The sequence below is a fragment of the Xiphophorus hellerii genome, chromosome 23 (assembly GCF_003331165.1).
Source record: "Xiphophorus hellerii strain 12219 chromosome 23, Xiphophorus_hellerii-4.1, whole genome shotgun sequence".
Taxonomy (NCBI): domain Eukaryota; kingdom Metazoa; phylum Chordata; class Actinopteri; order Cyprinodontiformes; family Poeciliidae; genus Xiphophorus; species Xiphophorus hellerii.
The window spans coordinates 14,250,338-14,392,139 of record NC_045694.1 but is presented as its reverse complement, the minus strand read 5'-3'; the positions used below and the strand labels follow the sequence as shown (position 1 = coordinate 14,392,139).

The following is a 141,802-nucleotide window of genomic DNA, read 5'->3' as shown; positions in this document are numbered from 1 at the left end:
ACAATGATGCACTGTTTTATGTTTTTCTGTTCTGTGTCTAATGAGACAAAATGTGAGAAACTTCAAGAGCTGAGAGTATTTTTCTGAGGAACTGCATGCACTGACATGATAAATGCCATCTTTCTGTGCTGTTTCCTGACTTCTTGCTCTTCCCTTTCCTCATCAGATCTTCACAGGCAACAACGATCCGGATGAGGAAGTTTTCACAGTTTTCGAGCCTCCTTTGTTCACCCGCTACCTCCGTATCCATCCACGGGGCTGGGTCAACGACATTGCCCTCCGCCTGGAGGTGTTGGGCTGTGACACCCAGCGGGGGGTCGAACTGCCTCGGCAGTGAACACCGGCGCCAGCAGCAGCAGTTTTTTGGATTTAACTGGACCTTTTTTTTTTCTGTGGATTTTGCCTGAAGAATGAGATAATGTTTATAATAAGATAATAATTACAATTTGAAGCTGTTCCCTCTGGAGCCAGAACATTGTTTACATTTTCACTTGTTTTCTTTTTGACACTGTGATATTTGATGAAGAGCACATTATGCTAAGCTCATAGGGAAGTAGACGTTTATGGAACACTTGATTTTGATTGTGCTAAAAAAACATTTTGAATGTAAGCAGGTGTAAATATTTCAGACTTAGATTGCTGTTTTCTGTTGACTACTTGTGTATCATTGGGAAAGTTGTATTTTTTCTGCTTTATTTGAGATATTAAACTATGAGTTCCATGACACCTTCAACATGCGTCAGGCATTTATTGTCAGAAACTTACACAGATAGACACTAGGAGGTGCTAGAGTACCTGCTGTGTTTCTTCTGCACGAAAAAGAACCCTTCTGAAATCTTTTTTTGTTTTTTTAGTAGTGCACTCTCTGTCACCAAACAATAACATACTGATTTTAAATAGATTTAGAGATATTATGCTATAGCTGTTCCTGTAAAAAACAAAATCCCACTTGTGGCACAAGTTGCTCTTTTTTCCCACTTAATCATCTGCACACCACTGCTTATTTTCGTTTTTCTTTTCTTCTTGCCAGAAGCCTTCTCATGTTTTTAATCTTTTGTTCCCAGCCTCTTCATTCAGTCCTGAAATGTTGTTTTTTCTTATCCACCTCCGAGAGGCCCTCCTGGCAGAAACAATGAGACGGTTGAGCTCCAACATTGTTCTGTTATAAGTTAAACTATGCAGTTCTGTTGCCCAGAGGAAGTACGAGTTTGTTCACAGACACGATAATTGGGTTGAGGGACTGGAAGGCAACTTGGTCGGATCAATACGGCGTGTGAGAGTGTTTGTACCATAAGACCTGACCAAAATGTGTCACCTCATTATCTGTCAGGAAGTTTCCAGGCAGGCGGGAGGTGTTGTTTAGTTTGGAGGTTAAGAGCAGACAGGACCTGCGTCGGCAGGCATGTGGCAGGAGCACATTGTACCTGGTTGTCACGCTTTATCTCTCTGAAAACACCGACTGCTCTCAAAAACACAAACAGCATCTGTATTCATCGATGGCTGTGGCACAAGAAGGAAAGCAGATGAATCAGAGCAAAGCAGAGGCTGTCGCCCAGATGTGACCACTTATCGGGTGCCGCGCTGCTGCTCCCAGCGTGTGAAAGCAGCAGCAACAACAAAAATAGACCAGTCTCACATTTTGACACTGGGAATTACATCATTGTCATTACACAGCATTGGAAATGCATTGGCATGCTTTAGCTTCCCCACATTTACCACATCTGATCAGTGTGGTGTGCATTTGTACTATAACAAAGCTGATTAAACTACTGTCACTGTAATGTTGCTAAAATTACCAGCAAATGTTCAAAAAAGCATGCATCCCTTTATATCCATATCTAAAATGTACTTTTAAAAAAATTTTCAAATTAAAATAGGAAATTTGTATTAATTACACAAAATTTAATACATTTCATGCTTTTATTTCTGTTACTGTTACTGATGTAGCTTATTGCTAACGAAAACTGAGCAAAGTTGAAGTCTTGATTAAGATCAGTAAAATGAATTTAACATGATTTTTAATCATTCATTTAACAGGAACAGAGACCACAGCTGATCTGACAGCCGTCCAACACATATCAACTGGATCACAAAGCTGTCACTGTCAAGGCTACTTGCAGTTCAAGGACAACTGTAGATAAGCATATTAGTAGAAAGTTGAGTGGAAGGAAAAAGTTTGGTTTACAAACAAGGTGCAATAAACACAGCGTTGAAAGAATGTTAAGAAAACTCTTTTCAAGAGTTTAGCTTAGATATATGAGGCAGACTGTGCCATGTAGCGTATTGTATATTAAGCTCAACAGTAGGCCAACATGGCTTTAATTTAATAATTCTCACATTCTGTAAGTATTTGGGTTTTGTTTTAGTTTGACCCTTTTTCTTGTGGGTTGTTTATATGTTCATAGTGTATCCATATTGTGTTCATTTTTATGTGTTCATTATTGTCTAGAGCAGAGGTCTGCAGCCTGCAGCAAGAGGCTCTTTGGTCCTTCCAAAATGGCTCTTACTAACTTTGGCTAAAAAACATATAACAAAAGCAGGTTTTAACAGTTTCTCAGTTTTATCAAGGAATAATTTGACTCAGTTTCCACTACAGAGTGATACTAAAATGAACAGCAACATAATTTAATTTTAGTTTTCTATTTGGAAAATTTGTTTTTTGTTTTATTTTCTGGACACAGTATTCTAAAATAAAAAATATCAACCTCCTGTATACAAAAATGCACAAGTTTGTTTTTCTTTATTTTAATATGTAAAAATAGAAATTTGATGGCGTTTCTTTAAAAATGACAGCACATTCCCGGCTCTATGAGTTTTATTTGGCTTCACTGAGGACAGAAATGGCTCTTTGGACTGTAAAGGTTGCAGACCCCTGATCTATAAATCACTTTAATAGTTCATTGTTCATGTTTTGTTTCTTAATATTATTCTTGTCTTCTGTACCTCGTGCATTTGAATTTACATTCCTTTGATTAGAGGAATCAAAAGAATCTGAAAGGATAATTATTAATATCCTTTCAGCTTCCTGCTTTCCCTCAGCCTGCCAGCTTTGCCTTCTGTCACAGCTGCACCCTCTTACTAATCAGCCAACCACATGTTTCTTGCTCAGCAATTATACTCCTAGTAGTCACTGATTTCCTAAGAATACAAAATTATTTCTATGGAAATGTTTAAGTTTCAGTAAGTTTGTAGCTTACCAGAGAACATCACAATACACCACAAATGTTTCTGAAGAAATTCAGCTTCCGCTTTCTTCTTCTTCTAATTGGTATTAGCAGAAATGGACAATTAACGCTGAGGTGTTACACTTGATTCACTTGGGTGGCAGTAAACAGTTGGAAGGATGTGGCTTTACCAGAAAATCTTATTCAAATATTTCCAGTTGTAAAGATGCTGGTCTGAAGAATTTAGGCTCTGTTGTCATCTGTTCGTTTCTTTTTTGGTGCAACTCTTAACTTTCCAAGCATGATCAGTCGATGAGGCGATGCTTCAGGGACTCTGGTTTGTGAATTTGGACCTGATTTCCACACTGAGCTGTTTAACCAGAGGTTGAGAAAAATTCTTCTTCTCTAAGTGCTGTTTGGCATGAAATAAAATCATGAAAAATAATGTGAGGAAGCTGTTCAAAATGCCTTTCATCACTTCCTGCATCAGCAATGTGGTAGATGTCAAAATTTCATTTTATCTGCCTCCTACTGCTCTTTAAAGTTAAATGCTGACGTGTTGTTTTCAGGAAACCAAACTCTGTAACTGAAAGAGTACTTTTAGAATTTGCAACAAATGAGCTTTCAGCATAAAAGATGAATCATTCTTGTATTTTTTATGTTTTCCGATTAGAAAGACTCGAAGTGGTTCATGACTGATTCTCCGACTTTCCACAGTGATGACACCAGTTAACTTTAAAAAAACCCTAGAAATAGAAACTTTGTAGTTTCACATGAAATTCAACAGCATACAAAAAAAAGGACTTGTGATAAATGTGGAAATTACATAACAAGATCCTGATGAAATCTAATAGACGTGAATCATAAGCTTGTATTCATTCAGGTCATTGATAGAGAATGCAGAAAATAGTGGCATGTTGAGGTCACCGAGTCCAGATGCTACATTGCAACCAGATGTTTGAGAGGCATGCCGGGATAAACATGTGGAGCTGAACAATGCTACAGGGATTTTAACTAAACTCATGTGGTCTGGTCAAATGAGACTAAGAATGAGAATTTAAAAAAACACCTCATGGCCACTGTTAAGTACGTCGGAGGATCTGTAATGCTGTGGGTCTGTTTCTCTTCAAAAGACCATTGAAACATTGTTAGAAAGCATTGCATTGCAACCTCTAAATACCTGAATACAGTAAAATCTGGGTAAAAAAACAAACTGTGTAATTGCTGCTTCTTTGCTTCATAATGATGCACAACATTTGGCCAAATGCACGACCAAAAGAGAGATAGTTCCTGGATAATGGAAAATACAATAAAGCAACGACAGCAGGAGAGTCTATAAGCATTATGCTGCGGATGTGCATTTTAAGAAAATGTATATATTTTTCTTAACGTAGGATTTTTTTTTCCAGCCACAGAATGAATTTAAGGTTGTTTTTTTCTCATTTTCTTCAGTGTGATATAAAATATGAATTAGTACATCATTATTATGTGCCAGAAAACTAGCAAGACGCTATTTAACAGAGATAGGGTACTTTGTTAATTTCCTAAATATAAGTAATTTACTTGTTAAATTATAGATAAGCAGTAGCACAAATGTAATCGGCAGATTTTGTTTTGTTTTCACCTTGGACAACTTAAAATACAAAATCTTCAAAGAAAGGAATGACCCCTACTGGGCATTCAGGAGTATTACAGAAATCTGACAGTTTTTTTTTTTTTTAATTTGTTAGGAAAAATCTAGGCCTGCAGCTTAAAAACAACACTCATATAGAGTATTTATTTTTTAAAATTAAGAATACATGTACTTGTTCTGCATTCATAAGCGGAAACATATCTTTTTTGAAGAAAGACAAATAAAGTATAATATGAGAACTTCAGTAAAACTGTTTAGTGACAATTGCTCATTACTTTCTCTTAATTAAAAATGGACATGTTTTCTTGGCATTTTATCAACTGACTTCTTAAAATGATAAATGAACCTAAAAACAAATCAGTGGCATTTGAAACAGGAGACAATGCTTCACACTGACTATTAAAGGTCCCAAGCCTAACGTTTTAAACTCCACTAGCTACATTTTTAATCATGTTTAGCATTTTAAACTTTAATCTGCACCAACAGTTGACACATATAATTAATTATGTAAGGCAACAGAAGTTTCTTCAAAGTAGAGGAGGAAAGTGTAGAGTAGCAAAGGAACAATCGTTGAACTTTAAAGACACAGGCTTCAGAGAAGCTGATTTTATATGTTTGCTGTAAACTTTGTTGTCTGGGCTCCTTGTTCCTTACTTGTGAGTCGTGTACAATAGCCGCCTGTGTGTACATGAAGAGCTCTGCTTCCAGGAGCCGATGCACTGAGGCGTGCTCTCCACAAGTCAATAGGATTGGACGCCTGGGTGTGAAACGCTGAGGGGAACCAGAAGTTGAGGAAGGAATTAATGCCTGAATGAACTCAGCCATGTTACTGTGGTGGTAATGAGCAGATTATACATCTGAACGCACATCCATGCATCTGAAGTAGAGCAGAAGTTTGAATTAGTCTTTGGAAAAATGTTTAAGTTGTTCCTGAAAACAATTAGAGCACTTAACCTTTTCATTTTTTTTGTTGCAGCCTTATTTCCAAAGGGATTGCATTGACTTCTACAAGAGAAAAATCTGATAATTTAGTCATTTTATTAAAGACAGAAAACAAAAATCCCACATATTATACATATTGTATGTTTTCACAGCCTTTGACAATGGATTAAAACACTAAAACTTGAGCAATGTCCACTGATTCAAACTTGACTTGAGCCCACCTGTGGCATATTCAGGTGGCTGGACATGATGTGGAAAGTCTCACCTCTAGTTGTCTGTCGTCCTCACAGAGAACCAACGTTGCTGTGTGGAAAGAGGAGAATTTTCCAGAAGGACAACCATTTCTGCACCAATTCACCAATTAAGCCTGAATCGCAGAGTAGTCAGACGGAAGCGCTCGTCCTGGTAATAAGCGAATGACCTGGAGGTTTTCAAAGAGAAACTAAACTGTCTGGTTTGATGAACGGGAAACTGAACACTTTGGTCTGGATGCCAAACTTCATGGCTTCGTGTCTGGACGAAACCAGACAAGATCCAGCATCGTTTTATGGTAGAACCCAAAACTTTAACCCGAATGAACATTTCTGGTGATCTGAAACTTACAATGCGGTAATGCTCTACATGTAACCTAATGGACCAGGACAGGTTCTGGAAAGAACAGGTGGATGATCGACATTTGTGGCAAAGACGAGGCTTTAACTGCTACCAAAGCAGCTTAAACAAAGTATTTGTGACTGTGAAAATGTATGTTTTTCTTTGTTTTTGTTGGGTAAACTTTTCAAAATGTTCCACTTTCTCATTATGAAGTATTTTGTGAAGAATTTGGAAAAGAGAGCTACATTCAAAGGGAGGTATGCAAAATCAAACTTTCTTTTAGCTTTATATCATGTAACAAGGTTATTCCCTCATCAAAACATACCCAGAAAGTTGATATTGTGTGTTTCAGAAACTCTTGAATCTCCCAAGCAAGCCATTCGGATGTGCAAAATGCTTGGGGAGACTGAGTGAGGTCTTTTCCACAAGCTGGACCCTGGAGAGCTGAAGTCTCCAGGGTCCTCCAGACTAGCAGCAGCAGCAATTATCAAACACCAGGTGGAACTGTGAGTCTGTTGATCTTGTTATACAAGCTACTGAGTCCAATGCTCCTAAGAACGTTGCTTACGGCTTAATGGAGAAACATTGTGATGACGTGCAGAAGGCAGGAGTGTCGGAAAGAGGAGCTTCTTAAAGACACAGAGGCCAAATTTTAAGGCGTTAATTGCAAAGTCAAGTTTCTTTTAAGTCATGTTTGATATACACAGGATTTTTATAACAACTGTAGGTATATGATATAATGTAATATATTTACTTGATTGTGCTGGAAAATAAAAAAGGTGTGCATACTTTCCAGGTGCACTGTAGGTGTGGATAATAAACCTTCTCATCTGAATGACACATGAAAACAAAGAATTTACAACAGAAGATTCAATTTTACACTTTATTGAAAGTTTAATAGAAAAAAAATGTGACTCTTTTGATGAGGATTCAAAATTATAACAAAACACAAAGACAATTTTTCCTAGCAGCATGACTTAAATTCCCAATCTAATGTGCTTACTGACCATGTTAGATAGATCATGTTGTACATTGGATTAAACAAAAAGATGAAACGGTAGAGCTGGTGTGGGACAGAAGCTTGCAGCTTTGCAAAGTGCGGAGAGGCAAAAGAGGCTTAGTTTCAGCAACCTGCTGGAGTTTACAGAGAAAGAAAGCTTGACAGACTTCTGCACTGAAAGTGTCTGCATATTTCAACATGTAAAGCTGCGGGAAGGCCTGGGCTGAACATGAACGTAGGACCATAAACAACAATGACCAGCAAAACCAAACGGTAACTGTGAAAACATATCTTCAGCTGGAATAATGGCAACACACATATAAAAACTTTGTAGTTTCTTGTACATATGAAAAACACAGAAAGGTTCACATGGTATTCAGAAATTCAGATCTTTACTGGCAAAAATACACCAGAGTATTCTTGCTGGAAGTCCGGCAGTCTATGAAGTGCAGACATGTTGTGTATCATGGCTCAGATTTCTAACAATCGGCCCTTCAGCTATCGGTTTCAGGTGTTTGTGTGGTTTGGAAGTGAGGTAAAGCACACCAGTTAAAAAGTAAAGCAGACTGAGGTCAGAGGAGTCCAGGGGAATGGCCCGCTGCACGGCAGAATAACAAGACCGGGGTGTTGCAAAAAGTCTGGACTCACTTCAAGCCGGTGAGTCCGATAATGAGATGAAACTTAAGAGGCCAGCTTCTTCCTTCTGGCCGCTTTTAAATAAGAAGAACAGATGAATTGCTTAAACATACAGCTCAAACTTTTTCAAGTTCACCCGACCTGTTTAGCATGAATTCCAGAGCGTTGCAACAACTGGGGATTTTGCCCTAGGGAGGTTTTACCTTGTCACATGTCAAATGGAGCATGAATTATACCTCCCACACCGAGGCTTCAAACTGCAGACTGTGTGGCTGGGCAGTCTGCAGGTAAAAAGAGCGACTTGAAAGAAATACAAAGAAAGGAAGCCTGGGTAGTTATTAATTAGAAAAACACATGTTCAAACTATTATGAAAACTAGTATTAGTGTTTGGTGCTCATTAAAGTGATATCTCACAAGAGGCCTCGCTGTGAGTATCTACTGCAGCTCGTAGCTTTCGATGCTGAATAAACATTTACAGTGCTTTGCAAAAGTATTCAGGCTCCTTGAACCTTCCCGCATTTATTTTTGCTTCAACCACAAACCTCAATGTATTTCAGTGGGACTTTATGCAACAGACCGACAGACTGGAAAAGTTGCAAAAATATGAAAATTGTGGTTTAACGTCTTTTTACTCTGATACTACATGAGGTTCAGTCCAACCAAAAGTTACCGAATAAGCAAACAGACTCCACCAGGACCTTGAAGTAGTATGGCACAACTGTGAAGCCTACCAAGACACGGCCATACATCAAACCTGACGGAACAGAAAAAGACACACTATGCCACAGGTGTAACACGGTGGTGGCAGCATCATGTTGTGGGGATGCTATCGGCAGGAACAGGGAAGCTGGTTGAAGATGTGGATCAAATGAATGGGCCTAAACATCTATGGTTTAGATGAAAACATAAACATTTGTTTGAATGTTTCAAACAACAAACACACCCATGTCAGTGTGAAACATGGTGATGGCAGCAACATGCTGTGGGATGCACATCTTTGGTTGGCAACACAAACAACCCCATGGAGGAACAATTGTTAAGAGGCTGGGAAAGATTTGAGATTCACATCTGGAAAGTAACTATGAATTTGACCATTTCATTGTAGCTCTGACTGGATGATTAAGCCACCATCTTTTGTTAGAATGGCCTAATCAAAGCTTGAGTTAAATCCAATTGAGAATTAGTGCCAAGACTTGAGAAATAACTTCTGCAAACGTTCTACATGTAATCTGACTAAGCTTGAGCTTTTTTGCTGAGAAAATGGACAATGGTCTCTGGTAGTGATATCACAATAAACACCTGCAGCTCTAGTCTATACACCACTTTGTGTTGATCTGTCACATAAAACAATAAAATGCACTGATGTTTGTGGTTGTAATGTGACAAAGTGCAAGAGCATGAACACAGTTTTAAGGCACTGTATCGTCAGGAGTCTGGCGCATTCAGAATTCAACGGTCAGAGTAACAGGACAAGTGATGCTGCATAGACAAAAAAACTTTGGCAAACTAAACTCACACACACCTTCGCCCATCCAAATGCTTTCTATCACTCTACATCCACTTCGTTCCTTCACCATTATATATTAGCTCTAATCTTCACAGATAAGTCAGCACAGCAAATCTCCTGCCAGCACTTTCAATGCAAACAGCAACAAATCATAACTCAAAACCATTACAAATTACATCGAATCAGCTCCGTTTCCTGTTTTAAATCTACAGTAGTTGATAAAAAAAAAGGAGCACCTGGTTGGTTCTAGAAGCTAGGTGAAAGTGAAGTTTGATTACTTTTAAGCGGGGACATGCAGGGATTCTTCAAAGTTAAAAGCAAATCCTGTTCTGGTGTGCAGCTTGGCCACCTGCTAATGACACGGTTAATGTAAGGCAGATTTCCATTCAAGGGTTTTCACAGGTTAACGCTTCACCACTTGGTTTTAGTCCAAGTGACTAAACAAGAAACGACTTGCGTAAAAAGACAGAGGTGGAAGCTGCTGACTAACAAAGTGACGACAAAGTCATTATAAAACAGGGCAAACAATAACCACTCAGACCATAAACAGAATCTATACAAGCTATTAAATGGCAGCTGGTTTCACATCAATGTCCTACTTTATGGCTGCCAGAAGATTTGGCCCTTTGGACAACTTTTACACCCCTAAACGTTTCCCTCAATGTGTGACTGTAGCGACATTGGGCCCTCCTTTACTTACAGAACTAACTAAGTGCAATGTTTAATTCCAACATAATTGAATATTTTTGCTTCAGTGCAGGAGCTAAATATAAACACACTTCTGTATTTATTTCAATAAAAATATTTCACACAATCGAAACAAAAAAAACAAAATCTGCAAAGGGCATTTGTTTACTTATGCGGTTTCCATGCAGCTTTTATAGGCAGCATCTTTTGCAATTTTGTATAACCACAAAACTTAAAAAAACTTGTCGGGTTAAAAATGTAGTCAAACCGGTGTTTCTGATCTCCTGTCTTTACAGTCAAGTGTTTCTATTGATTAATTTAAGGATATTTGACATTTATCTAAAGGTTTCTTTAGCAAAAGGACAAAAAAAGACCATCCTACAGACGCATAGCAGGGACATTTAAACTGTGAGCATGAAAGTAAAAGCCAAGAGCTAATAAAGGGAAAGTCAAGAGGCAGAACAAAAACGTTGAAAGTAAATGTTGGCATGATCAATGAACGGCAATTGGTAGAACTGTGGATCACACAAAACAGAAATACAACACAAACAGAAAAATACCACAAATGGAGAATGTCAGCATGATATTCAACTGGACTGCGGAGGAACATTTGATTACTGAGGTATAAGTGTTCAGGAACCGTCGGTCGTCTGGCGAAGCCAGCAGGAAACCTCTCAAGAGAAGGTTTGTGTAGCTTTCAGGCTGCACACTGTTACAGCACAGCAGCAGACCTGATGGTAAAAACATCTAAACAAAGAGGGAAAGTTAGCTGAGCACCACAGCTTTCCCTTTTCCCCACTTCACCTTTTGCTGTTCCTGTTTCTATCCGATCATAATGCTTGAGTAGTGCAGCGTTGCTTCTAGTCTACAGTACAGCAGAAGCAGGTGGTCCCAGTGAGAGAAATAACTGCAAACTGCCCCGTTCGGGTCGCCAGGGGTGTGATGTTGTGTTTCATTACTGCCTCAACAATACTCTGTGCCCTCCACTGAGTCTAATGAAAAGCAGCAAATTAACGCAATTATCTAAGAAACGGCCCAAGCTTGTCTCGTTTGGCAACGTCAATTCAAGAAGTCTGAAATCAAAATAATCAGCTGGCACAACCAGCCTCAACCTTAAAACTAATGAGTAACACTGCAGTGGATCAGAACTTTTTGTGGACGACAGTTTTTCCTTTCAGACAATCTGGAATCACATTTAGATGTGCAGAATTTGGGCGAAAACAAACAAAAAACCCGTTTTGTTACCTTCAGGACATTTCTGCAGAGTTATGGAGTCACTTCTGAAAGGAAGGTACATCATGTTTTGTTCTTAGACTATTATATGTTCTAACATATTGACAGGATTGTGTGAGCTGATATTTGCTCTGACATGACACCACCTGCTATTCTTCCTTTGACTGCCTAAAGGGCATATTTTATATTTTAGAACCATAAAATATAAAAACTCCTAAATATAAAAAAGAAAGAAAATCAGTAAAATATAATTATTCAGAAACCAAACCACAAGGTTTGCTAATATAACATACGCAGGTGACAGCTGGCATTGCAGTAACTAGACTGGTCAGAACCAGAGGAAAAATTAAAATATGCAAGAAATATTTTAGTGTTTAAAATGACAGTTTTTTACCTGCAGGTTACAGGTAGATGGGGCTTTAGAATCCCTTCATAAGGTGACGGTTTAATGAGTATCTCAGGATACCGTTCTACTGTCTGGAGTGGATATTGTTTGTTTGGTGTTACAGAAGTAACATTATCAGTCTTTGGTAACTTTTGGCTCCAATTTGATTTTTCTCCTGTTTTTATTTTTTCTTTTCTCTATATTATTTCTCTATTTCGGTCATAACAATGAATTTAGCCATTAAAAGCTACAAGTCATAACACAGCTGAAAAGGAGTAAGTGTAAAATTATTATATATGCTGTTTAAAAGTCAGAGTTGAGTAATCGTACGTTTATAAATGCGCTGAAAAGTCCCACAACAGGAGATCAGTGTTATTTACTGATCTATCAATGTTACATTATGGTAGCTCAGCTGTCTATTGGTAATTAACCTTGTGTGTGCACGAACAGTAACACACATTTAAAAAAAGAAAATGTTTCAACTTTTACATTATTCCAACGTATTGTATGTATTTAAAATAAAAAAGGTTATTGAAGGAATACTAGATCTCTCCTAACTACTCCATAATTGAGTTCCTTTCCACTAAAACAGCAAAATAAAGTAACAGTTGATTATTTTTCAAAGCTATGAGAAACATAGTGAAAGCAGATTTATCTAGCACCTTACTAAATGTAGAAAAGATAGAACGACGGAAGGTTTGATGATTAGATATCAATAATATGCTCAGCCTATTATACATTTGACTGTAAAACCAAACTTGTACCCATGCAGTGACGAGGAACGGATCAAAATTGAAAAGAGAGAACCGAAAAAAAAAAAAAAAACATGTAACATACTACCAGCTGCCAGATCTACACATCTGTCTCCTGAAAGAGGACGGTTTCAGGAAACAAACCGTCCTGATCGCAGAGCGATTCTGACCCCACCTGTTCCTACAGCGTAAAGGTCAGGACCTAAAAGTTGTCTGCAGCTAATTCGAGGTGATTGTGTTTAGTGGCTCATCTGTGAGAGGAATAGCCCATTTTCTGGTGGTTTGGAAAGAAAGCAGAAGCTGCAGAATAAACTCTAAACCCATGAAAGTAAGACTGTTTAGGAAACGCAAACTAAATAAAATGGATGAGCTCTTAACATAAACGTGTGAGGTTCAATACATAGAAACTGAAGAAATTGCATAGAAAATGCATCTCTCGTCTAGCTTTTCATGTTAAGAATGAATTTATTTAAAAAAATAAAATGATTGTAAGATAAATGATGCAGAAGAATCTACTGCTGATCTCTCTTCTCTCCCTCCTCCTTGGAGGTTTGTGTGTTTTTACACAGTTCTGATGAGAAAACTCTTCTCGTTGACAATTTGTTGCATTCATCCAGCGCTGAACCCCCATCTTCTGGCCCTCCATGCTGGTTCTAGCTGGCTTGCGCTTCTGAACTTTGCTTTGCACAACAACAAAAAAAATGCAAACAACCGGCAGAGATTTGGAAGTGTTAGAGATTATAGGTAAACCAGAAATGAAGTCCAAAGGTGAGACTTCTGTGAAAGATACAGGAGATTCAAGGGATGGAAAAAGTGCTGGTGGGCTGAATCCCTGTAAATACAAACAGAAAACCAAAAATGACAAACAAATACTGTAAAAAAAAAAGAAAAGAAAAAGCTTCTTATTAACACTTGCGGGTTTAAAAAGGATGTTACCTTTGTAAGACGTGACTCAGATGTGTGTCTCTACGTCTGTATAACCAGGCAGGATGTCTCCGTTGGAGCAGCTCTTGGGTTCCCCAGCAGGTGGGGTGGTGGGCAACATGTGGACAGTCGTCAACTTCTCCTCAGACGACTCTTGGTTTCGCTGGATCCTGCGGTGGATCAGGGGCACAAAAAACAGCACCACGCCCCCAATCATAGGAGGTACCCCAGCCAGGGAGAAAGCTACTGTGTAGTTGCCAAAGTAGCCATGAAGAAGACCTGTGAATAGATCCACAAGCGAATATTAAACATTGTTTACTCAAAGAAGTAAGGAAACATTTTAAAAGTTTTGGGGTAGGAAGACTTGCAGGCTTATTTTGAGCTATTTGTTGCTCATTTTCTCCACATATGCTCTTGGAAATCTATAAATACCCCTTAAATGTTTGCGTAGCTTATAATGGCTAACTTAATCTCATTCTAAATCCAGCTGTCCTGTGAATTTCTGTGAGGTTGGATAAATAACTCTAATGAACGAGCAACACCCTGAAGATTAAAATGAAGTTATAGAACAAAGTTTTGACAGTTTCAAGGAGCATTGTTCAACCTATCGTCTATAAATGGAAAGGATACGTCACAGCTGCAGAGATACTCCGCTCAGATGTGAGAATCTGTCAACAGCATAACTTTTACTTATGCTATTATGGCAGAGAAGGAAATAGAAAGCCATTGTTGAAGCAAAGCCAAAAGAAATCCTCTTTAAATCTCTACAGCTAGACAGAGATTTAAAGAGGCAAAAGCAAATTAGGTGGATTAGCAGTATTTGCTAACAACTGATGGTGTCATCCAAGACAAGCTACTGTGAAACATTGTCTCTGCTGCCCAGAAATTGAGTTAACATGTCATGATTAACAAAAGTGTCTTCAGTCAGAAGCTTCTTCTGATTTGTTGCAAGCTACCAGAGATCCTTCCTGCTGACAGAATCAACATCCACAATTACTCTTTGAAGAATAAGGGTTTACTACAAGTCACTTATTGAACTCAGCAAATATGTGGAAGAAGGTGATTCGGTAAGATGGGATTAAAATGAAACGTGATTTTCGTTTCATCGCAGTTTGAGGACAACTGATTTAGATCAAAGAATAACTATGTGTTGGGATGGCCCAGTCAAAGCCCAAAAATGAACATCTCTGGCGAGATTTGCAAAGTTGACATTCACAGATGCTCTCCTGTCAATCTGACGCAGTTTCAGCTGCGTTGCTACGAGGAGTAACAGGATGTCAAAAACTCTTGGTTCATGCAAGGCACATTATTCTCCCGTCAAGTCAAAGTGTGAAATTGTGCATCATCTTGTTTAACCCGCAGCATCCACTTTTCTTTCCTACTGTATGATATCTTGAATATGGATTTGTCAGACAGCTTTTTGACAAGATCGGTCTGTTCCAAACGCATCCAAGCTCAGAGAGGTAGACTGAAAAAATGAGGCCCGGTCGTTTGTCAGCAAAGTTTAAGTAGAACTTCAGCAGCTTTTTTGCTGGCTTGCTCTTCTGCACAAAAAGGTTCAGCACTGCATCAATGGTGCAATCGGGTCCATGAGTGAATAGAGAATGGGTAACCTGGACAACAGAGCGGAACAACATTTAAACGTTTCGGTGCAATAATTGTCCTCATTCAGACTAGATCCTCGTCAAGCCGGACCTTTTATTTCAGCAGAACAGAGGGACACTGTGTGTATTTAAGCAACGGAGAATCATTTAAGATGGTTTCAAGTAACTAAAGTAACTATTGAATAAATTTCTGTCCTATTAGAACATCTGCATTTAAATTGCAGTCAAAGCTTTTAGGATTTACATCAATATTTTGCTGTAAAGTTACAAATAAATTTTACATAAGAAGGTTTATCATCTGAAGTCCGACTTAATAACTGAGTTATGTGCTAAAGCAGAAAGTAAAATCTGTATCTGAACCTAGAGACCTGCAAGACAGAGTAAAACCACATCTGAGTCATCAAATTCGTTTTTAGTGGTTATAATTTCAGGAACCATAAGAGGAGCATCTTATCTTATGGCGGTAAAGGACTGACTTCCGACCTTGTTTGTGCTTTTAACCTCAACACAAATCCTTTGAGCAGCCTGCAGCTGGCCTCAGTCCCAAACGTCTATAAATGCAAACCATTGTATAAGCAGCAAGGCATTTGTCCCACTTTACCTTTACTTCTGACATATTGTCTTCCCTTGTGTGGAAGTTTTTCCTGTAAACAGCAGTCAGCTTAGGTTTTGCAACAATGCATTCCTTATAGAACACGTTACCACTCAGAAGTGAAATAAAGAAATAACGACTCGCACCTGCAATTGGTGGACCTGCCGTCATTGGGAGGGACATAAGGCCCAGAAGGTAACCTATGGCTTGAGAGGCCTGCATGGGGCCAACCAGCTCGAAGGCGATGGGAGCCATCATAGTGAGGAAGCAACCATCACAAAGCCCCAGGAACACACACACCACCACCAGCGCCTCGAACACCGCGCACTGAGGAATCATCATGGACATGAGGCCCAGGGCCATGAAGGACGCCACCTGGAAGAGAAAATTTATAATAACTAACTCTTGGTTAAGCTCTTTGTTCTGTGGGAAATAATCTGAGATAAAGAAATCCAAATCTGAGGAAATCTCTGAACCACATCATGAGGTCTGAAGGCTCTGTGGTATTTTTATCAGCGCTTTAAGCATTAGTTAGCTCAGATTCCTCCAATCACTTAATACCGCCTAATTCAAGTAAGCTCCAGGTCTGTGACAATAACACTGTGAAGAGAGAAGGAGAGGTTGCGTGTATTCACAATGAGCTAAAAGTGTTACTGTAAACCCTTCATAGTCACAGGCAAGACGCTCTAAGAAGGGTTCAGCAGTGGATAAAAACATATCGAGGCTGTCCAACTTTACAATCTTACCCTGCTCATTATAATTTACACACTATTTCTAACCAAATTAAAACATAATTTACATACCGACAGAATGGCTACAAATCATAATGAGACTTTAAAGATATATTTTTATGATTAAATGTCACTTTTCTTTATTAGAAGTGATAGGAAAATGTGACTCAACTTTAACACATTTTACAAATAACACTTGCTTTATTTATTATTATTTTAATTGTCAATCTAATTATTAATTTACATGTTTTAATTTGTAGTCTCAACATTGTAAATGCAGGCTTAAGTAAATAAATACAGCAACATTAAACATAACTACACATTTGTGTACCTATCAACAAAGACCTGTGACTACTCTGTTCATCAGCAGTGGTAAAGTTAATTTAAATGGGTTGATTTGTTGGAACAAAGGCAGTTTTTATAAATTCTTTGCCATTTTTAAAAAGGTGCAATTCCAGAAATGTAATATATGCCTGCTTCATTCAGTCTGAAAACAGCTTAGATGTGTTTGGGGTCAGAGTCATGTTGTCATAATTTGAGGAGTAGAGAAAGAATTTGGAGGTCATCTTTTTGAGCAGCTCTGGCAGCAAAACAGTCCCACAGGTTGATACTACCACCACCATGCTAGACCGTTAGCAAGGTCTTATTAAGTTTTAAAGCTTCCCAGTGACTCTTCCAAACATATGACAAGTCATTTTGGCCAAATAACTCAGTTTGTCTCCTCTGACCAAAAGGTTTCTCCAGCAGACCTTTGACTTGTTCACGTGGGCAGCCTCAAATTTCATTCGTGGTTGAAGGAGTCTATTTTAGTGCGGGCATCTTTTTCTTGTTCAGCAGCCCTCTAAATCAGAGTTCATGTTAAACCCTTTTCACTGTAGACAGTGACACTGGAAACAGTTCCTGGGCTATTCTAGGGACATCTAGGCCAATTTCTGCCATCTAAGAATGACAGAAGGTTGTAGCCACTGTACACTCACAAGAAACTGGCAGGTCTCTGCAGAAGAGAATCAAATAGGAGATGCTTTTTATGTTTTATTCTTTGCTGTCAAATATTTACAGACAGCAGAGAGAATTCACTTAGAATAAATATTTCTCAGCCCAGTTCTTCTTGTAAATGTAAATATTATGAAATGACGTCTGCAAATGATTCTGTCAGATTGAGCCAGTCCATAAACTGTGTGCTCCTCTGTATATACGCCAGGGAGAAATAAACCCTTCTTGCTTCCGTCTGTTGTGCTTTGCCCCCTCCTGTTTTCTTAGAAGTGAACAATCAGTGCCAATAAGCAGCTATGTAATTCTCTGGTAGCAGTAAAGCTCCTTCACCTCTTAGTAGAGAAAGCATTTTGTAAAATGAACCTGTGAACCATAAATTATAAATAAATCATCCTTATAATTAAAAGACTGAATTTCCACACTAGTAGAAGGTGAAAACATTACACAGCAAAAAATATTATTTTGAATAAGATTTGAAAAATCATCTTTACCAAAACCAATAATATAATTTTAACTTCTTCACCTTTTGGACACGAACCTTAATGTACGATAGATCAACACAAAGTAGCACATAGTTGTGGAGTGGAAGAAAAATGATGCATGGTTTTCAAATAAAATGTAAAAATAGAGGCATTTGTATTTAGTCCAAAGGAAGACAGCAGACAGGTTGGGGACAAAATGGTGGAGAGGTTTACAGCAGGGTGAGGTTTCTTTTCCAGGTTTGACAATCTGATCGAGCTTTCTTCAATTCATCAACTGAAAGTGGAAAGAGTAAAGCACAAATGCAAACCACCAAGACAGGCATCCACCTAAACTGACAAGCAGAGCATTGATTAGAGACTTTAGAGGCGCTCCAGATATCTATAACTCAGGTGTTTACACAAAAGTTTTAAAGTCGATGCATTGAAGTGGGCGCGAGGATGCAGCCTGTTATAATGACGTAAAATGTGGAAAAACTCAATTAAATTAATATTTTTGCAATGCAGATAATGTTACAGCATTCATAGAAACACAAAGTACTAACATCATCCCACATATTCCACAACTTCCTCACCTGCATGTAGATCTTCCGTAGACCAGGAATGAGGTCTCCGATCTTTCCAAAGGCAAGTCGTCCCACCCCCGACGACGCTCCGATGCAAACCAGCAGCACCCATTCCTTTTTATTCTCTTTGAACTTTTCCTTCACAAAGTTGATCTGAAATTAAACATAAAGTTAATATGCTGCACAGGCTTCTGCACAACTTTTCACCTACAACAAAGAAAAAAAAAAACTAGAACTATTCTGTGGGAAGAAGAAATTGTTCATCTCCAGTCCCAAATCAAGGCCTTACAATAACAAAATGTTCTCATCAACAGACCTTTAGAACAGCTGAACAGGAAGACCCGGTACATATACATCACATTCCCTCACTCCCCTTTAGCCATAACCCCCCAAACCAGGCCCAAAACATGAAACCGCCCTCTGAAGTCTTTCCTGAGACTCCTGGTTCTTGTGAAATATTTGCTCTGCTTTGAAGAGCTCTACATCCCTCAGTGGCCATAGGATAAGCATGTTTAGGGACACAGAGAGGCCATACAGGAGAGGCTTCCTGAGGTGGTCGAGCCAATACAAAGGCCGGGGCTGTGTTTACATCTGGGCCCGGGCCTGAAACAACAGGCCGGTCAGAGGGAGGCCGGAGCTGGAACATCCGACATCTGGATAGAGGGAGATCGACTTCGAACCTCTGTGTTGAAACGTTACAGTTCATTCACATCCCTCAATATCTCACATTAAATTAGCTAAATTTCAAGGTCACATTTTGCAATCATGAAATCTAAACGGCTATCATCGTAAAAAGCTGAACAGCGCATTTTGATTTGGCAGTGATTCGACATTTTTATTATCACTATAATAACACACTCAGTTGGACTAAATATTTATGTATTCGCAATAATAATGAAAAACATATAACATGCACGAACACCACGTCATAAAAACCATGCATCCCTCCTCTGTTTTCCAGTTGACAAATTTTTAATATTTTGTGTCAGTCTATCACATAAAATCCCCATAAAATATATTGAAGTTAACCTGAAGAAAACAAGACACAGTATTTAACTAAACCATGCTTAAGACTTTAAAACAGCCAAAGTTGATGTTTTACTGTTAACTCTTGAAGGTACCAGAACACAATACTGAGGAGAGATTTTCTTACCAGATGGATATATGGCACAAAGTATCCCAGCACAGCTGTTGCTACTCCGAACGCCCACACCCGATACGTCACAATGTGAAACACACGCAGGTTGAAGTACTTCCTAACCCCAGCAACGACCTTGCTCCACTTGCTCATCCCCTGAGCCGAGGCCTGGGTCTGGGTTTCAGCAGGGCCGAGGCCCATCCCCGGTGGGCCCTTGCCTCCCACGGTGGGAAGTAAAGGTTTGAATGTTAATGCCAGCAGGGCCTGCACCAGCATGAAGAGGCTGAGAATCTGGAAGGTTCTGCTAAGACCCAGAGGGCCAATCAATCTAGTCCAGAAGAACTGGCAGTCCCATGGAGAAGAGGCTGGCTCCGGCCGTCACCACACCGTTGGCCAGGCCCAGTCGCTGCCGGAAGTAGTGACCTAGGATCACTAACGACGGCTGGAAGGCAAAGGAAGAGCCACAACCGAACAATATCCCATATGTGAAGTAGCGAAGGATTAGGGAGCTGCAAATGCAAAGAAGAAAAGCTTAATTGTAAGAAAAACTGCAAAATAATCGCAAAAATGCTATCTACTATTAATAAAATATGTTTTCCAGTGGGAATTATCCATAAATATTGCAACAGTAACAAGTTTATGGGCAAAAGTGAAAAAAAAGTCTGTTGGGTTGGACCAAATTAGTGTTTTCATTGTGACCTATAAAGAGCAGAGTTTGTTTCTCTGGCTGGCTAAGGAGACTTTCCCCGCTGGACATTTGCTGTAACTTACCAGTAACTAAAGCTCAGCACATATCTTTTTATGTTCTTCTCTCAAAAATGTATTTCTCTTAAAAAGTCTTCAACGGTTGCAATGAAATAAAGATGTATGAAATGCTTCTTTATTTCATACAGAGTGAAATAAAGCAGCATTATTAATGTTAACATGTTTTATCATTTTATCAATTTTTGACTAAATTAAAGTGCAATCTGTCTTGGTACAGTATGTCTAAGTGAAGAAAGGTGTAAAAATGCATTGACTATGCAACTGCAACTATAGGCATCTTACTTTGCAAATGATGTTGTGAGAAGCCCTATAAAAGCCACTGTCGCCCCACAGACAGCGGTCTTCCTGCAGCCGAAGTGATCTGTGAACATGCTGACCACAGGAGAGCAGAAGAAGATCATGCCCATGGCCAGGGCCCCGACCCAGGCTGCAGAGCGAGAGCAGAGAGGAGACAGAACCATCATTAGAAACAGTGTGGAAACCGCATGTGTTGTGGCAATCACTGAAAGTAAATATGACCCTGGGTGACCACAGAACAAACACCAGAGTCCTTGCACCATGATTTTTTTGTTTTTATTTCATAATTAAAACCCTGTGGGCTATTGTTATGTATAACTATGGATCAAAGGGCACAGTTTGCTTTTAATCCATCACATACTGCTTGGACTTGGAAGAAATTCATACAAAATGGCTTTCTGAACAGCTAACCAGCTTTAGTGTGTGCAACGTCTGTCAGAAACTGGTGGAAAAAAGGAACCTGAAAATCCTGCTTTTTTATAATCCTTTCTGAATGTGGCAGTTTTCTGATTACCACATGAGACACACTGGTAAAAAAAAACACTCTTGCATCAGTTTCCTCGCTTGTTTTCAGAACATTTACGTTTGCCCTATTTTTTTATTCTATAAGATTTTTGAACAAGTAAAACCTGTGATTTCAGTGGAAGCTGTAGTGAAAGGAAGACATACAGTATACCTCATGTCTGATTATGTACTTTAGCTTCCTTAGAGGAAGTTCAAATAACATGAATGAGACACAAATATGAGATTTCTAGAAAGTTAAAAGTTTGTTTTTCAGCAATTTAAGTGGATATCTAATAGCTTAACAGTTTAATAATAAAGTTTTTTATAATGTTTTTATTTTATTCTGCTTAAAGATCCTGCACAGTGATTGTTTAAGACCTAAAATGTCATGTCAGACAACATTACTACATAGTAGTGGATAAATAACCAATAAAGTATTGCAAAAGATCAACATGCTTTCAGTTAATTGAAGTTTAAAAATGTAATTTAAAATGATTAAAAAAATATATGTTTAATATTTTTTGGAGTTTCACATAAATGTGTTTTTTTAGTGTCTCGACAGATCAAAAAGTGGCTCAAAGTGTTTTTGTTAAGTATTAAGCAAGCAGAACAAGCCAAATGGCTCTGAGAGACACAGCGTGCCCCGTAGAGCAAACAAAAACACATGCCTGATTCAAGTCTCCAGGGGAGCAAAGGTAGCTTGAATGTCTACCAAGCTGGTTGTGATCTAACTGATGCAACAGGTCACTGGAAAAAGGTGACGACCTCGTCTGACTTCTATGCAGTGAAGTGAAACATGAGCTTAGGATGGTCATCGCTGTGAAGCTGGACATAAACATCCTGCATGTTTCTGCTCGACTTCTGAAGCCATTTCTGAAATGATCTTCCAAGTTTTTAAGGAGGAACGTTTTCATCCCACCGTGGAGCTTCACAAATTCAACGTCAAATATGAGTTTACCTTCGTCTACCCTTCTCTGTCAACTATTTTTGTCACCTTTAGCTTAATATTTTCTGCATAATTTCCTTGATGACATACAGGGTCAAATATTCTGCGAGCTCAATCAGAGCTCTCTTAGATGACAGATATGAATGCCAGCAGTGTTGAAAGTTTCTGCTACAGACATTATTTTGACAGCGTTTCTCAAATCTTCTCAAGCAGCTACTCAGTTTACCAGCGTCAACACTTTCTGGCAGGAAAGACCACAGGCATGTCTCTTCCTCAAACACTCTATGTGTTTACTTCAATGTGGGCCAACACTGTTCATTTTCATCATCCCCATATCTGAGACAAATATTTGTTTTACATCCATTGTTTTATTTTGCCACCCAAGACTGCAATGCACTTACAGTTTAGGTCAGAAGTTTACATTTTATTAAAAATGTGAACTAAACCATTGATTTTGGGCTTTAGATATTTAGTTTGCACGGTTCTTTTTCCAGAGTGAAATTATTGCATGTTACACAACCGTGATGAGTTTCAAAAAGAAGACTCCATGCAGAAATTTGAATACTGTGAATCTTCTCTAAGCCGCATAGAGTCAAATTTAAACATTAAGGATTAAATTAATTAAATTAAAGTAATATTTTCTTGTATTAATTGTAATAATAATAAAAGTGATAAAAAATATATTCACAACTTTTTTGCAATCTTTTTGGGGCAGCCATAAACCTACAAACACAAATACTGCTTTTAAAAACCTAAATCTTTATAGCAAGGTTACTCAGGAGACAAGTTACATAAAGAAATGTGTTTTTCATCAATAAGCTGCACACACAATCTGAATTTAATTAGATTTTTGAATTCACTGACGCGTACTAATGATCGCAGGGAACTAAGAGGGGAAAGTATTAAAAGTAACAAAGACGACAACACAGTAGACCCCCTGTGTTCGTAAGGATTAGAGACCACAGCAGCCTGCAAATAGCTAAAATCTGCCAATACTTGAGACCACAGCTAAACATATTTATAGATGCCTATATAGATCAGACATCAAATATACTTTAATGTGCATTAATATGTAGAGTGAAAATTGTCTTAGGACTATCACAGAAATATTGGCTGCTTTGCGAACACCAACCAATAGCATGTCACGTAGCTTTGAATCTAGGTATTTAAATTTCCCAAGCTGCATTTTGAAATATCAGTGAAATCAACGAAAAGGGAAATATTCCACAAAGTATCTGGAGTTTTGGTCAACAAAAAAATCTGCTAACAGGTGAATACTGAACCACGGACAGGCAGGAGTGCACGCTACGATCACTGTTGGCGGGTTTCACACAACATTACTCAAAATTTTTATCATATTAAGAAATTTTTCATGATAAACAATGTATAACATGTACATTTATTGTATGTTTATCTCAACTATAGATAAACATCGTAGTCATATTTGGATAAATGTCCCTAAATAGAAACCTTATGCTTTTTGCAACAGTTAATGCATTTGTCAGTGGTTGCTCTAACAATTGTGGATGGATATTAGACTTCATATTGGCAAATTAGGTGGGTTCTTCAAAACTGGTTGATTTGGTGGAACTGACCATCTTTTAAACAAAATCCACCCAATGTTAGTAGAGATAAGATCGGGCTTCATGAAAGCTATTCATCACATTTAATCTAACCCTTCCAAAACTGGCATTGACAAATGTTTGGAATCATCTTCCTGTTGGAACAACAAAATGTGTCCAAGTTTCAAAGATCTTCACCTAAATGAAAGGAAATTTGGTCCAAATGTTCAGGAGCCAGTCAAGGACCACAAACGCTCAAGTCTGGCACAAACTGAGAACTGCGGGTTAGCTAATGTTGCCTTCAACAATAAAGCAAGTTTTATATCAGCATGGAAGGTGGTAATCAAGAAAGAAGTCCCTTCTACAAAATCAGCACCTTCAATTACAATGGAACTTTATAGGTCCTCATATGGACGAGTCAAATACGTTATGGATAAATGGCTTAGATCAGGAGAGAAGAAGATGAAGCTTTATGGCCACAATTACAAGAATAATCTTCGTACTGGAAGAATAAGACCACTGCCCCAGGTTGTAAGCATCTTTATGATGTTAAGGATCTGTTTCTCTGCCAGTGGCACAAGTAGATTAATTGGCGGTTCTCAAACCACCACTTAGGTGAGTTTGTTATAAGATTCTGGAGCGAGGTAAATTGCAGTCCTGCAAAAAGCAAGCTAGTCTTTCTACTGTCAGCAGCAAGGAGGGGACACCTCCTAAACATTGGGAGGCGCCAACTTCTCATCAACTGTATATGCCATAAAGCAACTGAAAGCAAATTCAGAACTTGCACAAAGTGGGAAAAACGTGATAAAACCTTCAAATCCATCAACTTTTTATCGACATAATGGCAGGATTGTCGAAATGTGATCAGACCTGGATGTTCTAGAAGGAAAACAATAAAAAAAACACAGCAGTACTGGCAGTGGATGAAGCAGGCTAGCATTAACCTTTTGCATGGCCCCAACCTGAACTCTTAAAGAACAGGACGAACTGTACCCAGCAGAGTCCATTTTCAGAATAAAGTATGTTATGTGCTTCACGGGCTGGAGACAGAGATCATAAAAAAAAGATGGACCGAAGAGGCCAAAGAAGAAAAGATCAAACTCAGATTTTTCTTCCCCAAAATACTAAGGACCACATTGGGGGATTTTTCTTCAAGGTTTTATTGGCTCTAGTGGCCTTTATTTGACAGTGAATTGACAGGAAAATGGGTAATGAGAGAAGGGAAAGACATGCGGCAAAGGTCACCAGGCCAGGAATCGAACTTTCGACGGCAGCGTTGAGAACTAAGACCTTCTTATGTGGGTTGTGCTTAACCCCTGCACCACCACAGCAGCCCCTGTAGCAGCTTTGTTAAGAAGGCAGCATTCACTTGAAAGTTTAAAACCACAAACCCATATTTCAGTGCTATGTGCTGCTAAAGCACAAAATAAAACCCACCCGTCACCCCGCAACGCCCCAACAAAAAAAAGAAACCCTTTCTGACTAAAGCAAAAGTCTGAGAATAAATGGAGTGCAGCGTTCTCATTAGAGAAGACTAGAGGACTCCAAGACAAAAGGAAAAAGAACACTGTGAACTGAACTTGCAATAAAATAGAGAGGTGTGTGTTTCTGTGTGGGCTCACAAGCTCTTCGTTCTGCTTAGACACATTCTGACAGCAGGTATTTCAGACTTCCTCTGTATAAGCATTTTCTAGCACAGGAACTCTAAAATAGTTAAAGAAGCTTCCTCTAAAAAATGTAAAACCTTGTGCACATTTAAACAGCATCACAGTGAATGTTTTCAAGTTCTGTTTTCAGGCAGAGCAGAACAATCTCCATGTTTTTATGTGTGTATGGGAGTTCTTTGATCTACGCAATGCAAGCAGCTACACAGCTGTGCCTTCATAAACATTGTGCATGCCAAGCCAATCAACACTTTTTTTCAAGCTGTAAGCAATGTGCAGTCCGTAAGAGCATGCACCCTGAGTCATTAATGCCTCTGACCCCTTTTTAAAACCGCCTGGTGATGAAACGTGCGTTTACATAACCGCAGCGTTCACAAATTAATCAACTGCACAAAGAAAAATTCACTTGTTGACATGCAACTGCTGTTCAAGTCAAGCAACTAGAACTGATAAAGGAGCGTAAACTGCGTGGTTTTAGCATTAATGTTAGAGAATAAGCTCTGAAGGGTAATGCAAATAAATGAAAACTGTAGAGCGTAAAAAAATAATATTATCCACTTCGCACACACCAATTAAAATTTGATTTCATGCACAAGGTGTTGCCAAACAATCGGAAACAGCTCATTGTACAAATGCTCTCTGACGACATTGTTTGTAGCTCGCACAGACATAAGAGGAAATATTCAGTCAATGAAACAATGCAGCAGACTGCGGCTGGCATTGTGTGGACTTCTCACTGCGAGAGGGAAACAATAGCCATACATATTTTCGCACTATTAATGGAAACATGGATTTACACGAATATAGTGTTGATATGGAAAACATTTTCCTCAAGGCCAAATAAAACGTCCTCAGCAGGTGCTGGAGATGGAACATGCAGCAGTATGTGACGTTAAAAGTTATTTTGGTCTGAAACACTAACATGGTATTTCTAAACCTTCAACGACAGGAAATTAAGTTTAGGTAGAGATTTTCAGCTTTCTTTGGAGTCCTACCAATTGAATTTATGTTATGAGATTTAAATGGAAAAAAAAAAACAAGCTGTGGGTTCTTTGATAGAGAAAATTAAGAAATTACAAAATAATGCATCAAATGCACAGTACGCCTGAGTGAGCCACTAAGGCGTACCGTGGCTCACAGATCTGTACACATACCGTACAGATGTAGTTAATGTGCTTAGGTTGAGATGCAAAAAAAATGAAAGCTTAATAAATCCTTTTAAATCCTTTCCCAGATTTAATAAGAAATTTACTCTGCATTATTTAAATTAAAAAAGACAAATCAGTTTGAAGGTAAAACCATTAAAAATGGGAAGGTGCAATAACCCAGTAGCCAGCTACTGGGTTTAATGGATGTATGGCTGGGCTGCATAATGTGCAGAAAAATCCATCTTCTCCTGGATTCCAGATTTGGGGTCAAAATAACTACTTAAATCTGTTTTCAATTTCATCTAGAAAAATAACCACACATTATGATGCTGCTACCACCAAGGTTTACAATAGTACACAATATCCTTTTGATGTTTTAATTTAGGTTAGTTTCATCAGAAACTCATTAATCAACAAAGTTTAGGGAGAATTTTACTCATGTTTGGATGTTTTCTTTGATAACAAAAGTCTTCTGTCTCATTACTCTATAGCAGATTGCTGACAAACCCCAGTGTTAGTGTCTTGTTAGCCTCACTGATCAGCATCCAGCTTGTCTTTTTGATAATTTTGGAGATGGTGACTCCATCTTAAAGTGCCCTGAATGATAAACATTGGTATAAAACTTTGAGTATCCTTCTCCTGATGGATACTGTCTGCTCTGTTTCAGACAAGTTTGTTCAGGTTCAAAAACTTCTTGCAGAAAAGCAGCAAACTGTGAAAAGCTAAGAGTCCAAGGGCCTTTAATAAATTACAGGAAATCCCAACATCAGATCTTTTTTCACACGCTACCTGGATGTGATGACTTCTTTGGAGCAAACTTTATGTGTGTAAGAAACTAAAAGTGCTGGACAAATATTTGCAAAATCATCTGCAACAGATAAGAGGGGAGTGTCCTCAAAGAGCCTGAGTTCAAAAATTAGTATTGACAGCAGAAATCACTGGATGCTTCAGGTTTTCCCCAGTGTATTATAAGCCTGGCAGATCGCCAGGCTAAGCAATACTTATTTATTTGAGTCTTTTAAATTTTTTTTGCATTTTTCAAGTCTTTATAGTTGGTGTTCAGATATTAATCTTCCAATCTTTCAATAACACATAATTATGAAGTTATATTTTCAAATTTCGTGTCAACTTTAAACATATTTTAACTCAAAAAACCAAACGAGCCCCTGAATGAATGACTGCCGTAGGACCCAACTACCGGGCTTAGCAAGTTTTCTGGGGGAAACCTTGTGCTTCATGACTTGTTTATTTGTTGCCGCTTTCTGAATGTTCCTAAGATCCTCATGATGATTAAAGATTCTTAGCTTCTCAAAGCTGCGAGTCGCTGAAAACTACCTGTTTGGATATCAATATTACTGCAAAAGAATATGAGATACAGTATATGTGTGTTTACAAGTTGCAAAATATGTTTCAGGTTCCATCTCTAAATAGACAAATGTGTTTTTGATAAACAGAAAATTATGGTCAAGAGGACATTTGCTGGATGCATTTCCTGCTGCTCTCTTTCTCCAATCTTACTAAACAAGGTTCCAAATAAAAGACAAATCAAGCACCCGCTCATAAAACAGCAAATCTCTACCGTCTGTATCTATGTGCTCATATAACAGTGTGAAAGCTCATGAGACCATGATCCAACCTGAACCCATTCCCCTGCCCTCTGGAATGCCAGAGAGCCAGCCGTAAGTCGGTTCTGCCAACTTGGGATTTCAAGCTGCCAGCAGAGATCCTGGAGAAATCTCAGACTGCAGAGAGACAATTCAGCACCAAGGTGGACAATACACCAGAGGCTGTTCGGGTCATAATGAACTTGTTTGGACCCTGGAGAGTGCTCTCATTTAGGGGTTGAACGACTACATATTTTTTAAGGTCGACTACATCATGATAATAGTCGAGTCGATGTCGACTAGTCGCGGTGACGTCATAGTGACGTAAGCGCAAAAACCCTTCACAACTACTTGGAGGCTTTATTAGCTATTTTCACGGCAAATATCGACCCCCGCCCCCAACACACACACACACACACACACACTCTCCCCTTCTCCTGCTTTTACTAAGTCTATTATGGAGATTCTTCGTGAGCAGCGGGGAAAAGTTTGTTGCACAAAGTCGGGTCTGACTTTTTTTTTCTAAACACCGGCTGATGCTGATGATCTCTGGATAGTTACTATAGGAGTCAAATTATCACACTGACTACATGGTGCTTTTGGAACATCACAAGCCAAACTTGTTATGAACGGATCCCGTTTGGTTACAGCTGAATTCAACGAAACCACCTGCTTCTCCTCCGCCCGATGCGCGGCAGGAAGCTCTGCTGACTCAGCAGATTGAACGATTTAAGATATTTTCTAGTCAACGTCAACATGATAAAAGTCGAGTCGATGTCGAGTTGACTAGTCGTTGTGACGTCATAGCAACGCAAGACGCAAAGCTTTGGAGTAACGTACAGGCTTTATTACCCGTTTTCACGGAAAAATACGGCATTTACACAGAACAGCAACAAGTGAAACAACAAAACATCGGGATAGTTTATGATAAATAATAAGTTGCTGGGAAACCAACATTCAAAAGGAAACGCACATCTTTTAGATGGCATGTAAAAACAATAAAAAGAGGGGGCGGGGGGGGGGGGGGGTAAATAAAGTTCACTCGCTGTCAATATTCTCTTCGCTAAGAGTTGTTGGGGGTTTTTCTTGGTTGACATGTAGGAAAACAAGGGCATCAACATGAGCCGGATGAAGGCTTGCCCGCTTTCTCGTAATGGTATTCCCAGCGAGAGAGAAAATCCTCTCGCTGGGAGTGCTGGTTGCCGGAACAGCTAAATATTTTCTGCTGAGGTTTGCCAGACGGGGAAATCTGCCCTGGTTGCTGGCCCACCACTGCAGCGGGTTCGCCATGGTGGGGATCTGTGGTAGCGAAAAAAAATCAAGGATTTCTTCGGCAGCACTGGTGCTGTGTGCTGCTGATCCCCTGTAACTCTGGTAATGTGGCCCAAAAAGTTGCAAAAAATCTTCTTCACGTCTGACTTTTTTCCCGGTCACCGGCTCGCTCTGATCGGGCGAGTTTTAGACGGCTCGTGTTTTGTAGTGGACTGCAGCTGCAACTCCATCTCCTTTTAAAAACACTGTAAAACCACAAATATGCATCCATCTACATATTATTTAAACTAATGTATTAACTTATTTTTCTTGTGTCTTGTGACCTATACTGTGCTGCCAGATCAGCACAGGCTGTCACCACCGGCAATCACATGACTGCAACTAGTCGACATGAAATGTAAAAACTCGCGAGATGTCCTAGAGTCGACTAGTCGACTAGTCGACTAATTGGTTCAACCCCTACTCTCATTGTGCTTTTTTGAGTGCCCTCAAGAAAAGCAGATCACTGATCATGAAATATAATGCTTGAGAATTTCCTCTAATGTTTCTGGTGAATGTAAAACCATCAAAAAATGGTCCATCTCTTCCTCGGTGCAAGAAAATCCAACAATTTTCTAATTGTCCCTTAACATTATGAGGACAGAAAAGGTTATTAGTACAGTTTATTGGTGCAAAACTTATTTGAGCTTCTGCTTATTTATTCCAGGTGGCATTAAGTTGTAAATTGGCAAAAAGCCGAGGTTATTTTTTACTGAATCACGATATTTACACAAGTGAAATAAATAATTTATTATCAGACTACGAACACTAATCATTTAAAAAATACCTTTAAAACCAAAAAGAGACTGTGTGTAAGAGGCAATTGTTTAATCAAAACTTTCATGGAAATGTTAAAAATTAGATTTGTTTTGTTTTGTTTAACTCATGTTAAACTATACAGTAGTTGGACTCAAAAACATGAATTAACACGAATTAATCACTCTGTTCCTATATATATTAATTCTTTGGGTTAAGATGATAAATATTCTCATTTTTGGGGAATAAGGACCTTGCTCTTGAGTCTTGAGTATGCTTTAGTACTTCTTGGTTTAATAATATGTTGACTTCATTTATTTTACTTATGTTCTGAATTCGGCTTCCAACTAGTTGACTTAACAATAAATTTTGAATAAAACAAATGTATGCATAGTTTAAACAGAGTAAACCACGTTTGCTTTCTATCCGCCTGCTGCCTGTAAGTGTGAAGCAGCAGGTAGGGGAGGGGCAGAGTGGCTTTACTCTATTCTCAATAGAGCTGAGACATAGCAAATGCCACAGCAACACTTTTTCAACCGTATAATTAAAACACCTTTAAACCCCAAGAATAGAATAACAGATAAGTAACCGTAACCTTTAAAACACTAAAATAAATCTGTCATCATCCTCCCCAATTTTGCATGGACTTCAGAAGTTTCGTCCTGCCCCACTGTTGGCCAGAGCCAAGCCAAATAACACAGAGCAAGGCCGCACAATGACAACAATGGTGTAATTATACAGAACTATTTGGAAAATATACTTGGGCAATGCTACAACAGTTGTAGGAGCACATCTCAGGCTAGTCTGACTAGTTTCTACTTGCTTGGTGTCAACTCTGCCTGGAGTCATTACGATGCATTTTAAACAGATAAGCTGTTAGTCCAAACGTTACCAACAAAACGTCTAATGCAGTCTTTCAAAAACTTTCCAGCCTCCTTCCTTTCAAATGAAGTAACAGATTTGTATGAAAAGAGTGAGGAATATGTTTCTTATTCAACGCAGCGCTCCTTCTGCTCTGTTTCAGATCAGTAGCACAAAGTTCAAAATTACTTTAGGCGTTGATAAAAAATTAATCCGCCGCTCCTGTCGAGCCTTTCTTCTGCCCCCGTCTCACAAATTCCCCTGATTCGCAAACTGTGCAGCCGGTGCAGCGAGCTGTTTTGAACTTCTCTCCCTCGTTGGGCACACCCGTGTTACCCGGGGCTCGCTCCCCCACGAACATTAAAGCAGCACGTTTTTTTTAAATGTCTTTTTTTAAAAACATTAGTCTTTCATGTTTGCATGTGAAAAGATTGGGAATGAAACTGTGACTGGCTACAATCACTGGGCAGTAACAACACCATCTGTGTTTCGCAACCCACCCACCCACCACACCACCATTTTACTGTTAAAAGAATTTATGCACACCCCGTTGTGGTATTTCAAGATTTCCTTTTGCATCCCTGAAGGCCTGGTAAAATAAATATTTGAGATGAAGCATAAAAGTGAAACAGATCTTTAACAACCTGTAAAGAAAAATTTATTATTTTGGCTTCACATGCTTTTTTTAAAGTGATTCTCAATAGTCCTTTCCACTTGAAGCCAAAAGAATGACTTTCAATTTCTGCAGTACAGACACTGGATCTAAAGCAGCCACTCCAGTCTAAACAATTTCCTCAATGTAGGGTAAAAAACATAGCATCCAACCAATTCACATTTATATTTAGAAAAATAATAACACAAGAGAAGGTCTTCATTTATTTTTTCCACACTTTGTCATCTATAATAATTAATAACAGGCAGCCATTTAATCTCCTCCCACACACTGCCTTGTACCATAGCTGGTGATTGTGAAACACTTTAGAAAAATACCCTCCAAGTGTTACTGTATGGTGAGAACGGGAAAGAACCAAAGGAGGAACCCAATGCCAAAAATAACACCCACAAGAAATAATTCACTAAGCAGCAGCTAACACACATGCATTTTCACCTTTGTATGTAGTCATATAACTGCAGGCTGAGTGATTACAATGAATTCAGTGCCTAATATTTTGATCATAGCTATTTGTCAAGCGAACCATAATATGTGCATATTATTGCGAAATAGGAACTGCTGTGACTTTCCAAGCTGTAAAGATAAAATAAAATTTGCCCTGATTCTGTCTTTTTTATACAGTTATTCATAAATCTCATGTTATTTAATTATGTGTGCCATAATTTGAAGCCTCAAAGTGGAAAAAAATCTATTAAAAATGTTCCCTGTTCACAAATTACAGCTAATTTCCAGCAGACGTTACTGCAGTGCTGCTACAGAACAAATAACACACAGACGTGGTCATTTAAGGGCATTAGTGTTACTGCTTACAGGGTCATGTCATTACACCAAGTGTTTAACACTGCTGGAATAATCTCACATGGGAAATCTAAAATATTGCTTGGGACTTTGAATAATGTGATGATATGCAGGGGTTGAGATTTTAAGCTCAAGTTTAAGTTAGAGACTCAAAACTGCACAATGCTTCCATCATAATATCGCTACATCTTAAAGTTTGTTTAAATAGAGGAAGGTTCAGAGTGACTGGAGTTTTCTCTGGCTGTATGACATAAAGTAACAGAATCCAGTTGCTGAGCACTGCCAGACAGCTCCCTGAAAGAAGGCTACTTCAGATCTCCCCCACTTACAAAACAGACATATTTGACTGTTTACCAGATGTTTATTCCATGCAAAATCAAAATAGCAATATAACTTTGCAATATTGCTAATAAATAAATAAAATCTGTAAATTAAATCTCTCTGTAATGTTAGGAGCAGTAAGAGTAATTTTGTTATTTTACTTAAAAGCAATTCGAGTGTGTTGCATATTTTTATTTAAACATTTTCTGTCTGTAAATATTTGGGTCAAAGCTATCCCATAAGAACTTCATGCCATCTTATACTTAAATAATGAACATACTAGATGCACATAAAAGAGAAAATACATATTATTTGGGAGACGTAATAATTTTGAGTTTAGCAGAAAATGAAAGGGTTTAAGCATCAAAGCTTAAACTGAACCATTAAACTAAAAAAGTGATTTAATGGTTGTTTATGTACTGAAAATGGTTGGAAATTCCCGTTTTTATTTATTTTTGTTTCATTTAACCAGCTGAAATAGATTCCTCTGTATTCGAAGTAAAAACTGGTGAAGATCTATGTTTTTAGGGTTGCTGGTGCATCTACAAGTGCATCACCTGGGTCCACTTGTTGCTGCTTTTCGTACTCACCCACTTTGAACTGGGAGGTTTGGTCCTCCGGGTCTGTGTGCTCCTTCACCAGCATCGTATGGAGGATCCCGAAAGAGTTCTGAATCCCGAAGATGGATCCGTTGCACCAGGTTGCAGCAAAAACCACGAGCCAGCCCCAGCCTCCTTCTGGCGGGACAAATCCGAGTCCCTGGCTGTGCATCTCCAGCTGCACCCCAGATTCAGCATCAGGGGAGGCGGAGAGAGTAGGCTTGGACTCTCCGTCTATCAGCTGCACGGCACTATCCTCCTTCGCAATTTTACACTTGCTGCCCGCCGGCTGTCCATCCTTGCTGCCGTCCGCCTCCGGGGGAGCATCTCTCGGCTCCATCTGAGGCTCTGCGCCCGGCTGCTCCGTCCGGGACTTCTCTGTGGACGGCTTCGCCTGAATCTCTATCCCGTTAGTCCCCATGCTGTCTGGACCGGAGGGGAGGTTACTGCTGGATTTTGGCGTTCATGCCCGGGATATAGGTCACTGACATAAGAGCAGCGATTTGAATAACAGATTTGATTGGCTATCTGTCAAACGTGCAAGACGGATGGTGGTTCACTGGCACACAAGCCTCCTACACGCCGCTGGAAGCCGAAGTCTGAGCGTCAACTTCTGAGAATAAACCCCAGCCTGCAAGCGCCACATTTCCCATTCTGGACTCCGAGTTTCCAGGAATTCAGCGACCTAATCTTCCTTTCTAATATAATGTGTGTTCCCAGGAACTGCCCGTAGAGAGTTAACCCATATATTTATTTACTTGTACTACTGATTCCGCTCCGCTTCGTCTCCGCGCCGTGTTGTCACGCAGTCCGCAGCCGGTCCGTAACATCTCGCAGGCGGCGTCTCGCACCCCGTCTTTACCGTCACACATTCACGCTGTTTCGGATACAGCTAGGCCTGCGTGGGTCCCAGCTGTGGGCTGTGTCGGCTCTCAACTGTCAACGCTGCTTCTGCCGTCATTGAGCTGCTGCTCGCCACCGCCTCCTCTCCCTTCCCCGCCGCGGGCAGACGGTTGGAGCCAATGGGACAACTTCGTGGCCGTGACGGAAAGAGGCGAATATTGGCGAATCCACTGGATGCACAACTAGCATGCTGTAGCTAACATACTATAGCTAGCATGTACAATTGTAGCTTCTCAGCAGCTGTAGCACTTTAAGCTGTTAAAATATACCTGGTAAACCTTAAAAGTGTTAAGTTTAGACGTTATTATTACATATCTGAAATCAGTCTTATACATTTTTATGTCTAAAAAGTAGACAAGAATCATAAAGGTGTCAGTTTCAACATAATAAACACTACAATCTCTTTTGAAAGGCAACATGCTGGTGTCTCTGTAAATCATATTATAGTTTGAAAACATTTATTTTAGTGATTCAATTCAGAAGTAAAAGTCATATTCATCAGGCATTTTTTTTCACTTGATTTAGATGCCAGGCAAATAAAACCCAAATTCAATTTAGGACTAACATTGCATGAAAAAAGAAAACAATTCAGATATTGTTATGCTATGGTCGTCACTACTGGGTAATCATCATTGTTAGATAAACATTGCTGGGTAATGTTTCCAAACATATTAATGAAAAGTTAACTGGAAGGAAGAAGTGTGGCAAAAAAAAAAACTTTAACATTTGCACAAACAATAGCAGTAAACGTAACCTTAACAGGAATCCTTTCTTTTAAAAATGTTGGGATATTTCTGTGGGCTAAACCAAACATCTTCATTATAATTTTTGCACAAAATTATTTCACCTACTAAATTCTGTGTATTTTGAGTTCCTTTCAAAATGAGCAGTTTTATGCAAATAAGCTGCTGCTGGCTGTGGTCAGTGTTTACATTCTCATTTTATGTGTAAAATGACTGCAACAAGATTTACAACCATATCTCTGACTCTCAGTCAGACCCAGAAGCAGAAGTGAAGCCTCCTGCACAACCGTCAAAAATACAGAAAGGGGGCGTGCTGTGGTGGCGTAGTGGTTAGCGCGACCCACGTTTGGAGGCCTTGAGTCCTCGACGCAGCCGTCGTGGGTTCAATTTCCGGACCCGGTGATATTTGCCGCATGTTTCCCCTCCCTCCCTCTTTCCTGTCAGCCTACTTTCATATAAGGGACACTAGAGCCCACTGGAGGGGAGAAAAAATACATAATACAGAAAGGAGTTTCTGAATGGTAAATCAACAACAAACACTTGTCTTTTCCAACAACCATTGTACAACACAAAGAGCAGTAGAACCATCTGACCAAACTTGCTCGTTTTCGACTAATTAAGTGGGTTGAGCTCTTGCTATGAGAAGGACTGGGCTCGACTAGAATTGCTGTATGGGGCAGTGCCCGCGGATTAATGTCAGTGTCGAGAGGTTTTTTGAAAAGGCTCATTTTCCAGACACCAAAATAGATAAACTTTTTTTTTTCCCAGAAAACAACTGTATAGGCTTTTGGATGAATTTTGAATAATAGGTCCCTCTTTAGAGGAAATCAAGGGTTTTCAAAGTGTGGGAAAGCTAGCTCCCCCTTCAGAAACAAACGGACAAAATTATGGTCATACTTCCATCCTTCCTTAGTCTCCTACTCAACCTAGCTTTTCATTCTACAAATTTAACCATTTCATCTTTGGCAAAGTCTTGGTAAAGTTGACTAAATATCTGCAGTTACTGTATTTATGTTTCTTCCCCTCATGTTCCCTTTCCTCCCTCGCCCCTGCAGAACTTTGCCTCTCCCCAGGAGAGTTAAATCCCCACACTTTGAAAACCCCTGGTTTATTCAATATTTATAATGAATGTATGAAATAGTTTCACTTTTCTAATTTAATATTTAGGAAAGTAGCACTTTTCAATGGGATTCTAATTTAATAAGGTGCACCTCTATAGCTTTATGCTTTTTATGATTTCCCCAAGAAAATCAGTGATGATGCAAAGGTAAAGGCATTTTCCGGAGGTATTAAATTATAAACGCAAAATCAGTCAAACATATTTAAGACATAGATTTACACCGATATACATCAGTTTTACTTTTTGTGTTTTTATTTAGTTGTAAGAAATGAACTGTTTAAGGAGATAAAATAAAGTCTGCCCTGAACAGGATTTTGTCTCTAAGACAACTAAGTGGTTTTAAGTAACATTTTTATTATTTTTCTTGTTGTTTTTCCTTGGTATTTCAGTGTTTTTAATAACATTTTTCATTTATATTATTTTTACCTCTATTCTGTTCAGCTGCAGCAGAGTGTTTGATCAATGCCTGAGAAGTCTACATGAATTTTAGGAAAATTTGGCAACAATTAAAGACACATGGAAGTGCTTTTTGAAAAGCACTGGGGCAGACTGGAATCAAACTGGGATCCTTCAAAGTGTTTGTTGAAAACTGTCACATGTCTCTCTCTCAGCTGGGGTTGCACATGGCGCAGCGTAGGAACTGACATCCCATAATGCAGGTTAAAAAAATAACACAACTGATAGAGATGATGTTTCTTTTGAATACTTTCTGCACTGCTGTCAAACTGTTTCACTAATTTAGAAATAAAGCATTGATAGAAATGTGCTTTCACCATTTAGGTCAATGCTTTCAAACAAAAGCAGCATTGTCTCTCCTAAACCATCCATATGACTAAAGGATTCGGAGAAGAGAGTGTGCAGACAGAGATTAATTGAGTAAATTTCACACATAAGCAGGAATTTAAATTTAGTAAGCACCAAAAACAGCCCTCTCTCTATCATAATCAGTTAAATTAACAGTGGAAATAGAAGCAGAGAACTCTGCTTTTAAATGATAAGTAACGTAGAAGGTCTGCTTTCTCATAACACAACACAGCTGCACAAACCAGGCATTGAATCTGCAAACCACTAAAACTCCCCTAGAGCAACAGAAATCTTTATTCAAGCATTTTTAATTTGTTCATCTTGACAAAAAGGGTGTGCAGATGTGAAAACTGACTGCTAGGACTGTTTTACTGTTTACTCAGTAAGTCATCTTGACATCTTGTTTTAAATGGATCCAAAGCATTTGGAAAAAAACTTTATTTTGCTGCTATTATCTGCTGCTGGAAACAATCTAGTTGTGGCAGTTTGGACCTACCATTTAAGCTTACACCACAAATCTCCTTGACGGTAATGGTAACTGCTTTGGGAGAGCCATTCATGACTGTTTGCCTTTCAAAGCCAGTTTTTATTTGCTTAGGTTTATTGTCTTGTTGGGAAACTTTACTGTGCCGATATTTCAACCGTCTTATCCAAACTTTTACCTTCAAGTTAAAGGAAACTGGTTAATAAGTAAAAAAAAAAAAAAAAAAACTAAACTCAATTTCATATTGTAAACCAGAATTTGCAGAAACTTAAATATCTCTATCTACAATCTTGCCAGTTTTACATCGTCACAAACTGTGAGGGAGCCAAAAGAGAAAGAAGCGCCAAAGTTGACATATCCAAACAGAACTGAAACTAGCTACCCAAATGAATACGCCAAATGGCAGCTGGAGAAAAGTTTTGTTGTCAGAGATTACGCCTAAGAACCACGTCCCAACATCCAAGCATGGTGGAGGTAGCATGATGATATGGGTCTGTTTTAGTGTGACTGACAAAGCGGATGGAATAATGAGGAGGAGGACTGTCTTTGAATTTTTCATCTTCATCGCAGCTCAGCAGCTGAACGTTAGAAACAGGAAAAACTATCCTAAACATGCCTTAAATGTGGCTTGAAAGTATAATAGCCTACAGAAAGCTTTAAATTTTCAACAATTTGCAAATACAATCAATTTTTACTATGACTGCAGTATATATAGAATAAATTAAAACAGTTTATTATTGAAGTTGTAGATTCCATATATTATCACCATCCACAATGAAAAAATAAATCAAAAGTAAAAAAATTAAAAATAATTAAACACCCCAAATTAATCTGCCCTTTATGTTGATGGTGATAAAGGCCATCTGACCAAAATGGCCAGATGGCCAAACTTGTTTACTAAGGGCACTCCGCTGGATCTGTGCACCATTTCTAACACAACACTAACAATTTTATTGCTTGAACCCGTTTTACTTGCACTCTACTCTATTTTGGCAAAAAGCTTCCCACCCAGAGGAAAGTGTCTCAATCACAGTTTGACCTTTGTTTTGTTTTGTTTCCTTTTGTTTTTCTTTGAAGTCACGACACTTAAAAATATAATAGGGGAAATGTGAGTTACAGCATACTCAATGGATATCTAATTACACAAGCAGCCACAGCCTGGTAAAAATACTTTCTGGTTATTTAAATATTGAGTTGAACCTTTGTGATTAAGTAAAGTTATACTCAATGGCATGCCCATATGTTTTCTTCACTTATTGAACTAAAGGAACCTCAAATGGCAACTAAGACATATTACAATAGCAAGCATCTACCACTACGGGGCGCTAAATCCATGTGTAAAATGTCTAAGATTACAAAGCTAAAACATGGGAAAGCAGTCAACTTTTATCACTTTTAGGTCAGAGTTGATTATAAGAACCACTGTTACAGTTTCAGGTCTTTTTGGGTATGTTGTACAAGTTTTGCGGATGTAGAAAGTGACATTTTGTCTGTTCTTCAAACCGAGTAGCTCAAACTAAGTCAGATCAAAGAGGGATCTGTGAATATCAATCTTGCCATTTATTCCCAGCTGGATGTGGGTCTGGACTTTTATTGGGCTATTCACACATTAATATCCTTTGGTCTAAACAATCCCATTGTAGCTCTGCCAGAATATTTAGAGTCTTTGTCCTGCTGGAATTAACTTCCTCCCCATTGTAAAATTATTTGGGTTTCTTCCAGTACTGCCCTGTGTCTAGCTTCATTCCACTTCCCATAAACTCAAATACCAGTTTATCTGATATTTTTGAATAAATGTACACCTCAGCATGACACATCCACCACCATGTTTCGCAGTTGTGCTGGGTTGTTCAGGGTGTTGGTCACTGTTTTTCAGAACATCTTATTTAATATTAGTCAATCAAGTTTATTTGTGTAGTACATTTCAGCAACAAGGCAGTCCAAAGTGCTTTATATCAAAAAAACATAAAAATACAAAGTCATAAAAGACATCACACAGTAAAGCAATAAACATTACATTTGGTCCAGTGCCATCACTACACATCAAAATGTTGGTCAATGATTCATCTATTATGGTTCTAAAGCAACTCTAAACAGGTGGGTTTTTAGTCTAGATTAAGAGGAACTCAGTGTTTCAGCTGTTTTGCAGTTTTCTGGAAGTTTGTTCAAGAATTGGGGTTTTGCTGTGTCCCATATATGATTTGAGCCAAAAAAAAAGCTAATCAGGACTCAAGTCTGACTTTTGACAATGTCTTTCTTCTTGTCGCTCTTCCATGAAGTCTAAACTTGTGGCTGTTAAAATTTGTCATCAGATTCTCTTTCCAGAGCTGCAGTGCCTCCAGATGCACAATACATTTTCCTGTTTTTTATTGGAAACACATTTTTATAACAATGTACCACTTTCCCTCCACTTTTCAAATATGCATTTGCTTACGACTGGACTTCAGCTAATAATCAAATCTCATATTGTCCACATTTCACCTACAGTTTGGCTTCAGTAACAGATTAGAGAGAGCTACTTATATGCTGTTGTGACTGAAAGTGATACCACAGAAATCTTACTCCTCCATGTCCTTAAAGGCTGCCTGTGATACAAAGAGAGCAATAAAATGTATTAAAACTGAAGTAGCCTTTATAATTGAGAGAAAAGAACGCTAAAAATATTAAGTGAAGAATATACTTTCTGTCATACTGATTTTAAGGAAGTGCGGCATGACACGTAATATGAGCCCGCTTTACGATACGAGCTGCTCCATCATCAAACATGTGTTTCCTATTATTCTCCTGAGGACTGAGTAGACAGTGTGGGCCACTGTGGCTCCATCGGGTTAAAATTAGCTGTGCGCTCATGTTCTCAGTGTCTACCTCAGGATTCCTTTTGAATGAAGTGGCGAGAGGTCAAAGGTGACGGGGAGTAGCACTTCCTGTTCAAAACGAAATAGTTGAAATCCTCAGAGAGGTGTGTGGGTAGGTGGGGGAACGAGGCCCACACATTTCTGAATTTCATCGAGTCAGCTGCAGCGTGACTCACTGACTGAATGAAATAACAAAACCATGTGATACAATTATTAGAAATAATCTGCTTAGAGGAATTGCTGCCTTATATGGTTCTTGGCTTGCAAAGAAATAGGAGTATCCAGTACAGATTTTACAAAATAAAGTAGATTATGTTATGTTTAGGTGCTGGCAGTGATACATTTAAGTTCTCCTAATACATGTCTAACGTCTTGCTCCAACTTGTTGTTGTGGGGTGGAGGAATTTGCATTGGAAGGCAGGTCATTATCTTAAATGCTATGACTCAGTGCATTACTTCCTTTAATCAGTCTTTGGTACCATGTTGGAAAATTTTAACACACTGGCATACCCATGGCAACAGAAAACCATGCAGTTTAACAGTTTATGCCTTGTTTTGTGAAGTCATAAAGAAGACAAAATACTGAGGTCTATCACAGGTGAAATCTGCAAGCAGGTATGTGTCTGCATATTGAGTTCTGCTTGGTTTCCCCTCAAAGACAAGTTGGGTAATTCATCCTGGAATGAGTATGAGTGTTACACAGCAACTTTACTTACCGACTCTATGACACTGTAATAGTTGTCTGGGATACGAGGAACTGTATCCCATACTCATACTGTTTCTCAAAAGATGTTTCCTATCATGTTTCTCCCTCTATTTGTTATTGCGTGCTTGAACTTGAGAGATGGTTTGTCATCTATTGAGTTTACCGACACAAGATTACAAATGATTTGTAGTCATTTGTGGCTGCAAATCTGCGACAGACTGGCGACCTGTTTGAGGTGACCCCGCCTCTCGCCCGGAACGTTAGCTGGCGATGGGCACCAGCAACCCTCCCGACCGCGCTAGGGACAAGGGTGTTAGAAAATGGATGGATGTGATTACAAATCATGAGACTTTTGCTTCCATGTGGAGGAATTTTGACCCACTCTTCTTTGGAAACTTTGACTAGGACACTTTCAAACCTTGATGTTTGTTTTCTGAGCCATTCAGATGTGAATTTACTGCTGTACCTCAGGTCGTTGCCCTGCTGCATAACCCAAGAGAACAGAATATTTCTTCCAGATTTTCTTTTAGAAAGGCGAATTTATGATCACAATTTCTACTTTGCAATCCGTGCTGGTCAAATTTGACTTCTGGTTTGTTTGGGAGTGCTTTTGTTGTTGTTGTCTTACTGAAATTCTTATTTTATATCCTAAATAATGAAAAACAAACTTTCCAGATATTTCCCAATGTCTTTGTGGTTGTCAAGATACTTTTGGGCAAATGTGAAACATTTGTTTTGCTCAGCAGTGATTTTCACATTGAAACTCTCGATGCTCTTTTTTACCTCCATGAATTATGACCTTAGCTGAGCCAAATGAGGCTTACTGGACTTTAACTGTTGTTCTGGGTTCTTTTGTGATCCACTTGGATGAGTTGTTGAAGCACTCTTGGAGTCATTTTGGTAGGAATGGTAGGAAAGTTTTCTACTATTCTGAGTTCACATTGCAACCCATCTGAATTGATAGATTGGAAAGAGTTTGTTTCTCAATCTTTCATTAGTTTCTTTAGAGCACAAATTGCTTTTTGTGTTTTTTTGGCCAACTTTGTGTTGTCAGACAGCTTCTGTTTAGGTGCTTTTTTCTTCCCTTAACATATGGTTCGGGTGTGGCTAGTGATACTGAACTCAGCTGAATTCATCAAGGAAGGGCTTTTTGTTTTTACAAAGGATAATGTGGTTTGGAAATGGTTTTACCTAATTGGTCATCTTTTGAACATGTTGAGCAACAAAAAACAGCTTTGGGTGGGTTGATACAATTTTCGTTGCTTCTCACAACATTTGGCAGGTTCATAGAAAATATTCATAGGAAACTTCTACCGAAGTAGTCGTCATTGTGTGGCAGAAAATGTATAATTTCAATCAAGTGCCGTGTTCTTGCACTCATTTTGTGCAAAATATGCACAAAATATTTTGCACAAAAAAATATTTTTTGTGCAAAATACATTTTCCTATACGTCCTATATTTTTTGTTCGCTTTAGTGCAATTCTGTGCTAGCGACATATTCTTTGTCGTGTGTAATAGCTGTAAGATTTTAGGATGAGTTTGAACAGAGGTTAAGATTTGGGCTGGGATTTTTGAGTTGGGCTGGTATTTGTGTCTATTTGGGAGGAAAAAGTCAGTCATCTGGCAACCCGGTTTGGATAGCGTTTTTTTCTTTAATAAATGACTTATCTCAAAAGGGTCAAATATTTGTTCATAACATTTTAGCTGTTTCTTCAGATGTTACCAGTTTGTCCAGAAAATAATTAAGCACATGGGAATAAAAAAAAAGTTTAAGGAATTTCATAAAGCTTGCTTATGAGAAAAAGGTCATATGATAGAGTTTGGTCATATGACTGCTGAGAGAGGCTGTCACGGTTAACAGTGAATGCAGTGATTTATTCTTGTGATACATCGCTGCAACCTGAGCCAGATCCAAGCAAGCAGTTGAATCTTATCAGTCTCTGACAGTAAAAAAAACAAACAGGGGGACACATAGGGGATGTGAAAGAGATGATTGTCTCATGTAGCCAAAACATTAAAGCATGGAGTAAAGCTGAAAAAGCAGTGGTGATGAGGGAAAACTATGGGAGGAGCAGGAAAAAAGTACAAAATTTTCCACTGTGGTTTGTTATACCACTGAATGATTAAACAGAGTGATGCTTTGGCAACCCTCTGCCAAATGCTAATGTCAGCAAGCTCTGTGTTTAAAGACATAAACATGCTAACAAATGCTAATTGGTACAAAGCAAACCACATTTGGGGTTGAATGAAGAATGTTACCAATTTTTACTAGCCCATGAGGAACACAATGTTTGTATTTAACACTGATTGATTTCATGTGTCTACTGTTACATGAAACAGTAAAATGTAAGATCTGTTAGCACTTAGTGCCATTGCTAAATGCTAAATATATACCAAGTACTAAAGTCCAATAATACTACTTATTTTATCATATAGTGTTTACTTCAATTTCTGTAATTTACAAGAAAATATAAACCAAAATATATGTTGTATTGTTTCTTATCACTGAAGTAATACATTTTGAGTAAAGTTGCTTGGGAGATGCCGGTAAATGGGCTTATGTAAAGCTTATTTACACAAGCCAAACAGTGTAAATGAGTTTGGCTTTTTTTTTGTTTGCATACTATTGTGCCTTCTTGTTCAACAAATGGCAATCTTAACACATTAGAACTGGTCTAACATGTGTGTCTAAGATATTTCAGAATAAAAAGAAAACATTTTCTTGCTTTAGTAGAGCCCCAACAACACCAAAACAGCATGTACAAGCAAAAATAAATATCCTTTTAAATAGAAAATTATTAAAAATTCATATTCATTTTGATTAAATGACACATTTTATGATTTTGTGTCCAAACTGAAGCAGTTTGGGCTTCACCCCTTATCTTCTATGCATCTGGTCTGCATGTTCAAAGCATGAATTGACTGAGAACCAGGTGTGTTTCATCTAGCCTTAGGTAGTGTAATAAACTTCATCAAAAGTAATTCTGTGTTGCATTGCACAACAAGAAGTAAAGAGTACACGCAGTTACTGAGGTTTCACTCTTTTGGCTACACCTTTTCTGAGCACTAATCCCAGCTAGATGCCAAACCCCTTATGCTTCGTTTCCAGAACTTAGTTTTACAAAGAACTTTTATTTAGAGCTTAACACTGTGGCACCCATGACTCTCCTAGGCTAACAGTAAACAAGTGTGTGGTCCTTCCTAGTAAAAGCATAGTTGTTGTTTTTTTTTTTTTTTTATCTATGGGTAAAATTTTTCAGATTCAAAAGTTTTCTTGAATTGAAAACTTTTGTTCTATTTAAACCGTTGGATTAGTTTATAAGAATGCATACACACAACAATAAATACGTTCTGTGTTTATTTAAGAGCTGTGCTGGGGTGCCTTTTGCAACCACAAGCTTAAATGTATTTTATCAGGATTTTTTGATGAACTAACAATAATGCATAACGGCAAAGGGAAAAGAAAGTTATGCGTGCTTTTCAAATGTTTTTACCAATGAAAATCTAAAAAGTGTGGCATGCAATTGTTTTCAGCACCTCTTTGTGTGATAACATCCATCTATCATTTTGATATTAATATTGGTAATAATTAACTCTTTATTTAGCCAGGATTGTCCCAGTAAGATACAGCATCTCTTCTTTCTTGTAGTCCATTTCAATCCATCCATCCACTGTCTATATCTGTATATCTGTGCAGGGTCAAGTGGGAGCATGTGGCTGTCCGTCGGTGGATAGGGGGCCGGGTTACATCCAGGACAGGAAACCAGTCCATCGCAGAGCAACACCAAGACACAACGGACTAACAACCATTCAAACACATTTACTCCTAAGTCAAATTTTGAGACCAATTAATCTTAGACAATTGTTTTCAGACTGTGGGGCAAAGTCAGAGGGGGCGTGGCCACAAGGCTTGGAATCTGATTGGTCACCCTCACCAGAGCTGCCAGTCAGTTTGTTTGATTCTCTTTTTAACAATGTAAGCCTCAGACTCCATATCAATGTGTTCTGAAGGATATATAATATTTTTTCTTCTTTTTTTAATACCATGTTCAAGTCCACACTTCATGTCAGTAGGTGTCAGAAATGCTCCTTTTGTTGTTTTACAACTACCATTCATATTAATAAATACAAGAAGAACAAGAAGTAGCCTGAAACTATTGCACAAAAAAGGCCTTCCAATTTTGATCATGAAGGAGAAAAAACTGTAAGCAAACTTGTTTTCACTATGTGGTCTATAATACTGTACTTCAAAATTGTTGGCTTCAAGTGGATAAGTTGAATAGAGTTTGCATAATGGCACTAAAATACATAGAGTTTTACGGAGTTAAGCTACACTAAGCTAAGCAGGCTAATTGAGTGATTTTGTTGTGCCCTCAGCCACTGTAACAGGAAAATACTAAGATTTATTTCTGTAAATAAATAGTTTTATTTTTTTTTAAGCTTTGGCCCACTGTTCATTATAATTTAAGATTGTGTATTTAGATAAAATTGCAATTTTACTGTGCCAACCTTTCTACAGTCTGTGCCTCTGCGTAGGTTTTATATACAAGTGAAGTAATTAATAAACTGGTTTCAGGGACCGTTCTCCAGATAGCAAACTCCTAAACCTGTTCATCCATCCGTTATAAACTCCAGACATACCAGACATGTCTCAGTGCTTTCAGCCAAAGTTGGTAAAGGTTGAGTAAATCTCCTAAAACCGAAGGGAATACTCTTCCCGGGTACTTTTCTTTTTCTTGGTACCACAGTGCCACTTGGGAAGAACAAACAATTTTTTTAAAAAACAGCTTAGCAATTTTTACTCCATAAAAGGATTAGAAAAGAGACGGTTTCCATCATTTCATTCCTTTGTCACAATGGGGTCGCATGAGACGAGGGAGCCTGTAATAAACACACATGGACGCATTCCTCACCCCCCACTCTCAGAGGCACTCATAAACACACACTGTAACGACCTTATGTCCCGCTCTGCTCCACGAGATCACCTGCAGGGTATGCAGGAACTTTATCTTTAAAGTATGCGATCAAAAGCAGACATATTCACCTCCCGTATAAAACAAACACTCTCAACTAGCACAAGCATGCCTCCCGCTGCTGCCGAGCCAATTAACATGCAGGACAACACTCATCTTTGTGGTAACTGGCCCCCACCTCACACCCCTTTCCAGACAGCTTAAAAAACTCAGTTCAAAGAAAGAAAGAAAGGAACACTGATGGCTAGTTGGAGGACTGCTTGAGAAAGAGAAGGCCCTGTGAAAAAAAAACAGAGTATGACGATGAAAAGAAGGGAGGGAGAGGCAGCCACTCAGGGGAGAAACAGAGGGGGTGTTGAAGAGGAGGAGGAGGAGGAGGAGGGAGTTTGAGAAATAGCTTAAAACAGTGAGAACTGCAGACATTCGTGAGCACATGGAAAGAGCCAGAGCAGCGCTAACAAAAAACTTTAAGAAAACAAACTAAGCAGCATCAAAAGGTAGAGTATTTTCACAGCTTTTCATTCATTTTATTATAAATATCTTCTCTTAACTAGCTGCAAAACAGTTGCATGTTTTGTTTTGTTTTGTTTTTCTAAAGGTGCAGCCATTAGTAATTGCTTTAAAGAACAAATGAAGAACTTTCATGCCTGCTAAAATTCATTTTGATTTAACCAAGTCATAAAATACTGTTACTGGTTTGCCCTTGAAGTTTCGGGCTCCCACAGACCTTATCTGGCTTTCTGCCAGGAGTAAATGGAAGCGCTGATCTGTGTCACCCCAATAGCTTCCAGCAGTCAGATTTATTTATCTTACGGTGTTTATAGGATGGAGACCAGAACACTGCAGATGTCTGGGTGTATTTAAAGGCATCTCTTAGCAGAAAGTAGACTTGAAGACTCCCCCTTTAAAAAACAAGTGTTTTTGTTGTTGTTGTTGTTGTTGTAAAAATTTTGGGGATCAAACTATGGTCAAGGAAGAACAAAAAAGATTGATGTTAAGTTAAAGTCTTGACTCTTTTTTATTTCAAAGTAGCAAAAAAAGGCACAAAATTTTACATTTAGTCTTTAAAACGTTTGTTCATTTTCAGCTGTGTTCAAGGTTGTGGTTCATGATAGTCACATTCATTTTCATGTTTTAAATGTGTGGAAACAAAATTCACAATACCAATTGACGCAGCCGAAACCTAAAATATTAAAATGCCAGCTCCATTTTTATAGCATTTGGAAGGGCAAATGCAAAAGATAAAATATTTAAATGGCAAAGATAAATGTTTAAAAGCAATCACCTGTTGGTGAGCATAAACTGTGGTGTATCTTAAACCCCCCAACTTCAGATTGCTTCCTTTATGCCCAAGGTTCCACCTGCTTCACAATCCTGGGACAAAATAGTGTGTCCAGTGGAAGGAAGAGAAATATGTCCTTCCTACATTGTTTTTACTTACATGGAGCTCAAACACATTTACTGCATAGGAAAAGTGCTCAATAGTCCGCAGGTCTTTTTTGTGTCTCACCAAAAAGCCACAAATTGCTCACCATATGACCCTTAAAGTGGCCTATTATACCACTAAAACTGTCTGAAGAGAAAAAAGAAACAACTGAGAGATTTCCATATGGTATTGTTGCAGACATTATATCATCGACCACTTAATGGTAGCTCCTTCCTGTTTTGTAGTATAAACTCAATTGATACCTTTTAATTAATAAAAAAAAGTGTTTTCGGGTCAGTGGGGGGTGGAGAGTGCGGCCCGTATGCCGAGGCCTCAGTCCTGGATGTAGCCGTCACATGTTCGAGTCCCTCCCTGTTGGCCTTTGCTGCATGCCTTCTCCCTCTCTTATTATCCACTTCCCTATCAATCTGCTGTCAAATTTAGGCCACTAGACACAAAAAAATCCTTTAAAAAAAGTGTGTTTTAAAATGTGTTATTTACTATAAACACCAACTGAAAGGTCAATTATGATTTATTAAGTTGTTACTCTCCAAAATTTTAGGTTTTCACCCTAATACAATTTTTTCCTCTGCTATTTATGTAAAATAAATATAGTTCCACAGATTTTATTTTTAATGTGGTACAATTTCCAGAATTTGCTTTTGATTGACTTGGCAATCTTAAAATTACTATTATTTATACCTTGCTTTTACAAAGTAGTTGCATTATCTATTAAAACTGGTATTGATATAACATGGATAACTTTATGTGCTTGGTCACAATACTGTGAGTGATGTATTTTTGGTTTTATTTTTCCAGAGACATGGGATCACTTTGTGGAAACCTGGCTGTACTTCTCCTCTTCCTCTCACCTCTAATGCACTCCCACCTCTTCGCTCGTGCTTCTACATCTTCCCCGCCCACCACTCGCAAGGAGATCATAATCATGAACGACTTTACCTTAGTTAACACCAGCACTGATTATGATGACTACAGTATTATTCCTGAAGTGGTGCCCTCTGTTAAACATCCCCGTTTGCACAATGAACCCGGGACTACAGCCTGTAACTACAATTCCTGCCTGGAAAATCAGGAGCCCTGTGAAATGATCAAAGCTAGAGAAGGGTGTCTCTGCCCTGGGAGGAGTGGTGAGGACAGGCCTCCTCATGCTCCACGTATCCAAGCACTGCAGCCAATCACCACAGGGGAAAGCGCAGGGAAGGTAGAAGTGCAGTGGTGCGCTCCTGACTCAGATGTTTCCTCCTACAAGGTGATTGTAGAGGGAGGTGGCAGCGATTTGGAGTTTGGGAATGGTGCCCGACGAGGCATGGTGGGATATCTGGAGGTGGGGACAAAGGTTTGCGTGGAAGCAATAAACAAAGCCGGACACAGCGGTTACTCTGACTTCTCCTGTAAGCGGTACGAACGTCCTGAATCTTTGGAGCTCAAACTGCTGGCTGGGGTCATAGGAGGAGGAATCGTCTTAATTCTGCTTCTTATTATAGTAGCTGTGGTCCTCTGTAGGAGAAAAATGTGTCAGAAAGCACAGAGGGAATCAGTCAGTGGACTGGGAAACCCGTCTTACAAATCAGAAAGAGCATCATGAACCAGACAAAAGAAATGTGGACAGTTCAATCCAGTCAAGTTAATTAATAACAAAAGATTAATAGTTTTTAATGGTGTGTCTTATAACAAATACGTGGTTTAAACTCTTGTTTCAAAGAATCTGCACACAATCATGCAAAAATCAGTGAAATATGACTAACATTTGCTGTTTTGTTGTTCGTTTTACAGGTTTGTTTGCAGGCGAATTAACCTTAGTAGATTTATTTTACAGTATTTTGTTGTTTTTTTGTTAAGCTTACATATTAATTGTGTTTTTCTAGAGTGCTGACTGAAATTGTTTCAATAAAATTATTTTTTATAAAAGCCTGTGTATGATTGATTTGATTTCAGTGAAAATGGCATTGCAGTGTTCATTTCTTTGTTTATGCACATGATCATTTAACATAAAAGATTGAGCTCAGCATATACTGCAGTATTTTTGCTTCACACCCGAATGCACCCTCACATCCTCACATGCCCACCATTACAGTTCTTTAAAAATGGGTTTTGACTGGATAAAAAAATTGCATATGAAATGCAGGACATTGTAAATTCAAAAGGGCTTCAGTAATTCACTTTAAGCCCTTAAAGATGGGGTTAGTAACGTTCATGTTTTTCTTTTAATGGTTTTTATATATTTGTTAAAACTGTCATTATGTCCTGACATGAGGCAAAGCTCTGGATTTTTAGATTCAGTTCAGGGTCCCTTCAGAAAATCCTCTCTTTCACACTTTTAAGGGTTTGTTTTAATTTATTTTTATTTGTCAGGTAATACCATCAGACTTGTTATGGCTTTTGATTCCCTTCACAATGTATAAGCAGTTGTTTTCCTATATTATCTAATTTCTCTACAAGCCTTTGCAATGAAACTAGACCAGAACTATAATAGTAGTACCTCAACAACACAGACATTAAATAAAGCTTCCTTTTATTTTGAAGGTCTTCTCAAGGTATGCCACAGCATAGAAAGTACCACCCACTTTCTGCATAGGAGCCAATAATGTGTCAGTAAACAAAACGAGGAAGAAACTGAAGTTACAGCTCATTTTCACAGTTTCGCCCTTTGACCAGGATGGAAACCATAAGTAAGTCAATTTCATGTACTGTAACAGATATAATATGCAATTTAACACTGGCCTATAACAACGTGTAGACTTTAATGCAGTTTCAGACTGCTACAATATTTCCTCATAATATCAAAACCTTTAAATGCTCATAAAATGCTACTCTCATCCTTTATGGAGTGACTTGGCATTTTAGATAAGGTACAACATAAAGCCAACCGGATCCAGTGGGAGGAAGTAAAGCCGGTTGCCAGAGCATCAGGAAACTAACCATTTAAAATATTGTTGAAATTTGCGACGCCAACCTGTTGCATTACTTATGAGGGCATCTTGACTTTACTACCAAATGTTAAGAAGCGCCATGAATCCTTCAGATATTTTTTCTGGAGTCAGGGACGTGATCCTGAACATTACCTCCCACTGATGAGCAGTTGATACTTGACGCCTTCATTGCAACAGTTCAATACGTTTTGTTAGCCCTTATGTACAGCCGAGAGCAACTAAATGGGTTGTAGCTCGTATCAGGATTTTGTAATCCATCGCACGAACCGTAGGCGCTTCCGCAGAAAGTACAGTTTTGTGTCCGACTGATTTATCACTTGAACTTGTGTTTTTAAAAAGTGGTTTGTGCCGTTTTGTCAAAGTTTTGAAATGTTTTGGGTATTTATCCATCCTATTTTTTTTTTTTTTAGTAAAATACGAGGAACTGAAAGCTCTTATAGAAAGCAACAAGGATCTGGTTCTGATTGATGTCCGCTCCCATGGTGAGGTGGCTGGAGGACGTATCCCTGGTGCCATTCACATTCCCAGTAAGATCTGATTTGTTAGTACAATTTATTCTCCATGTAATGAGTTGTAGAAAAAGATAGTGAGATACACTTGAAAGCAAAAGTATTACAGGGTGTGCTGCTTTACATGCATTGTGTCGTGGTGAACGAGGATAGCTATTCTGGTTTTTCAGGTTCTGTATATTTTGCATCCGTTGCTCGTCTTCATATTGCAGAACCTGACTAATAGGCTGTTGTCTAATCTTCCTTTTATCTCAACAGTTCACACACTAGACGCTGCTCTTAGAATGAACCCAGATGACTTTAAAGCCAACTATGGCATAGTGAAGCCACCGCTGAATGTTCCTCAATTGGTGTTTTACTGCCAGGCAGGCGGGCGATCAAGGATGGCAGCAACAACGGCGATCCGAAACGGATATATTAAGTAAATGAACTATTTTTGTTGTGTTTTTGTTTATCAGAATGTCTATAGGAAAGGGGTTTGTCCTGTAACCGGTGGGTTGCCAGCTCAAACTCCCACTTCCGCCAGTCGTCATGTCCCTTCACCCGGCTTACCTGGTGGTGGTGGACACAGGGCCAGGTGGCGCAGATTGAGTGGCAGCCTTGTTTCTGTCAGTCTACCACCGGCCAGCAGTGGCTACAATGTAGCTCACCACCATCAGTGGGTGAATGACTGATTGTTGTGTAAAAGCACTTTAGAGTCCTCAGACTTAACGAGTAGATGCAGGCCGTTTGCCATATTTCTTATTTCACTGTCCTTACTGTTTTAAAATACCTTTTGACTTTCAGCATACGGACTGTGATCAAATTAATTGTGCATTGTTTTTTATGTAATTATGGCAACTCCTGATTCTGTGCTTTCTTTGTCCTATTCAGTGTACGTGATTATGCTGGAGCCTACAGCGAATGGTCGAGAAAAGAAAGGAAATGATTTCTTTTTAGGAGAAGCCTCATATTGTGCATTATGTTTATACAAGTTTTGCAAATATTTTGATGCTGACACAGAAACGGTAAAGTCTCAAGTCATAGCGCACAATAAATTAGCATGAAATAAAATGTTTTTTATTCTTAAAGCTGCCTTTGTGAGATTACTGTAGTGGTTTAATTTTAAAAAACTGTTTAAATTTTGCATGCTGTATATATAAAGTCATAAATACATGTAAATAAATGTACAATCTAAAAGCTTGTTTTTTTGGTTTTATTTCCTTTATATTAATGTCTGGAACTATGCAGCGGGTCATATTAGTCTCTGTCTGGTTAAAGACAAGGAGTTTCAGGAAATACAACTGCTTGATATTTTGGGGATTTGGTCCCCTGTGATGTGAAGAGATAAAATAAGTTGATGATGCTCTACAGCCCATGACCATGTAAAAAATATATACATGTATAATTACTAAAGATTTCAATAATGTATATTTCTTTAATTTGTCTAAGATAAAGATAGATTAATTTGATGCATGTACCTTCAGATTTATTACTTTCACAAACATATATATCAATTGTGATACTTTTTGGATTATTGAACTTTGGCACTTCTGGCTTCCCATATGTGCTGCCTTCTAAATTGTTTGTATTTTAGACTTCTACTTGTGTGATATGTTTAGTTTTCAGCTCCAAATGCCGTGGGTCGAATTTTCCTTTCCTCTCCATTTATGCATAAGATCAGAGAACACAAAGATAAGTCCACTTGTAGTCTGTAGTTAGACTACGCTTACGCTATAAGGCGTAGTCCTCATTTGTTCAATTTACACAATTTATCAGACTGAGCAAAGCATGTACAGCAGCCTTATGCTTCACACCATAATGCACACTTACATACCCACTACTGCAAGTTTTTTGGTTATTTAAAAATGGGTGTTAACTGGACAAAAACCTCTGATCGTAAGATATGCATGGACATGTTTTTAAACTGATATTGAAAATGAATTGATTTCAGAAATGTATTTAAAGCCATGAAATATTGTATAGGTTTCTTACAGAGAAATTATATGAAAACTGATCATTCTTTTATGAAAACTGTAATAATACGCAACGTCAAAAATGTTAATGTTATGGCCGACACAGTCATGAGAAAAATCATTGACTTAACATTGTATAGCAAACAGTCATTATAGATACAATCCACAAAGGAGGTACCAATTCTTTTAAATGAAACTTTTTTAGAATATATTAAAAAAACTATAAAACTAATGTAAGCTAGTGGATAGTTATTGGCTTGCTTCCACAACCTTTTCTAAGTCCCACCCACTTTCTGTATATGAGCCAATAACGTCTCCGTAAGCAAAATGAGAAAGAAGGATATCACCTTATAGGAAGACATTACAGCTCATCTGCACACCTTCACCAAGATGGCAAACGCAGGTAAGTCTATTTCATTTACTGTAACAGATAAAATGCATATGCATCTTAGCAATGAACTTCAAAAACTAGCAGTCTTTAACGTAGTTTCGGGGGGAAAAAATATACAATAAAACTGGAAATTTGTTAGGAATATACCTCCATAAAAGAAGTTGCCAGTTTTAATAACTGGTTGTCAAAACTTTTAGCACTTGTCCTTATTGATGTAAATGTTAAATAAAGGAAATGCCCATGTAATACCTCTCTCATCATTTTTGGAGTGACTCAGCATTTTAGATAAGGTACAATCTAAAGCCTCCTGGATCCATTGGAAGTTTCATTTCAGTTTTTTGCCAGAGCATCAAAAAACAAACCACTTAAAATATTTGTAATGCCCTAACATGTTGCATTATCTATGAGTTCATCTTGACCTTACTACCAAATCCCAGAAACAAGTTGTGCAATAAGCAGAATGCACCATGAATGCTGGCTTTATTAATTTTTATTTTCTTACAGATTTCTAGATAGTTAAACCGGCTTTTTATCATCGTCACATTAATCATTCATAGCTTTCAGCAGCTCAGGTAACACTGAGCTCTGCATTTTTATTTTAATGTATTTTTAAATAATCCTTAGTATGGCAATTGTGCCATATTCCCCAGTCTAAGGTTCTTACTATAAAATATTTTCTGACTAATAGCAGAGATGTGATTAAAATCATGTGTTTGTTTTTTATAATCATGGCAACTCCTAATTCTGTGGGGTTGTTTTTTTGCCAGAGGCACATAATTATGCTGGAACCTACAGCGAATGGTCAAGAAGACAAAGGAACTGATTTCTTTCAAGGAGGAGCCTCACACTGTGCACTTATGTTTACATAAACTGCACAAAGAAAATGGATGCAGATCGATGTTGTTAAGTCTCATACAATGAATCACTAAAACTTTAAAGTTTGAATTCATAGCACATAAGAAGTTACGATAAAATCAATTATGTTTACTCTTTAAATGTCTGTGTGAGAATTTCGCAGTGGTTTAATTAAAAAGTTTTATTTTTGCATGATGTCCCAATAGGCTGACTAGAGTACTAAATACCATATAAAGTTTTTGTTTGTTTTCTTTTTTTGCTATATTCAAGGCTCTATGTTTGGTCCTCTTGTGTTTACCCTCTACACCTTTTCCCTCTTAGTAACATCATCTGCCAACATGGCCTCAATTACCACTGCTGACATTTCCAAATGTGTCAGCTCTACGAGGCTACTCCACCCTCACCCACTGTCTCACTAAAATAAAATCCTGGGTGGAGCAAAACTTTCTTAAGCCATGCTATGACTATGAACTATGACAAACCTAAGGATCAACTAGGACTGCATTTTTCCACTAAAAAACATGGCAAGACTCCGTCCATCCATCTCCTTTTTACATCCCATTTCGTCTTCTTTAACTCAAACTCCTGTCCCTCCTCTGCGCCCTCGGACCAAGCTCCAAACCTGGAGGTGACAGAACATTTTGTTATTATTATTTTATATCTGAAACATATTGCCTATAAACACTGACTTCAAGGAATTAGAGCAACTTCATATTTTGTGATGTTACAACCACAAACTTTGATGTATTTTCTGGAGGTTTTATGTGATAGATCAACACAAGCATCATATAATTATGAAGCATAAAGGAAGGTACAGTATATGGCAACCCAAATCTTTCCAGAAATTCTCATCTGGATTTGGGCCTGGACTTTGACTGCACCATATAGTTTGATCTACGTCAATGTTAGACAATTCTACTGAACCAGTAGAATTGTCTACTTGTACTTGTCTACCCTTTGTTACCCTTAACAAAGGGTAATTCTTTGTTGAGAATTACCCTTAAAGGTAATACTACAGGCTGAATTACCTCCACGGCCAGGCTGGCTGACTGCTTTGCCTCGTAGCGGGACAGGATCATCTTAACTGGGCCCCCTGACCTCAGGATTCTTTAAAACTAAGAAAAATGTCCCGTAGACATGATTAAGCTTCTCCCTCTGGCTTCTCTTCCATCCTCCGCTCTCAGCTGCAGACCAATCGCGATGATTACTTCCGCTTTCCTTGATTTCTGATAATTGAAGACAGGTGTTCCTACGCGCCTGCGCAGTTCTGGAGAGCTGAGCTGATTGTTTAAAATTCAACTTCTGAATTTAAAATGTTAAGAGAAATACGGCAGGTAATTACTTGAATAAGCTGTTTATAACTTAAACTGGGTATGCGCTAATTGGATTTTTCTTTTCTAAAAGTTTTTTTTAACACGTATAAATGGTTTATTATCGACGCTAATGTTAATGTTAGCATGACGTTAGCTTGTCCATCTGTTCAGGTGCTGAGGCTAATCCAGTTGATGGGAAAACAAAGGAAACGATCTAGTTTAAAGAATACTGGAGCACTTTTGGTGCTTTTATGGACCGAAAAGGGCTCGTCCCATCAGAGGATAAACTGCACTGGTAAGATGGCTGTATTTTCTGATAATTTGCCGAATTTTGATATATCGTGCTAATTCGTCTGGTTTAAATATCCATCAAAACCTTTAGATTAAAAACTACAGTAAGTGATTTTAACTATTGAGACTATAACTTTAAGTTTCTCTAAGTTAAGAACAGCAAGGGTATAATCCAGGCATTTTATAATTGATTATATAAAGTATGTGGTAAAAATAGTCTGAATATTGAATTATGTTAGAAATTTGTTTTTAGCCATTTTGCTACTTTGGATTAATTATCTAGATAGAGAGGTTGGGGTTTCCAGACTTTAATTCATCGTTTTTTGTCAAATTGATGGAAAAAAAAATCTTAATTATTAAAGAAAGAAGGACTTTTTACAGTGATCTATCTCATATTTACACCCATTATTTATAAATTCCCACTTTTGAAATTTAATTTCTGTCAAGCCAATGGACAGAACTGTTGTTCTGACTGGGTTCTAAGAAATACTTTTATTTATTTACGTTTTCAATACAAATTTCCCCCTAAATATTTTTTCCCTTAACTGTATACTTTAGTTTGTAAAATAATTTAATAATGATACAGACATGGAAAAACTTAAAACAGTCTGAAAGTGTTTTGGACTGTGTGTTATCTTTGAAACTGTATATGTTCTAGGTAGCCCCTATTTCTTAAAATAAATGAATCAACAAGGTACAAGTAAATACAAACTAATTTAAGTGTTAATTTAGATTTTAAAGTGAATCTGATTCAAGTTTCTAAATAAAATTGTCTTTATGTTATGTTTGAAAGCCAACCTCATCATGGTGTTTCTGTAATAATCCAATAAAGCATAACTAGGATCACTTAATCACTTTAATTAATCACATTTACTCAAAAATCCAGAAAATCTTTTAGACTGGCGTCTGGAGCAGTTTGGATATTTTAAATAACAGACAATGTGGAGAAACTTGTGTTTGATCTTTTTTTATTTTTATTTTTGTACATGTCCTCCATTTTCAACATTAACTGTGCTACACATACTCCTTCACTCGTCAGACAAAAACTCATTCTAATTGTCATTTTATTCTCTAGTTGCAACTGCTGGTTCCTGGTGTTTTGGAATTGCAATGCACACCCTTCAAGCTGGTATGCAAACACAACAACAAACAGACTGAGTCACAGATTATATTTACTTCATCTGTTTTGCATTGACATGAACAGATCTGAAAAAGGTCCTGCTTCCCGGAGTGTGGCCTTGTCCTGAGCCCGATCCCGAGGAGCTGAGCGCCTTCACAGATCTGTTCGGATCACTGAAGTTCATGCTGAATTTTCAGGTAATTCAATTCATTAAATGTGATAAGTACTCATTTACTTAAAAATATTAACTTCTGAAGTAAGTTTGTTGTCATGTGGACATGTGTTTATTTTTCTTGTTTATTTAATGCTTTAACGATGTGATGTCGTTCTTCCAGATGAAAAATCCAGGACATTACTCATCCAAATGGCAGGCTCATGTTAAAGCGTTTCTTCAGATGTTCGGTTTGACCAATGCCTGGGGTACGAAACTCCTCCCTCTCTTTTAAATTATATCATGGGAAAGAGAAAAATATAAATAGATTTTTTTATATATATTTATCCAGATAAGAATCCAACTAAAATTTAAAATCCATGGACAGAAATCACAACATGACTTTAGGTAAGACATCAACATCACAGGCTGTAGTAGTTCTCTGTTTCAGAGCTTATGAGTCTCAATGAAATTACATATTCAGCTCAGTTCAGATAGTTTTATTTATACTGCACCAAATTACAACAAATATGATAAGGCACAAGATGAACAAATCCAAATAACATTCAGAAAAACAAATTAATGTAATCCAATCAATCCATATGGTGAAATAAAATGTAATTACACTCCACGTGTATTGCAATTAGAATAAAAAGCACAAAAAAAATCAATTTTTGATTGTAGCTTTTTTCATACATTTATGTTGTATGATCTTAAAGCTATTAAGATACATAAAGTTTAACTCCTGATTTTGTTGTATCCCAACAGCGCTTTCCTCATAAGTAAAGTTGCTCTTTCAGTCCGACCACCTCTGATCTTGGACGTCACTTGTTCTGCACAGTCAGTAATATTAGTTTATTGCTGTTTTATGATTTTTTTTTTTTTGTATTTCTGTTAAAATGTTTGAAAGTCCTGCTGCTCATGCAGGCACAGTGAGGTCACGGCTGTGTACAAACAGGGATTTTCTCTCCTTTTAAGACCATGGTGCGATCAGAGAGGATCGTGGTGTCAGAAAGGACATCCTGTTGTCGGAGAACGGTTTCCTCTCAGCATCCCACCCAAAGCCATGGACCAGGGCCTGTTTGGAGAGCTCAGTGTCCAGATTGTTACGCTGCTGAGCCCCTGTGTGCTGCAGTACCCCCATTTGCCTACGGAGCTATCTCGCATGCAAATATCCTTTTGTCTGGTTTAATCACATTCTGTTCTGATTTCTTTGTAAAGATGAGTATCTGAACCAGTGCATGAAGAAAAGCTCACTTTGTGTTCGGTTACGTGACAAGGGCTTCAACTGTTCTGGTGCAGGATCATGACTCATCCAGCTTCCCTATTAATGAGGTGTGCTTGTAGTTACATCATCTTATCCAAATATGACAGTGAAACATAAAGATGAGTTATTTTAGACTTGTTCTACCAACTATGGACATAAGGGATCACAAGATTGTGCTAGACCTCTGCTTGTCCCTGTGTGCTAAAAACTGTCCAGTCGCAGCTTTAATAGGTTTTCAGTGTCATGAAGTCAGTTGGACAGGAAGTAGTCACATCTGTAGCTCTACTTTTCCACATGGCATACACAAAACAACAAGCAACTTAAATTAGATATGCATTTGTTACCACTTTCAAATGTCCTAATGATGTATAGCACAGATAATTCTTAAATTAGTCTATTTAATGGCAACCAGTAATATTAATTGTTGCATCTCTCCGGCGATCCCTTCAGGGAATTTGCCTTATTTCAGAGAGTTGGTGCTGATGGTGGTGGGCTCCTGTAGCAGTCTGTATTACAGCAAATTTATTGAAGCACCTGACTAAACACAGTAGGTATTTCTATGACAATCAGCAGGTGGTCATTTATCAATCTTTCTAAAATACAGTTATTGTAATAAAATAAAATGTACTTTTTAATTTGAGGGTTTTATAGGTCAGGGTACGATTAAAAATGATCTGGTGCGCCACATGGTTCAGTGGAAGAGCAGTCGTCCCCGGTTCGATTCTCGGCCCAAAGCCATTTACTGCATTTCTTCCTCTTCTCTCCCTTCTCTTCTTCCTAACAGCTACCAATAAATAAAGGCCATTAGAGCCACAAAATGTAAAAAAAAAAAAGACAGAATTGTTGTCTTTACCAGACTCTAACTTCACAACTCGTCACACAACAGATTCCACACTGTCATTGTTTAGTAAACCAAAACTTGAATTAGAGCAATGGGCTCTAATCCAAGACCTTATTTGTTCAGTGTTGCCTCAGTTCCTTTAAGGCTTGCAGCCACAGCTACAAATTCAACATTTGTAGATGTGGAAAGGGAGTACTTAGTTTTTCACACACAGCTTTTTTGGGTTTCTCTTTTGTTTAATACTCAACAATAAAAGTGTTGTAATTTGGAGTTTACATTTCAGAACCTGTTTTTGACCAGATCGTATTTTATTCTGTTCTATTTTGCTGAAACCCTAGAGTTTAATGCGACTTTCTTTCTTTTTGTAAATTAAATGAAGTGCATATAAAACTGAAGCTGGATAGAAAATGAAATAATAAAGCCAAGATATTCTACTTTAGACGGGTTTGTGGTTTTGCTTCGCCTGCACATCTGCCGTATTCACTTTCAACTGAGATGGCAAAAGACTGAAGTGATACGGTTTTAAATAGCTGAGAATGTGTTGATGGGACCTTCCACCACCCTTAACCCCTCAAATGTCTGTATTTTTTTTGTAGATGCAGTAAACCTAGCACTCAAATTTGCTTTCCATCCATCATCCATCCATCCCTTGTCTCTAATGGGGTCGGGAGTTGTGCTGGTGCCTATCTCCAGCTAACGTTCTGGCGGGGTCTCAGTTTGCTTTCAGCATCTTAAATAATCTCATCAGAGTTAAAGCGACCAGGAGAAGAAAAATATCTGCTTCAGATATATTATATTTGGAATTATTGCAATAAAAATGCAACTTGTGATAATTATAAAGTGTTTGCCTTTCTAAGGAATAAAAATAAACAAAAAATTATTATTTCTTCTCAACCACAAGGTTTTACTAAAAGGTTGCCTCAGGTCGTCGTTTTGCTGTTTTGGTAGTGAAACTAATTGGTTGCATCTGAAAGTCTTCTCCACCTTACTGTCTGTCTACCCTGTAAAAAGCTTAAAACTGTATAAACACACACATGTCGGCAAATATATTACATAAACATCCTGATTTCATTGTGCTTAAATAATTATGCAACGTTCCTTGCAGCCCTTCCAGTTCTTCGATATTCATTCTGCCTACAGCGATATTGCAACTATCGGTCTGTGCTTCGTTGTGCAGGCCTAAGTTTAGACATGCAGCGGTATGTTGTGTGGTAGACTGGGTGTTTTTCTTTGTTTCCGAAGGGGATTTAGACGTCTGATTTGAGTGAATCATCCTTGACTCGCCATGTTTTCAGGTTCTGGTTTTCAGCCCCAGTAACATCCCTGTTTCAGCTCCGTCTGGTTTCTTCCAAACCCTTTCCTGTTGCCTTGGACTACCAGCATCTGGGACTGGACAGAATGCACTGCCGCTCCTCCGAAGGTAAACAACCACCACCGCTGGGAGAACAGCATGTACCCACTGCCCAGATGCATTGTGGGTCTTTACCTGGAAGGGCTAGTTTTCCAATAAAAAAAATCTGGAAATAGGAGTTTTGGGAGGTTGAACATTCAATCTCTTCTAGTAAAGACGTTCAAAAACAATTAAAACACAGATTTGTTTTTCTCTTCAGGGACTTGCAAATAAAAAAAAACACATGTTTAGCTGTGAGAGAATGAGAAAAAGCTGTAATTGATCCCAGAAGCAGATAATTAAAATCAAATGAGAGAAAACAAACGTTGAAAGCAGCAGCAGAGAGAATAAACAATGTTTTCAAATCTACTCCACTGAAGTGAAATGTGGGAAATGAAAATGCTGTTTATTTTCATTAAATGTTGCTTTTTGGAGTAAGAAGGTGTGTGAACATCTTTGTAACTGTGATAATTTTTTCTGTAGTCTTGTTAAAACTGCAGTTTCCATAGAAGCTGGGATTAATTTCCCTAAACTATTTTAGTGCAACTTCAACATCACAATAAAAATACCAGGTTGCTGATGTTTAGCAATGTTTACCATCCTACGGAGTCATTCGTTCAGTTTAGCGTGACCTAATAAAGGATGTTGAAAGCTTTATAAGGCACAGCCACCATCATCCCTGTGTTGGTTTCATATGTTGCATCCGGTAGTAAAAAATATAGTCATATTAAACAAAAATTGAGGAAACTATGACTCATCCTGTTCCCCATCTGGTTCATTCATTTTGATGTGCGAACTTCCTCTCGTTCTTATGGTCATATTTATCTAATTTGGGATAAAACATTTAACACGTTTCAGAGAAAACGTTCATTATTATCTAATAAGTAACAGTGAATTTGTGTGGGTTTTTCCTACAGTCGATGCTGACTATAGGAAAAACATTTGATGTATAAACCAGGCTACATTGTTTTGCTTTATTTTGCCAATATGTTTTATTTTTGTAAATTTGCCACTTTGGCAAATTCTCTCTGTCCTTCTTTGCCATAGATTACGTTCATTGAAATGTAATTTTATTCAGTAGTTTGATTCAAAAAAGGAAAATCATGTAGATTTACATACTCAGTAACATATTTTCTATCTTTATCTATTTTTTATGATAATGACATACAGGTGATGGAAACCCAGAATTCAGTAGAAACGTTCCGTAGTGAGGAAGACCGCTGTCTAGACTTTTAGGAACAGACTCCTTCAAGAGGAGGGTAAACCCAAGAAGGTTATTTCTAGTTACCTTTTCTAGTGTATTAGCTTAAAAAAAAAACTAGAGATTGACTGTGCTGATACAAACACATTCCTAGCAAATTAAGTGAAAAGACAAGATGTACTAGAAAAACTGCAGCCACAACTAAGACAATTGTGAAGCAAAGTGCAGTGCTAGAGTTTGTGGGAGTTTCAGAGATGAATAGTAGGTGACGTTGCTGAAGAGCTGCCACACACAACATTTTTCTCTCAGATTCCTCCTGCACGTCTAAAATCTTTGATTTACATGAAGGTACATCGTTTCATTTGAACACCAGGGTCTGAATGTGGAGAAAGACAGAAGTTATATTTGCTGAATATATTTTAGTGTTTTTAAAATCTGACTCATCTGGCTGTTTTGTCTTAATGAGACCACTTGATGGCGCTGCTGCACTACTTATGCAGTGTCATCAACTGACTGATCAGGTTAGGGTTACTAAAATAACACAAATGAACAGGTGTAAATAAACTCAATGTCTTTAAGTACATTTTAGCAAACATTATTGTGTATTTTTGCACAGTTCAGACATATTTTCCTTCGAGCAGAAAAGACCGTTTTAATAACATCACTTGTACTCAGCAGGGGGAGTTAGAAATTACACAACAGCATATACTGTATCTGTACATCATTAAAATGAGGTTTGTGAGGTTGTCGCTCACAAACCTCGCTGGTTGTCATTTCCTATCAGTCTCAAACTGGGCTTATTTACCAAGACGGGCCGATAATCGACTCCATTTCACACATTGTGACAGATCTGTCTCCATCAGCTAAGCAGGCTCACATGTAACTGTAACTAATTTCCAAATGTGGTTATTGTGCAGTTAACTAGTGAATTATTCTCTCATCATGACAAAAATAAGCTGATTACTCCTAAGTTTATATTTTTGTTGTTATTCTTTTTTTTTTCTAAATGATGTAGAGCCAAAAGATGCAACTCTTCGCTCTATAAAATACATACTGAGGCCATAAAACCAGAACAGTACTATTAGTTATTTTTTGTAAATATTAATTTCTGTATTGCTTTTTAAATGTTCCAGCGTCCCCTGATGATCCTGTGCACGGTGATGGTGTTGTGTTCACTGTGGGGCAGGAAAACTGGGACGATCCAGAGCAGGAACCCAGTCACCTCCCAGTTCAGCAGAGTCTCCTACTCCTGCTCTTCTTACAGCATAGTGACCCCTTCACCTCTGAGCTCACAGATAAAATGGGTGAGAATTTATTACCACCACCATCATCATCATCGCAGCAGATGTGAACATGAAACCCTGAGTTGAAAACATTCACCAGTTTTTTTTTTCCCCACAGATTGTGAATTGTTGTTAGAGCTCCATCTAGAGGACATTCTGAGCAACAACAGGCAGGCCGTCACATCAGCTCTGCAGGCTGAACTTTTCAACACGATGAAGGCTTTAAAAGAAAGAAAAAAGGCAAGAAAGACATTTTTCTGTATTAAGTTCTCAACTTTATGTAAGACTACTGTGCTTACAGGGGGAAAATAATTTGACTAATTAAGTTTTTTCTGGTATCGACCCCATTAGCTTCAGTGTATTTTATGTCACAGATTATCTCAAAATAGTACCATATTTTCCACACTATAAGGGGCACCTAAAAACGTTCAATTTTCTCAAAAGCCGACAGTGCACCTTATAATCTGGTGCACCTTATATGTGGACCAATATTGAGCCACAACAGGTCTCACAACTACGGTAAGCAGCCGCCGACTTCATTTTCCCCCGTAGAAGAAGAAATGGGGGAAAGCAGCTGCTGACTTCATTTTCCCCCGTAGAAGAAGAAGTGCGCGGTGCACGCTGGGTTTTGTGTAAAGACCCCAAAATGGCTCCTATCAAGAAACACGCTTGCGACGCAGAGTTTAAGCTCAAGGCGATCAGTCACGCAGTAGAACACGGGAATAGAGCAGCAGCGAGAGAATTTAACATGAACGAATCAATGGTGCGGAAGTGGAGGAAGCAACAGCTGTTTATTCATTTTGGGAATGAACGGAGTTGTCAGAACGCTGGTTTGTAATCTATTAATAAAGTTTGACTGACCTATCTGACTGTTTTGTTGACATTCCCTTTAGCGCAGTTCCATCTAATGGATGCATAACGTAACCCCAGCCTCTACTGTAGCGTCTATTCTATGCGCCTTATAATGCAGTGCGCCTTATATATGAAAAAAGTTTAAAAATAGGCCATTCATTGACGGAGCGCCTTATAATGTGGTGCACCTTATAGTGCGGAAAATACGGTACATAAATGGGATGTGAAAGTAAAAATATACATAGTTTTCATTTATTTATTTATTTACAAATAAAATAGTGTGGCATACAGAACTATCTTTTGTCACAGGTCCAGCTGCAAAGCTTCTGGAGTTTGTCTTTAGCTGCTTTGCATTTCTAGAGACTGAATTTTCTTGCTTTTTCAACTTTAAAAAGAGGCAACACATCTCTGAGTTTCTATGAGTTTCAATCCTCAAGTTGTGCCATGTTTAAGGTCTTTATTAAGGAAAACCTCTGCTCCAGTTTTTTTACATCTCTTAACAGTTTTATTTTCCAGAATTGCCTTATATTTACCCCTATGTCTGTCTTCCTATCAACTCTGAGTTTGAAAGAAAAATATCCCCACAGCATGATGCAGCCGCCATCTTTTTTCACTGTGGATGTTATGTGCTCTTTGTGTTGAATGTAGAATAAAAACTTGCGTTTTAGTTTAATCATCTTTTATACTTTTTAAAACTTTTCGAGTACTTTTTCTTGGTTAGTCACTTAAAAGCTCAATAAAGTACATTGAAGTTTTTGCTTTTATAGCGACGAAATATAACGTGTATTTTTGTGCTTTCTATTTAAAAAAAACATCTAAATATTCACAAGTCGTATAAAATAAATATGTGTGTTTGTGTTGTAAGAAACGAGAGAAGCTGCAGTCGGCTGCTGAGGTGATCATCAGCTCCACCATCAGCATAGTGAGCAGCAGCAGCAACATGGACTTCAGAAATGCCTGCTTGAAACGCATGAAGGTGCTTTCATTTTCTTATTTTAATACATGACATTATTTTAAAATAAAAGGCTGAAATCGTACATATCTACGTGTTCGTCAGGTTCATGACACTCACGGGTTATCAGCCTCCCTCAGAGAGTCCCTGTGGAGGGTGTCGTCATGGAAACGGCTCCCTAAAGTCGGGTGCTATTCTGCTCAGGTGAGCGTGTTGTTTGATTTCTGCCACAATCGGGTTTAAATCTGCTTTTAGCTTCATTTTGCGTCACAATATTTTTCCAGCAGGTTGAAGATCAAGCTGCGAGTAACGAGGCCATCAGAGCTGAAATCTGACAAAGTTTTTCTTTTATTTTTAATTCTGGCCAGGAATTTATTTATTTATTTATTTATTCTAAAGAGACATGTTTGTACTGCGAATATTTTGTGTTTCTAGTACTCTATTAGAAGTATTTATTTTACACTAAAGTATACGTGAATGTGACTTTTTTTTACTGATTTGAGATCTAATTAATCACAATAAAGTTTGGTTTAGACTTTTCTGTGATGGTGGTTGCTTTAATAAATGTATGCAAAACATTATCTGCAGTTGAGGTTATTTTAGGTTGAAATAAAGTAGAAAAAATATCAGCATACCTGCATAAACTGTTGACCTGAAAGTAATTCAGCAGAGAAAGTGTCCATGATGGGACTGATCTGAATATGCCTGTGGTTCCTGACTTCCACTTGCTTTGGTTTTTTGTTTATTTTTGTCGACAACAATTGTTGAAAATAATTATATTATAATATTGCACAATTACACAAGCTAAAACTTTAATTTCACTTTGCCCATATATATTAAGGAATAATTTAAAAGTACATACCCATTAAAAAAACATTACATACAGTCTGTTTTGTTGACTTTAACATTTTTAAAGTGTGTGATTTCTTAATTGAACAAAACTTTGTCACAAATTGAAGGAGGGAGGGATTTAAATCCACTGATGAAATATTGAGAACATGAGAACATCAGGGTCCAGACAGAGCTGCCCTCACTGTGATATAGTTTTTCTTTATTGATTATTGAACAAAGAAATTGTTTCAGTGAGTCTTTAAATGTATAAACATATTTGTAATAAATTATCATGTCAGTTTTTTATGCTTGATTTTCTTTTATCAAATATTCTCTGCCTACATCTAAAATGTTAATGTTAAATGTAATCTTTTAATAGATTATTAATTTTTTTGACCGTTCATAGAGAACCTAATGATTCAGAGCCCGTGTTGTAATTGAAACACCTCCTCCACTGTGATGCTCTTACATAATTATTGGCTCATTAGCTGAGTCTTTAAGGTCAGAGCCGGCCCACTGAGCGAACCTGAGCCAATTATTTGCCACAAAGCTGCATAAAAGCGGCGATGTGGAAGAGGAGAACTAAGCAGAGATTCCTGATTCGTCTCTACAGCTTCACTCACACACACCAACATGACAAACCCAGGTGAGTGTTTTCCTCTGATGGTACAGTAAGTATCTCATTTTAAAGATTAAACTGGGACATCCTACAGCGTTCATTTAAAATATTTTAACTTTTTTTTTTTTTACAAATTAATTAGAATGCAAAGTAAATTATATTTTTGTTTCAGTTTAGTATACTTTGATGATTTGCAAATGTTAGTATGTCAAATGTTACACAAAGACAGATAAATGTGGAGATAATGATTTATGACTAAATCTTTACGCATATTTCACCGTGACGCAGCAGAGTAGATGGGGTCAAGCTGATAGCTTCACATTTACATTTAAAACATTAATTATCTTCTATTCAGAGCTTTGCACAAACTGTAACATATCTGCTCACCTGTGCTTTTTGCATTTTGTTACATGCACGTTTTCTAATTAACAATTTAGAAAAAAAAAATCATACTTGAAGTTTGATGGCAGGATTTTTTAAACCATGGATTTCCAGGCTTTTAATCTTTGATAAAGTTTTTAACATTTGTCTCCAGTTTGATCTCAGAATATTTGCAAACACTACCTAAAAATTAAGTACAGTTATAGAACCTAAAAAATTTATTCACGCAAATTTCTCTGGGTGTTTCTTAAAAAAACATCTTTTCTTTTTTCTAGTCACATACGAGGAACTGAAGGTTCTCTTGGCCCAAAGCAAAGATCTGATTCTGATTGATGTCCGTGAGACAGACGAGGTGAACAAAGGACGCATCCCCAGGTCCACTCACATTGCCCGTAAGAACTAATTTATTATAATTTTGTTAAATAATTACATCTTTTTCACTAGATGGTCTTTCTGGTGGCCTGTGTGAGTGAACTGCTGTTGTGTCTTTCTCCTCTGTTTTGGTCAGTTGGCACTGTCGAAACCGCTTTCAAAATGAGCCCAGAGGATTTTCAGGCCACATACGGGATTCCCAAACCTGCACTGGATGCGCCTGAGCTGGTGTTTTACTGCCGGTCAGGGAAGCGGTCAGCAGAGGCCATCAGCAAAGTCAGAGAACTCGGATATGTGACGTACGTTAATAAGTTTTGTTGACAGTATTAAAGTTCCCCAAGTCGATACTGAAGACGTCTCCTCTTACCGTCAATGTTTCTCTTCTTATTTTCAGAGCACGTAATTACACCGGCTCTTACCTGGACTGGTCTAGCAGGGAGGGATAAAGATTCATGTTGGAGAAGAGCCTCACACTGTACATTATATTTATATATTCATATAAACTGTATAAACCTTCTATACATTGATCATGTTGGTTCTTATAGAACACGTCTCTGAATGTTATATGTGTGAATAAGTAACTTGCAAATAAAATAAAATTCTTTTTGTTCTTAAAAGTGTTTTTATGGACATCTCGGATCCAAAATTTCATAAGTTATGAAAAGACAGATAACTTTGACCAGTGCAACATATTTACCTCATCCAGTTCACTAACAGGCAAAAACAGAGATAACTCTACTGCAGTGATTCTTCCTAAACAATTTTCTAATTAGTCTGTTAATAAACAGTGTCGTTATTAACCAGCTGCTTCACCATTTATTCATAAGGAAACATCAAGCATTTAAAAAGTTTTATCATTTTATACAGTTTAAAGTCCAGTAAGAAACTATGTCAAGAGCTGCTTGATAGCAACTGCAGCAGATAAACATAAGATATTAACATAATGAATCAGTGATGATCATTTTTTTAGCCCTGGTTCCCAAAGGCACTTGAGCATGTTGTCGTGTCACAAAACCAAATGGGCGATCTGGAAAGTTTATCAAGAAGCTAAATACATTTCTTTCAAAAGAATAATATTCTGTGCCAAAACTGGTCATATACACTGATAAAACATTAAAACTAATTGGTCTTTTTGCTGCCATTCATGCATAAATCAGATTCAAACAAGTTTTGTCCAAAACTTTCCTGTAGTATTTATGGTTTGTGATGGGACAAGCAACATTCACATGGATGGCAGGACTGTAGGTTTCCCATAAACACATGTCTTAGTACTGTGAAGAATAAGGAAATGACCTTGGTTGAATGTTATATTGATTCATAAGCATAGATTTAGTCACATGTAAAACTCGAGTGGGTCCTGCTCTGTTACAGCGCTCCTCCTGACATGCCAGGCTTTGATAGCCTTGGAGATTGATCCGCATTTCATTACCATAGAAAACACAAGGATGCAATCATGATAACTGAGAGCAGATCACAAGGGGAACCAACGTGATCAAAGGGGAGACGAGCCGGGCGTGATCACCGCGACGAGTGGATCAGGGAACAGAGCAGGAGGGGGGTGGTTATACGCAACGGTATGTACGCACAAGAGACTTTCAGATCGCACTGGAATTGCAACTTTGTTCACATTTTGATGTGCGAGTCGATCTCCAAAATATATATCTTGTACATTAATTAAACTTTGGTTGATTTTAACTCATTGGATCTTCTGGGATCTCTTCAGCTGGAAATGCGAGTCTCCAACACGGGTCAAACTCATTTTCATTTTGGGTCACTTGAAGATAAGGAAAGTCCTTAAAGGACCAGCTGTGGCAGCAGGCATTGAAAAAACTATTAACAAACTGCTAAAATATTTTAGCTTTCTCTGCATTCAGAATCAGAATTCATTTTATTTTCCTTGTGCACAAAAAAAGCAAAAAAATAGCAACTCTCAAAGGCAAGTCAAATAATTGAATAAAAAAAAATATTAAAAAGTAATTTCAATAAATATACAAATATAGTAGAAACAGAACAACAATTCAATAAATACATACAATTAAGTAGCATATAACTTTTCCCATTGATGTAGTTTGGCACTAACCAAATAAAATTGATTTGACTTATAAAATAATATTTAAGCACACGGCTGTCATCTTCAGGTTCTTTAATGTCTAAAGGGCCACATTTACAATTAGCTTGGTTTGACCCTCATGTCACCATTGTTGGTGCTTTCAGCAGCAAATTGGACCGTAGGCATCTTGAATGGCAGCCCAAAATAATGCACATTTCTAACAGTGTCAGCAATACCTCCTTCTGATCTAGAGTAACTAAAAAAAACAACTTTCTTTGGGTAGTTCCTGTGGTCACTGCAGACCGGAAACGCCCTACATTCATCTGGCGACTCGGTTATTTCTTTACTCTTGCCCATATTTCCTTTTTCTACATCAACTATCAAGTCAAAATGTTAATTTGCTGCCTCTCATTACACTTATTAAGAGGTTCCTTGATGACGATGTCATCGGCTTTACTAGACCTGTCAGTGGTCATAAAGCGATGTTTGATTGGTGAAGACGAGATTTAGTCACAAATGGGACAAAAAAATTATACTGGTTGAGGGTTTTTTTTATTCAGCTCTCTTATTTGTTAAATTATGAGTCTGAATTTTAAAAACTTGGGATCAGATGTTCTACAGAAATCACAAAGCTTGTTAATTGTCTTTATTAAAGACTCAAATATTACATTACTTTGTTTGTAATCATATCTGAGAACGGGATTGAAGTAAAATTTAAAAACTACAATATTAATTAAAAATTTATATAAAGTCTACTAGATTATTAAAAAAATTACATTAGCATCCCTAACCTTTCCAGGTTAGATATATAATCATATCAATAAGATTAAAGCAAAGGCAAATAGAGAATAATAATCAGTTATTCTGTTCAAAGGTTAACAGCCACTTCTGTCATATAACTACAGAGCCATTCCTCATATCTGTTCAAGTCCGGAGGGTTAACGTAATAAATGTGACTGGAAATTGTCTGTATTCATATTTGTTGGCTCAAAATATTTAGCAAAATTAAAATTTCTTCAGTCAAAATAATTCTATTTTGACAACTACTGCACAATTTGTGCTCGATATGTTTTACATTCAAATAAAGCTTTGTACATTATTTAATGATAGGCTTGATTTTTGTTTTCAAATAAATTACATATAAAAATATTTGCTGAATTTACTGATAGGCATTTTTGTGTACCTAAAATACAAAGACAGAACCACAGACAACGTTTGAGTTTTCAACCAAGCTTTTGCAAAAGGAGAAGACGCAGCGAACTGCTCCTCTGAACAGCTCACCACTGTGTTCTGCAGCTCTGCAGTAGAACTTGTCTTTTATTAACACAAAACTAAAGAAAGGGGGCTGGTGCTGATAAGATCCGCAGTCACTCAGGAACTAACGCATAACAAAAGGTAGATTTACGACTAAGGAATCTCTACATAGGAGGGCACAGAGTATAAACAAACACAGGTTTACGACCAGGGAAAACTTATCAGAAGAAGCATCTTCAAAGAACTAGTTTTAAGGGTTAAAGAAAGGTTAGCTCTGTCTCACACACATGTTCACTTTAACCAATAGATGACCCTAGTAACCCTACTAATGTAACAATGATAATAAAATTATTCTAACATTTACCATTTGAAGGATAAATACCATAAAATATCAGGTAAAAAACCGTAAATAATCAAGTTTCAGTATGTTTGGTATTTGACGTTGTACATTTCCACCATTTTTGCATTTTGAACAAAACGTTCAACACAGACTCTACAAAACACGTTTATTCGCAGTATCATTCAAAGCAAAACCTCCTCAGATAATAGATCCCAACAGATTTAAAAAATAATCTTGTTGTCGTTTAAGAAGCCAGTGGTTTATAGATTCAACCCTGATACAATTTCACTTTTACATGAAAATTATTTACAAATGTAACTGGTAGATTTGCGTAATAATTACACAAATGCCAACTCATCATTGCTGTTTTTTCTTACATAATTTAATGATAAGCTCAGCCTAATAACATCTTATCTTTTTTGCAGATAGGATACAAAACTTCACCTGCCCTGAAAACCCATCTTAAGGTCAGTTTGATGGGACAAAAAAAAGTTTGTGTCAATTAATGTGCTAAAAACTGGCAACGAAACCTGTATTTTGTTCAACTTTCATGTAAAAAGTCACATTTTTTCACACTTGCATGAGCAGACACCAGAGCAGAGATTCAGGTTAGACGTCATATTTTAGATTTGATTGTTACATAATATCAACAGATACGGTTGTTTCACCTTTGTTCATTAATATGGGGTTTTCTTTGTTTCTGTGTTTTATAACACTTTAATATGCACTCATATAACTATTCTCCCATAAAGCCAGTTGATTAAAGTTTCCTTGAGATACGTACATAATTTTGCACATAAAACTGCTGACTAAGGGAAACCTTCAAAAGTGAAGAAATAAACTTTAGAAACTACTGAAAATATCAGAGATTGTTTTTTACTAAGTCTTTTGTATGATAAGATAAACTTATCCAACTACTACCAAAATCCTTTGACCTGTAGATGATGCACAGGATAGATATCATCATCTGCAAGCAGAGAGCCTGTTTAAATGTGGGTTTATGTAGACTAATATGTTATAAATTTGCTTGCAAACTAGATTTATTACATTCATTTTTGCCCTTTTTATTTGTTGAATAGATTTGACGAGGTGTTTGAAGCATCCCTCAGAGTTTTTTTTATCCACATTAACATGCAAGCGTCACAGAGTCCCTGCAGATTGGTCAGCTGCACGTTTTGCATGATTTGAGTCCTTAGGTCAAGGTTCTCTGTTTGATTGATGTCCGAGTATTGTGGAGGCCATTTCATGGAACCAGTTTGAGATTATTAGAGCCAAAAATGGACCGACATGGTCAGTAACCCTGCTAATGCAGGCTGTGCCATTTTAATATTCACTAACATTTTGTGACAGCAGAGCGGTTGATGATCCAGAACATGTTTAAAAATACTTAAATCTGGGCGTGCCGTGGTGGCGTAGGGGTTAGCGCGACCCATATTTGGAGGCCTTCAGTCCTCGACGCGGCCTGTCGCGGGTTCGACTCCCGGACCCTGACGATATTTGCCGCATGTCTTCCCCCCTCTCCTTCCCTGTTTCCTGTCAGCCTACTGTCGTATAAGGGACACTAGAGCCCACAAAAGCCCCCTGGAGGGGTTAAAAAAAATACTTAAATCTCTTTTCTTCCCCATTGTTTTCCCTGTTTGAACTTCAGCAAGTTGTCTTCATCTCGAAGATGCCTAAAAACGTTGAGATGCTGCAGTGTGGTTGGCTGTTTTGTGTTTCCAACCAACAAACACGTGATTGGTAAATATGTTATGTAGCTGTTACCACCCTCCTCAGTTAAAGACAAAGATCAGACAGAAGAAAACCATTTTTCACACAGATTTGCACATTTCTCTGACGCCTTAATGTTACGTCATTGACTTACCTGGAACAAGTTAAAATATCACAGGTGTGCTGTCGCAGAAGCTTTTAGGTGTGGTGCTTAATCAATAACCCCAAAAGGGAATTTATTGTGTCTGACCCTGAAGATAAAACAGGGACATGTCAAACTGATAGAAAAAGACTGAACCTGCAGTTTCACGGTCAAGCTTACATTTTCTTCATCTGCAGGTTGTCCATGAACAGTTGGTGCCGTTTCATCTGGACCAGTTTATGTACAGATAGCACACTGCAGATAGGAGCCCTACTGTGACGTAATAACCGGCAGGTTATTAATAAATAATCAATCACCTTGTCAGGATTTATAAATTCAGGACTCAGTGTTGATCCTCTTTGCTAACTTCTGTTTCAGTTTTAAATGGCTTTTTGATTTATTTAAAATTATCGAAATAAATGTTAATCAGTCAAAAATAGTAAAAAAACAAAACAATTTCTGTATTCTAAAACAAATAAGTGAATAATTTATGTCTAGGCTTTTTACACACCTTTACTAAGAGAGCATACAGTATGTGTAACTTTTAAAAATGTGCTAGTAAACTTAAAGTACTCTGTCTCACTGCAATCAACTAATGTTTGTCACCTTGAATGTTTAAGTTGTTAATGTGTTTTCTTTTGGTTTTGTTACGGTGTTTTGTGCTTTTGTGAGTTACTTGTCTGTGTGTCTCTTTTGAAAATATAAGAAGACAATAAACAGATTTTGTAAAATAAAAAAAAAAAGAGAGAGAAAAAAAATGTGCCAGTAGAACAAGGTTAAAGTTTTTATCGTATCTTTTATTTAACCACCAGGTCAAATTAAGATCAAGTTCTTATTTACAACTGTGTCATAAAAAAACAACTGATCCTGTCCTCCTTCTTTTGAGGTAAAATGAAGGCAACATAATTTGCAGTTGAGATTGGGTGGGGAAAATAAGAGAGAATAATTATTCTTAAGTGTAATTATTACTTACCTTTGCCTTGCAAATCAGAACTAGACTGCTTTAAAATTAAAAATGTTCCAGTGCAGGGTTGTGTAAGATGATAGTAACTTAATATCTTTGCATATGTCTATTTTTAATAGAAGCTGCTTCTGTGAAACCTATTTGCTGCTATTGTGGCCTAGTGAGTCCTGCTTAGGACACAAGAGCCTTAAGTTTGCATTTCTAGATTATTTACCTCAGTGAATAAGTTTGTTCCACACCTTGACTTTCGTTCGTGATGGATGAACTCGTGCAACCAAAGTTTTCAAAACTTGCGAACTTCCTTCAAAGTTTTAGAAGATCTTTGGATATTCCTTCAGTTGAATTACTAAATGTAAAAATCACATAGGCCAGTTTTTCTGCCTGATTGGTTTTGCTCTAAGAGCTTAGACATGTTGTCTCTCAGAGGGTTTTTTTGTGTGTGGGTGTGTGTGTGTGTGTGTGTGCCTTGAGTTTAATTAAACGGATAATTTGAGTTTATTGTCTCTGTGGCATGACATGTATTGCAGCTCCAGTAACATTCCAAATCCACCCTGTTTCTCCCATTTCCTCCCAGCCAGCAGCTGGGACTGGTAAACACAAACCTCTGCTGGGAAAACATGTAACTGATAGGCCAAGATGCTTTGGAGGTTTTTACCTACAAGGGCTGGTTTTCCAATAAAAATCTGAAAATGGGGCTTAAATAGTTTGGGCGTCCACAACGTTTATGTCCATCTTGTAAAGATTCTTTGTGAGATAATTAAAAGCAAAACTTTATTCTTTTGGCTGGAGGGAAATTCTGTTTATCTGTGAGAGAAGCTCTGTCTACCTATAGGTGCAGAAAAAGAACTTGCTCAGTTCTCTGCAGAAGGAGATAAATAAAATCAAGAGTAAAACCAAACTATTTGGTGAAAGATGAGAAAAACAAAATCATTAAGGTGACAGTAGTGAAAAGAATAGACTGTACCTTACGTTTTTAGCTGCACTTAAAATCTACCTGAATCGAGAGGATTGTTTTCGCAAACATTTCAGAGGGAAAAATGTGCGTAAGTTTCCGGTTAAGCCCAAAACTATTCACTCCACCTGTCAGATTTAGGTTTGAAATTATTTTATTCAACCAAGGAACTTGCTTCTGTCAGGAAATGAGAGAGTCGTCTTTCAAAGGATAACAAAACTATGTAAAGGGAGTGTAAACCAATAAACAGCTCATAGGTTTATTTTTTTTACTATTTGTGAAATAGAGGGTTTTCTTCAAGTCAGTTATATTACGGTTTTTCAGGTCATTCTAGGATTGTTAATTAATTTTGTTGCAGTGTAGTTCTGTAGTTTTCTACATGCAGTCATTTAAAAGGACACTAAAGAAAAAACATCTTGACTCACCTTAACATTCAAATAATAATAATTTTTACAACTTCTAGCTGCACAGGAATCTAATCAGCCTACTGATTGTATTTATGACAGCTGATTAGAGATAAAAGCTGAAAGCATACTTAAACCTTATGTTTGTAGTTCCCAGATATTCAGACCTGCACATGAAGAGCAATTCGGCTCAAAGCAGATAATCAGTTGCATCACATAGTGACGACAAAGCATTTTAATCTGATCAGCCCAAAACTGATAACTGATTAAGTGACATCTCAGTAAATTTCTTGTCTAGTTCATCCCATATTTTTATTGTTTTTATGTTGAGATTTTGCTGCACGACTGTATTGTGGTGTAAACTTTTGAGGAAAAGAAATAAGATGTTTAAGAATGGGAGGGTTTAGCTTTGAATGCCTGCTTCATTTTAACAACCTACAATTTTTCGAATAAATATTAGCTTTATATTATAATTTAAATTTATTATGGATACTTTATTTTAATACAAGATAGCAATAAATAGATAGCCAATAAAAAAAGGAATTACAACTTACCTTTGCCATTACAAACCTCTGATTCAGTTTCAGAGGCTTTGTTAGAGCACCACCTAGAGGATTTTCTTTGCAACAACAGGCCATCAACAGGAGCTCTGCGAAGTAAATTTGAAAAACACTGAAAGTAAAAATAAACAAAACATAGATGTAAGGAAAAAGATAGATACAAATACATAAACAATTTTACAGATTTTCTACTTTTCACTAGTATTTTTGGACACGTTTGACAAATATGTGAGGTTTTGTATTCATTTAACAATTTAAAATATAAATGATGTGTTTTGTGTGGTGGGAGGAGGTTATGTAATCAAAGCAAACAATAATCACTCTATGGAATAAAATTGGGTTACAGATTATCACAGTTATCAATAATTATTACATTTTGGTGTTATTAATATAAATACTCCTTGAACCTTTTTTACATTTTGACACAATCTTTTGTGTTTTATTAGAATTTTATGTGATGGACAAACAAACTAGCACATATACATGAATTGGAAGAAAGAGGTGATTTTCAAATAAACCATTTAAAAAATCTGAAATGTGTGGTGTGCATTTGTATTCAAGTTCCTTTATTTAGATATTTTGATATCCTTTATTTCCCTTTGAACTTTACAATGATCTCCTTTCTGTTGGCCTACCACATAAAATACAAATAAAACACACTGATCTCTGTGATTGTAAGACATTTTTAAAGAACAATGAATGCTTTTAGAAAGCATCAAATCAGCTCTAACATTTAAAGACAAAAAAATTTACTTTATCATATTTTTTGTGAGCTATAGCTTCTCAGTGACAGGAGCTGATCTGCTCAGGTTAGTGAATGTTTTCCTTTCCAAAGTTGTACCAGTTTTTTCCAACTGTTACAATTTTGTTTCAGCAGTTGAAAGAACAACTTGGAATTAAAATTTTCATTAGAGCAGAAATAATTTAGGACTGAATTTGATCTGTGAATAGATGATTGGATTAGATTGGATTAAACTGGATCAATCTAAATTTGGTCACCTTAGAGTTTGTTTATACTTTTGTATTATTAAAACTTTTAATGAAGCTGTCATTGAATTAAATTAAACCGGGTTTAATTAACAGAACAGAAGAACTGTATCATCTGTCCCAACAACAATTGGCAGAAATTCTTCTTTGACAATGGCTCCATCACAAATTACTCAAACCTCTTAATAAATACAAATAAAAAGCATATTACACCGCGTGTAGGGTTAAAACAAACAAACTTTATTCTTTTATTTTATTTATACTTTACTTTCTAAAATGTGAAGAACCTGCTTAAATCTTTCCAATGGTTTATCCTTAACAACATAAAGAAAAAAAAACTTTGTTTTAACACATTGCGTTATTTTTTTATTATTATTCTTACTTAGAGTCTAAAGAAGTATTACAGTGAGGAAAGGTGGAGAAATGTAATAAATTAAACCAACGGAAACAGTGGACTTTTATTTTAGTAGCTCAACCGTTTTCGCCAGTTCGCCTGTGACGTAACTTCCGGCCGCCAACACCGACTGGCTTTTTTTCGCGGTAAAATGAAATGGCTTGTTTGTTATGTGGATCAGATCGACTCAGAGCGTAAAGTTGAGTTTATCGGCTCTTTTCACTTTAGTCGCGGCGCTGATTTTGGTGTGAAGCGGGCGGAAAGCTAACAGTTAGCCGTTAACGGACCGTTGCAACATTTGGACCAACTGAAGCCAGAACTCGAGCTCTATTTGACTTAAACACAAAAACAATGGCGCTTGTAACCACAGACAAGTTAAAGGCAGAGCTGGAAACCTTCGAGATTACCTGCAAAGATGACTCTGTCCTTCGACCAGAGTGAGTGTTTTACCTTCTCTGGTCCTTTATTAAGTCACATTTGTTGTTCTCTGTGCGCCTGCTTATGTCTCTTATGCTAATTTGTAAAGATCTACAGGAATGCATTCATGGCGTGTCTGTACTTACTGACGTTTTTCACATTTGGCAGCGTTACATCCATAAACCTCCCTGTTTTCTTTACATTTTAGATGCAGGCTTGATATTGATCCTGATACTAGCTTCCCTGTTCCTCCTGATAAAATCATCCCTCAGCATGATTCTGCCATTGTCATGTTTCTACATAGGAATGGTGTGTTGGGGGTGATGTGCAGTGTTGGTTTTCAGCTGCTAGTGGCAACAGTGATCAAAAATGTCTTTCTTTTTGCCACTCTTTCACGAAGGCCAGATTTAATCTGAGATTAAATTACTCACTACTTAATTACTAATTATTATAAAGTCCTGAAACATAACATTTGCCCCAAACTTATGTGTTAGTTTGCCACATAAAATGAAAACACAAAAAAAAAATGCTCTGGAGTTTGTGTTTGTGATTTGAAGGGTTCTAAATACTTTTTTAAGAAGATGCAACTTTTGGACCGTTTCATTGTTTCTGTCCCGCAGTGGTTGAACTGTGCATCTGCAACAGGATAGACACAGAGCAGATGCTGTTTGAGTGGCTTGCCTACAGCACCACAAAGGATGGACTAGATCTCACCCTGGACAACCTGGAGCACTTTGAGCATGAGGTAACAAAACATTTATGTAGAGTGGACTACATTTACATTGAGTTTGTCCGTTCATACTGGCCACTCAAAGGGCTTCCACACTATGATCCAACCAGCTGAACTCAGTTTCATTCACCAAGTTATCTTAAAGCCTTGGATTCAATTCAATTGGTGACGCTGTGGGCCTCTGATTAAAACTGTTGCTTATGACGATAGGTTGATTAGCTTCATGTGTGAACTGGGTTGTGTTTGGATTTGTTGCCGATATCTTGTGTTTCTCATGGTGTTTCTGCAACTTTTAATTTATTTTTCTTCTCAGTTTTTGAACAAGAAGAGTAAATCCAAATCGAGTTCCTGGAAAGACGAGAGTTATAACCGAACCAGAGACATTCATTCGTTGGAGGAACTGTATCCTCTAAGACGATCTCTCAATAAGAAAAAATGTGATTCATAATGTTTTTGTAAAGACCAACTGGGTGCGACTGCAGACCTTGACAAATCTTTTCCCCAGAATAAAAGCTGAAGAAGAGGAGGAGAATCTCTTAGACTCTTACTCCACTCCCGGGAAGGTGAGCTGTCACTGCTTTGCTGTTGAGTCCTGCTCATCTGAGTTCAGGTTTATAATAAAGCATTTAGATGAATTTGCTCAATTTTGTTGGTTTATGTCATACAGAGCTTCTCAGAAACGAGTGCTCTCCACTCCAGAGCATCCTCAGTCCAAACGGACCACCGCTCTGCTGACCAGTCCGGGTCTCCTGCTGTCTCCAGCTAACTTTTCCCCCAGGTATTAATCTGCAACACCTCTAGACTTTATTTAGAGATGTCATTTTATTATTTATACTTTTTCAAAGACTTGCAAAGTGCATCTTTACTCTCTGTTTTTTTGTTTTTTGTTTTAATTTACTTATGAAACACCGTGAGGTAATGTCACTAAGAAATCTTTTAAATATGGAAGGTATTGTTTAACAACAAGTATCTGTCTTTTCTTCCAAAGTGTGACATCTTCACAGAAGTACAGCCAGCGAGGCGGTAAGGGGGAGGTGGTGGTTTCGTTTGGAGCTGTGCAGGGCGCGCGCTGGACGGGCCGGAAAGACCCGGGCGCAGGCGTCCAGGTGAATCTTCTGGGGCAGCCCGAAGAATCCCTCTGCAGCGGCTACAAATACATGTTCCAAAGGCTGCGGGATGTTCGAAATGGTACACAGCAGTTCCACTTTTTTTTTTGTCTTATGTCATTTTTTCACAAAATGCATTACTGGTTCTTAGAGTCTTTCTTATTCTCTTCTCATGCTCCTGTTGAAGCAATCTACCACTCCTATAGGTCCAATCAAAAATAATTACAGGACATTATTCATCTAATAAATGTAATGTAGTTGTCAAGGAATGTCAAATTCAAAATCAACCTACTTTTCAGTTCTGTGCCATTGGCTTTTTATGCCATATTTGATACCAGGTTCACTTCAAAAGTCTTGCTCTTCATTGTTTCTAATTATAAATTGATTTTAATATGTTAGAATCTGTATCGTTCAGTCACACAACCATCAACGTTTTTCCCTTTATGCCTGTTTTTTTCCCCCCCAGTTTTGTCAGAGAAGATTGAAGAGATGGGAGAAAAGCTGAGGTCTCACTTCAGCATCGAAGAGTTGTCAGCCATCTCACTGCCTGCTCAGGTTTAAAACAAAGCCTTTCATTCTTCTTAAATCAACCAACAAAACTTCATCTATAGAGCATTTTCATACAGTAAGGTGCAAACAAAGTGCCACAGAAGTTCAAAACGTAAAGACAGATGAAATTTGAAATGTAAATAATTGTACAAAAGCTGCTCAAATTCAAATAAAAACAACTACAGACATAAGAGATGGTGTGCATGATGTAATAAATCCAAATATCTGTGTAAAAGATTTAGGCCACCTCTGATTTCTTTGACTTCTTATAAAGCTGCCAGACTCTCTCATTATGGGATGTATTGATCAATAGTTTACTTTTTATATATGAATACAATTTTTAAGTAGGTCCTGGAACTAAATTCCAGAAGTGAAGCAACTTTGTGACCAGAAACAGTCCTGTTTGATTTACCTTAAAAATGACCACTCAGTGAATCTCCTCTATTGCTCCTTCATGCACTTAGGAGGCGTCTTAATAATCTTTTCTCTCTGTAAAAAGGAGGCAGGTACCAGGTCAGCCTGAGCCTCTCATTTCTTTCAGAGTTAAATTGTTCTGTAGACATCAGACAAAGATAGAAGTCCTCATTTATTGTACTGTTTACATCACCAGAAGCTGATGCCGGACGCATCAGTTCAGATGCAGGATTATCCTCAAATCCCAGCAAGTCTCAGATTGTATGCACAAGTTTATATCCATGTAAAATAATAGTAATAATAATTAATTAGGGATTTTTTTTTTGTCTTCATTTATTACCTCTGAAGATTAGTAAGCTTGATTGCATAACCTAAATATTGTCAGATTTAATCAGAAAATATACAATTGCTTTATTGGACAACTTTTATCTTTTGAATGAGTTGTAAAGTTATTCTGAATGTCTATTGAAGACGTTTACCTGTTTTATCTTTGAAGCACATATTATTCTACTGCTGTCAGGCTACTTTTGTCCTCGCTTTAAACTGTGAAGGACTAAACTCCTTCACTGGAGCTTTATGAGTTGTCCGCCTAACATGATCTGCTTCAAAGCCCTTTATTTGTATAAATGATGATAATGATGACTGTCTGCTTCGTTGTTTCTGCTCGTCTCCTCCAGGACAGCATAACTGTGTTGGGTCAGATTTGCTGCGACAGTAACGGCAAACTGAATGCCCAGTCGGTTCTGCTGGAGGCGGGACCAGAACACGGCGGCCAGCTGGTGCCCGTCGACCTGTCTGAGCTCAAACAGTATTCTCTGTTTCCTGGTCAGGTGAGCCGAACATGAAGCGGCCGTTAAAGCTGAAGTGCAGATGCAGTGAGCGGTGGTTTCTCCTTTGCCTCTGCGCTGAGGTCAGTGTGCAGCAGGTTATAAGGCCACCAAGAGAAACGGAGCATGCCAAGGAGGTGGGCTGGAGGTGAACCCACCATCTGACCGAGAACTCTGACAGTCAAATGTCCTGGCATCCGTCAGGCTGGAAAAATCTGAGATTTTATTTAAGTTTTTTTCCAAGTCTAGAGAAGTTTAGAAAAACAAAATGGAGTTAAAATATCTACCGTACTTATATTCCTGGTGTTTATTTTCATCCATTTTTCTGTCCATCCATCCATCCTTGTGTCTGGTGCACCCGTTTGTCCAAAATCAGTCCGTCTGTCCAACATCCATGTGTTTTCCTTAATCCATCCGTCTCTAAATCCGTTTGTTGATCATCACTCCCTTTCTCCATTGATCTGTGCGTCTGGTTGTCCATCTATCCAACCATCATTCGTCCATCTAATCAACTCTTTTGTCCTGTAGTTCATCCATTCACTCATCTGTCCTTCTAGTCACCCGTTTTTTGGGGTGGTTTTTTCATTTCTTTGTTTGCTGATATTTTGAGTTGGTGACGCATAAAGAAAGTGTTGGACCCTGAGACAGATCAGCTGATTCCACTTCAGAAATAAAAGCCACTCCTGTCCATTAATCCTGGTCCCACCTATCTCTCTCTCTCTCTCTCTCTCTTGTTCTCTCTCTCTCTCTCTCTCTCTCTTCTCTCTCTCTCTCTCTCTCAGGTGGTGCTGATGGAGGGAATGAACACAACAGGAAGAAAACTTGTGGCCTCCAAGCTTTATGAGGTCAGGCGCTCATTTTGCTCTTTCCTCTGTTTATTGTTGTGAGCCATTTGAGCGTCCTGCATTAACTCTGTGTTTGTTAGGGAGTTCCTCTTCCTTTTTACTCCACCAGTGCAAAGATGGAGACCAATGAAGGTAATTAGTTTTCAGTAGAAACTAATAAATTCCCTTTTTATTCATTATCTGTGAGAAAAAGTGGTTTTCCTCTCTTACTCCTCATCTCGCTCAGTGGTGGAGCCGTTAAACATTCTTGTGGCCTGTGGACCATACACGCCCTCTGATAGCCTGACCTTTGACCCTCTGATAGACCTGATCAATGTCATTGTCAGGGATCGTCCTGATGTCTGCCTGCTGGTAAGCCTGTCAGATGCTGACTCATCAGTGTGAAGGAAAAGCTTCTTAGTGTGTTTTATGCAGTCTGGATGTTTGGTGAGCAGCATGTCCTTTTATTCTTCTTCTCTTCTCTAGTTTGGTCCTTTTGTGGATTCCAAACATGAACAGATCGAGGTACGATTCATTTTCACTCCGTGTTTAAAGCCAGTAAGACGTTTTTAGAGCAGCATAGTTTGATGTTCATCTGTTTCTCTCACAGAAAGCCAAGGTGACTGAGACGTTTGAGACAATTTTCTACCGCTGCATCGACAGCATTGTAGATGGAACCAAAAGGTGCGTTTCGACTCCACTGTTCATGTCCCCAGTGGACGTTTGAAACAAAAACACGTTCTGCATAACTCAACGCTGAGACCAAATCTGGAATGTTCTTATTTTTTCTTCTGTGAAGTGTCGGCTGTCAGCTGGTGTTTGTCCCGGCCCAGAGAGACATCCACCACGAATTCATCTACCCACAGCCTCCCTTCACCCTGCCGAACCTCATCAAGGACCAGGCCCAGGTCGTTCTCACACACACACACACTCACAGAATAGATGGTCTGATCCTGGTAGACTCAACATATGCAGCAAGTGTAAATCAATTCCTCCAGAAAGCTGTGATGCTGCAAATTCACTCAAAGGAATCAGTTTAAACAAGCAGGTGAACTGAGACTCTCCTCTCATCTCTCGTTCTGATGGTTCTCCGATGTTTAACGTATTTGTGCAGCGGGTCACCCTGGTTCCTGACCCCTGCACCCTGCTGATCGACGGAGTGACTTTTGGCCTGACGTCTTCTGACATCCTGTTCCACATGGGAGCAGAGGAGATCAGCTGGTGAGGAAACAGGTCACAGATGACGGAAACCTTTCTCTAATTTCCTGTCATCTCAGATTGATAACTGTAGCTATGCGGTGTTGCAGCGGCACTAGTTCGGACCGATTCTCCCGCATCCTAAACCACATGCTGACTCAGAGGAGGTACATGTCATCAAAGTCTTCCTTTTTATTTTACCTTTTATCACTTTGAGAAGCACTAATGTCCGTCTCTTCCTGAAGTTACTACCCCCTGTACCCACCCGCCGAGGAGGTGAACATGGATTACGAGAAGTTCCAGATTCACGGTCAGATGTTGGTCACACCAGATATTCTCGTTGCTCCCTCTGAGCTGCGTTACTTCGTGAAGGTAGAAACATTTCAGAATTGTTTCAAAAACTGGACCAAATGTCCGCTTGACCATGTTTTTAATATTTCAACTTCCCCTTCCTCCTCACATCATCAGGATGTGGCGGGTTGTGTGTGCGTGAATCCTGGACGGCTCACCAAAGGCCAGGTGGGAGGAACGTACGGCAGGCTGCTCATCCAACGCAGCGCCGCACCCGAAGACGGCAAGCGAGAGAGCTCATGTTTAACCGCTCAGGTTGTGAAAATATGATATAATAAAGATTCAGATTGTTACAAACATGTAAAATGAGCTGAGTTCTCTACAAGTTTCTGTTTTTCTTACCAGGATTTTAAAAGCATTTGTTTCCTGGTGAAATCCTAATGGCCTACTTTTATATTCCAAAAATGTCTAAAGGGCTGTTTTCAGAAATGCAGCAAAAATAAATTATTAAATTCATTTGTACAGTTTTTGTTCTGTCCTGAACGTTTCTTTCAAGCTTTATCTCAACAATCACCTCTGTCCCTGTGTGCTGATTTAACAAAACTTTTCTTTGGATCATTTATGATTTTGTTTTTTATTCTTTTCTATTGGTGGTTGAAATTAATTTATCCTAATTACGGCCGTAACGATTCCTCGAATGACTCTAATACCTCAATTATTAAAATTCCTTGAGGAAAATTCACCTGCCTCGAAGCTTCGTTAAATTGTGTTCCACCCGGGTATTATTTGTGGTGGGCAGCGCCCTATGAATTGTTGCTACTGTGGTAGCAGCATGACGTTGAATTTTTCAGTGTTTTACCAGGTTTTGAGGGACAAATGAGCATTGCCAAATTGTGCGATGCTGGAAGTACGACAGTTTTTCTGCAGCTCAGAACCGAGGTTGTGATGAGAGACTCGATTACTAAAATATTGTTTTACAACAGGCCCAATCCTAATTAAGTTCTACTTTAATGAGAAGCAGATTTCAAATAAATCGGCATTTTCCAAACATTGCCATGAAAATTTTTTATCTATCCATCAAAATTGGCTTTTTGTATTGGTGAGATGTGGGCACAATGAATTCATGCTGAGTGGTTTCAGCATACAGACATTAAATGTATTAAGAATAAAATAGAGCATACGAAGAAGAAAATAATGTGAAAGATGCAAGTGCATCTCAAAGTAGTATATCTTAAGTTTAAAAGTATTCAGTTCAAGAAGGAAAAAAAACGATGGAAAGTTGGGTGGAAGGAAAAAGGTGGACATGCAAAAGGAATCACCAAAGATTCACAAACTGCAGGACTGTGGCTGAATGCAGAGCTTCAAGAGCCACCAAACAGGCCAGACTGCCGTTATGTTTGGAAAACAAGGAGAGGCAGAGACTTCAACACCTAAACAGTGAAAGCTGCTGATAAATCAACCTGGGCTTCCTTAACACCTGCATGCAGCGCCGTAGTGACGCAGTGACCCCATCGGCGTTGTCCGACCTGCTGAGGTCATCAGAGATCTGGTGCTTTCTCTACTGCATAGTTGCTATTTGGAGGACCTTCATGGTGTCCACCATGTCACATTTAGTCATAAAAGTGATCGGACTCGTCCGAGTCACTTTTATGCCCCGTCTTTGCTCCAGTCCTCCGTCACTTGAAAGATGCCCAAGTTGAGACATGTGGCTGAAAAATATATTCAGTACAAATCTCAATGATGAACGTCTTCAATTACCTGCAAAATATATTTATTTCCTGATGTTCCTGAACGTACCTTTTGGCTTCTCCTCGGTTTTCACAGCCTTTTGTCTGAAAAGTGAAACAGAAGCGATTAAATTATATCCCATCACGTGTTTTATGACAGAAGATTTACTCACTTTTTGTTTATTGGCTCTTGAGGTGCCAGAAGATTCTCAATATCTTCTTCATCACTTGGTTCTTTTGACTTATTGTTTGAGGACCGAGTGTCGCTCTCCTCTTCCTCATCTTCAGCTGCTTCCTCTGGAATGTTCTTCATCTGTTTGGACCTGAAGCAAAATGGCTGCATGTTTAGTTTGTGCCAAATGAAAAGAAGGTTTCATGGTTTCATGGTCGTACCTGTTTTCCTGCGGAACAGATGATGCTGTCCTCAGAGTCTCCTCCTTCTTCACTCCTGAGTTGGTCTTCCTCTTCGTTTGACTCCTCCTCCTCCTCCTCTCTTCTATCCTCTCACTACATTCTCTCTCCTCCTCATCTTCATCCTGTGAGGAGTCAGAGTCCTTCCTCCCCGTCGTCTCTGTCTTCGTTCTCCAGTTTTTCTGACTGATCTTCGTCTTCTTCCACATCCTTATCCTCCTTTTGATTCCTATTTAGAGGAACCTCATCGTTGCTCTCCTCATCGTCTTCCTCAACATCACCGCCCTCTTTACTTTTCACCTCCTTCTCGTTCTCTTCATCTCCACATCTTTGGTTTTTCTTTCCTTCTTCTTCATCCTTTTCTTCTGCAATGCTTTGCTCGGAGCTGTAAACTTCCTCATCATCTCTATTTTCACTTTTTGCTAGATCATCATCTCCTCTACAGCTTCCTGATTTATTGTCTTGAGTTGGACTTCTCGTTTTTTCACTCAAGCTATCAGTCTGCTCCTCTTCCTCACTCCTGCTAAGCTCTTCTGCCTCCTTCTCGGATGGCGGTGACCCATTATTGACCCCCCTGCCTCGCTCTGACCTCCTCCTGCTTGCTGTGCCTCCTTCCTCAGAGGAGCAGTTTGTTCCTGAGTCCAGGGCGACGGCGCCGGAGGCAGCGACGACCTCACTGGAAGTCCTGGATGACCTGATAAGAGATGGTTGAAAAACGGAGATTTGAGAGCGAACCCTATGCGAGAACAGTAACAGAGTTTATTTTTCTAAACAGCTACATTTAGTTTTCCGGTAAGAAACCCTTAAACTACAAGAAAATGATGAACAAAGTTACAATAACTGTCTTCCAGCATCAGTCAGGTGAAATAAAACCAACTTATTAGGTTTTGGTCTTTTTTAGCTTATTTTAAAAATCTGTGAGTGAAATTATGTCGTTTCAGGTTTCACCTCTGTGCTTCATAACTGCATAAAAATAAAAAAAACTGTGGGTGGAGTGAAAACTGTAGATAAAAGAGGAAAGTTGAAGTCATCAGTTTGTCAGTATTTCAGCTATTTAAAACCAAAACCTAATTAATAATTATCAATATCGACTGATATGAAACGTTTATGTATCATGATACGTTTCTTCAGACGTATCGTTCAGAAATGAAGGATTGTTTAAAATATTTGTGCATCATTTTGGTCATAGATTATGGAGGCACGTATTGCTGGTGAGGGTGAACATAATCATCATTTGTTACCTCTGAGAACCAGATCTTTCTGACTCTGAGGACGAAGCCTCTGTTCTTCCTTTCTTCTCTCTTTTCTTCTTTTCTCTGCTGGTCAAACTGGAGTCTCTGCCGCTCTCACTGCTTTCCACATGTCCGCTAGAGAGACGGACTGCAGGATGTAAAGAAATGATCAATCAGACAAACATGTGGGCACTTTACTTACGTACAGAGTTTGTTTCCTCCTGCTTTTCACCTGGTTTAATGTCGAGCTCAGAGGACAAACACCTTCCGCCTCCACCACCTCTCACCCTCTTTGAATTTGCTGCGCTCGTCTCATTTTCTCGCTCTACAATTTGAGAAGCACTCGACGCTGGCGGTTCCTCGGTGTGGAGCTGACCTGCAGATCCCGCAGCGATCCCGTCAGAGCAGAGGTGATTGTAGTGTTCAGGAGGGCGGCCTGCAGCTTCAGAGCTGACCCACAGCTGACGGTGATCGAATGGGAAGGTGAGGTGTTGCAGCAGAAGTGGGTGAGGATATGGGAAGCTGGGTGGAGGGAAAGGTGAGAGACTCTGGGATTGAAAAGGTGTTTGGAGGAACCGTGGAGGCATGCCTGCTTGGGTTAACCAGGAAGACTCCTGATGGGGATGACAGGAGGAACGATCTCGGCTATAAGCAGAGCTTCCTTCGGTGGGAAACGTTTGAGGAGCATCAACGTTTGGAGCCTTTATGGAAGGATCTGTGAATAAAGAGAAACTTGGTGGAAGAAGCTCCAAGTTTCCAGCTTCTCTAACAAGAAAAACCGTTTGCAACTTCATATCTTCAAATGGCAAAAGAAGAAAACAAACCTTGTGAAATCAGAGGCTCACCAACTGTTGCTGTTGAGACTTGATCTTTACTGTGCTGTAGATAAGTCTTCAAACAATCTTCCATTCTCTGTTGAGGAAATAAACGACAAATATTATGAGCAATAAACAGAAAATTCATTTTTTTTATTTGTATAAGATTTTTGTAGAAACACTTTTTTTTTTTTTAAGGCAGGGACTTATGGAGAAAATATAATGATACCAAGAGGTTTTCTTTATTTGTCATTGCATTGTATATGAAGCAATGCATATTTGTGTAGTGGAAGAAAAATTTTGCCTCAAATTTGAAAAAATGTGGAGCACATTTGGCTAAAGCTCTTATTAGTTCATACTTTGCAAAACAATTGTTTACTGCAGGTATTTTAGGGGCTTTGTCTACCATGTAGGACAATACTATCACCAAATGTACACCACACTTTTGTGTTGGTCTGTAACATAGAATCCCAAAAATATTTTCATGTTTTCTTAGTTGTGACAAAATGGGAAAAAAGTTTAACATTAATAAATATTGTTTAAGCCAGTGAGTTTGGTAAAGCTGTGGTTGTACCTTCTTGTGAGAGGCCTCAGTTTTCTCCTGAAGCTGCTGCTGCCAGCAGTGGAGGTTTTCCTCCAGGTACCGCTCGTACTCCATCTGAAAATGTTAAAGTGTACATTTAAATAACTGTTAAAATCTAAGACAAACTTTCAATCCTGAGTTACTTTAAAACATCTTCTAGTTACTGAATTTAATTTAATTTAATGCCTTTACTGTCACTGTGTTTGTCACCAGCAACAGAACTGCTCTGTCTCGCTCTGATTGGTGCCAGATAAAAACGGTTTGAGAATCTGACAGTGCAGGTTATTGTGTTTGTGTGCTGGCTGTGTGCATCCTGTAACCCGTATAGTTTTCATGGCAGCGTTGCAGGCCAGCATCTCCTTCAGTGTCTCCTGGGCTCTCTCAAACTGCAGGAGAAGCCTGCCTGTTGTGCTGCTGGGCTCTGCGCTCTCTCTCCTTCAGCTCCTGCAGACGCTGCTGAAGTTGCATCCCTCTGCTACAGGAAATAGAGAGGGAAACGTTAAAAATTGAGGTAGGCATGCAGCTTGGAGCAATCTGTATCTGCATCCAATGACATGTTGTGTTTGCACAGGATTAAACTAGTAGGGAAAATTCCTCTTCTGCATGCTGCCTTTATGAACAAGCCAAATCTTTTCTGGAAGAAAGTTTTGTAGTCAGAGGAGACAAAGATTTTTTGACCAAAAGAGTCTTTGGGGGAATCACAATGAGGATTTAAAACCGATTACCTCTGTATAAACTGTCAGTAGCATAATTCACATCCATGATGTATGTAAACTTCCAACCAGCACTGTACATTCATCCAGACTACTGTAACATTAATAGGTTGCTGTAAAACAAAAATGTACTGTCATGTTGATCATTTTTTATGAAGCTTTAAGACGAAGCTACAGACAGTATAAACCAAAGATGTGTCAAGCCTGCCAGGCGTCTTTTTGAGTACCTTACCTTTTCTTTATAAAGAGCTCTCTTTGTTTGGTAAAAGTATTTTGATCCATGCTGGTAAGATGCTCAACTGAAAGCAAATTCTCCCCTGGTGCAGCCATGACTGGCTGAGCTCCTTAGATGAACAGATTATCAGGGATTAAGAGTGATCCTTTGAGGGGGAGGGACCATAACCATGCCGCCAATCCACATGCACAGCACACAAAACCTTTCTGAAGCACTCTTTTAAATGCACAATGATTCTATTTTAAAATTCAGTCTTAATGGGTGATTTTATGGAACCATTCACAAAAATGTCTTTGCTGACATCTAAAATCCTCACATTTTTAATTAAGGCTCTAGTTAAACTCAACTAACAATATAATAAATTTGTATGTAAAACCACAAAATTTCAGCATCTAAAAATGGGTAGAAATGGGCACATCTGTTTTATGTCTTTTTCATACTATTACTTCTAATTAAACAGCGATGATAATAATAATAATAATAATAATAATAATAATAATAATAATAATAATAATAATATTTGCTGTTATTGTTATTGTTGTTAATAATAATTACTGTTGTTTAAATTATTAAGAATAATATTACTGCTGATCATATTAACATTACTACTGTTGTTATTATTAATAATAATAATATTAGTAGTAGTAGTAGTAGTAGTAGTAGTAGTACAGGGAATTATTAATAAAGCTAATTGTGAGGAATATGCACGTGAAACTAAACATGTAATGGATTAGTTTAAATATCTGGATATTATCTGGGTTTTAACCTAATGTAAAATAGGTGCAGAAAAAAGGTAAATATTCTGTATGAGATATGAAAGTTTGAAAAAGGCGGAGGCAATTTTAACACGCGGAACTGTACTGTGTTGTCCCCCTCCGGTTGTATTATCATGTAGCACTACATCTCGGACGTGATTTGAGATAAATTCAACAGAGCAGTTCCTTATCTAAAGAGTAATATTTGATTTATTTTCAACAAAGATTAACATGATTTCGTATGTTAGGCCAGAATAATGTTTCCCGAAGGTTTGTGACTCAATATAATTAATTGAGAGTCGCGTAGCAAAGCGAACAGAGTATTATTTGACTAGCTGCTAGCTAACCACTGTGCGTCTGTAAAATCGCTCCTTCAGTACGCTGGCTGACCGCGTCGCGGTTTTAGTTTTACTTCAAACATGACAGGGTTGGGCAGCAGGTTGTTCTACAAGGTCGGGAAGCTTTGCGAACAGCTCCCCGTGTTCCTCAACACCTTCCTGGTGTTCTCCATCACCGGGGAGGTGAGCTACCTGGTGCTGGTGGAGGCTCCGCTGAAGGCGGAGCAGCAGAAGACGGCGTGGTCCTCCTGGTGGAAGGCGCTGCACCTGCTGGGCCAGTACTACATGCTGGGAAACATCTGCTGGAACGCTTTCCTCTTCTTGAAAGTCAGCCCCAGCATCAAGGGGGTGTTTCTGGGAGGAAATGGACTGGGCCAGGGCTGGAGGTAAGGAAGAGGTTAGGAACCCATCAGGAAATTAACACACACATTTCAACTGTATATGACGCAAAATTAAGTTAATTTCATAAGCAACAACCAAATTAATGAAGATAATGTTCTTTTATATTTTGATCATGTGTCATTATCCAAAAGGTCACATCAATACCAGTTTGTTGGGTAAAATATTTTTTGTTTACACAGTGATCTCATCTTAGCTTGTCATGCTTGAGAAGATAACTTTGGCTGAAAAGATCATTTTATTGTTTTCAACACACTGTAGTTAGTAATCTAGGTCTTTCTGTAAAACCTGTTGAAGTGTCTGGTTGGCATGCAAAAATTTCCTAAACACATAGAATTAAATAATGTCAGTGCAGTATTATAGAGCCTTACAAAAGCATTAAAATCTTTTCCACATTACTTCATTGTATTTTGGTGGGATTTTATGTGACAAATCAATACAAAGTCCTGCATAATTATGAAGTGAAAAAGGATACTAGTTCAGAACAAAATCTTTACAGAACAAATTGCAATTACAGTTGCAGTTCTTTTGGGGTATGGCTCTGTAAGCTTTCCACAAGTGGAGACTGAATTTTTTGTGTCATTATGCTCCTGTCCTGCAGCAATCCCAACTAAAATGGTTGTTTTGAGTTTTCACAAGTAAGCAAACATATTGAGCTTTTTCCGTTATAGCTTTCATGTGCAATAATAACATAATTCTCCTGATTTTCTAAAAAAGATTTCAGCACAATGTTGGTTGATATTACGTTTATCTTAGTACTTCTAATCTAAAGTTAATAAATGCTTACCTACCATCTTAAAATTGTTAATAATTTGTCAATGGAAATGTATCAGCTAAAATTTCATTATAGGCTAAAAGTTCAGTTTGCATTTTTGTGATACTCTAGCAAAGTAAAACTTAGACATCTTCAGCATTAAATAATATTTTGTTTTCTTTTGTTACGCAGGTACTGTTACACGTGCGAGACACACACACCTCCTCGCTGCTCCCACTGCTACTGACTGCAAGGTGTGCGTTCTGCGGCGGGATCACCACTGCGTCTTCTTCGGCCAGTGTGTCGGCTTCCGCAACTACCGCTACTTCGTGTGCTGCTTGTTGTTCATGTGGTTGGGTCTCCTCTACGCCATGGTGATGAATGCTGAGGTCTTCATCGTCATTCTGAAGGAGGGCGTCACTCTGCACAGCATCCTGCTGCTGCTCATACCGTGGATCATGCTTGTTTCAGGTCTTCTACAGATGCTGCCTTTTAGCTTTTGTTTGTATTCTTTGTAGCTTTTAATATTAGCTCCAAGTTGGATTCGCTTCGAAATGTTACATTTATAGTTCTTTTTAATTAATTAAAAGCTGAGGGAAACAATTTGTAAAAACAGACATATTGGTTCAGACATTCTTATAATTACCTTACTTGAAATTATACAAGCTAATATCTTCCTTTGTTTTTCAGGCCAAGTTTCAGCGCGGGCCTTCACCTTTGCCTTTATCGCTGACACCTGCGTTGTAGGTTTCCTGCTCGTCTCCGCCTTCTTTTTCTTCCACCTGTTCTTGCTGTTTCGAGGGCAGACCACCAGGGAATGGTACTCTTCTCGCCGCCCCTATAACCTGGGTCTTGTTAACAACCTGCGGCACATGCTGGGCCTCCGCTGGTACATCTGCTGGCTCTCCCCGCTTATCCCATCACCGCTTGTTGGAGACGGGATAAACTTCCAGGTCACAGGATCGCTGGAACCCTGCCAGTAACATCCAGAAGTCTGGACAGAGTCTGAGTCTTTAGTGGTGATGGTTTATGCTGACAGGAGCAGCAGCCGGAACATTACCTCGGTTTAAGAGGAGGTAGCTTTGGATGGGATGCTGCTTAGACGCTTGGTGGTGGTGGTCTTATCGTTTGAAATTATTCATCAGCCTATTAATTGCGCTGAGAAGGGAAATCAGGGGTCGACCTGAAAATGGTATCTGCACCGGTTAAGGCTAACCTCAGATACTTACTCAATTCTGTACAACACTGAGCACTGAACATATATTTAAAACAGCACTGAAGTAAGAATGTACTGTATCAATGATTAAAAGTAAATGTAGAATATTAAATCTTTCTTAGAAGGCATTTGCAACTCACAAATGTGGTGATGTAGTTTAACTTTGAGTGGACTTTTTCCTAAAGACCTAAGCTGCCTAAATCAGTTTCACTCAGATTTGTTTTGCACTTTTCCTGATTAAACTCCAGGATGTTCTTCATCCACTTCTGAGCTGCTGCTGAATATAATCACAGGCCTTTAGTGGGGGCTGTTTCAAGCTGAACAAAAATATCTATATTGAAGATGCACGATCAGATTCAGGTAAAGTTTCAGCTTGGCCAGACTTAAAAAATTATTATAAACTCAAAATTTTCATCGTTTTTGTGATGTGTAAACACGAGCTGCACTAAGCAGATTACTCTTCAGTCTGGAGAAGTCGCCAAGGTATTTTTAATAACATCAAGGTGTTTAATGTAAAAGCAGAGGGAACCTTAGGCTGTAAGAGAGAAAGCAATTCCTTCACCTCATAACAAGAAGGCTGAGCAATTGTGCATTTTTTTAATTTTTTTTTAGCTTTTCCATACAGTGGCTTTTTTCAGCCTCTGTTAGGGAACCTGCTGGATTTAGAAATTTTGTCTGCCTTTTGGAAATCTTAGTTAAGATGAGGTTTTGCATTCTCTAGGGAATACAGACAGAGACAGATGTGTACAGTCATTAATACTAACTGTGCTAATCGCTAATATATGATGCTAAAGATGGTTTTAAATGTCAACTTTGTAATCACTTTGTCTTGGTTTTAAGGTCCTGTCCACATTTGTTAATTAATTTTTTTTCTGCTCTTTTTGTACCCTCTTTCATATTTAAGTATATTTCTTGGTGGCAAAAACATTCAGACAGGATATCAGGAGATATTTCAAATATAAATTATGATTAAAACCCACTTTGCACTTGCCCACACTCTTTTTCTGTGCTAGCAACCACAAAGAAAATGGAGCGTTTTTGTAGGTTATTTAACATTTGTCTCAATTTGCCCTGACTTGGTTTCTAATTACTTGTGTAAACTAATATGTACACAATCTAATTCATGTCATGTGTATTGTGCCAAAACCGTAGAGATTAAAACTATGGAGTTTTGTGTAGCTGATCCTTAAAATAATAGTAAAAACTCTGCTTTACAAGAACTCCTCACACAATCGGACATCAACTCTGATGTTAAAAAATAAAAGAAAATCAATGACCAGTCACTGTAAAAAGGGTATAAGAAACATTTTCATTATAGCTCTTAAAGAGAAGTCAGAATTGTTAAAATTGTTATCGGTAGTTGAAAGTTATCAGAAATACTAGTGGTGCATCTCTGACTTTCACATTTATTCAAAAATTCTCTGACATAGTGTCATTTTTATTTTGTTTACAGATTGATGTCACATAAGGTCATCTAACAAATCCAGTATTTAAAATGATTGTATTACAGTGGTGTGTCAACAGTTTGTTTCATAGTTTCTAATTTGTTAGTGTTTCTGGCTGTCAGGGACTTGAGCAGCATTGTGTCATTGTACCATTCCCTTCTGCAACAGCAAACCTGATCTTTATAACATCCTTCCTTTGCAAGGTGACAGTTCCTATCTTAATCTTTGAATCAGTCTCTTTATGGTTGATTTTTTTTAAGTATTGTGGAGGCTGATAATTTCAGCATGTTATCTCCTATGGTGCCCTGTTTCAGTCCAGTATGTAGAATTGCCCTTGGACCGTGCTAACATGTCTTACTGCACTTGATGCCAGCTTTACTTTCACTACTTCGCCTGTATTTTGTAATTCAAACTCTCCTTGCCTTAAAGTGAATCAACAAATCACAAGCCTTGGGTTTGACAGGTTCTTAAGTGTTGGTGAATCAATAAAAAACTGTTCAGTTTTATTTGTATTAATTTTAATTGTTTTGAAAAAGATTGCTGTTTTTTCTGTTGGGTTTTGTTGCTTAAACGTCCATCAAACTCTGACTTGAGATGCTTTGCTGTTTTTATTATTTTGTATCTGCAAATGTGTTGTGTTGAAATGTTTACTTGAAAACTGTTGTTCAGAAAAGTGTTTTCTCTTCAGAGTTTCTCAAATGTTTGATTAAAACTATGGAAATCAATGATATACCTGTTACTCCTACTAAACGTGTGAATGTAATTCAACAAGAGAGACTATCCTTAAACCTGAACACTAACCCTACAGGTTCCTTCAGGGAATGTTCCTTACAGGTACAACAGTCTTATCTTCTTTAAGGAATGTTTTACACAAGAAGAACATAGTTCTTTGACAAATAATGCTTAGGGAACATCCTTTAAAGGTTACTAATTTTCTACCCTTCAGAGAACCTTTCAGGAATGGTCTCTTACTTGATCTCAGAAGGCTAGTTTAATCCATTTTCTGAAAACTATCAGGGAATTTTCTCTAAAACTTTCCTAAATGTCTTCAACTTTTACGGTGTAACTTTCAGGGAATCTTAGAGAACCTTAAGGAGATTGAGGGAATAAAACAAAGATTAAAGACACAAAATCAAAAAATCCAGCACAAAGTAGCTAAACATAAAAAATACACATCCCTGCAGGGTCCCTGTACACTTTACTGTAGTAAAAATTAGATCTAAACTGAGCTTATTGAGTATCGGTGTGCAGAACGGAAGAAGTCCGACTTTCAACGGCCGCCATTGGGAAAAGTTCCTGACAACTGCCACACCTGTTGCTTCCAGGTTCTTGTTGGTGAGATTTATTTTTTTTTTTTTCCCCACAATTCTTGTTATTTATTTATCTGTTAACAGTTAAATTGGTGGGACATTGTGAACTAGAATCGGGCAAAGACGTGAATTCACAACCAATTTAAAATTTGCGCATTCTCAAGCTAACGGAACCGTTTGTCGGCTTCGGGCCACCGTCTCAACTGTCGCTAACGGTTCCGACGCCATTACTGACCTGTGAATAATGGCTGTGAACTGCGTAAAACATCCGTTTCCCTTTCTTTAGCTTTGCCACGGAGTTTAGATGAAGGATGTTGAAATATTTATCTCAAAACTGGACGAAATCCTTTGCATTTTAGCTTATTGTTTGACTATTTTAACATCCGTTAGTTAGATTACCCGTAGTTAACGTTTTTAAAATTAGCTTAAATACAACAGCTTATCTACGATATTGTAATAAATGCGGGGTTTAGTTTATTTTTAATTAAACCCTGTGTTATAAGGGTTATAAGTGTTTGGTTTTTTAATTAGGAAAAAAAAGGTTTTTTGAAATATTCAATAAAGTTCAGTAACATTAAATCACAGTTTTCTTTCTCATTTAAGTTTTTAACAAACATCCGCAGGTGGTTTCCTAAACTCTTACGATCTAATCAGTCGATAAAGACATTTTTCTTGTCTGCTTATACGAATAGTTGAAACCAGAGAAACATCCACCTTTTTTCTCACTGTGAACTTAAATGAGACCAAACTTATCTTGTTTTAGGGCGGCTAGAAATACCTAAATTATGTCTATTTGCCATAACAATGAGATGAAGAGGGAGGATTATTTATTAAACCTGTGCTCCCTCAATTGGTTCCTCTTGATGTGAAGAAGCAGCAGCTCTGAGACCGTCCAGATGGCCGAGCCTTTATATCTAAGGAATCTCAGATAATCCTTTGTTGCGAAGTATTTTTTTTCCATTTGTAACCATCATGTTCAAACATGACAGGGGGCATCCACACACTGTTCCCACAAAGTTATGAGAATGAATATTTTTGCTAAGCTGGAAGCTTTAAAATTTCCTTTCACAGAAACAAAGGAGCCAGGCCCAATTCCTGAAAAACAGCCCCACACCCTTATCTATGACTAAGTTTTCATTTCTCACATTACTCTCAGTGAAAAGCCGTTCTCCTGGCCAATGCCACGCCCAAACCAAATTCCCAGAGGAGGATTCATCACTCCACAGAACATCTCTGTTGTTCTAGAGTCCACTGGTTCAACACCTTTGTGTACTGATTGAATTACACTTTGTGATGTAAAGCTAGGAGGCATTTCATGAAGCTCTTTTTGTTTTGTCCTTGAGCTAATTTAAAGTGTTGAAAACTCCAGCTAATTAGTCAGGAGAAAGTTGGGGAGTAAAAAAATGTGTGGATGGTACATCCTTATAAATAAAGGCCTGTTCATATGACAATACAAGTCTTAGATTTACTGGATGCAGATGCCTTCAAAGTGAGACTCTAAACCTTTATTCATTATAAAGTTGTAGTATTTTATACTGACTATTTTTTCTAGAATAAAATACTTTCCCATTGTTGATTTAACTTTATTCCCTGTCAGTGTTGGCTTTTTTTTGTTGTTGCTTCTTTTAAAATGTAAGGTATATTAAAACTGATGCTGTGAGAATTTCTCTATCATCACTTTATTGATGTATTTTTGCAGCACAGGGGAGTACTTGGCCAGCCCGATGGACATTACAGAGGAAAATATGTGTGTAATGCTCAATAAACAAAAACATCTATGCAAACACACACACACAGGTTTAATTAAATGATCGATCAACCTCTAACATTTTGTTTTGTAAAGATCCCGAATGGATATGCTGGAGAAAATAGCTGAGCTGGATTACAGCCAGAGTCAGCTGAGGGAACTGAACACTGAGATGAGGCACTGGCTGGATGTTGCAGACGACGACATGGCAGTGCTGCGCTCAGAGAATGCCAGCCTCAGGAAACAAGTGAAAGAGTGGGTGCACCATGCCGTCTGTCTTCTTTGACTTCCACCAGCTCCATCTTTTAGAGTTAACCACCACAAATGCTGACCCAATGACTTCCTTAGTCGCCGTGGTGAAGAATCTTGTTTTCCTCTTTTGTTCCTGTGTGTCTGCAGCCTGGAGAGGATCTTCAGCGAACTTCAACAGGTTGAAGTTGAACCTTGTGGGCCTCTGTTGCCCGATGGCCTGGATGAAAATAAAATCTGTGAAAAGAAGATTCAGGATTTGGTGCGTTAATATCAGATTTATTTCGCTACCTGCGTAAATGTAAATATGGATTAAATGTATAGACAGGTTGCCTTTTTCAGCCGCCTCTAGTCGTCATCACTTTTATCTGATAGATGATGTTGTTTTGCAGGAGAAGGAAACATTAAAGGTCCAGGAAGAAAATAAGGAGCTAATCACCAAGGTAGCGATATTATTTTGCAGTTTAGATTAATCAGCAGTGCTTAATAATGCATTTCTATAAGTAAAGAAATTGGGCATTATTTCTATAAAAAATGACCTAAAATGCATAAGTTGGCTTTCAAGTTCTCCAATTCAAGGTTCTGCAAAGTGAAGTTTTTCATTTTAAGACGTTTCTATCCTTTTCAGATAAAGATCCTTAAACAAGAACAAGAGCAAGACAAGATCGCTTTAAACAAGCTTAGGACTGAATTTGAAAACCTTGAGGTAACTCAATAAATAATTTCTCTCTATATATATGTTGAAATCCGTGTTTTGGTTTTGATTTCTTCCAAAGTCTTCTCAAACAGGGACTTTTTTTGCCAATTGATTTTTGTTGGAAATGTGTAATATGTGTGTTATAGGTAATGAAATACCTTCAATCTAAGCCACAGTGATTTGGAAATGTATTACTCACTCCCTTTAATGCAAGTTACATTTCATCTGTTGCAACCACAAACTTCAATCTGTCTTTATTGGATCGCATCACAACAAAGACATACATTTACTTTTACAAATATTTAATAAGATTCAGCAAATTTTATTAAACTGGACAAATGGGCTGCAACTCTTTGTCATGCGGTGTGTTCTATCAGATTGGAGTGGAGGAGGTTCAACTAGAGCTGCAGCGAAGGGATGAGCTGATTCATCAGGTAGGAGCACAGAAACCAGAGTCAGGATATTCATTGAAATAGAAATCAAGCATATTAATGTTAGCAGTTCTCTGTTATTCATCACTTCATATGGATTTTTAACTACGTATTTGTCGGACAGAAAACCTTGCAGTTAAAGCACTTGGAGGAAACCGTGGAGGAATATTCAGAAGTCATGAAGGCAACTATGTTTACAACCATTACTATTCTAAATGAAAGCAGTTTCGCTTCACACAAGGTGTTCACAATCTGAGAAAAGCTGAGCATAAATAATTCTTGATCACAAGTCCGGTTGTTGGATGTTTCTGTGCTGCAGGACCTCAGGCTGACGAAGCAGGAGCTGATCCACCAGCTGGAGGAGAGACGAGACGAGGCTTCATTGTAACCCCGCCTTTCAGATCCTTAACATTCAGCAGGATTCTTACAGGGCAGGTTCCTCTTTCTGAGACGTGCTGCTGTTTGTTGTCAGTGCTGCTGTGACTGAGGCAATGAGAGAGGAGGAGGGACAGCCCAGTCCTCACCTGTCCATAGCAGAGGAAATCCAGCACCTCTTCTCGTCTGCTGGCATGAATTTCTGCACAAAAGACACCATGCATCCGATCTCTGTGGCATCTGATCTGGACGACAATGTAAAATGCTCAAAGTTTTGTTATGAATTTAGTAAAACGAGTCTTGATGAATAACTATGCAACCAGTATGTGATGAATAATAATGATTTATTGCATTCTCCAGACTGAAAATACTTCATATGATTTACAGAGTATGGTTCATCAACTGTGATTTCATTTTCTGCATTGCCGGCAGTAGCCATAAGAGTGCGCCACATTCAATCTGTGTTTTTCAGAAAGTCCTGTGTGAATGAAGTAGAAGAAATTAGCCTTATGTTGTATTGTATCTGCAGATAAAGACTGGTGAGAAGGAGCAGCTGGAACCTCCCCGTCTTGCAACTAACCTCCAACCCAAACGGTACGTTAGTTTGCAAATATAATCAATATTTATGTTCTGCATCCAACTTTTCTCCGATGTTTAGTTCTTGTATGTAATTGTTTTGTCTTTATCTCTCTCCTGATAGTGGGAGCAGCTGTGCTGTTATCTTGAGGGCCACCATCCGGAAGCTGATCATGCTGTGTATCTTCAGCATGTGTGTTTTGGTCTTTATATTTTGTGGCTGCTGGGTTCGAAACGCTGGCAACTTTTTCAGCAACAGTTTGATAATGTTGCCGCCCTTCGTCAGCGTCCAATATGAGGCATTACCTCCCATTTAATCTATCATCAACCTGTTTCAAGTTTGAGCTCGGGTTGTTTGTAGTTTTTAAACTGCAAACTGCAGGAATTTAACTTGAAGAACCTCTGTACTTGTATGCTAAGCTATATTTACACAAAAGTAAAGTTGCAAAATGGCCACTTCAGTTTGAGTGTCTTGTTAACCTGGCCTACGACAATAAACAGTCATGGGGGAAACTGCTGACTGTGTCCAGCACTCTGTCAGTATCACCGTCCACAATGCTAAGATCACTGGTAAAGAAGCAGGTTGTTTGCAGAGTGATACGTCCAAGAATATCAATAGAAAGTTGTGTCGAAGGAAAAAATGAGATGGGAAAACAAGCAGCAAGGATGAGTTCTGGTTTGAGAGGATTATAAAGCAGAAGGCTGGACCAGATTGATTAGTGTTGATTAATGGTTCAAATTCAAAAGTACCTGTACCTGATTTTAATGACCAAAACCCCACAGAGAATCTGTGAAGAGAAACCAGACCCAACAAAGCAGTCAAGAAACCTCGGCAGAGCCACAGGCCTCCATGCCACGCTGCATTGATACAGTAATTCATTCAAAAGGAGCCCTGGTTTCACTGTACATGAAAATATATTTTTTCTTAATTCATCTTAGGTGATGGCTCTAATTTTCTGAGGAACTGAATTGGGAGAATTATTTTAGCTGTAAACCATAATTATGAATGAATACTTGAACTATAACACTGTGTTTAATGAATCTTCATAGGAGTTTCACTTTCTGAACTGATTATTAGTTGTTCATCGATATTTTCATGGGTTAGTGTACATTGAATGCAAAGTTCTCATGGACCAAACCATTATTTACAAAGTAAGAGTAAATTTTTTTTGAACTCTGGAAATTAGTCCTAGTCTTCATTTATGATAATAATCACACTTCAGTCATGCTGATTGGTGCATTAAAAGCTTTTCCGCTCGTGGTTGACCCACCCAGCCGAGTTGAAGGAGCTCTGCTCTGGAGGAAATCACCCCCTCCCTGTGGGGAGGATCACAAACTGGATCCCATTTGGAGCAGAGTGGATGCTGAGACGATCCGAGTCGGGGGATGTTTATAAATAGACGCTTGCTGGTGATTCATCAGCTGCTCGTGTTCGCCGCATCCTAACTTGGCCGCCGCTGGATGCTGATGACGGGCCGCTTCGCCTCCTGTCACTCTGATGGAGCTCCGACACGGAAACGCTGAGGAACGACAAATCGGAACCGGAGAGCAACAGGCCAGTTAGATCCGGTTCGGAAGAGGAGGGGACCCGCTGCGGCGGCGGCATGTTCTGATCGGAGAGCCGGAAGAGCAGCTGCTGCTGGCGGGATGAAGGCTCCGCGGAGACCGAGGCAGACGCTGCTCCTTCCCCGGCTGTGTGTCGGCGCGGCGGGTCTGCTCGCAGCTGTCTGGGTCTGCCACCTCTCTGAAATTACAGGTGCTCTAAGAATGTGGCGTCTTCTCGTTCAAACGCACCAATTGCATTCGAAAGAGATTACAGGTTTTGTGAAATGAAATTTGATTTAAACTTCATCCCAGGAGCAACGTGGTTATCTGCTTTATTCTAGGTTTCCAGGGCCAAACTGGGGAGACTGGCAGGCACTTCTCTAAAAGAGAACTCATCCAGCAAACAGAGGACAACCACAATGGCAGTATTTCCAGATCTGGTGAGACTTTCCTGTCTCTTCCGCTGTGCCATTTCATGTTGCACGTTACATTTGCAACCATAATTAGGCAGAGAATTTGCTGCTGTTGACGTGCATTTGTTTTGTTAATTGAGTGAAAGTCTGGCGCCTCATCTCTATTAATGCGTTTCATTCATGTCTGCTTGATGTGCCTCCCTGTTCATTCTTCATTTCCTCCAACTCTGCACATCTAGATGTTTGAACACGGTCAGGCCTTTGAGGGACCCAGTTGCTAGGAAACTGAATGCTGCATTTGTGGTCGGATGTTGCTGCTTCTCTGTTGTAGTTCAAAGTGCCTACATGATCTGCTGATTGTAGCCAACCTGTCAGCCACTGGAGCTGGTTGGCTCTTTGGTTTATTCGGCAGCAGACGCACAAAAATGATCTAATTTATTTGAGAGTCGTTTTTAGTTTCTTCATTTTGCTGTGTTTTGACAAGTGGAAGAAAAAAAATAATCCAAACTATTTAGAGTTTGGATTTCTTTCTATCTTCTCAAAGGAAGTTAGAAAGTAAGTACATTTACCATAGCCAGCCCTAGCTAATAGCAAACTTTGCACCATGTAGATACAGTAGCTCTGCAGACAGAAGTGCCCCAAGAGAACTACAATCAAAAATGGGGTTTATGTTTACAGACTCTTGATAATTACTGATGCTTGTGTGCTGTGTGGACCACTGGGTAGATCAGGTGCATGAAACTACCAGGCTTTGCTCTGGTTTTTGTTTCCATCCCGTCGGTCGCAGCAGACGGCTGCTCATGCAGGGCAGGTTCTGCTGGAGATTTCGTCCTGTTTAATGAGTGTTTTCCTTTCCTTAACTTACCTTTCATTTAGATTTATTGAAACGAACAGGCTGTAGTGTTTTATTATTGATGATTAAGTTTACCGTGTGAAGACATTGTCCAAAAGAAATCATAACTTTAGGATTTATCTCACTTTAGTAATAAGTAATAGTTTCTTTGCTGAGATGCTGCCAACCCTTGCCTTTAGTGGAGGGTTTTATTAATCATGACTCACTACTAAATTTAAAATAAACAAAAAACATTTGGCATAAAGCTTCTTGGATGATTGTTTTGTTGCTTCCCTAAAAAAGGATTTTCTTGCAGGATTCAAATCTCACATATGTTCTCTCAACGTGGGTCCTGTCTCTGTATTACAGAGACAGTGAGTGGATGCTTCCAATGAACCAAACGAAATCGTAAACAGTAGAATTTTTTTCTCTGGCCTTTTTCAAGAACCACACGAGGCGGCTTTTTTTCTTTGAAAAAAACGTAACCTGGTCAGAAAAACCGCAACTACACTAAATGGAAAACTCTGGCTCAGAATAAAACTACAAACAGTTTACATTGTTTTTGTCTTGACAGTCATTATGGCCGGTTTCACTCATGTCATCTCATGATCGACTAATCTGCAATTTTTTTTTATATTCGCCTCTTTCTCAGATGTCCTTAGTTCATCAGTTATATTCATATCCACATTCTCCATCTTTTTCCAGCTATACATGAGTTCCCAGAGGACATCTTTACTCTGGCTCAGAGGAGGCAGGGAGCCATGCTGCTGCATGTTCTGTGTGTGAGTATCAACTCAGAGGCATACAAACTTGTTTTCTTTCTCTACGAGAATAAATTGCCTTTGATCATCTCTCTTCTTCCTTTCTAATAGGCGATCTACATGTTTCATGCTCTGGCCATTGTGTGTGATGTTTACTTTGTGCCATCACTGGAAAAAGTATCAGAGGTAGAAAGATAAACTTTAGAACTGTGTTTTGATGCTTTATTCTGAGAACTAGCTTTGTCAAAAATCGAAGCACTCAAAATTCCCTTAGTATTTTTATGAACACTTAGATGCCCTATAAACCAAAATGTCAAAGAAAGTTAATATAAATTTGGCATCTTAGGTTATTTTCTATCCAACTGTTCCCTTATTTCCAACAGAACCTCCAGCTCAGTCAGGATGTTGCCGGGGCAACCTTCATGGCAGCTGGGAGCTCCGCCCCTGAACTCTTCACCTCTCTGATTGGTCAGTGAGATGCTGATCTCATCAGTGACGTTTTGATTAAACTCTGACATGTTCCGGTTTAGTTATCCACTTATTGGAGTCCAGTTTGGGCTGGGAAATGTTAAATCAGTGGAGGCATCTGAACAAAATGTCCCACGGCTTTCATAACTATGAACATTAGATGCTTACAAAGACCTTTTTGTTTGTTTGTTTGTTTGTTTGTTTTTTACTTGTAAAATACATGCAATTATTTTTAATGCTAAAAACCTTTGGTCCATTTTACGGCTAAAATTCAAACAAATGAAGCAGGTTCACAGTATTATGAAACTATCGCATCGCTTTCTGGGTGAAAACTCACATTTATGAAGTTGAAAAACATATTTGTGAACCTGTGTGTTTAATTGAATTATTTTTTTCTAAAGTGTTGAAAAAGTTTGGTTTTTATAAATACAAGTATTTCAGCAAATCTAACACTGTGTTAGGATCACACAGTCAGTGGGAATAAAAAACAGCAATTTTATCTGAAGGGAAAATAGAATATATATCTCTATTTTTTAATGTGTATTAGAGAGAATTGACGCTGTTCATATTGTCTGAATGAATGTCACGGTTGTGCTTACTCTCACTCTGCTTTCAGGTGTGTTCATCACAAAGGGAGATGTTGGTGTGGGGAACTATTGTGGGATCAGCGGTTTTTAACATCCTGGTCATTATTGGGCTCTGCGGCATCTTCTCCGGACAGGTTTGTGTGGCTTTTATATTTATTACCACAAATCCATAGTTAGAGACCCAGACTGCAGCCTATTTTAAAAGCAGCTCTTGGCACAGCAACATGCAGTGTCTCACAAACGTTTTTATATCTCTGAACGCTTCTACATTTTGTTACATTGCGACCATAAACGTTTAATGCATTTTATTTTGGTTTTTTGGGTGATAAACGAACACGGACAGTCTACAACTGTGGAGTAGAAACAGTTTTTTCACAAGCTAAATGCAAATTTTGCTCTTATTTTTAAATAAAGAAAAACAACTGCAATATTTAAAGGTTCGTTAGAGAACACTAGTGACTGTCTTAATGTCTTTTTCCTGCTTTGTATGTAAATATCTGGTTTTGATTGTAAATCCCACTCTCCACACAACTTTTAATGTGTCCCTTCTCTCTTCCCGTAGCCCATCTCTCTGAGCTGGTGGCCTCTGTTTCGTGATGCTGTTTTTTACATCCTGTCCATAGTGGTGCTTATTCTGGTGAGAAACCACATTGAGTGTTTAACTTCTTTTCCTTTTCACCACCAAATAAAACACAGAACTACATGTTTGACTGAGTTAATATGGAGCTCCATTGGTGCCATAATATAATAAAAACCTAACCAAACAAAATGTGATTAATTGTGCCAGTAGCTATTAATAATTTGTGAACTAATGAACAAGTGTGTCTTGACTAAATATATATATAATCTAGTTTTATTATTTCCAGATCACATACTGCACTGGGCGGGACTAATGCTGCCTCATTATGGTTAAATACATATATCTAATGCTTTTCTTTTATTTTGTCTCTTTTCTTTATTTTTTTTTCTTCCTCACATTTTATTTCCTTTTTTATTTCCATTTTTTATTTTATTATGAAATGTACATGTAATTGCAAATGTAAATAATAAGTACATTTAAAAATTCAGTTATTTATCATCACCTTACCAAAATAAGGAATTAAGGGGTTTTTTATGCCAAAAGTGATTTTTTTATTTTTTTTGGCCTAAATCATATTTTTAGTAAAAGTAGTTGGTGATTTATTTTGGGATAAATAACTTTATTATTATATTAGGAAGAATGAGAGTATTCTACTGTTGCCCCTTAGTCTTGGTGAATTTGATGTTACTTTAAATATTATTTTTTTTTGTTAAAATTCCTTTGTGTTCTATTATGATTAAACTAATATTTTGTTTCTCCCTGATTGACTAGATGAATATAAAAGCTCAACTTTCTGAGTCTGACATGAACATGAAATGCTTATTCATCATTTTCTGTTCTGTCTACTAATCTGGTTATTGTTAAGGATTGTTGCCATCTTCAGTGTTGTAATAATGCAAGAAATCAAATAATTTTTACCATCTAAAACGCAAGAAATAACATAAGATTTTGAACAATGACTACAGTACAACTCAGAAAGATCCTAAACCAACAAACAGGAAACAGTTTAAACTTTTTGTCTATTAACAGACCTGAAAGGTCTGTTTTTGAGCTTTAACTATTTGTTTTTTGTATTCACAGGTGATCTATGATGAAAAAGTCCTGTGGTAAGTCTAGTTAAACCTTTTAAGTGAGGAAGTCTGTTGTTTCTTAAAGCCGATCCACAGACATGTTTAAATGTTTCAGGTGGGAGACCATCATCCTGATCTCCATGTACGGCATCTACATAATCATCATGAAGTGAGTTTCTTCACCTCACCTTCCAGATCAGAGCCGATTCCTGCTTTATGCCCAGCAGAGGAAGCAGCGTCCGTGTGTTGTATGTTGTGCAGGTTCAACAGACGCCTGTGCTGCCTGGTGGAGAGACACTGCAGCGTGGACGGTCAGCCGTGTCTGAGCAGTCTGCGCCGGACGACCGCTGTCGGAAACGTCGGAGACGGCGAAAATGACACTGGTGCCGCTGAAGCCAGGTGCAGCAGCACGTGTTTGTGCGCGTGTGTGACGTTCTCATCAACATCAAAAGCTTCCCTCAGTGTGTGAGCAGTGCTCAGAAGACCCGGTAGCACAGATTAGGCTGCCAGGCAAAGATTTCTGTTTCCCCGTGGATTTGAAAGAGGCTAAAATAAAACTGACCCTCTTCTATTTCTCAGTCATTTCTTTAGTTTAGTTTAGTTACGTCTTAAGTTTATTCTACTTCATTCCCTTTGAGCCTTTTCATGTTTTGTACTATTGCATTTGCTAAACTTCCAGCGTATTTTTCTTGGATTCTATGAGGAGGTCCAACATAGAATAGTGCAAAAATGTTTACAAGAAATATCTGAAAAGTGTGGCATGCATTTGATTTTAAAATCGGGGGCGGGGGGTGCAAGTTGGTTGAACTTTCCAAACTGACATTGTTCAACCAATTTGCTCTAGAAATGAACTAATTAGTAAATAGAGATCACCTGTGTGTAATTTAGTATCAGATTGTGTTTGTCAAAGAATAAAGGTTTGATCAGATTTCATAAGGTTGAAGCAGGTGTAAGACATAACCCAATGTTTTTAAGGATGGTCAGCCTTGTGGAAATCAACCTTAGGCTGCAACTGGATGAATTTACATTTGTGTTATTCAAATTGTTCATCAGTGTACTCCAAGATTATCTCAGATACTTTGTTGCCACTTGAAATTTATATATTTTGCAAAGTTATTCATTCATGGGACTGGATACAAATACAGGGCTTCAATTTTTAGATTTTATCCCAGAAATTCCCATTGAAACACTTGAAGTTTATGGTTTTTAAGAAATAAAAAGTGTAAAACTTCCAGCTGGATGGAGAAGAAAACCCCCCCCAAAAAACATTTGCGTTGCTTTGTCTCTTTTCCTGTCCGTAGACTCGTGTGTGGTGGCCGGTCAGGACTCGGGCGTGGCGCCGGCGGATGAGCTACCGAACCTTCGCTCTCATCAGCTCAGCTTCTCAGAGGCAAGACGCCGTTTTCATCACGCCACAAGTCCCCCGTACATCCGCCCACACATGGCATCACGTTGAGTTTTCAACAAGATCTGCAGCAGAAACACAATATCTTACAAAATATTTGTGGTCTCGTTTCTAAGGCAAATATCACACTTTAAATAAGACAAAACTAACTTACAAGTAACTTTTCAGCAAGATATATAAACTGGATTTAAGTCAATAATTCCTTTTTTTAAAACAAGTACTAATTTCACTGGCAGATTATTTCACCTATATCAAGACATTTTTCCCATAAGTGAAATAATCTGCCAGTGGAGCTGGAAGTTTTTCATCAGTTTTAAGGGAATATTTACTTGAAACAACCTGAGATGTTTGGATGAGAAAGCTAACTTTGCATTTTTGCAGTGAGTTCACAACCTTCACAAATCATCAAGCTGGATGTGTCACTTAGTTAATGAGACTAATTCATTTAGACATATTGATATTTTATGGATTTCCGGGTGTAAATGATCTTCCATGCCAGATTTCAGAGCAAGTTGTGTATGTAAGTATTTTTTTACGTGCTCTGCTGGAAAAACTTCACCTGCCTGTTTTCTGCTTTCCTTTAGATGAAATAATTGCAATAAATATTTCTCTTATTTCTCATCTTGCGTTGCTTTCCCACAGAGGCAGAGGCTGATTCGAGCTCGGGTGAGCCCAGAGGAGGGCGCATGTCCGGGGGAAGAAGGGTCGGGTCCGGGCGCGACCTGGGGGAGAGAAAACGGGGCGGCAGCGGAGGGAGAGAGGGAGAGGGGTAAGGAATCAGGGGGAGAGACCGGCGGGGGCGCTCAGCTGAAAGAGGACGAGGAGGAAGAAGAGGATGAGGAGGAAGGGGAGGAAGAAAACTCTCCTTTCAGACCCTTCATCCTGCCACGTGAGTGAGAAATGGCTGCAGCGCGACGGAAAAGGTTAAATTATTTTATGCCTTAAAGCTGCAGGTCAAATGATCTGATTCAATGTTGTTTGATATTTACTTTACGGAGCCCTCCACGGGGACATGGGACAATGTTTTCTTTTGCAGTTCCCTCGCAAAACTTTTGCATTCCCTAGCAATACTGTACTGATCAGTTCATGCGGCATAATTGAACACTGTAAGCCTTCCTTACGGTGGCCGCCGTACTTTCTGCTTTAATATAAGGTTATGTGAGGTTTTTCCATGAATGTTAATATCTCTTTGTGAAATATCTGAAGTTTTATATCGTTTTCTTTAGGATAGAAAGGCACCACAAACCTATGATATAAACAGAAACTATCTGTAAGTAGGGAAGAAATTAAAATACATCCTAATTTGGACTATTTCTGAGTTATTATCGCGGGTAATTAAGTCATCTGACAGTATTGATTGTGTCTCTGTTGTGCTGGTTGTCTGAATGGTTTAAAGAGCCGTTTTCATGTTCAGCTCCATCTCAACCTTAACAAACATAAACATGCAGTGAACAAATCGATTTTCAATCAGTTTTTTGCACCAAAGACTTAATAACTAATAAACACGTTTTCACTGAGGCTATGCGAGAGACAAAGTCTGCGCTTGATTTGCAACAAAGGAAGAAATGGGATATATGAGATGCAGTGAGGGCGGAGAAAAGGATTCAGGGGACAGGATGTTGTCTGTTCAGCCTTTTAACTCCTAATCTCCATTAAAAAATGCAACTTGAACCCTGAATGCTTCCTGTGGAAACCACACCTACTTTCTGCTTTGCCCTCTGTTAATATCTCACAGCTTATCACGGGTTTTAAGGGCTGAGGAAGCTAATTACAAGGAGATGACACAGAGGTTCGCAGGACACATTTAGGCCATGCCGTGTAAATAATTTAGGAGTGGAGATGAATGATGCCGATGGAGGGACAGTCAGTGGCTGTTTTCCGTCTCTCTGCAGATGGCTGGTGTGTTCGACTGAAGTGGCTGCTGTCCTGGCCTCTCAGCTTCCTGCTGCACTGCACCATCCCCGACTGCAACCAGCCGCGATGGGAGCGCTGGTACCTCCTCACCTTCCTGTCCTCCACTCTCTGGATTGCTCTCTTCTCCTACCTCATGGTCTGGATGGTACGAAACGCGCACCGACATGCACACGCATGCACGCATAAAGTCATAAGTCATAAGCACACGTCTTCTCCCCGGTGAAGGTGACCATAATCAGCTACACGCTCGGGATCCCGGATGTCATCATGGGCATCACGTTCCTGGCAGCTGGCACCAGCGTTCCTGACTGCATGGCCAGCCTCATTGTCGCCAGGCAAGGTGCGTGATGTCGTCCACAACAGCAGATGTTTCAGGAACTTCATCATCACTGTGTAACAGAAAGAAATTATTTCTGCGACAACCTTACAAAAAAGCTTTCAGATTATTTTCTGCACAGAAAATTTCAGTTGTAGACAATTAACTAAATGCCTGAAGGCATGAGATGATATGATTATCTTCCTGCAGATTTAAGATTGTTAAGCTTTTGTGTCGCTGACGGTTTTAACCTTCGTTGCGCGGTTTTACACTCTGCAGGGATGGGCGACATGGCCGTGTCCAACTCCATTGGGAGTAATATCTTTGACGTGCTGCTGGGCCTGGGCTTCCCCTGGGCCCTGAGGACTCTCATAGTCAGCTATGGATCAGTGGTAACTCCAGCTGTCTGTGTGTGGGTGCGACAGCATGCGTCTGTGTGTGCAGCTAAAACTGAGACTACATCTGGCAACTAGACAAGAATCCAAAGCTTTGACTGTCGTTGTTTTTAGCTGCTACTTACAGCCCACATGTAAAGCTCCAGTCTGTTCAGGGCTGCACTTCAAGCTACAGTGTTTGAAGTCCAGGAGAAAAAAAAAATCACACTTAATAAACCACAGAGGTTTTGAAATATTGAGATGTTTTTACAGATACAGATTAGCTTTGTTTCATTTGCACAGACACAAACAAGACAAGAATTGATGAATGATCTCCATTCTAGTATTTTACTATTTTACCTCAATCTGCATGATGGCCATGTAAACATTTAACACCATATACATTTATTTGCACTCTAAAAGATGTTAAAAGTCTTTAAATAAACTCCTCTTTTTTGCAGTAGCATAAGCTCACGCTGCAAATTTTATGTTATTTTTTCTCTATTCCACTAGGAAAAAAATCTCACATTAAGAAATTACTAATTCTAACCACAACTATTGTCATTTGCAATAACCTTTAGTTAATAATCAATAATCCAACATGATGTTTGACATGATGTGACACAGATGCGCCTTGTCTTTTAGCTACTCATTGTAATGAGAAAGAACATTATATCCAAGTAAAGCTGATTTTTTTTTTATCTTCATAAATTATGAAACAGATGTAAGAAAAAAGTTACTAACTTAATTTAGTTTAATTTAAGTAGTTTTTGGTGCTTCAAACAAATGAAATCTTAAATGCTAATTTGTGAAGCTTTTTAGTGAAAATAGATTTTCTTTAAGTTACATTTTGTAAAAAAACAAAAAAAAAACCCACAAGGATAGTTTAAAAATGTAAACAACAATATGTAATTTTCTATATTTAAGGTTACGATCAACAGTAAAGGCCTGGTGTACTCTGTCATTCTGCTGCTGGCCTCAGTCACACTCACTGTGAGTAAATCTGTCTGATCACAGATCATTTCCTGTGTTTCCTCTCCTGTCACTCTTGACTTTATCTGTTTTTGTCTCTGAGCCTACAAACACCTGATTGGATTTTCTGGAGATTAAACTCAGTGCAGCGCAGCATCATATGACGTTTTGTCTCATTATAGCCTGTCTCTGTCCGTCCTCAGGTCCTGTGTGTCCATCTGAACCGCTGGAAGTTGGACCGCCGGCTGGGCCTCTGTCTCCTGCTGCTTTACTCCATCTTCCTTCTCTGCTCCGTCGGCTTCGAGCGGCTGTAGAGCTGGAGCGAACGCGCCCCGTAAACACAGACAGGTTTCCTGATTTGTTTTCCTACTTCACTGACGCCGTCCCGTCTTCTCAAACACGCGTTTTGATTTTGTATCCTCGTGGCTCTATGCGTTACTGCGACACCGGATGTCTGTAGGTGATGTTTACCTTTGATAAATGAGTATTTTAAATAGTTTTGTACTAAAGCACTTCAGAACCCCAGAAGAAAAGCGTTTCTAAAGTGTCAAATTTATATACCTGAACCCAAAAGTGAGTTTGGAACCTCAGAGAGAAGATTATAGTGGGTTTAGGTTTATATAGTTGCTTCCCATTTTGTGCACTTTTATCATATATGCTTAGTGTCACAGTTTTTATCTCACTACTGTGTTTGTTATTGTAAACAACATAGCATGTCTGATCCCGATGTTTGCACTAAGTGACTGTTATCCTGCCTAAAAGCTTATCAAGTCAGAGTGTTTGGGTCACATTCCTAACGTTTAAGTGCAATAAAATGTTACGCACAGTTCCTCCTGAACATGAATCACCTTTGTTTTGCTCTCTTGTTCCTAAATCTAAACATCTCAGCAGAATCTGATCTGTGGATGGTGGAGTAAAACCGGCTCTTTGCTGATATCCAAAAAGAAAACCCTCACGTACATTGAAACAAATGACCATCTAACTATTTACGAAGAAAATCATGACTTTAATTTGTCAAAAATGTTAAGCACTACTTATTTACTTGAGCATTTTGTGACACAGTTGAGGTTCATATGTGTGACTTCTTGTATTTCATGTAGAAGAAAATAAACCTCCTTTTTGTAGCCATTTGCTGGAGCACTTTCAGTGAAAAACTGATTTAAATTTATTCTCTGCCAAACACAAGATGATATTTGAAAATAAAACTCTGTCAACACGAACTGCTCCAGAGATGTTTCTTTGCCACAGTCATTTTTATCCTGCTTGTTTTTAGTTTTTTTTCCAAACATTGTTCGGCGATGAAGACCAGGATTCAGCACCAGAGACAGCGCCGCAGTCATCCGGTCCAAAGAGCTGTCCAGGTTCTGAACCTCAAACCCTTCATGTTCAGGACTGAAAATATGCTTTTCACCAACTTCACGGTTTCTAGTTAGATATTTTTGTGCATTTTTATTATAGTATATTGAAGTATAATTACAATCATTTTATAGGTTTCAAAGATTTTTGTGGAAAAAAAATTACCCAATTCATCAACCTTTCTATTTTAAGACTGGGCATCAAATCTTGACCAGATCTTGACTGATGGTTCTTCCTTTATCAGTTCTCAGACTGTCACAGTTTTATTAATTTTCTCCAGATACTCTAAGGTTCTGATGGTTCAATCACTTAGGAACATTTTGTTTTCATCACAGTGATAAATAAAAATGATTGTTTCATTTGTCAGTGATAAATAAAAATGATTGTTTCTGCATCTTTGGACAGTTTCCTAAACTTGGTGCACATAGTAATTCGATATGTGTTAGTTGATTATTTATTTGATGTACTAATGCTTCTTGGTAATAAATCTTAATTAGAAAGATGTGTTTATTTCCATTTAAACGGTGACACATTTATAAGGAAATACATTTGTGGGTTGAGCAGCAGGATTGATTATGTTGGTTGTGACCATAGAAAAACTTCCCAGTACTTTTACCAATGCCAGCAGCTTCCTCTGTTGTCAATGTTGTTTTACATCAATATTAGAATTAAAGATGAAAGTTTGACAAAACTAGACATGTTGGTAATTTAGAAGTTTATTAATTTCATATACATGACCCTCTATAATAATTAGGATAACTCTGACATCTTGGCGAACAGAGATCTGTTCTTAAAAATAGAGTTATGAGATAGCCTCAATATTTTAAATTACAAAACCAAAGATTTTAGTCCTTCCTGAGCTAAAAAAGAAAAAGTGTCATCTGGTGTCAGAGTGAATTTTTTTTCCCTCTTAAATAGGCCATAAATCGGAAACAATGCACCAATGAGATGGAGTTCACGATTCAAAATGATCTTTATTTCAGTTGGGCTAAATCAGCTTCAATACCAAAAAAATGCAAAAATAAAAATAGTACAACAAAGTACGTCATCTTACAAATACTTATGAAGAAAGTTTGACATAAACAATTTGAAACATGTCACAGTCATAACAAAAATATAAAAGTCAATACAGTACATAGAATGGATTAGGAGCTATATATCGAAGTGTTTGCAATATCATGGACTTTACAAATTCAGCTAGTAAAAACTCCCAATACCAATGGAATATCAGGTGATATAAAATGTAAAAACAAACACAAAAAAGAAACAGCGGTGATGAAAGTTTATGTGCATGTTGCATGCAAATCAACCTCAGTGACAAATGATAAAAACAGCTAGTCTGGAAATGAGTGCGTCTCGTTGGCACAACGTGTGAAATGATGGCGCGTCAAAAAAAAAAAAAAAACATGGAAAAACACATTTATTTATGATCCTCTGCGTTTCATGTAGTGAGCTAAAAAAAAAAAACTTATCAGTGGAGCCGGAAAGTTTGAGGCGTTGTAAAAGTGTTGGCTTCCTCCTGCAGGGAGCCGATGAACTCTGAAGTTACTTATATAGTTTAATTACACTCTATGATCAAACGTTGAAGTGTTTGTGTCATATTTGATGTAGCCAAATGAAAGCCATCGCGACGGTGGTGCTTTGGGTTGGCTGTGAGCGGAGAGAAACGCCACTGTGATGTCACATATGATAGATACGCAAAGGGAAACCTCATCAAAACACAGTAAGAGCTTTGGTGAATGGGACAACAGCACACACCGACTAAAGCCACTAGAAAAGCCCACTAATAACCAGAAACAACAATTAGATTTCTTAACCAGATATACGGTGACGTGGTCCCCACATCACTGTCAGTGAGTAAAAATAGATCTTTTAGCTGAAGAAAAACTGTCTCCACACTCCACGCTGTGTCTTTGAGTGTGGAGGGGTGCAAATAGTTAGCCGTGACGCTAATCCTTGTTCTCTTGGGAGTTCCCATGGAGACAGCAGCTATTATTGGTACTGCTTGCATTCGGTTTGTCTGTGTGTGTAACAGTCCAGTAGAAAGTGTGTCTATGATGTAAATACACATGATATGTTACATGTTTGACAGCAAGTCTTGAGGCCGCTCTACGCAGGATTGTAGTGATAGTTTGATCCCCGTGTTGACTGATCTGAGGTCTGTTTATGTTTTGAGTCCCCCGGCTAGCACTGTAGGTAAGAGCGACTTGTGAAGCTGACCTGCGATCTGGCTCAGCTACATCTGGACAGAGTCCGGCCTGGCGGGCTGAGAGGAGGTCTGACATTTTGAGCCGGGGCCGAGGGGGTCCTGGTGCTGAGAGGCGGGCTTCGTGTTTTGACGTCACTCGGGGGCTGAGCTCTGGTTCTGCTGGTATATGGAGGCTTTGTCTTTTAGCAGAGCCAGGCACAGGTGGCAGCTCCAACTCCCTGACAACATGGAAACAGGGAAGGATGAAGGAAGTTTATACATACGTTTCCTGACTTCCTTGGGTTTGAATCGATGTGTTTACATAGCTGCAGCCCTAATCGGGACTGACGTTTCTAACAATTATTTTCTTCTTATTTAAACAGATAGGCTTATTTTATACAAGATTTATCTTTATCTTAAATAAAGATAAAAAATTCAATAACTTTTTAAAATAAGAAAATACACATTTATTGACTAAAATGCAATAAAATTTAATTCACTTAGAGAACGCTTGATAATTTTTATCAAAAGATTCATCTGCAGCTAATAAAATGCTTCTAACATCAACATGTGAAAAGCTCAGCGGTTCTGCTTGACTTACAATCAACACAGTGCAAGGGTCCAATTTTTTAGATTAACTTGTTAATAATTGGATCACAAAAGGTGGTTAATAGGAAATTATTTGTGGCTAAAGCTTCCACTTGCAAAATAGATTTCTGTGTCGTTTTAGTTCAATTACTGCTCTCATGGTGTTATTTTTCAGCAAATTACCTTTTTTTTGAGTCTGTAGTCCAGTTAGCGATTGACCGATTACTAAATTAGTAGATGATTTCCCAATAACTAGTTCTTGTAGCCATTTTTATCAAATTTAGTATTGGTGTACAAAGATTTAAAATGTATAAAAAGATCATCTTTTTAAAAAAAAAAAAAACTCTAGTTACTTTACAGTTTTAGACTTCAAAGACAAAACTGCTTTTCTTTTGGTAGCTCACAACCAAAACGGCAAGAAAATAAAATATCTTCAAAAAGTCTAATTATTCATCTGTAAATTGAGTAAAAGAGGCGTAGGTGTTTAAGTTCCAAAAAGATATATTAAGTCCTCATGTTAGAAATTATTAAGTTAGAAAACTCTCCAGCACTCCTTGATGTTAAAAAATAAATTGAGGTTCAGATGGTCGGCCCTCCCTGTGAACCTAAACAGATCAGACTAACTAGCCGGCGGCGGCGGCTCCACAGTGAAGCATCAGCTCACCCTCTGGCGGTTCGGTCATGGGTGGGGTTAGACAGTACATGTGGTAGCCTCGATCACAGTCGTCACAGAAGAGCAGCTGGTCCTGCAGAAACAAAACATGATGTTCACTCACCGATCCAACCTGAAGCAATATACGACATATTTAAAATATGAACACTAAAACAATTTAATCCACAATCCAGGGATGGTTTTAGGTTTTAGTTGTGTTTTGACATGCAGACAGACTGAAACCTTTTTATCGTCTCTGATTAGACAGAATGACCCTCCAACTGACCTTTTCCATCTCTTACTATCAGGCTGCTGACATTTACCAGATCAGCACAAATGAAGGACAGGCCTAATTGTAAGATAAACACTTCCTCTTTCCTAAATCTGCTTTTCAAACAATTTCACATCCATCCTGCTGGGAAGAATCTCTTGAGAGATCGTTAATCCATGGAAAAAAGCCTCTTCATCTTTTAAGTTGCTTCTTGTATAAATGAAGCCTGTAAATGTTTATGAGCCACATTATAACATCTAGCTCCTGAGAGACAAATTGGAAGATGTAGATGAATTTAAACAGCATAAAAACAAGTAAATATCACACATTTGCTCTAGACGCCTGTAACTATCATTTATGACTTTTCCAGAAAGATTAGACACAAAGTTTCAGGGTTGAAAGAGACTCACATCGTTCTCTGAGGTGCCGCACACATTGCAGCATTTGCACTCGATGCACTGCCAGCGGTACGTCTTCACGGCCGCCATCATCACTGGAGTGAACTGCAGACACGTCGGGTGTCCTTCAGCATGGATGGAGAGACGTTTAAATTAACTTAAATAACCAACTCTGTGAAAACAGGGCCAGAATCTGACCAAACATGATGTTACTGTTATAATGAAATAGGAAAGAGGCGGAGACTCATACCTGACCGTCCGCAGTCTGAGCAGGACACCAGCTCCTCCGATTGGCCCGTTTTTTGATTCAAGGTGGAGTCTCCCAGACAGAAATCACAGTAATCGTTGGGCAGCGCCAGACCGTTGGGACCCTTTTTGGTGGCTGGACAAAAGAGAAAAGTAAAGAAACGTATTCCTCACGCATTAGAACTGACATTAGACACAAAAGAACTGATGCCACACATAAAGGTCACCAACATCAACGCTTAGAAACAAACTACCTCACGAATGGATTGGATATTCTAACAAAGAAAACCAGAAGAAGAAAAAAAAAAAAAACTACCTTCTCTTATTTTGATTCACAAATACCAGTTCAGCACCACCTTTAAATCGTCATGACACTAAATCACAAGACTGACATATGAATCTGCAAACATGGCGTCACGTGCACAAAAGAAAACAAAACCCAACAGCTATGAAATGGAATATTATGTAGGAAAACAAAATGATTGAAAAAGTGCCAGATTTCCCAACTATACAAACATGTTTCAGTCAGGAACTTTCAGTCTCACCCACAATTTCAAATCATAAAAGTTAAAAATCAAAGAAGGGGGTAAAAAAAGCACACAACAACAAAAAAAAGGAATGAGAGACTTCCCTTGCACCAACACACGTGCTACAAGGCATGCAACCAAACCTCCCTCCTCTCTGTCTATCTGCCTCTCAGCACTGGAGGAGTGACTCACTCTTCTGCTCCTCAGGCTGGCGAGGAGTGGGTGGTGCCTCGATCTCCTCGTGGTCCTCGCCCTCCTCCTCTGCCAGGTGAGAGTGTGTATAGTGGTAGCTCAGGCCTGGGCGATTCTTGTAGCGCTTTCCACAGACTAATACACACACACACCGTCATACAAGAGTGTTATCGTGATACGGGCACCCTTACCAAAAAAAAAAAAAAACAAAAACAGGGAACAACGTGGAGCCGAGCTGGAAGTTTGGCATTCATCACTCCCAAGACAGCTTTTGCTTTTTCTGTCATTTCCACAACAGGTCATTTCAGGCGGACACGCAGGTAGCAGGTAGGACAGCGAGCTGAAGCCAGAACCAAGTTACACAGCACACACACGCGCGCACACACAGAGCATCAGCTCAGAAAACACTGCTGCTTCCCTGCGGCGTTTTTTTCAGATCACGTCATGCACAGTAAAACGGCTCGCCTCGTTGTTTCAGGGGCGAAAAGCGAAAAGCCTCTCCTGCTGACATGCACGGCTCAGACAGAAGACCTGCTACTCACTGTCACAGGCGTACGGTTTGTCTCGCTCCTCCAGCGCCGCCGCCGCAGCCTCCGTCTTCTTCTTCCCATTCTTGTCACTGCGGCCCTGAAGAACCAGTAAGAAACAAACTTAAATATTGACTTTCTACAGGTGCATCTCATAGGAATATCACTGAAAAGTTCATTCGTTTCAAAAGTGAAATTAATTCACTCTGGTTTAGTGATCTTATTTGAGATCACTAAAAGCTAAATCACTAAACTGACTCGATTTTTAGCCAGCTCAAAGTAAACAAAGCAAACAGAAGATAGTGAGCATCTTCTTTTAAACCTGAGATTAGAAAAATAAAACTACAGAGTTTTTATTTTGTTACTTTGTATTCACTATAATTTTGTGTTTATGCTCACAAAAAATACTTACCGCTTAAACATTTTCACATTTTGTGCATTATACCCACAAACTTAGATCTATTTTTATTTGGATGCATCATCTCAGTGCTCTGGTTGCTTGACTAACACTTTTTACTTTTCACTCAACTTTCCATCAGTTTGAACTGAACAGCCATTTTCTTCAGCAAAGACTTTTTGTGGCTTGCCTACCTTGTGGCAGGTGTCAGTAGATATAGATTTAACTTTGTGTCTACTTTATTTCAACGTCCTTAAATAATATTTTATCTGAAAATAAATATTTTAATTTCTTTTATGTTAGTAAAAGCTGAAGTTTCAATGAAGTTTCAATACACCAGTATTGAAACTTCGTGTCAGTATTGAAACATCAGTATTGAAACTTCGTGTCAGCTCCGCACGATCCAACTGAAATCTATGTAGGTTTTTTTTTTTTTTCATCCCATACCTTTCTCTTAAATTGCGCATCGTCGTTTTGAACGCTCACCTTGGATTTGCTCTTGCCTCGTCTTTTGGGAGTCTCATCTTCAAAGTCTTCGTCATCCAGATCATCCAAGTAATCATCGTGGTCAAGAACTCTCTGCTGTAAGAATCGGAGTTAGCTCAAGGTTTCCTTTATGATCCCGTGTCTGAACACACATGTTCAGGCATATTTTCTACCAAAATGGTTATCAGAGTTAGCTGTCTGGTCCTGACAGGCCTGGTCAGAAGTTTACATCTAATTGGGATCTGAATGGATTTAAAATGGTTCATTTATAATTTGAATCATTCTTTCTCTATGGTGGAATGATCATACAATGACCAACTTTGATGAATGTTAATCACAGATATTTGGTTGCACAGGTTTGATCATGTTCTGGATCTTTTATGGATTTCTTTTAATCAATTGCTACAAGCAATACAAGCTTGTAGCAATAGCAAACTTCTGCCCCTGAAAAACAAGAATGAAAATATATTTAAATCTATGCTCACGATGAGTGTATGTAAACTTCTGACCAGAACTTTCCACATCAAAAAGTGATCATCTATTAAATTTAAAATCTTCATCATCTAATCACATCAGTGTTTGAAAGCTTTCAGTCTAACCTTACGAATGCGTCCAGAAGACGTGTGAGTGACCGCCGACGTGGCCGGCGGCTCCACAGTGGCCGGGTCGTCCTCAGGGGTGCGGACGTCAGACACGCCGCTCCTCCTCTCCAGGGGTTCGCCTTTCAGCAGAGCCTCCAAGCTGCTGCCGTCCACCGTTCCCAAAGCCTCACGTTTCAGACCCAGCTCTAGATCTGCTGCATTATCCAGAAAAACAGGCATGGACAACACACAGTTGTTCATAAAAAGCTTCTGCTTTTTACTGTGCTTAAGGTTTTCCCAGAATTATTCAAGTCTGACAACGCCTAAATGTATCTGTAGAGGGGAAAAATATATTTCTCAAATGCTGGTACCTGCTTTGAGAGGAGGGAAAGCCAAGCGAGGATCCTCAGGAGGATGGGAACGCCGTTTCTTCCTCCAACGGCGAGCGGGGTACGAGTACAGCTGTCCTGGAGCTATACCTAATCATTCATTGGAAACAAAGGACACCAGAGGCATTGTTGGACTGTTCTCCTCATGCATTACTTTCAACAAACAAACATCAAATATTAGTCACAAAATAGTAAATAACATCCTTAGTGGTAATTATTCACCTGCGCTCCTGTGCCTCTTCTCCATCCAGATGTAGCAGTTTGACTGTGCAACTCCAGTCTGAGAATCCAAGAAAGGCATGAGGATGCTGCGTTCTGCACAGAGACGGGCGTTGTAGCTGTGACACTGCTCCATGGCATCCCGGTAATACTGTTCTCCTAGACTGAATTCAAAATGGAGGACACAGACAGGTTAACAAACAAAAACCAGGAGAGATTTTTAAACTGTTACTGACCATTATGTACTGCAGTCCAAATTTGTATTACGGTTTGAAATGTTGTTGGCTTTTTTCTTATCTTATTATTTCAACTCAGACATGTCAGGGGATATATCATCTGGCCTGAAAGATGATACAAATTCGTAACAAATTATAAACTAAAAATACTGCAAATCTTGCACAATTTTCAAAGTCAAAATTAATGATCAGTTTTTACCAATTCACAGCACATATCATGTCCAAGTACTTATATGACAAATAGACCCTATTCATTTTGAGTTATATATATATATATATATATAAAAAATCGAATCAATCGCATTTCTAATAGCACAGCACATGTTTATTGACAAATTCAATTAATTTAAGTCCTGCTACTAATTTTATCATAACACACCGGTTAAATGAAGAGCGTATTTTATAGAGAAGATCTTCTCACTCACTGAAGTTCATGTGATCTCACCTGATTAGTGTAATTTTACCACATTAGTGGGAATACAACAGTTCTCTTTGAAGTAGCAGCAGCCTGAGGACAAGGGTCGCTTTCCTCATAAAGCCAGTCTTTCCTCACTCCCAATTTTCCCCCTAAAAACAGGCTGCTGCATCTGTGTTTTACTTTCCGCCTTTGGCTATTTATTTAAAGCCATACTTATTTATAGGGTACGCAATGCGCCTCGTGGTTTCAAAGTAAAAGCCAGCATTTACAGTAGAGACGGACTGCTGCCAGAACAAAAGGTTGATTGTTAGCAACAAAGCGCCCGCCAACCGGACAGTTTATTGAAGAATTAAGTCGTCCCTTCATTCCGAATAAGCGGACTAAGTCCTTGTGGAATCACTATTTGTAAAAATCACTGTAAACAGGACCCGCAACTGATGGAGTTAGACACAAACATTGGCTTCACAATGAGCTCAGCTCCTTTCTAACTGCCCAAAGCTAGAAAAGCTAACCGTAGCACAAAGATAACGTAATTCTCTTGGGACAATTTTTGTATTGAACAACAGGAAGGACCGTGGGGAAATACGGCAAGCTCAGCTGTAAAACGATAACCAACCAAATGGAAACGACTCCCAGTGTGGGTGGTCTTTACACTCTTACAACAAATAAAGGTAAACTTACACTTTCACAACACTGTCGACGGCCGCCGCCATATTTGCTTATTGCGGTTGTGTGAAGTGCCAGTGCGCCTGCGCGCAGACGTTAGCGACCGTTATTACCTCCCACAATGAAAATACATGCGACGCACATTCGTCGAATGTATGTGCGCGCGCGCGCGCGTTTGTGTACGTGTGTGTGTGTACAATTGGTTTATATATTCATATGAAAAATTATTTAACCCAACTTTTATCAAATTTTATATCAGTACATAAAAAAGAATCAATAAGTATGGAATCCAATTTCAATCACAGTCTAGTATGTAAATTCAGACTTACAGTGTGAGATACTATCTCATATTTTTAGACTTAGTAGATCCTTGGAACTGCCGTTTGACATGGCTGGCTCATATGTGAGGCCCCTAAGTAGAATTTCATTTGGGGATCATTTTCTATATAAAAGGGCAAAGGGTCATCAGCAGGATTGTGATAGAAGTTTCTCAGAAGCTGGAACTCACGGCTGAGTGTTTTTTCCCCTTTTTGTTGCAAGCAATACAAACTCATAACAATCTATTTCTCTTTAATTTCATGCGTTACAAAAAACACACATAGAGGCTGTGTTATGTGTTTTTTGTTTACAGTATTGAGATTTAAAAAAGAATGGTTACATCTGCATGTGAGGCAGGCATATTGGATACAGAGATCAACGATGCCCTTCTTGCATTTTTGAGTGCCAGGAAAGTCCAACTTCCCAATACAAAGATAATGGGCTATTATTTATAGACTAATCAGAGTTTAGACCGGACTGGCAATGCAATGTTTTGTTCACAACTAACCTTGGTGAAAAGGGTTAATTCTTGTTTATTGGTCACGTGACCCCAGGCTCAAACAAGCAAGGAGCTCAGATTGGTTTTGCAAAAGATGAAAAATAAAAAAATAGACGGTTTATTAAACTATCATTTCACCAAATTAGAAAATAAAATTTCTTCCACCATGAAAGAGCATGACTATTTTCTAAACATTACCACTAAAACTCAAAGGACAAAAAAAAATGTGGACAACGAACACGAGAGGGCAGCATCACGATTACCTGTAGTGACAGAGTCCAGAAGCAAAAGAAGAAGAAGAGCCGGAAGCGAAAATAGGTAGACTTGCGAGCTAAAATATGTTTGTCATTTTATAGAAATAAGTTTTTCTTTGCATTTTAATTATCACGACAAGGTAAGATGGTTCAATTGATGTTATTCGCCAGTTTATTGAAATATGAATAATCTTGGAGATAGGGTTTGAGGAGCCAAAGCTAGCATGTGAACACTAACTCAAACCGTTAAAATCCGTTAAGGTTTTCTTTTACTGGTTACGGGGGAAATGACCCGGATTGAAATGATTAAAGGAACCTAAACGGTTGATTTGTTCACAACACACACATATGTGTACATATGCATTCTGCTTACAATCCGACTTTTTCCTTTATACGTTATAATGATTCAATACCAATGTTATGCTATTGTAATTAACTGGTGCAGTGCGCTTCCCAGACTGGTAGTGGGTATGTTTTAATTGTGGTTAAGATGTCATGAATTAACGCAGTGATAGATTTTTACCCAAAAAACGCGAAGGAATGTTTAAAGGGGACTTATTTTCACTTTGGTTTACAGTATTGTTTTTATTTTGCTTTGATACATCTTGTATGTGTTGTCTGTATCTTGATTGGGCAGAGCAAGTAAGAGTATATTATAGAGCAGTGATAAGATTTATATTTTTTCTTTTAACTAAGCGCTATGATCATACAGTATTATTGGTGACAAAAAGAAATAGAACAAAACTTTAGTTGAATTATTGTCTAACTATTTCCTCTTTACAGAAAGTGATTAAACACATTTCTCTTCCTCCTCTCATAGCTAACCAGCAGCACAGCAGAGATGGAGGCTTTTGGAGCAGACGATAGTCCTGATGTGCAGGGGAGCAGTGGCAGTAGAAGCGGGTCCTGCTGGACGCAGTGAGACTTCTGCCAAGCCCGTTTCAGTTTTGCTGGAAGAAGCAGTCCAGTTCAAAACTAAAGGAAATACTTTCTACAAGCAGAAAAACATTCGCTCTGCCATTGGTCATTACCACCGTGCCCTGCTGGTGCTCCGGGGCCTCGACTCCACTGTGATGGCACCAGTGAAAGGGTTTGGACCTGAGAAACCTCCTCTCACACTGGAACAGGAGACTTTGCTTAGAAACACACAAGTTGACTGCTACAACAACCTAGCTGGTATAGAAAACAAAAGGGCTAAGTAAAGCCAGTAGCTTGTACAGGTTCAGTGTTTCAGCTGGAGAGGTGGATGTATATTTGAAGCCCTTTTGTGTCTTTTAGCCTGTTTGCTGCAGAAACAGAAGGTGGATTCCACTCGGGTCCTGGAGTACAGCCTGCGGGTGCTGCAGTGGCAGCCAGGCAACGTCAAGGCGCTGTACCGGGCGGGGGTGGCCACTCTGGAGATGGGAGACGCACAGACAGCCAAACAATACCTCACCCAGGTCTGCAAAGAGCAACCAAATGGTAGGAATGGAGCCAGGGTGGGACATTCAACCACAGCAGCTTTAGAACTGATGAATGATCACTTATCAATAAAAATCAGCACTTTAGAGTGGATTAGGATGACGCAAGAGACGCTAAACGGGGTTTTCTCTGTTCCATGGCTGTATTAAAACTATTACAGCATGCAGAGGTAACACTTACTAATATAGAAAAAAAGCTCAGGCCTATCTAAGATCCATTCACTAAAATAGAAAGCTAATTTCATAGAGAGACTGTGTAGATGTGAAGAGAATAAAAAATACCAATACTTCAATGAGGGACAAGAGAGAATGACCACAGAAATAAAATAATTAACCTGATTCTTTGGCTTTTAACTCTATGTAGTGGAAGTTTAGTCATGACATCGCCTCATTAGCCAATGTCAAACAAAACTACTGGTTTAAAATGCTTGTCATATCTTATAGTTACCATCTTAAACCTTACAAGTGAGCAGTTCTATCAACTTAATTTGAGTTTTTATCCATAAAGGGCACATTTTCTTGCTCGAGTCAAACTGTGGAGGAATAAAAAGTTGATCATATTCAAGTTTGTTAATTTTTTGTCTTATTTCTTCAGATGAAAGTAAACTAAAAGCTAACCTTAACCAAGAAAGATAATTTTTTAGTTACAGTTCAAAGCTAGTAAGCCGTTATATCCAGGTCTCTTCAAAAGTATTCATAACCCAACTCAACTTTTTCACAAGTTTTTTAGGGATGCAGTGGCGTTAACCTTGGAATCAGCCAATATCTGTTTAAGTAAAACGTGGCTGCCTATGAACAACCAATGTTTATTTCCGTCTTGTTGCCATTTGTTTCTCTGTAGACAGAAATACTTTTCCTTGAGTCTGTAAATGAAAAAATACAAATAATTTATATACTACATTTAAATAAAAAATTACAGTAATTAAAAAAAAATCATAGTTTGAATTCGATCATTGACTGATTTGATTTTACTGGATGTTTGGTCTAATTTCATCTTGTGGGATAACGTACATCATGCTGAAACTGCTTTTATTTTCTCCCACAGATGCTAATGTGAGGAAGCACCTGCAGAGGGCAGAGGAGAAGCTAAACCAGGGAGCTACAGAAAGAGAGAGGCCATGTATCAGGGCATGTTCTCCTCCGGCTCAAAGGACGGCACAGTGGAGAGAGTTAACCCGCCAAACAGAGCAGGTGATGGAGTTTAGATGGACTCTGTGCCAAACGAAACCTCAACCTCAGACAGGCTGGACCACCTGAGGGGAAAATACACCTGTTGAACCGTAATGTTGACAGGTTGTTGAGTTTGAAGGAGGAATAGGAATGTAAAGGCTTCTGCAGATTACAGACCGCTGGGAAGCAGTGAGCAGGACAGTAAACATGTCATGGCTGAAAATAGAAAGAAGAGGACAGAAGAGTTAGTTTCCTAGCAACATGAAAATGAAGAAAGTCAAGTAATCTGTGCTCTTGAACATCAAAGTGACTCTTTATGCACTACCAAAATGCCTCTATGATTGTCTAGTAATAGGAATGTTGGAAATGTTTTATTTAAAAATCTAGTTTGTTTTATTTCAAATAAAATGCACATATTTTAGACACGTATCATTTATCAGCTTATTTTATTTCTCATATGCCACAAATTATTCTCATACAACTCTTCATTATTTTAATAATTCAATATTCATTTCAAAGTCCTGAGCAAAATATCAAGTTAAAGAGTATTTGCTTGGTTTTGGTCATCATCTGGCCAATATGATTGTACTTCAGAGGCTGTATTGCCAATTATTAAAGAATATCACATCCTCACAACAGCTATTATCACTGAACGAGTCACAGAGCAGCATGCAGAGCGGGGAGTATGTGTGCACACATTCATTCTCATGGTTACAGGGGAGTTGGAGCATTATGCAACTAAGCTTTTAATAGCCAGTAATGAGTTAATATTCAGAATGACGAAACTGAACCACAAAAGCTTCCCAGAGTTGATTTTTTTCGTCAAACTGATATTGTTGAAACATCAAAAACCTCCAGCAAAAACACAGATTTAAAATATTGTATATTTCCTCCATTGCATTGTTTTTTAAAATATAGTTATTCGGTCAGTATTCACAAACGTATGAATTGGTTATTCAGACAAATCTGGGCAAAGATGCGTTAATATTTTTATTGCAGTAGCACAGTTCTATTCTAAAAGATAAGGAAAAAAAACAGTATTTAATGTGATTTACTTTATTAAGTAATTAGGTTAACTTGTGGGGCTTTTTGTAAATCATTTATGAATTTAAACAATATTACTTTTAGAAAGAAGTTTACAGTTTGAAACTTAAAGGTTTGTTAAAATCAATGCTGGTACATTTGTTGTTTCCCCTAAAAATCTACTGAAATTTAAGCATATATCATTTCATACTAATTTTTATTTTACGCTGATCAAGTGTTCCAAGAGCCTCTTAATGCAAATGCATCACCTATTTTTCCTAAATCATAAACGCAAAATGTTTTGTGAATTTCTTTTTATTTTATCAGCTCAACAATTAATCTTTACAATATTTTTGTGAAAATCACTAGAATGAAAACATAAAAAATAGTTTTATGGGTTTGTTTTATTAAAGGAAAGCCATTAAGTTTCCAAATATCTTTAGTAGTTCCACTGATTTTTACTTTCTGAACTGTTCTCAGCAAAAAGGAAAGGATTTGGTCAAATCAATTAAATGCACGTTTGGGTGCAGCCAGGTATGCTTTGGAGTTAAAGTCACTGAATAATTACCAACAAAGCAAAAATTATGATTGTTATATAATCTTTTTGTTATATACAGATTATATAACAATGTATTTTAATGTTCCCCATTAAAATACATTTGTCCAAACATTTGTTCAAATTTAAAACAAAACGTCGATCTGTATCAACCGCCTAAAACAGCCGGACAAATATGCATCTTTCTCCTCCAATAAATATATTCAATTTAAATGTTTGGTGCGAAATTGTGCTGCTGCAATAAAAGTTTTAGCCACCATTACCAGGAGTCCCAACAAATAAGTTTGCTGATCCAAAACACAAGCTGCGTTTCCGTTTATCATATAATTGTGCAATTTGACATTTTGAAAATAAATTTGCTTAATGGAAACACATCAATTTAGAACAAACTCATCTGTTGATAAGTTTTGCCACTACGATAGGATTTCTTTTTGGTCGTATCTAAATTGGTTTATCTCACAAAACTGAAATAGAGATAGTTCATTCGCATCACACCAGTCACATGATCAAACACCGGATGTTGCCACCGGCACAAACCACGAAGTAGAAGAAGAGGAAGAAGAGGAAGTGGTTGGATGATCAAGGTGCAGGAGGGTTTTTAATGACTTATGTGAACAAACTTATCCATGTGTGATTTGAACTGCCTTTCTTATTTAATGGAATAAGAAAGAGATTGTGTTTTTTCGATATTCGCAGAATATCAAAGGTTCTGCGAACATTTGTAATGGAAACGCAGCTACTCTGAGCTTCAAAGTAACCCATTAGCATTTTGTCGCTTTTTCCTTTAGTTTGTGAGGATATCAAAAGTGGCAATATGGGTTCAAATTTACCAGATTATTAGTAGAAGGAATGAAGATATTGTAATGGCAAGTTGGAAAGACTTCATGTGCCAGAGAGGACCTTTCATGTAGATCCTAAAGGCAGCATCAGAGATCTGAATAATCGGCAAGCAAAACTAGATGGCACTTCCTTTACATCAGATATAATGCTAAGCACAAACGGTGTTTTGAATGTAACATGAGGTTCGTTGGCTGTACAAGTGTCACTTCTTGGATGGCTTTCGTTTGAGACTAAGAGACCTCATGGAGCCGAACACCTTCCTCCCCAGATCCCTCAGCGACCGAGAGCGCTGCAGCGGCAGCCGTGGAGGAGGGGAAGGGGAAAACGACGGCGAGGACAGAGACGAGAGCGACTGGCAGCTGCCCTCCAGGCTCTGGGAGCGAGACAGGTTGAAGAGGCTGGCGGTGGAGGACAGTCGCTTGTCCTCTTCCTTGGATCTCAGCAGTCTGACGCCTTCGTCTCTGCTTGTTCCACCCTGCGCTACATCGAAGGAGGAGACCCAGTGGCCCCTCTTCGCCAGCTCCTCCCTGTGGCTCCGAGGCACCAGCAGACCCTGGGACTCACTCCTGAACAGAGCCCTCCTAGAGAGCCGGAGGCTGGAGCTGCGTCTCTCCCCGTCCTCTTTCCCTCTCGATCTGGAGAAGACGGGGGAGTGATCAACCTTTGGCTTCCTGTCGGAGGATGCCTTGGCTCGTCGGTGCTCCCTCCTCCAGCTTCCCATGTTCCCCCTGCTCCAGCCATATCCGTATTCGGCTCTGTCCATCTCCTCCTTCTCGGTCTCAGACTCTTTCCTCCACAATCGGCCCTCAAAGCCCCTCCAAAGTTTGCTGGAGGACTTCCTCGGGTGTGTGGGCTGCCTCCTCGGCCCAAACGGAGCTGTAGTCCTCTCTCCTGGCGTAGCTGCTCACAGTAGCGGCCCTAACCAGCTTATGGGAGGCGTGTTTCCCCCTGTAGAGCCCATCTCTCTCCACCTTCTTCCACCTGCCCCCACCATCTCCTCCTCCCCCACTATGTCGGAGCGAGCCACCTCTTGGTTGGAGTCCTCCATGCTCCCAAGAGGAGGTTCGGTTGTTGTGTGGCAGGGAGCACTGGAAAGGGGAATCCCGCCGAAAAACCGAGAGAGGGGTGGCCCCCATAGGTGATGGCTTGAGGGGGCGAGGAGGAGAGCGAGCCCTTGGGGTGGGGTGTGAAGCTGGGGAGGAGGCTGTAGAGGAGGGAAGATCAGACGGAGAAGGGATGTGCTGGTAGTGGCATTGTGAGGAGTACTGAGGAGGGGGGGGGATGTGGATAGACTGGTATGGGTGAATGGGACTGTTGGAGTGTGAGAGAGGAGGGGTGAGGCTGGACTGAGACTGGGGGGAGTGGGTGACACTGAGGGAGAGCTGGATTGGCCGCTGTGGGGTGGTTTCCATCAGCCTGCCGTAGTCGAGCGATGGATCCCTCTGCGGAGTCAGGTGAGTTTTACTGTGGCTCCTCACCGCACCCGCAGGATCCGTTTGGAAGCAGTCGATATCCAGCTCCACACCTTGCTCCATCAGTCCCACCACCACGGCCCGAGACAGACCAGAGAGGCGTGAGATCTCCCCCACCATCGGGGAGTCTTCACTCAGCTTGGGACTGGAGCAGGACTCTTGGATCAAGCTGCTGCGCTGAGATCCAGGAGCCGATCCCGTGTTTGACACAAAAACTGGCTGTCCCACCTCAGGCGGAGCGCCGGTGCTCCAATCCAACGAGCGACAGAAGGAAGACGACCCAAACGCCGGAGTGGCTCCCGAGCTCGACGGGACCTCCAGGGAACTGCGGTGGCTCAGACTGCTCGGACAAGTTGAGATCCGAGAACGAGACCTGACTCCTGCGGTGGGAGTGGCAGATGACAGAGACTTGCAAGATGCAGCCTGAAGTCATGTTCACATCACTCTTTATGGCTCCACTGCTGCTGTTTTTGGCTGCGTCGGCGGGTCCGCGGTTAGAGTTCAACCCTGGAGCCAGGTTCAAGTTGAGGTTGAGATGCAGATTGATGCTTAAATCTTCTCCGGTCGCTGAAGGGAGATTACCCAGGTTGATTGAATTCCTGGTGGTCTTTTTCCCCATAGCGCTGAGGCTGACTCTGGCCGAGTTTCCCAGCAGGGACTTGCAAGGAGTGGCGCTTCCACCCGGCTGTGTGGAGGGTGTATTACGGCTCTCAAAGGCAGATAGAGATTGGGTGGAGCCGTGACTTTTTCCAGGAGTACAAGGACCTCTCTGCGGGATTGGAGCAGGAGCAGCAGGTGACTTGAGATCGGAGGTGGAGGAGTTCACCTGCTGGTGATACTGGCAAGCCAGGCGAGTGATGTACTGCTCCAGGTGTGTGACAGAGGCCAGAGTGGGAGGCTGCTGAGGCAGGAGAGGGGCAGCGTCAGGCTTCGCTTCTGCCCGCCTCATCGTCTTGGACTCCTTCAGAAGTTGTGGAGGATGATTGTTCTTGGTTCAGGGAGGTAAAAAGGGGGCTCTGGAGGGCGACGGCAGTGCAGCGGGCTTGGATAAGAGTAGACCTCTTTGGTTCGACGAGACACCAGGTCTGTGCAATAGCAGGGGTCCAACTGGGGCTTCAGCTGCACAGAGGAGGGGGATGAAGACGGATTTAGAAGGGGGATGATGAAAGAGACCAGGGAGTCACCGACCACCGTGCAAAGATCAGACAGAAAGCTGAGACCAGAGGCATCACTCTCCTGAACAGCTGTAAAAACAAGAAGAAAAACATGAATAAATACAGTTTTATAGTTTTCAGTTAAATCATCCAGGTTGTAGTAGATATAAGCTTGCGATAACTTTATTACATTAAAACAGACTTCAATGTAGATTGAGATTTTATATGATAGACTAACATAAAGTTGAGAATTAATGTAGTGACAGAAAAATTCAGCCCACTTTCCTCTGATACCTTTAATAAACTTCAGTGCAACCTCAGAAGCCTCTTAGCTAGCAAAAGACAAATCTATATTTTCTGTGAAGGCCTCAGAGGTTTTCTAGAGAACAGGTGGGAGAGTCTTTGAACATGACAATTATGGCTGAAAGGATTAATCGGATTAATCAGTGTTGAATCTAATTTAGTAACTGATTAATTGTTAACTGGAGAATACAGACTAAAACATCTGATTTCCTGAAAGGGCAACACACTCAGTAAATGAGCCACAACAATTTAGCTGCAGATGTATTGTTTGCTATAAATGATCAAGCATACCCTAAAAAATGACGTTATTGTATTTTAAGCAATAATATGTTTATTTTATTATTTAAAAAGTATCTGAGTTATTCATTTAAATGAAAAGTATTAAGTGGTTAAATAAAGAAAATGCAGAATGTGTAAATTGTTTTGTCCAGTGAATTAATTAATAGTGAAAATAATCAGTAGAATAATCGATAACTTCACTACTTTGTGTTTGCCTATCGCATAAAAAGGTCAAGGACCATGGATACTTTTGCAAGACCCTGTAAAAGTTCACCTGGATCATCTGGAGCAGGTGTAATCGGATCCTCTGCTGGTTCGGTTTCCTCTGGGTTGCCGTCCGTCGCAGGCTGCTGCAGCTGCACTACACCTTCTGACCACAGGGTGTCAGTGTTGTCAGCAGAAGCAGGAACTTGTTCCCACGACTTTGGGGGTCTAGCGGGGGTCACCGGTCCAACATGGGCAGCTTCACTGGACACGGAGTAGCAGGAGTCCGACAGAGAGCTCCCACTTACAGAGTAGAAACCTTAAAAATAGAAAAAGGCAGTTTTTACCTGTGTAGGTTTAATTTTTGAATAAAGAGGCATCACCTATAGATACTGAAATATTACTTAAAATTCCAACAGAAGGGTGTGCACTGACTGCTTAACTAAGAGAGTGTAAGAGAGTGCTAGTGTTTATGGCTTCTTAAACAGTGTGACAAAGACAGTAAAAAAAAAAAAAAGTAGAAACTGAACAAGTCAGGGTCAAGTCACTCAGAGTTCAAGTAAATAAACCTAAAAGAAAAGATTGTGGTTAATGTTTAATGGGAAATCTCTCACCTATATCAGAAGGTGACAAACCGTGGGTCATTATCTCCCACTTCTGCGGCCGACAGGGTGTGTGTTCTGGGTGTGTATTTACCTGAACTGGGTCTGGAGTCGCTGTCCAGGTGAACCACGCCGCTGGAGTCCGGAGTCGGAGGGGAGAGGAGATCTGAGGAGGCGTCCCAGGAGAGAGTGGACCACCGGGAGTTACTCCCCCTGCCAGATGAGGACTGGACGGTCACATCCCCCGAGTTACTGAGACACTCCTCTGGGCTGCTCTGACAGCCTGACCCCATTGTGTTTGAGGGGGAGGCAGCCTGAAAAAAACAAAAAAAACCAAAATGAGATTAGTTGCTTCGAAGGAGCCAGGCTGTCTTGCAATCTTTTAAAGTGGTCCTAATCAATAGTTGTTCAGGCGTTTTGAAACTTTTTTTCCTGCTTTTGCCTTCATTTTCTGATCTGAACTATGACAACATATTGTGCAACATGTTCTCAGAAAGCTGAAGAAAGAAGTGTGAGACCTGAGGAAGCTTTTAGTACAACCTTACACCCAACAAAAAGCAGGTTAGCTTTAAATAAAATTCAGTTTTCAATTCCTTTTGACCCATTTAGGCGCCAGAAAAAACTTTAAAATGTTTTAAAATTTTAAAGGCCACCCTGTAAGTCAGAGCGGAGACTTGGTGCTAAAGAAGAAACACTCTCCATTAAATTAGTGTTCACATGTAGCTGGCTGTACTCTTTGTAGTGCTCCCTATCAGCGTTCAGGATAATTGGATGTGTCATCTTCCCATGAAAACTGGTTCAAACATGCCCCTACATTTAGATGTCAGGCAGCTTTTTACACACACGTTAAGAGTCTCGTCTCTAGAGCAATACGAAATCAGCTTTTCACACAGCATAACAAATCAAAATCAGCAAGATTAAATAACATAGTGTCTTGCAAATGTATGAATCCCTGAAACGGTTTTAGAAAGAGCAAACATGTGGAAGGAAAAACTCTGGTCAGTTTTATTTTGACTAGCAAACATTAAGTATGATGGAAATCTAACACAAAATCCTCACTTTAAAACACAGTGGTGACAGCATCATGCTGAGGGGACGCAGCCAGGAGTGCTGGAGCTAAATACAGAGCAACACTGGAGGAAAATCTGCTACATGCAGGTGAAATGATCATGTCTGGGTCTGAGGTTCAGCTTCCAGAAGAGCTTAACAACCCCAAGCATGCAGCCAGACATGTTATGAATGCATCAAAGCATGTGCTAGAATGGCCTAGTCAAAGTCCAGACCTGAATCCAACCGCGAATCTGTAAGAAAACTTTTAAATTTGTTGTTTACAGTCATACTGACTGAGCTTGAGCAGTTTTACTAAGATGAATGAGCAAAAACCTTCATGTAGATCTGTGAAAAACTGGTGAAAGCATCTTTTAAAAGTCTTGATTTTTTATTTATTCACTCAGTCAAATAATTTGTTATCCATTAGGGCTGAAACGATTCCTCGAATAATTCAAATCCCTCGATTATTACAATTCCTTGAGGAAAATTTACCTGCCTCGAAGCTTCGTTAATTTATGTTTTGTTATTTAGCGCACCGTGTTCCGGCCGGGACTTTACTTGCGTCTCACTTCCGCCTCAGAGTTGCTGTCGAAAGCTAAGTGTTAGCAGCATAACGTCCACTTTTCAAGTTCGGCCCGTGAGGATTTTGTTGATTTATGATAATGCTCGGGTTTTCATCGTTTTGGGGGGGGACCAATAAGCATCCTTAAAATGACTGGCGCGATGCCTGGAGTACGGCAGCATTTCTCCTCCGGGAGCTGCTGGTCCAGAGCGAACGGCGGGACGAGCGCTGCAGGAGTATTTATACAGGTGAGCGGATATCCTGAACACGGCGGGCGGCTGAGTAGTTGATGGTTACAGTGTAAGTGTAACTTTACGGACAAGCCGCACAATAAATTTCATATCTTCCCGGTCAGAAATCATTGTGACGGTACATGACTGATAGATGAGCGAAGGTGCCGTAAATATCCCGTATTGCTCCCCCCTGTTCTAGGCTCACAAAGTGTATTTGTGAACCTGCCACTTTATTGTTAAACTGAATATAATTTCTGATTTTTGTATAACTTTTCCTCAGGCTAACTAAGAAAGTGAGCTATTATTGTTACAGGTTAGTTTTCTAAAATACAAAAAAAGTAACTTAGAGATGCTCAAAAATGCAATATTGGACTAATATTGATATCCGATAGTAACAAAGGTGTTATGCCAGATTTACCAATATTTTATTTTACAATTTTTTATCCGATTACTCGATTAATTGTACTAATAATTGATAAATTACTCGATTACTAAAATATTTGTTTACAACAACCTTACGATCCATACTTCAAAACACTGAAACAACTTGAAAGGGCAGAAGCATAAGGCCTGTCAAATTAAATTAAACTACCAGTTCATAAATCACTTAAATTTATATAAAAAACATATTTTTTATACAAATAAAATCACTAAACAGAAATATAAAAAGGAAAGAAACAGTCCAAAACAGGTGCAATGCAATATGAAGTTATTTACCCTAGTAACCATTAAATATTTCTCTATCAATTTTTTGATTACCCATAATGAAGAACAGCATGAGGCTGTAATATCTTTAATATATTTAAATATGAATATATATTTTTTTAAATTACATGAAATTGAAAAATTTCTTTTTTTTTTCCAGATAAAAAACATTTTTTATGATCTGAAAAAAAAAACCTGTAAGCTATGTTTTCCCTTTACTTCCTACAACTAATTTATATTTGTTGTGGGTCGACTATGTGAAATTACAATAAAATACACTGAAAAAAAAATTATTGACTACTACTGACAAAATAAAACCCAATTTGAATTAAGTAGGAATATTTGTGAACAATTGGAGCGCTATCAGGAGTAGAAAATATATCAATCATCCTGAGAAACTTCAATAAACAGGGGAAATGATGACAAAACTGAAACCGACCAGTTTCTGCTTTACCTTTTGAGACTTTACCAGAAAACAAACGAAACCCTCCTCAACTATTTAATGAGCTCACTCTGCATGTACAGTTCAGAGACGCGCAGATCTGTGAGAAGAGACATGTAGGACCATGTCTCCGATGAGGTCACTCCACTCTCAGCAGAACAAGCAGGAATAACAGCTGTCGGGTTAGCAAAGTGCCTCCATTTACCAGATTAGTAATAGCTCACTAGAGTAAACCCCCTCACCCTCCAAATCCCCGACCCGGCCCTCCAGGAGACCAGGCAGGAGCGGCGGGATGAGTCCGATCGAGCCCAAACAAGAGCAACACTGTGAGTGGTTACTGAGGAAACAATACAGGTAGTGACTCACTGCTGGGGTGACAGGAGACGAGGGGCGAGTGTGGGTGTGTGGGGGGGGTTTCAGCAGATAATGGGAGAGGACAGATGATGTAACAAAGAGCAGTCAGAGCGGCAGAAGGGAAGGAGGAGGGGACGGACGGACGGACGGGAAAAAGTGGGTGAAAGAATGTCAGACTCTGATCCAGCTCAGGTTTACCCCCCCTCTCCTCTTATCACTTTGCTAACAGCTCTTTATGTTTCTCGTGGGTGACCAAAACGAGTGCGAGGGACATGAAGAAAAAAGAGGAATAGCAGAGTGAGTCACTGAGTGAGTGAAGGCAGAGGAGGGAGGGAAGGAAGGAGCGGTTGCCGGGCGAGGAGAGAAGGGCATCTTGAAGGACCCCCACCTCCCCCCACGCTCCCTTCGACAAATAATCCCCACCACTGCCGCCACCATCTCACCCACTTCTCTAATATCCTCAGAGCCCGCTGCCCCCGACTCACCATAGCTACAGCTCTCTAACTCTTGCTCGCTTCGCCTCCCACACAGACTCAGAGCCGCACAACATGCAGGCCCGAAATATTTCACTCATCCCCAGCCTGGATCCGCGCGCTCCCTTCCTATCTGAGCCATGAACGCACATCTGAGCCTGCGTTCTGGGTTGCTTTAACCCAAGTTTTAGCGAAATAACCCATAAGCATCTGCACAAAACCGTCCCGACATCACAATGCGATGCACTTTATGGGGTATAATCTTACACAGTGATCAGATTATAAGACAGCAGAGGGATAGGAGGTCAGCTCTGAGCTCTGTAATATGATATTGCTTCATGTGAGAGAGGAGCTCAGCTCCCCTTTGGAGCAATTTGCAGAAAATGTGCGGGTCGATTGGACAATAACGCAGCTGCACATGCAATTCACCTCCTCCTAACAGGTGCATGACGTCACCAGCATGAAGAAGAGTGATCACAACGATGATGATGATGACGATGCTCTCGCAGGGCGGAGCGAGCATTTTTTGTTTTTTTGTAACTTCCATGCAGCATGTTATTTATTGTTTCATGCATTATTAATGTCAGATTGGAATATAAAGGCGGCCCACGCTGCGTTTCTGCGTTCAGGCTGCAGACGGAGAACCTGCAAGGATCGACATTTCAGAGCTGCTCCGTTAGCCGCAGAGACTCCCCCCAAACCCCCAGAGGCAAAAAATAAGAGGGACAAAAGACGACTCACTCCACAAGTCAGAGTAATGTCCCTCCCATGTAAGGAGACGCTTTCCAATTTCTTGTTTTAGGATACAAAACCCTCAATAGAAGCACAAAAAGCATAATTGTGAGACTAGGGCTTTATCCCACAATTATCCCTATAACTGGTTTGTTGTCTTGAATTAAATGTTTAACATTAAAGTCATTTGCTCCAATTTCACACATATTCAGTATATATAAAGAAGAAAATGCTATCAACTCTTGAAAACCTGAGGAAAAGACCTGACTATAGTTACAAAAATGTCTTTATTATCGCCATATCTGTCAATATAATTATTCCATTCAAATCTAGGACAGAATTTAGACAAAAGTTTATAAACATCTACAAGATACTTTAAAAACATATTGACGTGATTTGTGTGCATTTTTCCTAAGTGTAAAGCTAATAATTCACAATCATTTCTGCATGCAGAGCCAAGAAATATGTTTAAGAAATGAATAAATGCAAGCAAAAACAAGGCAGTGCGAAACGCTGAATGCATCAGTGTAATCATTATGAAGATTATATGCTGATTTATCCAGCATGGAGGATGAAGTCATGTTAAAACTGGTTTCAGTAGCTTTTTCTCAGTCAGCCTGGTAGTGAGATGTGCTCAGGAATGAAACTGATTAATTTATAAGGCTTTTGCTAAACTATTGAAAGAATGGCTTGCTGATTTAAACTCCTGTCAACACTAAAGAAACTGTATCTGTTGTATTGCTTATTTTTATGGTATTGTCTCTATTTTCTAGGCAGTAATGTTTCATTGTCTTTTTCTGTTTAGTCCAGTCTCACGTCTAACTGTGTGTTTGTCTCATATTCTTGTATTTGTTTGCTTTTGTACCATCATTGTCAAAGGGCTACAGATGAAAAACTCATTATCGTGGGTAAAAATAAAGAGCATTTCTAGACAGCAGTTACGGCTTTACTTAAGAATAAAACGCATGGATGGCAACAAATGTTTTCAAATCTAAAAACCGTAGGAAATCATTCATTTTCTGCCTTGAAAAACTTTATGCTCACAAATAAAACCTGCAGTTCCCACAAGATTTTTGTTGCCACAATGGCATTAGCTTTGGATTTTAACTTCAAGGTCTCATTTCTTTTAGAAATACAGAAACAAAAACTGTTTCCAGAAGAGAAACTGCTTTAAAGGAAAAGTTCATCCTTCTCACTTTCAGAAATCTAACCCAGTTCTCCTGCAGCAATGGGGGGGAAGCATCAGTATTGACCTTTGACCTTTGGAATCTCAGAGCCACACATCCATTTGACATATTTCTTTTAGAAAAGAAAAACAAATTGTTTTGTGTTTACAAAAAAAAAAGGTAGAGTTACTCTGCTGCACTATGTCATCATCTATGTGTGTTTATTCTGATTTACAGACAGATGCTTCCTGTAAGTTTAGAATAAGTTTTGCTATTTTGGGGTTGTTTTTAGGTTTTCTGCTTTTAAATTTAAGATTTGCCCTTTAAAGTGAGTGAATTTATTATAGGTGGATGCATCCCCTCTTCACCCTAATGCAAATTAGAGAGACCCTGCAGCGTGTTCCCTTCATCTCTCTCTGTGTTATCTTCGGAGGGAACGTTTATTTTTGCACACAGAACAGCAACAACTGAGGATTCCAACTCGGCCTCGACACCCATTTCAAAGACGAGAAGAGCTGCTACAAGCTGGTATCAAGTGAGAAGAAGTCAAAAGATAAGAAGCATGTTTCAGTCACAAAACGCACATTTCCTTCCTTCAACCAGCGTTGTTTTGGAACAAAGTTATTTTTCTGGAAGATCTATCTCAGACCAAAAACCTGGAGTAAATAAGATTCTTTTGAAAACCAAACCCACAGATTACAACATACACTAAATGATAGAGACAAATCCGCCGCTGCTGCACTTTAAATCTCCTTTTTCTCTGTAATTTCTTTTCACCTAATTATGGTCCTCTCTTGCAACAATTACAACCGTTTTTATTCCCGTTTATGCAAACGTTGATGTAAGGAAAGGGCCTGACGGGGGCAAAGGGCAAAGAGCCAGGCTGCTCTGCCTGGCCAGCAGCTCCCCATCGGAGGCGAGAATGAGTGCTGCTGCCCGGCCTCCCCGCAGGATCCCTCCGCACCACAGGCGGGGAGGGAGGGGGAACTACGGAAAAGATGTTGGCTGGTGGGTGGCGAGGAAGGCTGCACAGAAGGAGACGAGCTTCCATCCAGATGCCCACTCTCAGATCGCAATTTTCGTTCTCGCACTGTTCAGAAACGAAGCTTTAAGATGCGACTTAATGTTGCGGCCATAAGCAGCAGTCTGCAGAGGAGACCTCGTGTTTATGTGTATCAGTATTCTGCAGGCTGCTGACTAATGTGACTCACGGTGTAATAACAGTTTGTTCAAAGTGACCGTGATGAAGTATCAGCTGCTCAGAGTAAAGGCGAGATGGTATTTATTGTAGCCACCGGCAGGCTGATTTCATATCTGAAAAGAGAAACCTGCAAACACAGCGTGGAGCTGTAATGTCATTGCTTTGTCAGATCTAGAGATAATCCAGAGATAATCCATGACGAACTGATCCACCACATCCACTGCTGTCTAATTGTATCCTCTCCGAGGTTCAGCCACAAAGACGACGGCCCCGACGGTGAATTTTGTCATCAACAGGAATATTCCTGCATGGAAATCTTTTCATAGAACTCAGCTGCTTTGCAGAACAGGAAGTTTGCAAAGAGAGAACAGAAAAAAGTGAATTTGTTACAGATTAATCTGCCTAAGCTGTAGCTAAAAAATAAAAAATAATGTCAGAATTTTGTCCTGGGAATTAATCGATCGCTGGAAACAATCCAGAGGTTTTTCCTCCAAAGCAGCGCAGAGAAACGCTTTCTGTCCAACAAGGTAAAGTCAGAAAAAAAAAAACATAAGTCGATGTATTCCTGTTTTTGTGAAGTACTATCCATGTTTAAAAGAAGGATATCACAAAACAAAAAGAGGCCATAGTATTTTATAACCATACAGTAAAGCCAGTAGAAGTTAGTTTTAAACAGCTCTTACCGATTAAAAGAAAAACAAAAAACACAACATAAAAATCTATTTTCTAAAGCCAAGCATCAATAATTTCCTTTCAGCTACAAAATATAAGTAAAATATGCAATTGTGATATTATAGCTGAGGATATCTGTTGCAAATAACCCATGTTTCTCACTAATCTCTATCTTTTCTGAGGTTTTCATCACTCTCCATGACCTTTAGCGTTGGTAAATCTGTGTCAAGTGTGGGCAAACAGGGCAGAGAAAGTTCATCCAACTGCAGAGCGCGAACACACGGCACGTGGAATACAAATAACTTAACAGATATCTACCAACGCTTTGTGATTGCAAACTGATATTGTGATTCAACATACTGTAGCTTTGAATACCTACTTATTTTTTTATCTTAGAGTAAAAATGAGATGTTTGCGATGACATCAAGAAATCAACCAAAAGTCAAATTGTTTCATAAATTTTTTCTCCATATTTTTAGCTCGAGGTTTTTCTGCAAAAATCCACCATCGTTTTTCCGTCATCAGCAAAATTGATGTCTGTAGTAATTTTCTACAGGGCGAGGATGACACACGGACAGATTCCTGTCCTGCATGTCGACCCACGTTGCCCTCATTCTCAACACAAAAACAGCAGCATTTATTCCAGGCCGAGGTTTGGAGGAAAAGGGGAAACAATTTAACATTTTTATGTAACAAGAAAATAGAGCAAAACTATGAAGTTCAAGGAAAACGATACATTGTTTTCAACATTTTTTACAAACAAAAACCTGAAAAGTGTGGCTTGCATTTGTCCTCTGTACTACAGCCAACTTCTGAATCCGTCTGTGTGCGATTTAATCTCAGGATGAATCCAGCTGCTCTGTAAAGGCTTTGGGGGTTTTTTAGAAAACAAACAGCATCTTCATGATGCCGAGGAAGATAGAAAGTCATTTAGAAAGAAAACTAACACCTGAACACACAATCCCTGTTAGAAGATTCAAAAGACCTGAGAGTAAAGCGGAAATTCACCTTCCGGCAGAACGAACACAGATGTCCTAGTTGATTCCTCGAAAGCTACTGTAACGCAACTTGTAGATGCATCCTTTCTCAAACAGTCCTGAATCAAATGAATAGCTTGTTACCAGGTCTCTGCAGAGCTGAATGTTATGCTGATGACGGGATTCAGCCATTTGGTTCAGGTGTGTGAAACCTTAAGCAGTGCTTAATCAGTGCCGACAGATTCTTTCCCTCCAATATGACAGAGATCAAGGCATTTTGCATTAGGCTAAAAAAGCTGCATTTTTAAGTTTTTACATGTGCAAAGCTGGTAGAGAGGAAACCCAAAAGCTGGCAGTGAACTGACTCAGAGGAGCTGCGTACACAAATACACAACACAAGATTTTTATGTAATCTGTGCCGTTTTTTCATCACTTCAGTTACGCATCACTTTGTTTTTGGTCTATTAGATAAAATTCCAGTGAAATTGTCTATAGTCTGTTCTTTTTTGCAAAGAATTTGACTGTTTAAAATCAATTTATCCATAAAGCTCTAATGAGCTGAAAACTGCTGAGTGATGGATAAATCCTTCTTCTAGCCTCTTTAGAGTCGAACAGGATGTTAAAGTGACCTTTAGAGGCGAGATGGACCAGCAGGGTCGACCTTGAAGCTGGTTCTGGTTCCCCTGACCTAAATGACATTTGCTCCATGTGACCGCCACTCAATCTAATAACCAGCCACCATGCTCGGATGAGCTTTGGCTCGGTCTCAATCAAGCGGCTCCGTTGAGCTCCAGGCGCAGCCTAAAAATCCGCCCACTGAGCCGCAGAGGGACCGGCTCCTTGGCAGATCACCGCCAACTCGCATTCATATTTAATAACCCCGTCATGTCGCCACCCGGGCTACGAGCTGACAGACGCACAGACTGACCTGTTGCCTGCGGGATGTCGCAGAGCCACGCTCGGTATCCGACGCGGCGCTCTCCGCCTCCTCCGCCCGCGGCTCCCCGGGCGCCCGCTCCCTCAGCGCGGCGTCCACCATCTCCAGGTGTTTGCGCCGGAGCACCTCCAGCTCCAGAACCCCCGCCAGCGTCGCTTTGAGGCGCTCTCCGATGCGGACCCGCTCGGTGCCCGACCAGAGCGAGTTTACGCAGCCGCGGCGGGCGGCCATCCTGGGAGACGGCAGAAACGAGGCTTCGGACCGGGATTTACGGTGTAGCTCCGGGTAGAGCCACGCAACTCCGGACGAACGCTACTAACATAGCTATAATTGACTGAAATGCAGCCCTGTCCATCTGTGCAGAGCCGCGCAGCTCTCACCCTTACTGCAGCCAAACTGGAGCCAATCAGTCCAAACCCTCAGCAACTCATTCCTCACATCGGTCCCGGGCTTGACTTTCCTTTGACATCCTCCGGTGTTCCCATCAGCCCGCTGGACTCCGTGCGCTGCGTCCCCAATGAGACAATGCAACAGACTGAGAGGGGAGATACATGTGGGAGCTGGCGGCGGAGAGGAGGAGCCACTGGTCCGGACCTGCGCACGGATTGGACGGACGGGATTTTCGAATGGACGCAGAGAAACCTCCCCGCATGTCCGACTATAGTGTGCAGGAATTTGACCACAAGTAATTTATTGTAAACAACCGAGTAAACTGTTTGGAGAATCTCTTTGTTCATTCATTTAATATTGGGGAGGTATAGTCTGATTAGTAAATCATTAGTATACATGTACACTAATGATTTGACTATACCTCCCCTCAGGGGTGGAGTCTAATGAGAATTGTACTCTCTGGCTGAATAACACGTTTTTCAGTCTCTCTCAATTAAATAATAAAAAAAAAAACTTTGAAGATTGTTCTATGAAAAACACAACGTGCATATATGCCGTGAAATCAAAGGAAAATTGTACATTTTCTGAAAAGTGTGGCATGCATTTGTATGCTCTAGCCATCCTGCATATTTAGGCATGATGTGATACCAAAACATGGCTCATCTGTTTGATATCAATGCTGACGTCTAAACGTCTTATTTAAGTTTATATAAAACCTTTGACCTTTAGGTGTTTGTGCGGTTTTTCCTCCGAGTTGTTTTGTTCAAACCTCAGACAAAATTTAGACGAAATTTACAGGCGTCTATAAAATACTTAAATAACATATTAACAGGATTTGTGTCCCTAAACAAACAAAGTGTAAAAATGTATAATTTGAAAGCAAATCGAAACATTTTTTTAAAGTAGAGACGAGAAACTACAATACAAAAATGAAATAAAATCTCAAGATGGAATCTGAAACTAAAGTTATCGATTTGAATTTGGTATCAATATTACCGATATTTTTGCTCAATCCACCCACGTCCACCTGACCACTGACGGCATCAGTGGAAAGGCAACTTTAAATCTATTAGTTCATCTGTTAATTAATATTAATGATAAATGTTGTAAGTATTTTAATCTGGAGGTTTTGAGTTTGTGTTGCTGAGAAAGTTGCCTTAATTCACACAA

General features: G+C 39.0%; 12 protein-coding genes and 3 long non-coding RNA genes across 20 annotated transcripts; 11 read left to right on the top strand and 4 right to left on the bottom strand.

The window, feature by feature from the left end:
• Positions 1-7,202: 7,202 nt before the first annotated feature.
• Positions 7,203-34,666, bottom strand: slc16a2 (solute carrier family 16 member 2). The gene is given in 8 exon segments (XM_032554653.1): positions 7,203-13,366; positions 13,471-13,737; positions 15,801-16,029; positions 18,433-18,576; positions 19,577-19,894; positions 19,896-20,070; positions 20,609-20,753; positions 33,362-34,666. Coding segments are annotated over 7 exon segments (1,692 nt in total). The 5' UTR covers positions 33,792-34,666; the 3' UTR covers positions 7,203-13,366; positions 13,471-13,486.
• Positions 34,667-46,324: 11,658 nt separating this feature from the next.
• On the top strand, positions 46,325-49,038 carry LOC116714647 (LRRN4 C-terminal-like protein). The gene is made up of 2 exons (XM_032555319.1): positions 46,325-46,456; positions 48,205-49,038. The coding sequence occupies exon 2, from the start codon at positions 48,209-48,211 to the stop codon at positions 48,989-48,991; it is 783 nt and encodes a 260-aa protein (XP_032411210.1). The 5' UTR covers positions 46,325-46,456; positions 48,205-48,208; the 3' UTR covers positions 48,992-49,038.
• Positions 49,039-49,958: 920 nt separating this feature from the next.
• On the top strand, positions 49,959-52,014 carry LOC116714648 (thiosulfate:glutathione sulfurtransferase-like). Its single transcript, XM_032555320.1, has 4 exons — positions 49,959-50,075; positions 50,747-50,863; positions 51,104-51,266; positions 51,719-52,014. The coding sequence occupies exons 1-4, from the start codon at positions 50,063-50,065 to the stop codon at positions 51,771-51,773; spliced, it is 348 nt and encodes a 115-aa protein (XP_032411211.1). The 5' UTR covers positions 49,959-50,062; the 3' UTR covers positions 51,774-52,014.
• Positions 52,015-55,031: 3,017 nt separating this feature from the next.
• Positions 55,032-59,563, top strand: LOC116714706 (uncharacterized). The gene is made up of 7 exons (XR_004338108.1): positions 55,032-55,654; positions 56,726-56,779; positions 56,855-56,967; positions 57,106-57,190; positions 57,274-57,329; positions 57,690-57,761; positions 57,900-59,563. It is a non-coding gene; the product is annotated as an uncharacterized LOC116714706 (long non-coding RNA).
• Positions 59,564-60,132: 569 nt separating this feature from the next.
• On the top strand, positions 60,133-63,444 carry LOC116714773 (uncharacterized). Its single transcript, XR_004338128.1, has 3 exons — positions 60,133-60,449; positions 62,754-62,924; positions 63,022-63,444. It is a non-coding gene; the product is annotated as an uncharacterized LOC116714773 (long non-coding RNA).
• A 1,130-nt stretch (positions 63,445-64,574) lies between these two features.
• On the top strand, positions 64,575-65,529 carry LOC116714030 (uncharacterized). 2 transcript variants are annotated; one of them, XR_004337979.1, is made up of 3 exons: positions 64,575-64,731; positions 64,813-64,911; positions 64,992-65,529. It is a non-coding gene; the product is annotated as an uncharacterized LOC116714030 (long non-coding RNA). The 2 variants fall into 2 exon arrangements; XR_004337980.1 differs by having other exon boundaries at positions 64,576-64,731; positions 64,995-65,529.
• Positions 65,530-66,069: 540 nt separating this feature from the next.
• Positions 66,070-67,711, top strand: LOC116714029 (thiosulfate:glutathione sulfurtransferase-like). The gene is made up of 4 exons (XM_032554331.1): positions 66,070-66,184; positions 66,814-66,930; positions 67,047-67,209; positions 67,305-67,711. The coding sequence occupies exons 1-4, from the start codon at positions 66,172-66,174 to the stop codon at positions 67,354-67,356; spliced, it is 345 nt and encodes a 114-aa protein (XP_032410222.1). The 5' UTR covers positions 66,070-66,171; the 3' UTR covers positions 67,357-67,711.
• A 9,051-nt stretch (positions 67,712-76,762) lies between these two features.
• On the top strand, positions 76,763-83,549 carry pola2 (polymerase (DNA directed), alpha 2). The gene is given in 19 exon segments (XM_032555581.1): positions 76,763-77,096; positions 77,098-77,104; positions 77,705-77,829; positions 78,128-78,216; positions 78,320-78,384; positions 78,484-78,592; positions 78,803-79,002; positions 79,387-79,475; positions 80,561-80,713; positions 81,493-81,555; positions 81,636-81,687; positions 81,782-81,906; positions 82,021-82,059; positions 82,145-82,218; positions 82,334-82,442; positions 82,649-82,755; positions 82,842-82,898; positions 82,977-83,103; positions 83,200-83,549. Coding segments are annotated over 19 exon segments (1,821 nt in total). The 5' UTR covers positions 76,763-77,018; the 3' UTR covers positions 83,353-83,549.
• A 1,373-nt stretch (positions 83,550-84,922) lies between these two features.
• LOC116714826 (nucleolin) lies at positions 84,923-89,139 on the bottom strand. Its single transcript, XM_032555580.1, has 7 exons — positions 88,736-89,139; positions 87,782-88,265; positions 87,217-87,304; positions 86,625-87,107; positions 86,402-86,540; positions 85,143-85,854; positions 84,923-85,072 (listed from the first exon to the last, which is right to left on the bottom strand). The coding sequence occupies exons 2-6, from the start codon at positions 87,863-87,865 to the stop codon at positions 85,296-85,298; spliced, it is 1,353 nt and encodes a 450-aa protein (XP_032411471.1). The 5' UTR covers positions 87,866-88,265; positions 88,736-89,139; the 3' UTR covers positions 84,923-85,072; positions 85,143-85,295.
• A 460-nt stretch (positions 89,140-89,599) lies between these two features.
• On the top strand, positions 89,600-94,370 carry zdhhc24 (zDHHC palmitoyltransferase 24). The gene is given in 4 exon segments (XM_032555556.1): positions 89,600-90,217; positions 91,177-91,228; positions 91,230-91,455; positions 91,675-94,370. Coding segments are annotated over 4 exon segments (876 nt in total). The 5' UTR covers positions 89,600-89,912; the 3' UTR covers positions 91,968-94,370.
• A 107-nt stretch (positions 94,371-94,477) lies between these two features.
• Positions 94,478-99,491, top strand: LOC116714882 (abnormal long morphology protein 1-like). Its single transcript, XM_032555670.1, has 12 exons — positions 94,478-94,980; positions 96,655-96,702; positions 96,799-96,957; positions 97,102-97,213; positions 97,344-97,394; positions 97,580-97,657; positions 98,026-98,082; positions 98,204-98,320; positions 98,399-98,463; positions 98,552-98,711; positions 98,984-99,048; positions 99,155-99,491. Exons 2-12 carry the CDS (start codon positions 96,680-96,682, stop codon positions 99,345-99,347), a joined length of 1,080 nt encoding a protein of 359 aa, XP_032411561.1. The 5' UTR covers positions 94,478-94,980; positions 96,655-96,679; the 3' UTR covers positions 99,348-99,491.
• An 802-nt stretch (positions 99,492-100,293) lies between these two features.
• On the top strand, positions 100,294-111,484 carry LOC116714371 (sodium/potassium/calcium exchanger 3-like). The gene is given in 19 exon segments (XM_032554898.1): positions 100,294-100,786; positions 100,917-101,015; positions 102,526-102,602; positions 102,693-102,767; positions 102,965-103,049; positions 103,666-103,697; positions 103,699-103,770; positions 104,199-104,273; positions 105,297-105,322; positions 105,402-105,455; positions 105,548-105,665; positions 105,667-105,685; positions 106,588-106,676; positions 107,334-107,580; positions 108,584-108,750; positions 108,831-108,945; positions 109,201-109,313; positions 110,223-110,288; positions 110,471-111,484. Coding segments are annotated over 19 exon segments (1,749 nt in total). The 5' UTR covers positions 100,294-100,677; the 3' UTR covers positions 110,582-111,484.
• Positions 111,485-112,572: 1,088 nt separating this feature from the next.
• Positions 112,573-120,711, bottom strand: LOC116714372 (zinc finger protein ubi-d4-like). 5 transcript variants are annotated; one of them, XM_032554900.1, is made up of 11 exons: positions 120,620-120,711; positions 119,288-119,448; positions 119,048-119,155; positions 118,695-118,891; positions 118,096-118,188; positions 117,228-117,312; positions 116,686-116,820; positions 115,971-116,102; positions 115,733-115,845; positions 115,064-115,145; positions 112,573-114,050 (listed from the first exon to the last, which is right to left on the bottom strand). In XM_032554900.1, exons 1-11 carry the CDS (start codon positions 120,649-120,651, stop codon positions 113,965-113,967), a joined length of 1,224 nt encoding a protein of 407 aa, XP_032410791.1. In that variant the 5' UTR covers positions 120,652-120,711; the 3' UTR covers positions 112,573-113,964. The 5 variants fall into 5 exon arrangements, with proteins under 5 accessions (XP_032410791.1, XP_032410792.1, XP_032410793.1 ...); XM_032554901.1 differs by having other exon boundaries at positions 118,096-118,191; positions 118,695-118,888; XM_032554902.1 differs by having other exon boundaries at positions 118,695-118,888.
• Positions 120,712-122,497: 1,786 nt separating this feature from the next.
• Positions 122,498-124,731, top strand: ttc9c (tetratricopeptide repeat domain 9C). Its single transcript, XM_032555146.1, is given in 5 exon segments — positions 122,498-122,555; positions 122,557-122,851; positions 122,954-123,136; positions 124,181-124,230; positions 124,233-124,731. Coding segments are annotated over 5 exon segments (675 nt in total). The 5' UTR covers positions 122,498-122,516; the 3' UTR covers positions 124,341-124,731.
• A 3-nt stretch (positions 124,732-124,734) lies between these two features.
• LOC116714521 (dapper homolog 2) lies at positions 124,735-141,098 on the bottom strand. The gene is made up of 4 exons (XM_032555145.1): positions 140,234-141,098; positions 130,833-131,052; positions 130,207-130,455; positions 124,735-129,440 (listed from the first exon to the last, which is right to left on the bottom strand). Exons 1-4 carry the CDS (start codon positions 140,471-140,473, stop codon positions 129,160-129,162), a joined length of 990 nt encoding a protein of 329 aa, XP_032411036.1. The 5' UTR covers positions 140,474-141,098; the 3' UTR covers positions 124,735-129,159.
• Positions 141,099-141,802: the final 704 nt, after the last annotated feature.

What these genes read in the sequence shown, in the direction of transcription:
- LOC116714647 (XM_032555319.1), top strand. Translation starts at nt 48,209, where the DNA reads ATGGGATCACTTTGTGGAAACCTGGCTGTACTTCTCCTCTTCCTCTCA.
- LOC116714029 (XM_032554331.1), top strand. An exon ending in CAGGTCCACTCACATTGCCC is followed by an intron (nt 66,931 to 67,046) that starts GTAAGAACTAAT and finishes TGTTTTGGTCAG; the next exon opens with TTGGCACTGTCGAAACCGCT. An exon ending in AGAGAACTCGGATATGTGAC is followed by an intron (nt 67,210 to 67,304) that starts GTACGTTAATAA and finishes TCTTATTTTCAG; the next exon opens with AGCACGTAATTACACCGGCT.
- LOC116714648 (XM_032555320.1), top strand. An exon ending in TGGTGCCATTCACATTCCCA is followed by an intron (nt 50,864 to 51,103) that starts GTAAGATCTGAT and finishes TTATCTCAACAG; the next exon opens with TTCACACACTAGACGCTGCT. An exon ending in ATCCGAAACGGATATATTAA is followed by an intron (nt 51,267 to 51,718) that starts GTAAATGAACTA and finishes TGTCCTATTCAG; the next exon opens with TGTACGTGATTATGCTGGAG.
- LOC116714372 (XM_032554899.1), bottom strand. Translation starts at nt 120,651, where the DNA reads ATGGCGGCGGCCGTCGACAGTGTTGTGAAAGT. An exon ending in TTTCCCTCCTCTCAAAGCAG is followed by an intron (nt 118,892 to 119,047) that starts GTACCAGCATTT and finishes TGGATAATGCAG; the next exon opens with CAGATCTAGAGCTGGGTCTG. An exon ending in CTTCTGGACGCATTCGTAAG is followed by an intron (nt 118,192 to 118,694) that starts GTTAGACTGAAA and finishes CGATTCTTACAG; the next exon opens with CAGAGAGTTCTTGACCACGA.
- LOC116714882 (XM_032555670.1), top strand. Translation starts at nt 96,680, where the DNA reads ATGGACATTACAGAGGAAAATAT. An exon ending in CTCAGGAAACAAGTGAAAGA is followed by an intron (nt 96,958 to 97,101) that starts GTGGGTGCACCA and finishes GTGTGTCTGCAG; the next exon opens with CCTGGAGAGGATCTTCAGCG. An exon ending in ACTAACCTCCAACCCAAACG is followed by an intron (nt 99,049 to 99,154) that starts GTACGTTAGTTT and finishes CTCTCCTGATAG; the next exon opens with TGGGAGCAGCTGTGCTGTTA.
- LOC116714521 (XM_032555145.1), bottom strand. Translation starts at nt 140,473, where the DNA reads ATGGCCGCCCGCCGCGGCTGCGTAAACTCGCTCTGGTCGGGCACCGAG. An exon ending in CGACATCCCGCAGGCAACAG is followed by an intron (nt 131,053 to 140,233) that starts GTCAGTCTGTGC and finishes TGTTTTTTTCAG; the next exon opens with GCTGCCTCCCCCTCAAACAC. An exon ending in CGACTCCAGACCCAGTTCAG is followed by an intron (nt 130,456 to 130,832) that starts GTAAATACACAC and finishes TCTATTTTTAAG; the next exon opens with GTTTCTACTCTGTAAGTGGG.
- LOC116714826 (XM_032555580.1), bottom strand. Translation starts at nt 87,865, where the DNA reads ATGGAGTACGAGCGGTACCTGGAGGAAAACCTCCACTGCTGGCAGCAG. An exon ending in CTGAGGCCTCTCACAAGAAG is followed by an intron (nt 87,305 to 87,781) that starts GTACAACCACAG and finishes TTTCCTCAACAG; the next exon opens with AGAATGGAAGATTGTTTGAA. An exon ending in GAAAGATCTGGTTCTCAGAG is followed by an intron (nt 85,855 to 86,401) that starts GTAACAAATGAT and finishes ATCTCTTATCAG; the next exon opens with GTCATCCAGGACTTCCAGTG.